The sequence below is a fragment of the Silurus meridionalis genome, chromosome 21, assembly GCF_014805685.1.
Source record: "Silurus meridionalis isolate SWU-2019-XX chromosome 21, ASM1480568v1, whole genome shotgun sequence".
NCBI classification, from domain to species: Eukaryota; Metazoa; Chordata; class Actinopteri; order Siluriformes; family Siluridae; genus Silurus; species Silurus meridionalis.
Window position 1 is genome coordinate 9777381 of NC_060904.1, and position 144179 is coordinate 9921559.

General features: G+C 41.0%; 3 protein-coding genes across 5 annotated transcripts; 1 reads left to right on the forward strand and 2 right to left on the reverse strand.

Moving 5' to 3' along the window:
- Nucleotides 1–5417: 5417 nt before the first annotated feature.
- Nucleotides 5418–60761, reverse strand: cdh19 (cadherin 19, type 2). Of its 3 annotated transcripts, none has more exons than XM_046877701.1 (12): nt 60508–60761; nt 57393–57689; nt 47653–47947; nt 41628–41747; nt 40917–41084; nt 35482–35669; nt 27385–27638; nt 19260–19396; nt 14037–14146; nt 12738–12855; nt 12263–12514; nt 5418–6726 (listed from the first exon to the last, which is right to left on the reverse strand). In XM_046877701.1, the coding sequence occupies exons 2-12, from the start codon at nt 57603–57605 to the stop codon at nt 6221–6223; spliced, it is 2361 nt and encodes a 786-aa protein (XP_046733657.1). In that variant the 5' UTR covers nt 57606–57689; nt 60508–60761; the 3' UTR covers nt 5418–6220. The 3 variants fall into 3 exon arrangements, with proteins under 3 accessions (XP_046733657.1, XP_046733656.1, XP_046733658.1); XM_046877700.1 differs by having other exon boundaries at nt 14028–14146; nt 60508–60760; XM_046877702.1 differs by lacking the exons at nt 57393–57689; nt 60508–60761 and adding an exon at nt 51599–51740 and having other exon boundaries at nt 14028–14146.
- A 28050-nt stretch (nt 60762–88811) lies between these two features.
- LOC124375480 (ADP-ribosyl cyclase/cyclic ADP-ribose hydrolase 1) lies at nt 88812–130163 on the forward strand. Its single transcript, XM_046833862.1, has 10 exons — nt 88812–88873; nt 99830–99895; nt 117163–117286; nt 117404–117530; nt 120332–120470; nt 120611–120693; nt 122545–122618; nt 122920–123012; nt 123316–123398; nt 130070–130163. The coding sequence occupies exons 2-10, from the start codon at nt 99886–99888 to the stop codon at nt 130090–130092; spliced, it is 756 nt and encodes a 251-aa protein (XP_046689818.1). The 5' UTR covers nt 88812–88873; nt 99830–99885; the 3' UTR covers nt 130093–130163.
- Nucleotides 130164–141558: 11395 nt separating this feature from the next.
- LOC124403658 (P-selectin glycoprotein ligand 1-like) lies at nt 141559–144035 on the reverse strand. The gene is made up of 2 exons (XM_046877356.1): nt 143954–144035; nt 141559–142534 (listed from the first exon to the last, which is right to left on the reverse strand). The coding sequence occupies exon 2, from the start codon at nt 142240–142242 to the stop codon at nt 141559–141561; it is 684 nt and encodes a 227-aa protein (XP_046733312.1). The 5' UTR covers nt 142243–142534; nt 143954–144035.
- Nucleotides 144036–144179: the final 144 nt, after the last annotated feature.

A 144179-nucleotide genomic window follows, 5' to 3' on the forward strand; every position in this document is an offset into this window, starting at 1 on the left:
TAGGGAGCAAGTTGAGAAGAGCCCGGAGAGGTGGAGGTACGCGCTGGAGAGAAGGGGAATGAAAGTCAGTAGGAGTAAGACGTGTGTGAATGAGAGGGAGGGCAGTGGAGTGGTGCGGTTACAGGGAGAAGAGGTGGAGAGTACCTGGTACCTGGGTTTCACAGTGCAAAGTAATGGAGAGTGTGTTAGAGAAGTGAAGAAAAGAATGGAAGCAGGGTGGACTGGGTGGAGAAGAGTGGCAGGAGTGATTTGTGATAGAAGGGTATCTGCAAAAGTGAAAGGGCAAGTTTATAGGACTGTGGTGAAACCTGCTATGGTGTATGGTTTAGAGACAGTGGCATTGAGTAAAAGACAAGGAGAAGGTTTATGGATGTGGTGAGGGAAGACATGCAGGTAGTTGGGTTAAAAAAGGCACAAGTAGAGGACAGGGGGGTATGGAGATGGATGATACACTGTGGCAACCCCTAATGGGAGAAGCCGAAAGAAGAAGAAGAAGACTGTATAATATATTGGCGGTGCTATTTTGCGTTTTGTGTATTTGTCCTATACAGTCTCGTGTTGTCTATTTGCACTGTCTTTTGTATGCACTGTTTGCACCAGGTTGCACATAATGCACATTATGTGGCTAGGACAACTTACTTTAGTCCTTAGCTCTATGCTCTGTTATGTAGCTTTATGTTGTTTCATGTAGCACCAAGGTTCTTGAGGAACTATGTCTCATTTCACTGTGTAAGCAATATATGGTTGAAATAACAATAAAAGCTTCTTGACTCTTGACATGCACATGTATGCATTATATGTTGTTTGCATATATTGCCATATATAGGATTTCTGTACGGGTGTCGCACTAATTTTGTCATCAGGTTTGGCAGTCCTATTAGTTCTTGGTTTGGCGGCTTTCATAGGAGAAGTCACACAAATCGTGGCCAAAATTGCACAGTCAAGTCAAGTTTATTTGTATAGCGCTTTTCAAAACAGACATTGTCTCAAAGCAGCTTTACAGAAATCAACAGTCAAGGTGAATGGTGTGCATTTATCCCTGATGAGCAAGCCATGGCGACTGTGGCAAGGAAAAACTCCCTTAGATGTTATGAGGAAGAAACTTTGAGAGGAACCAGACTCAAAAGGGAAACTCATCCTCATTTGGGTGACATCAAGAGTTTGATCATAAATCTTTCAACAATACAGAACAAAGGGAGAACTAACATGAGTACTGGAGTATAAGATTATAAGTAAATTAAAAGATTAAAAGTAGGAGCTACTGAGCTCAACATTTGTGATCATCACAGATCCAGCATCAGCTTCTCCATGCTAGAGTCTTTAAACACTCCAGGAGGTCCAATGTCAAACTCCACACATGCAGTGGGATCCAATTGGCACTGGTATGTCTCTAGTTGGTTCAGGATGTTTGCGAGTTTGGCATCTACTTCTTTAAAATACATAATATTCATGAGGAGGCACAGTGTGAGACTGGCATTAGTCTTTTTGTGCTTTTAAGTTTCTCTGTACCCACAGAGAGATTGAATGGCCCTAAACAGAGATACAATGCAGAAATTGTTGTTTAGAGCTGGTAAATAAAAAGATCACTTGCTCAGTTTATTGCCAGAGTTTTGACTGTTTCTATGAGTATTTATCCACACCCTCACACACCAGGGTTATACACAGACAGGCACTTGTAATCTGGGCAGACCGCCTTTTCCACACTCTAAATAATGTGTGTAATCAGTTAAATTGCATTTCATGTTGAATTGTTTGTTAAAAAAAAAATCCAAGCCAACTGGGAGTGGAGCATGCTATGTCAGTTCTTGAGGGAGCCAGCTGTGAGCACTGTGCTTGCATGTCAATGCGATCGCTCCGCTCGTTTCTTCTCTTCAATCAGAGTGCTCGTGCTCCTCACGGTTCTGTTGCTGCTCTCCCTGAGGCGGAGTGCCCCGTCAGATCCTGGGGTTCACAAATGGATCTCAGAGAGAATTTAAAGATGGGCTTGTTCCTTTCTCCAACCTCACTTCAACTATGAGAGAAAAAATAAGAAAAAAAATCCAGAAAATCACATTGTCTGATTTTTATAGAATTTATTTGCAAATTATGGTGGAAAATAAGTATTTGGTCACCTACAAAAAAGGAAGATTTCTGGCTCTCACAGACCTGTAACAACTTCTTTAAGAGGCTCCTCTGTCCTCCATCAGGTAAGCAGCTTGGTGTGAAGAAATCAACTGTGGGGGCAATTATTAGAAAATGGAAGACATACAAGACCACTGATAATCTCCCTCGATCTGGGGCTCCACACAAGATCTCACCCCGTGGGGTCAGATCACAAGAACAGTGAGCAAAAATCCCAGAACCACATGGGGGGGACCTAGTGAATGACCTGCAGAGAGCTGGGACCAAAGTAACAAAGGCTACCATCAGTAACACACTACGCCACCAGGGACTCAAATCCTGAAGTGCCAGACGTGTCCCCCTGCTTAAGCCAGTACATAGCCTGGCCCATATGAAGTTTGCTAGAGAGCATTTGGATGATCCAAAAGAGGATTGGGAGAATGTCATATGGTCAGATAAAACCAAAATAGAAGTTCTTGGTAAAAACTCAACTTGTCGTGTTTGGAGGAGAAAGAATGCTGAGTTGCATCCAAAGAACACCATACCTACTGTGAAGCATGGGAGTGGAAACATCATGCTTTGTGGCTGTTTTTCTGCAAAGGGACCAGGACGACTGAGCCGTGTAAAGGAAAGAATGAATGGGGCCATATATCATGAGATTTTGAGTAAAACCTCCTTCCATCAGCAAGGGCATTGAAGATGAAACGTGGCTGGGTCTTTCAGCATGACAATGATCCCAAACACACCGCCCGGGCAACAAAGGAGTGGCTTCAAAAGAAGCATTTTAAGGTCCTGGAGTGGCCTAGCCAGTCTCCAGAACCCCATAAAAAATATTTGGAGGGAGTTGAAAATCCATGTTGCCCAGCAACAGCCTTAAAACATCATTGCTCTAGAGGAGATCTGCATGGAGGAATGGGCCAAATTATCAGCAACAATGTATAAAAACCCCATGGAGACTTACAGAAAACGTTTGATCTCTGTCATTGCCAATGTAGGGTGGGGAACCACCCACTGGTCCAACGGCGGTTTCCAGAGGCGTGGCGAAGGATTCTCGCGCGTTCTAATCTTTCCTTTCACATAATAAGATAATAAGATTTGGATTAATGTATTACTTCATTTTTGTTATTGACCTCTTATCTGACTCCATTTAGATAAAACATAATAAATATTTGTATAGGTTGTTATTTTACCAATAGTATAATTTTGATGGATGTTTGTCTAGTTATTCTGATTAAGCTCTGGCATTACACTCGTTCATTCGGTTCTCAGAGTCGCACTTGATCCTAGTATGGGGCCTATAATTAATATACTGGTCAACGGTCATAAGCGAATCAGTATTGGTCGCTGCCAGAGGTTGGACTATACGCTTAAGGGGCCGCTTTCTGCGTGCTCAACTTTAAACATACTTTATTTAGTCCCCTTAGAGGTGACACTTAATTATTACAATAATTATTTCTAACCACAGATAATGAATAGAATACTATTGAAATAATCAGAGGTTGAGGCTGACCCTATTTAGAGTGATCAGAAATGTTACTCTAAACGGAAATACATATTGTTAGCCTCCACGCTTCTAAGTACACTTAAACTAACGCCAAGTGCTAGTCGTATCTCTAAAATCCTCAGCTGATGTATTATTCACTATATAACTGGGATTTAGGCCGATCCTAGCCTGATTTCAGCCTTATGGTAACTACGGATACAACGTTATTACTTGCAGTGTCAACATTTACCGAGCAACACAAAATAAAATCAAACATAACAATTTATTAACCAGGTAAGAAAATCACAATTCAAAGCCAATTTATAGTTCAATTAAATATAACACAAATACAAGCCAATAGTATTTACATTTAAACAGGAAATATAAAACCTTTCATACCTGGTAAAGACGACACACAGTGGGGGCGGGATATCTGTTTACAGATTCCCTGAATTGTTGGTCAGTTCTCCTTAAATACCCAGATAGAGTAAGCATTATGTAAACATTATTTAGCCATGGAAGTTTGCATTGATTGGTTCTTACAGACTTGTGGGAGGCACCTCGCCTGTATACATTTGAAGTGGGGCACACGCCCCTTGACTCAATTAAACCTTTTTTATTATTTGTTTTATTGCTGTGGGAATGGGACCTGTGTACCAGTCGCGATAAAACCTTTGTAATGAAATGATACATGAACATTTTCTGTCGTTATTTACATGTGATATGACCTTTCTTACACATAATCATCTGGTGTGCTGTAGAATCCTGTAGAGTCCTGTGTTGAGGATGTAACAGGGAAAGGAGGGATAGAGGGGTCAGACATTTGTCTGCAGATCTACCATTTGTATGGAGATGTGGTGTTTGAAGACCAAGGGTAGCTTTCCGGGGAGCCTACTGTATTCCAGATAAAGTTCTGGTTCTCGAGAGGGGTGTTGCGGGGTCTTGGTCCCCTGCCGTGAGTCCTGGAGGAAACGTGTTGTGTCGTAAAGAGTTCTTTTGATGTCCTTGTTGCTTCGGGCATCTACAGGGCCCACACCCTGCCCTCTCGGGCATCCATGCTGTGTTCTCGGGGAGGGCCGACCTTTTGGTCAGGATCAAGCAAAAGTCTTACACCAACAAAGGTGAGATGAACTTTTGTTATTGACCAAATACTTATTTTTCACCATAATTTGCAAATCAATTCTTTAAAAATCAATGTAAATTTTCTGGATTTTTTCTTTTCTCATTTGGTCTCTCATAGTTAAAGTGTACCTATGATGAAAATTACAGGCCTCTCTCATCTTTTTAAGTGGGAGAACTTGCACAATTAGTGGCTGACTAAATACTTTTTTACCCCACCGTATCTTATCCAACTGATGTGATTTTTTTTTAATTTTTTTCAAAAGAAGTGTCTGCCATGTATATTTTCATAATGAAGTTAGTGCAACTGACAACACTATTATAAGAAGGTTTCTGCAACACAAATGCTGTTTACAGACATTGAACATCCCTGGAATATGCAATATATTTAGAGGTACATATCTAGAGTATTAAAATGGCTTTAAAGAGGGGGCACATTTAAAATAACATTGCTAGATTATTCTTATATATGACTATGCAGAATAATCTAGCAATGTTATTTTAAATGTGCCCCCTCTTTAAAGCCATTTTAATACTCTAGATATGTACCTATTGAAATATTGCATGAGTAAAATAGGAAAAATATAAATATTTAATATTTTCTTTGATATATTATACTTTAGTAATTACTAATGTATTTACTTTTGTTTTAATATTGGACTCTGTCATGTATTTGTGTGCTGAATGCATGCACAATTGCAGGAACGGATGCAAGTGCAGGTAAGAGCGTTTATTGTACCAAGCATACAAATCCTAACTGTTATGCAAAAGAGTAGTCAGAAACAGGCAGATGGAAGATAATTAGCTGAAACAATAGGGTATATATACACACAATAATAAAACACAAAGGCACATGAATACTTGAATCAATTACACAAAATTGCAATAAATCAAACATTGAGAGAAATGTAATTTATTTCATTATGCTTGAAAATTATTTTAGCTTTTTAAATGTTTAATGGTTCAATATTGTATTCAGGAATTTAAGAGCCCACTAAATTTGGAAAACGGGAGAATAGCGTTATGTTTTTCAAAAAGGTCTGTGGAATAGAGTGCTAAGAGAGGAGAGGGTTGAACAAGCAGGAAAAACTGAATAATGACTTGTTTGTTAAACAAAAGTATATATTATTAAAAAAAAATTACTTATCACACAATATAGCTTATATAAAACATATCTGGCCTAGAAAGAAAAGCAATCCTAATAAATCCTTGTCTTTGTTATCTGTACTGGTTACACCTAAATCTTCAGTCTGAATAAATTGAAATTATGAAAAGCAAAAGAATACATATGTGTTTCTCTGTATTTATCTTCACCTTCTAAACTTTCAGGAAAAACTCAACAACAAATGTCTTAATTAAAGAAATGTATGCATTCATTAAGCATAAAATCTCATCTCTGGATTCAAACTAAAAAGTTTCCAGAATTACAGGAATCAAAACTTAAAGATTTCATTGAGCTGTGTGAGCTCACTAGATTTCTGTCATTGCTTATAGAGTTTAGCTTTATTTCTCCGCAGTTCAGAATGAAGTCTCACAATTACTTGGACCTTGCCAGCAAGACAGTCTTAAAACCCCTGGGCCAAAGTCATGGGGTAGATTAAAACAAGGGTCAAAGTTTGAGGATTCCAGTGAGCTAAGGGAGCCTGCAAGTGATCCAGTACCCTCAACGGCATAGGTGTGTAAGCAGTCAAAAGGAGGGACATAGGGGTCTTGGTCAGCCTCAGCCAACCGGTCCATCATAAATTGGTGGAAGACTTCATCCTCTGGACCAATAAGGTGCAAGTGGCATAGAGACAAACGTACATCTGCTACTGTTTCCTCTCTATGGAAAGTGTGCTTACAGTGGTGTGGGTGTGGTCTCAGTGGGACTAACTGTCCAGCACTGACTGCATTTGGAATACCTTCAATCTCACCACAATATGAAATTTTCTCTGAGTACTCTTCTGTGTCATGTCCTTGGATGTCAAGTTTCTGCTGTTGTACTGTCTTGTGTCTCCACACAGCTACCATTAGTAAAGAAAGCGCTGCAATTTGAAGAAAGAGATGTTAAGTCGACAACTTTGATGTTCTGTTAACTTATTATCTAATCAATGCTATTTTTTCAAGAAATAAAATGCATCACATTATCACTTTACAAATGTACACATTATTGCAACATTAACAAAATGTATAGCAAATGGCCATGACAAAGAATAGACTTGTTAATAATGACTATGTATTATAGTAATATTGTGATGTTCTTAAGTAGGTATTGCCATATATATATATATATATTTTGCAAGTTCTCCCACTTAGAAATCATGGAGGGGTCTGAAATTGTCATCGTAGGTGTATGTCCACTGTGAGAAACATAATCTAAAAAACAAAATCCAGAAATCACAATATATGCTTTTTAAACTATTTATTTGTATGATACAGCTGCAAATAAGTATTTGAACATCTGTCTATCAGCTAGAATTCTGACCCTCAAAGACCTGTCTGCCTTTAAAATGTCCACCTCCACTACATTTATTATCCTAAATTAGATGCACCTGTTTGAGGTCGTTAGCTGCATAAAGACACCTGTCCACCCCATACAATCAGTAAGAATCCAACTTTTGGAATTATGACCCAAAAGTTTTATTTTGGTCTCATCTGACCACATGACTTTCTCCCATGACTCCTCTGGATCATCCAAATGGTCATTGGCAAACTTAAGACGTGCCTGGACATGTGCTGGTTTAAGCAGGGGAACCTTCCGTGCCATGCATGATTTCAAACCATGACGTCTTAGTGTATTACCAACAGTAACCTTGGAAACGGTGGTCCCAGCTCTTTTCAGGTCATTGACCAGCTCCTCCTGTGAAGTTCTGGGCTGATTTCTCACCTTCTTTAGGATCATTGAGACCCCACGAGGTGAGATCTTGCATGGAACCCCAGTCCGAGGGAGATTGACAGTCATGTTTAGCTTCTTCCATTTTTTAATGATTGCTCCAACAGTGGACATTTTTTCACCAAGCTGCTTGGCAATTTCCCCGTAGCCCTTTCCAGTCTTGTGGAGGTGTAAAACTTTGGACAGCTCTTTGGTCTTGGCCATGTTAGTAGTTGGGTTCTTACTGATTGTATGGGGTGGACAGGTGTCTTTATGCAGCTAACGACCTCAAACAGGTGCATCTAATTTAGAATAATAAATGTAGTGGAGGTGGACATTTTAAAGGCAGACTAACAGGTCTTTGAGGGTCAGAATTCTAGCTGATTATTTGCAGCTGTATCATAAAAAGAAATAGTTTAAAAATCATATATTGTGATTTCTGGATATTTATTTTTTTTATATTATGTCTCTCACAGTGGACATGCACCTACGATGACAATTTCAGACCCCTCCATGATTTCTAAGTGGGAGAACTTGCAAAATAGCAGGGTGTTCAAATACTTATTTTCCTCACTGTGTATATATATATATATATATATATATATATATATATATATATATATATATATATATATACAGTGGAACCCACTTATCTCGACCTCGGTTAACTCGACAACCCTATTAAGTCGACGTTTTTTGAAGTGGAACCGCCTAATTCTCGCTTTGTCTAAGCACTTTTTTATCGGTTTTGTCGGTTTTATGTCGCCAAACCCTAATATCTCGAGCACTAGGGTGAAAAAATTTGCCATTTAAGTCAGTTTTTTTGATCGGCACTGTACAGCCGCAGAAGAACTTGCGAAAGTGGCGGAAAAATCAAGCCTTACAGATGCTACAGGTGTTGTATTGTATACTGGTGAATCTCTGCTGTTAGTTAGTGCACATATGCCTTTTGTTCTTAAATGTTATGCGATGAACGAGCGGCGAAAGACGCGCTTGGTAGGAGCACGGCGCGGCAGCAAAAGGATAGAATTAACAACAGCAGGATCGGGGGAATCCGTGATGCGCTTTGGAAAGAAAAGCGCAGCTGTTGAGAGAGTGCCGGTGGGAAGGCACCTACCGGGATACGCATGAGCGATAACAACGACCGCCGTTAACCAACATATACCAACAATAACGGACAGTGAGAGTGTGGAAGTTTAAATGGGAGCTGGTGATGAGTGCTAAACGAGCACCATATGTGCGCGATTGAAGCTTCAGAGAAAGCGGCCGAAAAAGCACCGGCCACGCCCCCTTCGGCTTTCTGGATTCCTGACAGTTAACAAACATGTACTGTATGTACATTTTTATAGCATGCCTTCATCAAACAAATCGCGGCAACGCTGTTGTGTAAAACAACCTCCAAAAACATGTGCATGCACATTCTCATTTATTAACGCACATCATGTACATAAAGAAATTTCAAGCACGTTAATATATTGCCGCCATATTGATTTTCGTTTATCTCGATCATCGGTTATCTTTTTTTTTTTTTTTTTTTTTTTATATATATATTTGCATCTATTTTTATTTCTTTGTCTTGCTGCTGTAACATAGAAATTTCCCCACTGTGGGACGAATAAAGGTTTATCTTATCTTATCTTATCTTATCTTATCTTATCTCAATGCTGTTTGGCAACCCCTTAGGACATCCACATAACCGGGTTCCACTGTATATATGTGTGTGTGTTAATAAAATTTGTGCTGTTTAAAATTTATTTGTGTTAAGGCATTATTAACGTGTTAATTTTGACAGCCCTAGTTTTAATCTTTTTTTTTTGCAGGTGTGGTTTTCAAGCAGGGAGAGAGAGATAAGGCCAAGATAAACGCTTATATGAATCTAATTTTGCAGGATATCATCATTAAATTTAAAATATTTTAAACTCATGAAATATGTGGATTTCAACTTTTCTGGATTGATCCAGGACTGATTTCATGTACTTATGGTTTTTATATTGAGATATATTTTTTTCAAAAATACCTAAATTGTGTATGAAGCACACTTTTACCAGGAACTTTTACAATTTAAATTAAGGCAGGTCATTTTCAGCTGTAAGTCCTAAAAGTGGGGGTGTGACCTATCAGGCTAATATGTATAAACATTTTCCCAATAATCTATTTTTTTCCTTTCAGAGTGTTTCTCTAAAGCTTTTCACCCGAGTATAAGTTTAGGTTAGAGTTTCCAATCAAATTCCAGCAGTCACATCCCATGTTGCTGGTGTCAATGGTATCTGCCATATGCCCTTCAGAATCAGCACTGCGGGCTCTTTTAGCATAAAATCCATGCGGGTGGAAGCTACTGCTTATCAGTGAGTTTCTGACTCTGAGGTCATCCAATCTAGATTTTTACATCTTTTGGTCAGACAGTACTCTGGTCAGACTTCACAAACCACATCTGAAGCAAAATTTACAAGTTACAAGCTTTTTGATTCAATAATGGCGGAATTTGATTTGGTTTCAGATAGTCTTACAAGAACACTTACAAGGTGAACTTTTCAAGAGAAGCTGGACATCATCAAGAAAGGTCAGCCAAAACAATTCAGAACATGTTTATACTTTGGCATTTTTTTTCATGTAGAATTTGCACAAAAACACACAATTTGTCTTAATTTCAAATCCACAAAAGATTATAAAACCAAGTTCAAGATTGTTTTAACTAACCTTTCTTGATGATATCCAGCTTTTCTTAAAAAGTGTGTTATGTTAATTGGGTTTCTTGCTTTAGTAATGCTATTCATTCTCAATGCATGAGATACCGCTCTGTGATGCAGCACTCTGTTATACTGCATTTCTGTATAATATTGATTTTTTCTATAGCTGTGACTACATGATGATGGTATTAAGAGGTGGTTTGATTCGGGTAGAACAACATTGAAGGCCTAGGTGTGAAATGCATTCTGTCTGTATTTTACCAACTATTAGAGAAAGCATGAGTACCAAGACCTGAAAAAGATATCTAGTAAAACAGAAGCCAGCAGCCACCACAATTTTCCTCTTATTGCACACTTAAGATACTTGTTGGGACCATGCCCACTTACAGCTTGGTTTACCCTTTTACAGGCCTAATAAAAAGCCATGCAAGAGTAGAGTACATTCAGGAAATGGTCTAAACAAGGTTAGATCCGGTCCTCCACTGCAACAGCAGCAGAGTTTGTCTTATGGAGAATCACATCATGTGGTAATGAATAGAAGAAAGCTTTTAGCATCACTTCACAACACTACAATTACAGATATATGTCATATGGGCTCTCTGGAATCTGCTCAGTTTTCCAATGCCTAATAAATGAAATATGAAAATATGTCATCAGTTATATTCTAAAGTAGACCCCATCAATCAAAGACCATGTTCACCATATCTACTTGGTCCTTCAATGTTTCCTTTAAAATGAGATGTACTTAAATGGAGAGATGTGCACAATCTCTTTTCAGGGGTACATAATTAGTCTGGATGGAATCACCATGAACCATTCACACCTGGCTGGAAGTGTGGCCTCACACCTTGAATCATTAAAGACATACAGAGGATCCCAGGTTTCACAAATTTTGACTGGGGATTAATTTGTGCTTTGTTGAGTCTTTTTTATGATCACAAGAAACTAGACAACTATACATCCACACTACCAAGTTTCTGAACTTATTCTTCCATTGTTCATTATAAACACGGCTCATCAACTGGGCCCATATCACAGTTGCACAGGCCAACTGGGCACCTTGCACACCCACTGCCTTCTGCAGGAAATGTTTTTGTGACAAGCACATGTTTGAGGAGGTGCACTGAGCCATATGTGCTGCTCCACATGTTAAAAAAAAGTGCCTCGAACACTTGGAGGCAAGCTCCTCCTACTGCCTATACCTCTTAGCCATTGGCTTTTACACTGATCTGCCTGATTTCCTGGAGAACACTGCTATGGTAATAGTAGATTGCTTCTCCAATATATTGCACTGTGATACAACTCCCCAGCATCCCCTCTACCTTGGCCACAGCAAAGCTTCTTATCTGTTATTTGTTTTAGTATCTTTTCGAATCCCAGTAGAGATACTCAATGACCAGGGCCCCAGTTCACCTCAGAAGTAAATTAGGAGTGAAGAAATTGAAGAAAGGAGTGAGAAACTAGGAGTGACAGAGACCTTGACCTCAGGATACCATCCCCAAGCTAACAGAATGTAAACCCCTTATGCCTTAGCAGACATAAATGACTGCTTTCAGTAGACTTGGTGGGTCTAGGAAAACACACATCAGAGGCTGGAACAGACTACCTGTGCCTATAAGCCAAGTGCTCAACAAAAATATAGTGACCATCCCTGCTATTCACCTGGTCAAGTCCATCCATCTGTCAACTATTATTATTATTATTATTATTATTATTATTATTATTATTATTTTATTTATGTATTTATTTGTTTTTTTTAATTGTTATTATTATTAAATGTGTGTTGAGTTCACACTGGTAATCTAGGATAAGCTTGTCAGACGGACCATACTTGCCTACTTGATTTGAAGCAGAGCTGATTTAGACTTTACAGTCACAGGCTCTCTGTCAAAAGAGCATTCTGTGTTTCATTTATTTGATTGTTAGTGTCTAATTCTGTATTATTCTAAGAAAAATAATTATACAAACATTTTGTTTTTAGTCATATTTAGCTCATATTGCAGTTCATACTGAATATCATACCTATTATGGTAATGAGGCATATAGAAAGGCCTAGAAGGGCCTGCATGTTGACACCCAAAGATAGGGTTAATGTTTCAATTCCGCTAGATGGACAGTGCACTCTAGAATGGCATACACACACACTTATGGTAAAGGTGATAGTGCTGGATAGAGCAGGAGAGCCACTGTCTGTTATTACTACAGGGAGATGATATAGTATTTGATCACGACGTGTAAACGTGCTACGACGGGTCAAAATTCCTGCTGTGTTGTCTGTAAAAGAAAAAAAAGAAGATTAATTTACGAAGAACTGGCTGATGTACAATATATATGTAGACTTCATTCATAATATGTCTCATGTTATGCTTCTGTTCAGATTCTAAGCTTAGCTATTTTGTAACAAAAATTTTATAGTAACAAAACAAAATGTATTTTTAGTTTAATATTACTTAATATGTATATGAGCTGTATTTTGTAACTCTGTCATTTACTGCACCTTGGTTGTCCCTGATGGTAAAGTTGGGGTTAATGGTTTTATCAGGGACCATGGAAAAATAAAAATGATGACCTTCTGTGGGATCGTCAGCATCCACAGCACTTATAACCTGGATGACCTTTATTAAAAAAAATAACTTTGAATAATCTGTTTATTATCATCATGTCTGTATTTGATAAACTTTGAACTGTCTCTTAAGGATAATATAATAAGATGCTTAAAGATGTATCTGGTTTTATCCAAACAGACCAAGATATCAAGTGAAATTAACCCTAAATAGCAGCACCAAACTTTACTTACATAGTTGAGTAAACTGAAAGATGCCGGTTGAGGATTAAGCATATTAGTGCCTAAAGCTTAGTAAACAAACACTCCTGTTCATTATAATTAATCATGCTAGTAAATATACAGTATACAGTAAATATATTGTAATATATTTGTATATATTTAAAGTTAATTTCGTGTGTTCTTCTTGTTGATGTCAATGCATAGGTAGAAGGTACAACCAATTAGTACATAATTGATTATAGAGAAAGAAAAAAGCCTGTTCTGAGTTGGCAAGTATAAAAACAAACACCCAAAGAGGCAGCAGTAAAAATACATGAAAATGGTGCATATACTGTAGGTAAACATGTTTAAATCCTATCTAAAAAATTAATACTGTAAAACCCTGTTGTACGAGCAACTAATAGTACGAGCAAACGGAGATACGAGCGACTTTGCTCGCAAAATTTTACTCTATTTCACGAGCAAATTTCGAAGGCACGAGCAAACCCACACTGCCAGTTCCCCGTTTTCGGCCGAGGGCAGCATCAGTTGCTTAGTTGATGACGTATCGCTTGGTCGCTCTCGTTGTTCAGTGCAGCAAAAATGTACCTTTTTTAGTGTTATATTTTTATTTAACTACAAATCTTGAAAAATGTCTCCCAAGAAAATAATTGATAATGCTGTGAAAACAAAAGTAAATAGAATTACCATTGAAACCATAAAGGATACAAGAGTGGTGCGCGTCTCACTCTCGCAATCAACCACTACCACATGGGTAAGTGTTTGTAAAAATAGACTACAAAAACTTTTTAAGTGCAGAAATAAGCGATCGAATTAGGTCTCGGAATGGATTAAATCACTTTTAAATTCATTCCTATGGGGAAAATTAGTTTGAACGTACGAGCAAATGGACCTACGAGCAATTTTCAAGAATGAATTATGCTCGTCCAACGGGGGGTTTTACTGTAAGACATTTAAAGCTTAATACTTAGAGAACATTAGTTTGTCTGTATGTATGCATACTTTCCCTGCCTGTGTGCCCTCACACACATAGGGCTTGTATTCTTTAGACAGAGTGGGTATGTTGTCATTGACATCTAGTACTTTGATGACCACAGAAACTGAGGACAGCTGATTTTTACCTAGATAGATAGATAGATAGATAGATAGATAGATAGATAGATAGATAGATAGATAGATAGATAGATAGATAGATAGATAGATAGATAGATAGAAATAAAAGTATAATTAATTAATTATGTTTTAAACCCCAAAAATATGTATCATGGGGTTTATGGGATAGGAGGTAGTGGTCAAAAAGTGCAGTCAAAAGTGAATCAGACTTAAAAGGTACACTGCCTGACCACTAAACTATGAAGCATTCAACCTTTATCATTAACAAATCATAAACAAATGCGGGGGAAGCGTGGTGGAGTGAAAGCTAAGCTAACATCACACCGGCTCTCTTTACCCAGCGTCTTCCTCACCACTGTTCGTTCACTGGTGAACAAAATGGAGGACAAAATGGAACAGACTGTTCATCCTGAAGCTGCGTTTATTGTTGCGGGAGATTTTAATCACTCAAACTTAAAGGCAGTGCTCCCCAAATTTCACCAGCATGTTTCCTGTCACACCAGAGTGAACAAAACCTTAGACCATGTATACACAAACATGGCTGGAGCTTACGTTGTGGCCCCCCTCCCCCAACTGGGACAGTCATATCACCTTTCTGTTCCTCACCCCCAAATATGAACCCTCAAGATGTGGCCTGCAGAAGCAGATTTCAAACTCAAGGAAAGGTTTCTACACACAGACTGGAGTACATTTGATTCTCAGGCCACCAGTGACACGGACATCGATTGCTACACCTCCTTTGTACTGGATTACATCAATACCACCATAGACAGTGTTACTACTCAGAAACAGATCATCAAATACCAAGGAACAGATGACTGCCTTCAAAACAGGCGACGCACAGGCCTACAGCACATCAAAGAGGCCAAGCACTGCTACAAGCGAAAGACAGAGGAGCATTTTTCCAACTCTGACACTCGATGCATGTGGCAAGGCATCCAGGCCATCAGTGAATACAAATCCTCCCACTCCACCCCCGCTGCCACTGATGTCCTCTTCGTGAAAGAGCTTAATGACTTCTATGCCTGCTTTGAGAGAGACAACAGAAGAACTGCCACCAGGCTCAAACCCTTGGCTGACCACCCTCCAATCACACTCTTCTCCACAGATGTCTGCAATGCACTGAGCCGGATCAGCGCACACAAAGCCGATGGACCAGACAACATCCCTGGACGTGTATTAAGGGCATGTGCTGAGCAGCTCACTGGGGTCGTTACAGGATGCAGAAAAATTAGTTAATGTTTTTGTTACATTTAGATTAGACTACTGTTATGGAACAACCTTCCAATCAGTGTTCAGGACTCAGACACAGTCTCAGTGTTCAAGTCGAGGTTGAAAACATATCTATGTAGTCAAGCCTTTTATCAGTAGATTTTTCTCTTAGGTAAAGGCGCAGATCTGGAGGGAACATGGATATAGAGTGTTTGGTGAACTGGGATATTTGTATGCTGTCGTCCTCTCACACTGTTGGTGTTACCTTCTGGTTTTCCCTTTTAGTTATGCTGCCATAGCGAGTCTTGCCGGAGTACAAACTGCACAGTGATATTAACTTTCATACAACAATAAAGACGCATAATAATCTATATCCTTCTCTTCCTGTCACCCCTCTTCTCTCTCTCTCTTTATCTCTCTTTTGGTCGAGTTAAACATGCTCCTGAGCTTCTAGTGACCACTGTTCTTGCCCCTCTCCCCTCCGTGGATCTTCCCACTTCGTCCAGGCCTGCCTCTGGATATTGTTTTCTTTGACTGGAGGCCACTTTGTGCAGCTTGGGACGGTTTCTCATCAACGCCTTGGGTGGTTCCATGAAATTCCAGAGTAAGAACGGGCGCTTTGAGAATGGATTGGACTGTAGTTAATGTCAACAGTCTGCTACAATGACTCAGGACTACTTTTCGCTTCTGATCACCATGACTGTACCCCGCAACATTGTATATCTGCTATAAATAGACATTCGGTGCAACCCAGGTGAGGATGGGTTCCCACTTGAATCTGGTTCCTCTCAAGGTTTCTTCCTTATACCATCTCGGAGAGTTTTTCCTTGCCACAGTCGCCACCGGCTTGCTAATCAGGGACAAACTTACTTATAAAGAACATATTCACTTTTAATCACCACATTATCTGTGTAATAGCCAAACTTGTAGATCTGGGCATTAACACCCTATCTTGCAACTGGATAATGGACTTTCTGACCAACAGACCCCAGCAGGTTCAATCAGGCTCCATCTGCTCCAACAACATCACACTCAACACTTGTGTACCACAAGGCTGCATGCTGAGCCCCTTCCTCTACTCCCTCTTCACCGCCGACTGCAGGACTGTGAATTTATCTAACTCCAACATCAAGTTTGCAGATGACACTACCGTGATCGGTCTCATCACCAACAATGATGAGACTGCCTACAGTTAGGAGATCCAGTACATAGCCACATAGTGCAATGACAATAACTTGCTCCTTAACACCTCCAAGACAAAGAAGCTCATTGTGGACTTCAGGAAAGAGACAAGAGGCACACATGACATCACCCACATCAATGGGATGGCTGTTGAGCGCGTCTCCAGTTTCAAGTTTCTGGGGATCCACATCTCGGCGTACCTGTCCTGGACTACCAACACCTCCAGTCTGATCAAGAAGGCTCACCAGCGCCTCTTTTTCCTGAGGACACTAAGGAAAAATCAGCTTTCCTCGGATATCCTGGTGAACTTCTACTGCTGCACAATAGAAAGCATCCTGACCAAATGTGTCACAGTCTGGTATGGGAGCTGCTCTGTTGCAGAGCGCAGAGCATTGCAGCAGGTGGTGAAAACCGCCCAGCGCATCACAGGGACTCCACTTCCAGCCATGGAGGACATCCAGTAGAATCGCTATCTGCTTCGAGCTCGCAGCATTCTTCAAGACTCCTCTCATCCCGCCCCTAGACTGTTTTCTCTTCTGCCCTTCGGCAGGCGTTACAGTTGCCTCCGGACCAGGACCAGCCGACTAAAGAACAGCTTTTTTCCTAGAGCTGTCTCTTTATTGAACTCTGCCCCTAATTGCGCTAATGGACTGTCTACACAAAAACATATGCTCATTTGTACATTTGCTCATTTATCACCTCACACTTCGTTATTGCACTAATGGACTGTTTACACAAAATCTATGCTTATTTGCAAACTTGCTATTTTTTGCATTGCTGCTCACCATTGCCTAACTTACCATTGTATATATCCACCTGATTTCTGTTTATAGTAATAACAATATATTTTGTCTATAGCACATATCCTTCTGTGAATTTCAGTTTATAGTAATAGCCGTCTGTATATGTTCATAGTACATATACAGTGGTGCAAAAAAGTATTTAGTCAGCCACCAATTGTGAAAGTTCTCCCCCTTAAAAAGACAAGAGAGGCCTGTAATTTTCATCATAGGTACACTTCAACTATGAGAGACAAAATGAGAAAAAAAAATCCAGAAAATCACATTGTAGACTTTATTTACAAATTATGGTAGAAAATAAGTATTTGGTCAATAACAAAAGTTAATCTCAACACTTTGTTATATACCCTTTGTTGGCAATGACAGATCAAACGTTTTCTGTAAGTCTCCACAAGGTTTTTACACACTGTTGCTGGTAGTTTGGCCCATTCCTCCATGCAGATCTCCTCTAGAGCAGTGATGTTTTGGGGCTGTCGCTGGGAAACACAGATTTTCAACTCCCTCCAAAGATTTTCTATGGGGTTGAGATCTGGAGACTGGCTAGGCCACTCCAGGACCTTGAAATGGTTCTTACGAAGCCACTCCTTCGTTGCCCGGGCAGTGTGTTTGGGATCATTGTCATGCTGAAAGACCCAGCCACGTTTAATCTCCAATGCCCTTGCTGATGGAAGGAGGTTTTCACTCAAAATCGCACGATATATGGCCCCATTCATTCTTTCCTTTACACGAATCAGTCGTCCTGGTCCCTTTGCAGAAAAACAGCCCCAAAGCATGATGTTTCCACCCCCTTGCTTCACAATAGGTATGGTGTTCTTTGAATGCAACTCAGCATTACTTCTCCTCCAAACACGTTGAGTTGAGTTGTTACCAAAAAGTTCTATTTTGGTTTAATCTGACCATATGACATTCTCCCAATCCTCTTCTGGATCATCCAAATGCTCTCTAGCAAACTTCAGATGGGCCAGGACTTGTACTGTCCTAAGCAGGGGGACACGTCTGGCACTGCAGTATTTGAGTCCCTGGTGGTGTAGTGTGTTACCGATGGTAGCCTTTGTTACTTTGTTCCCAGCTCTCTGCAGGTCATTCAATAGTTCCCCCGTGTGGTTCTGGGATTTTTGTTCATCTTACATGGAGCCCCAGATCGAGGGAGATTATCAGTGGTCTTGTCTGATGTCTTCCATTTTCTAATAATTGCTCCCACAGTTGATTTCTTCACACCAAGCTGCTTACCTATTGCAGATTCAGTCTTTCCAGCCTGGTGTAGGTCTACAATTTTGTTTCTGGTGTCCTTTGACAGCTCTTTGGTCTTGGCATAGTGGAGTTTGAATGTTTGAGGTTGAGGACAGGTGTCTTTTATACTAATAAAGAGTTGCTTACTAATAAAGAGTAAACAGGTGCCATTAATACAGGTAACAAGTGGAGGACAGAAGAGCCTCTTAAAGAAGTTACAGGTCTGTAAGAGCCAGAAATCTTGCTTTTTTGTAGGTGACTAAATACTTATTTTCCACCATAATTTGCAAATAAATTCTTTAAAAATCAGACAATGTGATTTTCAGGATTTTGTTTTTTTCTCATTTTGTCTCTCATAGTTGAAGTGTACTTATGTACTTTTAAGTGGTTAGACCTAAACTGCATTTCGTTGCCTTGTATTTATACATGTTTAATGACAATAAAGGCGAATCTAATCTAATGAATCTAATCTAAAATGCATAAATACATATAAAATAAATTGTCATTGCAGTTGAGTGCATTTTAATTTGTTCAATAAAACATTTTATTTTTTAATAGTGCTATATAAAAGAAACATATACCACTTGAAATCCTAAAAAGAAAACAACTGCAATGTAAATGCTATAAGACAATACATTTAGCATTCTGCTAAATATTTTCTCAAAAAAAAAAAAAAACAGAAATTGCGTACACTCACTTGTTTCTTTAGCAATAACAGTAAGATTTTGCCATGCTGCAGTCTCTCGGTCCAAAGGTTTGATCAGGACCACTGTTCCATTGTTGGTATCAATCTTAAAGACATTCTTTAACTTACTGTTATTGGATAGAGAAAACCTGACAGGAAAAAACACTACTTTTAACATCAAGACTTTACAGTCCCCTCTGTCAAGTCTCTTTTTCATGCCCTGAAGACATAAAAATGATCATTAAATGATACAAATTAAATGATAGATCAGAATTTTAGCTGCTGTCAGGATTGACCTCAGCCACTGCACCCACATGTTCCAATTCACATTCTACACATATCACCCATATCTTTTTGTGTTCTACCTAATTAGTGTCACTACTTAAGTTCTGCCTTCTGTGTTCCTTTTGTCCTTTAACGATTGTCAATGTTTAGGTGATGGGTTTTTTTTGTTTAATGTAAACTAGTGTTTTGTTTCTTTGTGTTTCTTTTTTTGTTTTGTTTATTTTTACCCCAAAAAATAATTATCTTCAATTGCATCAGTCTTTAGCAGCCATCATGTCCTGATCCACATGATCCTGATCCTGTACAGTATGTATTAAACAACGTAGAACATGGCATATAGGAAAATGTAGTATTTGGTTCATATTTGGCATATTAATTGTTGGCAAAAATTGCTTCAAGCCAGTGACTAATTGACCTTTCCAAATTATTGCATTCTTAATTTTTTATGCTTTTCCAGGCTTGTACCACAATTATTTCCAGTTGTTTGTTTCAGTCTCCCCTTTAGAAAGTGAAATGTTGATTGGTCCCCCATGAGCAGACTAAAAGGTACATGACATTACTGTGGATGATACCATTTAGAATTCATGAAGATAGCAGTTAATATGTTCAATAGTTTCACTACATTGGTTAATTGTACAATTAGCATGTTTTGCTCGTGGCACAATTGTTATGTATATCAGTAAACTTTAACAAACTAGGCTTCTTAATACATTTATTTTCTGGCAGCACAACCATAATGTATGGCCATATTACACAGTTACCAAAGATATTTATTTATAATTACACTATCAGGTATTAACCAAACGAGAATGGGTTGAGCCTGGTTTCTCTCAAGGTTTCTTCCTTATATAATCTCAGGATGTTTTCCATTGCAAATGTCAACTCTGGCTTGCTCATTATAGATCAACTTGATTGATAATTTGATTAATTTAAATATATATTTCCAATCTATATATTTCTTTGAAGATGCTTTCTGGCTGTGTTCATGATCACTTAACAATGCACAGTACAAATGTTAAATTTCCCGCACCTTATTTAACTGCTTTGTTGTGTTTTCTATTTTCCTTTAAATTGGCAGTCAGAATGTTTTTGTAGACTTCTGAATTCATTCAGATGCTACCACCCTGAGTAAAATTTATTGAGCCTATTTAAAAAATAGTCATGCAAGTCCAAACAATGACACTACCTCTCCAGCATGAGCCCTTAAATTCTGTTTAATTGAGTATGTCCTTAAAGTCTATACTTTGGCCTTTCTATCACTCTGGTAGAAGTTAGTTATATTATCTATAAAACTCCAGAAGTCTGGATCGCAATTGGTACGGCAATATATGTTTGATTCAATGTTTTATTTAAATTCCTAAATGTGATAACAGCACCCCTGCCCTGTAGAGGTTTTTGGTCATCTTCACAGGTTTAATATTGTGTTCTGGCTAACCTGTTTGTTCACCGTTCGGGAACTTTGAGCTGCGTCGCGTTGTCAAAGCTCTGAACCATCGACAGGCGACGTTGCATAAACCAGGAAGCTACAAAATGGCTGCGCAGTGATCCTTGGCCACTCCGCCCAGGGTCTGTGGAATGGGCCGCACCTCTCATGGCACATAAACTGCCTTGAGATAATGGCTGTGTTTCTGGGTCTAAAGCACTTTCTCCTAGACCTGAGGGTCCGCCATGTGTTGGTCCACATGGACCATAGTGGTGGTCTCTTATATCAACCAGCAGGGGGGTCTCCGGTCTTGCCCCTTATACAAGCTGGCGCAAGAGTTCCTTCAGGGGAACCTCCTCTCGCTGAGAGCTGTTTATATCCTGGGACGGTTAAATTCGAGAGCAGACGCCCTCTCGAGACAAGGGCCGAGGCCTGGGGAATGGAGACTCCACCCCGAGGTGGTGGAGCAGATATGGCAGAGGTTTTACAGAGCCCAGGTGGATCTGTTTGCGACTCATGAGATCTCGCCCCTCTGGTTGTTTCTCTCTCTTCCAGCCCGGTTAGGGCCGAGGCTATGTCTGTACGCCTTCCACCTGCTCTTGGGAGTTATGGAGAGAGTTGGCTGGAAAGGAGCCCGTCTCCTCCTGGTAGCATCTAGATGGCTGGGCAGACCATGGTTTACGGACCTGGTGTACGTCCTTGAGGGCTCTCCTTGGGAGATTTCTCCCAGAGTTGTGGAGGCTGTGGCTGTGGCCCCTGAGGGGGCACAATTTGTGTCTCTTTGCTGAGGTAGTGAAGACCGTCCTCCATTCCAAAGCTCCCTCCATGAGTAGGTCGTACGCCGCAACGTGGCGGCTATTTACGACGTGCTGTGAGTACCATGGGTTGGACCCAGTTAACTGCCCGGTTGGTTCAGTTTTGGAGTTTTTAAAGGAATGGTTTGCCACAGGGTTGACCCTTTTAACCCTGAAGGTTTACGTGTCCGCTATCACAGCTTATGTTACCCTGCCTGCAAAGCAGTCGCTGGGTAGGCACCCTCTGTTGACACATTTCCTATGCGCCGCCCGAAGGCTGAGGCGCGGGACACGATTCAGAGTGCCTGTCTGGGACTTGGCCGTTGTGTTGGCAACTCTGTCCAAGCCCCCCTTCCAGCCCCTGGCCGAGGTGGCCCTTAGGTACCTGTCGGTAAAGACCGCTTTCCTCATGCTGATTTCCTCCCTGAAGAGGATCAGGGATCTGCAGGCTCTGTCCGTGGCCTTGGCTCGCCTGGAGCGAACACTGGACACCTATCTCCACAGGACAAGTCCGTGGAGGAAGTTGTAGCAGCTGTTTGTCCACTATGGCCCTAACAGGAAGGGATTCCGTGCCAACAAGCAGACTCCCAGCAGGTGGGTATTGGATGCCGTTTTATCATCGGGAGCTCTGGTCTCCCAGCTCCGCTCGGGGTCTAGGCTCACTCCACCTGGAGTACGGCCTGGTCTGCCGGAGTCTCACTCCAAGACATCTGTGACGCTGTGGGCTTGTCCACCCCGCTAAACGTTGTCAGATTTTACGATCTTGACCTCAGAGCCACTTCAGGCTCCTCTGTCCTACGTGCGGGTGTTGAGGCACTCACACACTAGGCAGGGTGTAGTCAGTGTGGCGTGATTGGACACCTCATTCCCAAAGCGTTGCAACACCGCTCGAAGTTCCCGAATGGGGAACGTCTCTAGGTTACGTATGTAACCCTAGTTCCCCGAGGGAACGAGACACTGCATCCCCGTGCCACACTTCCTGCATCCCTGCGGCACATACCTTCTCTCTGTGCAGAAGCCGGTGTCGCTACCACCATGCAGCCATTTTGTAGCTTCCTGGTTTATGTGACGTCACTTGCTGATCACGTCACGACTTGCATATTGGCTGGATTTCATATGAGGTTTAGAGCATGGACAACGCGAGGCAAGGGAACTAGGGTTACATACGTAACCTAGAGACGATATCTAGATTGTATGTGGAAATGGTGCAATGTTCATAATTCTTTAACAAAGAGACAGAAAACAAGTAAATGTGTGAGTAATGATGTAGACAAAAATTTCAAATGTATTTAAATTTCAGTATAGCGATTTAGTACAAAAACTTGTACATCTATTTACATAACACATAACAGTTTTCAAAGACTTAAATGTTTGTAATGCATTGTAAATGTATTAGTGCTTTGCTACTGTTAAATAGTTGCTTTTTAAAAGTAGTGGGGGAATACTTGCTTGGGCTAATTACAGTTTGAATTTAACTGTGAGATCCATGGCTAGCTGTTCCTTGCATGCTAAACTGGCCTGGGATATCATCTGGGCCAGTAGCTTTGTGTAGCAGAGCTAGGTGTCAAAAAGGGCATAGTCAATTTTGGAAAATATTGTTGTATTTTTCTGATCAAAGCAAGAATTGAAGGTTTTTGAGAAAAATCTGCTGTAATGTAAGAATGCTTTAAAAAATAGGTGTTAATGATTTATTTTGATCAATAAACAAAATAAAAGGTTTCTAAATTTGATTAGAAATCTTAGGCCGACCACTGCATCCATGGTCTTTAATATTGCCCATGTATTTTTTCTTCTTCAAAATAGCCTGAACAGCACATCTGGAAAACCAAGTAAGCTTTGAAATCTTTGTCTGGAAAAGACCTTGCTGATGCAGTAGAATTACCTTGTGTCTTGTTGCTATGCTCAGTCTAGCCATGTTTTACCACAACCTTACCTTAGCAGCAAAGTTTGGCTGTTCCTTTGCCCAGTTTATAAAAAAAGGTCAAACAAAAATGTGCACTAATGTGCACTAATGTGCATTAATAAAATTAATTAGCGTTAATGCATTTTTACAGCCCTAATATATATAATGCCTTAACACAAGTACATTTTAGGTGCATTAATTAATTAATTAACGCATGATTAAAGCAGTGCATTTCTGTTTGACATAATAAATAAATTAATAAATAAATAAAAGAAGAAGAAATAAAACCTTCAAGGCAAAACAGTTATTCACAACGTGCTTTCTTTACACAGATATAAAAACTAAAATCCAGCAAAAAATATTTTTAATCATTTAAAAATTTTATTACTGATACACCAAGTCTCAAATCAAGCACCTCTTCTTTTCTTTCTCCACTTTATTGTTAGTTTGCATACTTTAGTAGAGCATTACTGCCATCTACTGTGGTAATGGATCAGAGACTTGGATCCTTCCCTATTCCCCAGACAAAAAAACAGCCAGACACATACAGCAATTAAAACCGTCCACGTGGAAACATTTGCAAGAGTATTTTGTTTCCGTGCTTTATGTTGATTAGAGTATTACATTTAGTAGAGTATTAATTAAGGATAATTTTTTTTTTTTATTAAGATGCGATTATATATTTGAATATTTTAATATATTGACAGCCCTAATATATATATATATATATATATATATATATATATATATATATATATATATATATATAATATTATTGTATATTGTATATAACCCAGCCATTACGGTTGCACAAGCCATTGTGCATTCTTAGTGCCGGGCCCGGGTAAATGGGGAGTGTTGCGTTAGGAAGGGCATCCAGCATAAAAAATGTGCCAAATTATTATAATGAAAATATGCGGATCACATAAGAGAAATTCATACCGGAGCCCTGGGTCACCAATGATCGCCACAGGTATCGTTAGCCAACAGGGTACCAGTGGAAATTAGGCTACTGTTGGCCGAAGGAGGAGAAGGAGAGGAGGAAGACGAATGGGTTGTGAGATGGAGGAGAATGAAAAATTCTGGAGTGAGTTAGATGAAGTGGTAGAAGGTGTACCCAGGAATGAAAGATTGGTGATTGGGGCGGATTTCAATGGACATGTAGGTGAAGGGAACAGAGGTGATGAGGAGGTGATGGGTAGGAATGGCTTTAAGGAGAGGAATGTGGAAGGGCAGATGGTGGTAGATTTTGCTAAAAGAATGGAAATGGCACTGGTGAACACTTATTTTAAGAAGAAGGAGGGTCATAGGTTGATGTATAAGAGTGGAGGAAAGTGCACACAGGTGGACTATGTTCTATGTAGGAGATGCAACCTGAAAGAGATTGGAGACTGTAAGGTGTTGGCAGTGGACTGTGTAGCTAAACAGCATCGGATTGTGGTCTGTAGGATGGTTTTGGAGGTGAAGAAGAAAAGAAGGAGAGTGAAGATTGAAAGAAGAATAAGATGGTAGAAACTGAAGGTGGAGACTGTAGTTTGAGGTTCAGGGAAGAGGTCAGACAGAGGTTTGGTGGTGGTGAATAGGTGCTGGATGATTGGGCAACTTTTTGGATTGGAAATGTGTTGACTAGTGAGGAGAGTGTTGAGAAGATGGAGGGAGTATTTTGAGCAGCTGATGAACGAGGAAATTGAGAGAGAGAGAAGGTTGGATAGTGTGGATTTGGTGAAGCAGGAAGTGGATAGGATTAGTAAGGAGGAAGTGAGAGCAGCAATTAAGAGGATGAAGAGTGGAAAGTCGTGTGGACCAGATGACATACCGGTAGAAGTATGGAGATGTTTAGGTGAGATGGCAGTGGAGTTTTTAACAAGATTGTTTAACAGTATTTTGGAAAGTGAGAGGATGCCTGACGAATGGAGAAGGAGTTTGCTGGTACCGATCTTTAAGAACAAGGTTGTGAGATGTGCAGAACTGCAGTAACTACAGGGGAAATAAGTTGATCAGTCACACCATGAAGTTATGGGAAAGAGTAGTGGAAGTCAGTGAGCTGAGAAAAGAGGTGACCATCTGTGAGCAACAGTATGGTTTTATGCCGAGGAAGAGCACCACAGACGTAGTATTTGCTTTGAGAATGTTGATTCAGAAGTATAGAGAAGGTCAGAAGAGTTGCATTGTGTGTTTGTGGTTTTAGAGAAAGCATACAACAGGCTGCCAAGAAAGGAGTTATGGTACTGTATGATGACGTCAGGTGTGTCAGAGAAGTATGTGAGGGTGGTCTAGGAGATGTATGAGGACAGTGTAACAGTAGTGAAGTGTGCAGTGGGAACGACAGACTTGTTCAGGGTGGAGGTTGGACTGCATCAAGAATCAGCTCTGAGTCCTTTCCTGTTTGCAGTGGTGATGGACAGGTTAACAGACGAGGTCAGACAGGAGTCTTCATGGACTATGATGTTTGCGGATGATATTGTTATTTGTGGTGAGAGTAGGGAGCAGGTTGAGAAGAGCCTAGACAGGTAGAGGTATGCACTGGAGGGATAAGGAATGAAAGTCAGTAGGAGTAAGACAGAGTACATGTGTATGAATGAGAGGGAGGGCAGTGGAGTGGTGTGGTTGCAGGGAGAAGAGGTGGAGAAGGTGGAGGAGTTCAGGTACCTGGGGTCAACAGTGCAAAGTAATGGAGAGTGTGTTAGAGAAGTGAAGAAAAGCATGCAGGCAGGGTGGAGTGGGTGGAGAAGAGTGGCAGGAGTGATCTGTGATAGAAGGGTATGTGCAAGAGGGCAAGTTTATAGGACTGTGGTGAGACCTGTGATGTTGTATGGTTTAGAGACAGTGGCATTGAGTAAAAGACAGGAGGTGGAGCTGGAGGTAGCAGAACTGAAGATGTTGAGGTTTTCATTGGGAGTGACGAGGATGGACAGGATTAAAAATGAGTTTATTAGAGGGACAGTGCATGTAGAACGATTTGGAGACACGGTGAGCTAGGCGAGATTGAGATGGTTTGGACATGTGCAGAGGAGGGACATGGGGTATATTGGTAGAAGGATGCTGAGGATGGAGATACCAGGAAGGAGGAAAAGAGGAATGCAGGTAGCTGGTTTGAAAGAGGCAGATGTAGAAGACAGAGGGGTATGAAGACGGCTGATCCACTGTGGCGACCCCTAATGGGAGAAGCCGAAAAAAGAAGAAGAAGAAGAAGAAGAAGAAGATTGTATATTGTATATATATATATATATATATATATATATATATATATATATATAAAACAATTGTTTTAATTAAGTCAGAGCTCTATAGCAGGCCAATCATCTTCCACTCCATGTAAAACTTATCTTCATGGAGCTTGCTTTGAGCACATGGGCATTGTTACAATACTTTACCTAATATATGTTTTATATATTAATGTATACTTGTGATATAGTTAAACTGTTAAACTGCCATTTTTAACATTTAGCTTCACCCATTTAAACTTATTAGTATTTTAGAAAACTAATCTACTATTTTCGCCACATTTTAAAAACTTTTCAGTAAATATTGACTTATGTAATGGGTAACTAGATCCCACATTTCAGCCACTATTCATACAAATTAAACAACACATACCCACCTAAAGAGAGACCCTTTTTGTTAAATATCTGCACAATTAAAAATACTGATTGATAAAACATTAATACATCTATTAAAGAAAGACCCCAATCATGTGCAAAATCAAAATAAATAAATCCACGTTTGGTTTACCTGATAGGGTTATTGGTAGCATCTGCATCTCTGGCATACACTGTGCCAACCAATGTACCAACAGCTGCATCCTCTAGAACCTTCCATTCATAGAAAGGTGCAGAAAAAACAGGTGGCTCATCTACATCCATCACCAGAATTTTGAGCATTGTCCTGTCCCGAAATTCACTGATGCTTAGGAAACGCGTGTCCACAAAAGAATTGATGGCCTCTATGGCAAACACAAAGCGACTCTTTTTCTCATAATCTAAAGGCTGGTAAAAAAAAAAGAGTGGCTGTTACTTTAAGACAAAGAAATACCTAATTTATATATTTAAAAAAGCAATTTAAAAGTGTTTAAATAAATACACTGCCTGGTCAAAAAAGGCACACACCTTTTTTTTTTTTTTTTTTTTTTTACCAGTATGCACTTGTTGTGGCATTGTTTCATCAACCTCATGTAGAACAAGAACAATTATATAAAGTCTTCTATGGAAAATTCCAAAAGCTTTGAATGAGCTTAAGGACAGGACTCTGTTTTGGGCAATTCATTATTGAGGAAAAAAAGAGAACCTACACACTGGATCAGTTTTTAAAAAAATGTATATTGAGACATAGTAACCACTGCAATACAGATTCCCCTTCAGGAACTCGAGCCTTTCTTGCCTGCCTCTTCAGCCGCAATGTCACCTTCTACTCTAATTTAGTGGGATTAAATGAGTGTGGTTCAGGACAATTTCCCGAGTTGAAGAGATACTTGCATGCTATCTCTTCCCCGGGTGCTGCATCATCCCTTAAGGCTCTGGTGTTGCCTAGCAAGCCACTTCTGACCTTTGCGGCTTTGGTGGGCAAAGCGTTCACGGCGGCAGGTGAGGCCTCCGGCATATCAGGCTGACCTGTTTAAGGAGCTGGACGAGGAAGTAGAGATTAAGAACATCCTAAAGTTGTGTCATCCGACAGACCTGTCTCTTCGGGCCACCATGGAGACCACTAAGGCTTATGGCCAGTCTATGGCAGCCCTGGTGGCTTTCGAGAGGCACTTGTGGTTAACTCTCTCTGATCTCAATAGTGCATCAATAGTATGCACTTCGATAAACAGATCAGTGCAGTAGAGAAGGCGAGCTTTTACCAGCTAAGACTACTCAGCAAGGTCAAATCGTTTTTGTCCCATGCTGACCTTGAAAAAGCTATACATGCCTTCATCACGCACTTAAACAGTGGTTTACCGATAGCGTGTTTGAGAGCAGCGGAAACAGTACCCACACTAAAACAGCTGTTTATGAAGGAGACAAGGAAGAGACCTATGACGTCAACAGCCTCCTTCAAAATCCTGGGAGGAACAGTGTCTAGAGGGCAGGTGGGAGGCTTCAGGTTGTGGACAGCTTTTTTGAGGTCCACAAGAGTAACTGCATCAAAGTTCTTTAGCACACATTGCGCAGCACGAGTAGATATGGCAACATTATCTCACCAGCTTCCTAAATCCATGAGCACATGCCATAAACCGGAAGTGCATGCAATGAAACCGGAAATTATCCAAGATCATTTCCAATATGATGCTACTTTTACTTTGTAGCCCACCTTACTTTGGACATTAATATGGACATTGGAGCAACCGGTGTCCTAGTGTACAACACTCCAGGAACACAGAAACAACCCCAACAACACTATAAATGATGAACTGTGGCAGAAGGTACTCGACCTTGGCGTGCTCTGAGAACCAAGCCTTCAGACCTTGGACAGGCGGAGAGGAGTAATTAAAAGCGCTGCGTGAGGAAAAGCGAGCGAGGGCTAGTTAAAGGCCCCCACCTCGGCTACTCAGACCACATCTCTGTTATGTTGATCCCAGCATACAGACCACTCAACAGGTGTTCAAGACCAGTTTGAAAGCAGGTGAGAACCTGGCCAGCAGGATCCATGTCTGTTCTCCAGGACTGCTTTAAATGCACTGACTGGGGCATGTTCAGGGAGGCTGTAACCAAGGGCGATTTCATCAACTTAAAGGAGTACACGCCAACAGTGACCAGCTACATCAGCAAGTGCATTGATGATGTGACCGTCTCCAAGACCATCACCATACGCTCCAACCAGAAGCTGTGGATGACTGCTAAGGTGCATGCGCTGCTAAAATGCTGCCTGCCTCTGGGTGAAATTATACATAAACATGATATTCGCTGCCATTGCTATGGTGATGATATGCAGCTGTATATTTCAGCAAAGCCAGATGAGAGATATCAGCTAAACAATGTTGAGGAGTGTGTAAAGGACATTAGACAGTGGATGCTTCATAACTTTTTTCTGCTCAACTCAGATAAGACAGAAGTACTTTTACTAGGACCACATGCAGCTAGAAGCAAACTTTCCGATTACGTAGCATCTCTGGATGGTATTTCTGTTTCAGCATGTACACCTTGGTGTTATTTTTGACCCTAGTCTTTCCTTTTAGGCTCACATGAATATTATTACCAGGATTATCTTCTTTCACCTTAAAAATATTGCTAAAATTAGAAATATGATGTTGTTACAGGTTGCAAAAAAACTAGTTCATGCTTTTGTTACATCTAGATTAGACTACTGTATCGCTTTACTGTCTGGGTGTTTGAGTAAGTGCATAAATAAGCTTCAGTTAGTTCAGAATGCAGCAGCAAGAGTCCTCACTAGATCTAGAAAATATGACCACATCACCCTTTTAATCAGTCTACACTGGCTCCCAATCAAATCTTGCATTGATTATAAAATACTACTACTGACATATAAAGCACTTAACAGTCTCGCACTGCAGTATCTGAGTGAACTTCTGTACCTGTATGATCCTCCATGCCTACATAGATCAAAATGGTGCAGGCTATTTGTTGGTACCTCAAATAATGAAGACTACAGCAGAGGGCAGATCTTTCTCTTATAAAATCCCACAGTTATGGAACAACCTTCTAATCAGTGTTTTGGAAGTCAAGGTTGAAAAGTATTTATTTAGTCAAGCCTTTATCAGTAGATTTTTTCTTAGGTAAAGGCGCAGATCTGGAGGGATCATGGATATAGAGTGTTTGGTGAACTAGGATATTTGTATGCTGTCGTCCCCTCACTCTCACACGTTTACTCAGATTTGTTGATGGTGGTGTGGTGGGTCGTCTCTTATCCCAGAGATCCCTCATGTCGGTGTTACCTTCTGGTTCTCCCTTTTAGCTATGCTGCCATAGCGAGTCTTGCCAGAGTCCAAACTGCACAGTGACATTAACTTTCATACAACAATAAAGACACATAATAATCCATATCCTTCTCTTCCTGTTACGCTCTCTCTCTCTCTCTCTCTCTCTCTCTCTCTCTCTCTGTCAAGTTAAACATGCTCCTAAAGGGTTCCAGTGACCACTGTTCCTGCCCCTCTCCCCTCCGTGGATCTTCCCACTTCGTCCAGGCCTGCCTCTGGATAGTGTTCTCTTTAACTGGAGGCCACTTTGTGCAGCTTGGGACGGCTTCTCATCAACTCCTTGGGCCTTGGGCCTTCCATGAAATTCCGGAGTAAGAACAGGCGCTTTGATGGATGGATTGGACTGTAGTTATTGTCGACAGACTGCTACATTGACTCAGGACTAATTTTCGTTGTCTCTGAATGTTGACAAACTAAAGAGATGGTTGTTGACTTCAGGAGAACACAGAACAACCATTCTTTACTGATCATTGATAGATCCTCTGTGGAGATCATCAAGAGCACCAAATTCCTTGGTGTTCATCCTACAGAGGACTTCACTTGGTCACTCAATGCCAGCTCCATCACCTAGAAAGCCCAGCAGGATCTCTACTTCCTGAGAAGGCTGAGGAAAACTAATCTCCCTCCCTTATCCTGACCATATTCTACAGAGGGACCATTGAGAACATCCTGAGCAGCTGCATCACTGCCTGGTTTGGGAACTGCACCATCTTGGATCGCAAGACTAGAGAGAATGGCTGAAAAGATCATCTGTGTCTCTCTCCTCTATTACGGACATTTACACCACACACAGTATCTGCAAAGCCAACAGCATTGTGGACTACCCAACACACCCGTCACACACACTCTTCAAGTTACTTCTCTACTCAGTACTCAGTTCTCTCTTACACACTGCACTGTGTAATATACAGTAGGATTACTGGTGGAGCTATTTATCATTTTGTGTATTTATCTCACAGTGTCTTGTGTTGTCTTACACTGTCTTGTGTTGCCTTGCACTGTCTGTCTTGCACTGTTTGCACTAGGTTTGCACACACTTTATGTGGCAGGGACACTTTTTAGTCCTTAGCTCTGTGTTTTCTGTTATGTAGCTTTATGTTTTTAAATGTAGCAATGTATGTATTAAATGTATATATCGTCAAAATGTAAATAAAAGCTTTTTGACTTTACTTGACTTGTACTTTTGCCACCCTGTCTGTACTCTTGCCACCCTGTCTGTTCCTGTTCCTGTTCCTGACCCTGACCTTCATCCGGACCCTGTCCCTGACCCTGACCTCTGCTCTGCCTCTGTTTCTGTTTCTTTTTTTGGTTTGGACTCTGGATTGTTTTTGTGTTTGTCGGCTCTTGGATTTTTGACTGTTCTGATTTCGTATCTCCTGCATTGCTGTGTCTTCTGGCTCTTGGACTTGGAATGATTGTTGGCCTTGCCCTCTCTGCTCTCTATGTCAGTTCTGACCCTAGAACCGTTTTTGACCTGTGTTTTTCCCTCTGCCTGTTTCTTTATTAAACACCATTTTGATCATACTACTGTTGCATCCTGCATTTGGGTTCTTACTCACCCAGTTACCTGCGATTCCTGACAGAAAACTTTAGACTCCATCACTGACCTGTCTATTTGGCTTTAAGGGTAGTCACTTTTGAAACAATAATATGTCTTTTCCAGGAAATTATCATCTGCAGAATTTAAATAACAGCAACCGAGAACTAATAACATTAAACTGGTGTTGGAAAAGAGGGGACTACAAATCCATTTACAATCTTTACTGATCATAAGAGTTTTGTATACATCAACACATCATGTGTAACAATTAACACAGCGAACCCAAGCAAGCTAACAGACACTTACAAGAGCACCAGCATCCCTTAACAACTAACATATTGTTAAATAAATATTTAAATTATGAAAAAAAATATGGAAAACTTAATTTTTTTTACCTGCCCAACAAACTGACCCTTCACTTGCAACCAGATTCACTTCCTTCACTCATTAATTCCCATTAAATTGAGTCTGAGGATGACTCAGGCATCTGTTTTTAGATTTAGATTGGTATTATGGCATTTTTTATGTTGCAATTGTTTTTTGTGAGTCTGGGTTTCCTAGTCTGTTCTGTTTACTGTTTGCCTGACTTTGTGGCTATTTTTTTCTACTACCATTGCCTAAAGTTTATTTTGAAACTGTTTGCCAGTCTGCCTAGAAATACAGTACATTACAATTTGAAACTGTATGTGCTTCCACCTCATAACAATTACTGATAGAGTCACAGCACAGCAAAATATTGAATCTATTTGAAATTTAATCTCTAGCATTGAATAATCTTAAATTAATTAAATAAACCGTTAAAAATAATAAGGAGATCTGAAAACATTTTGAACACACTGGTATTCATCCTATTTAAGATTACAAGAATTTAAATATTCTTGAGTTCAGGAATACAAGTTGGTGGTGAAAAAATTAGTGTTTATTTTAATAGCTTCTAATTATTTATTATTAAAGGATTAAACTTTTAAACTATGGAACAGGTATTGTAGTATAAACAACATATTTGAATTCTTATTAGCTCCTAAAACAATAATTAGCCACATCCAAATGCTAGGCAAATGCAGGTTATTACCATAACAATATAGTGCCCTTGGGATAAATTAATCTCTAAAAGTCCTTAAAATGTATCTAAAAATATTTTACTTTAAAATACATATTTACATCAAATTCTAAATGAATGTTAATAAATGAAAATGTGTTATTTTTAAATAACATGGTGCAAATAAATTTTAGCCATGAGAAAAAAATACATAAACCCTCTTGCAATTCTATGCGTTTAGTTAACAGGGCTTTTTGATGCTCACTAACTTCCAAAAACCTTAACCAGCATTAAGAAACTAGCGAAGGGAAAAATAAGTACTCCATATACAACCCTAATTAACCTTGTGCTCCAGAACATCTGATCACATGCACATTATCAACTTGTGCTGTTAATATCATGAACAGCAGCTACGCTAATTCCTCTCCACTGCTTCTCTTTCTCTCCCCATCCCGAGAAACCCTGAGGTTTGGCCAGCTCCAGTCACCTCCCACCTCGTGATGATTACGGACCTTTGAAGAAGTAGATGCCGAACTCACAAACATCCCGAACCATCTAGAGACGTACCAGTGCCATTTGGATCCCGCTACATGTGTGGATTTTTGACATTGGACCTCCTGGAGTGTTTAAAGGCTCTGGCATGGAGAAGCTGATGCTGGATCTGTGGTGATCACAAATGCTGAGCTCATAAAACTCGGAGCTACTAACCATATAGACTGTATAAGACTGCAGAAAGAACATCACTTATAATCTTATACTCCAGTAATCATGTAGTTCTCACTGTCCAGTGTTCTTTATTGTTGAAAGATTTATGATCAAACTCTTGATGTCACCCAGATGAGGATGGGTTCCCTTTTTGAGTCTGGTTCCTCTCAAGGTTTCTTCCTCATAACATCTAAGGGAGTTTTTCCTTGCCACAGTCGCCACGGCTGCTCATCAGGGACAAATTCACACCATTCACCATCACTGTTGATTTGTGTAAAGCTGCTTTGAGACAATGTCTGTTGTGAAAAGCGCTATACAAATAAACTTGACTTGACTTGACTTAATTCCAAAAAAGCTGGCACACTGCAAAATGTAAATAAATCAGAATGCTTACACTGCAAACATGTTTTACTTTGCATTACTGTTCCCCCACTTTAATAAGGTAACTAAGTAACTTTTACTATGTATAAATTTTAAATAACTACTTTAGACTTTTACTTCCTTAGATTTCAAGACTGGTAATTTTTCTTCTGCTTATATTTTTACTTGAGTAGAATATTCTCATAATCTTTCCACCTTTGTCCACCTTCTTCATTCCGCACAGCTCAACTGTCATGTTCATGCACTACTTGGTTATTATTTTGCTTTTAAACACCAGGACATTATTACTTTTTTAATATGTATCATTCATTACTGTATGGTTAAGTTCTATAAAAGCCTGTTTGGTTGTGTGTGTGCTCATAAGTACAGTGTTCATTAGACTTGTCTATTATTCTTAGTGGCCACATAGATATTCCATTACAGTCTAAATACATCAAACTCGATACTAGATAAATAGTTGATAAACTGTTGAAATATTAAGTTTGCTCTTTTCCCATTTTGAATTAATGTCAGGAGTATGGTTACAAACTAAATTTTGAAGAGACCATGTCGCATGTTGCACTTGTATAAAAAAACCCACAGTTCACCTCACTCTCTGTGTCTGTTGTCATTTGTGGTTGTCTTTATGATGATCAGATTTTCCTTACCTCACTCATCTGTGTCTGCATCTCATGTATATATATTATTTGTGCACTTAAAAATTAACCTTCTTGCACTTTCATCCAATGCATCCCTTTTGGATGCATTTAGTTGCAAAATGTTCCTCTAGTTGTTTCTGATAGTAGCACTTACTTTTCCAGCCATTTTTTTTTAAATTTTTCCTTAAAGTTTTACATTTCCTCAGTTTAACCAACTGGTGTTTTCTATGTTCTATTATGAATAATGAGATTTGCAAATCATTGCATTATGTTTTTATTTACATTTTACACAGCATCCCAAAAATTTTTTAAATGGGAGTTGTACAACCTATTCCCATGAGCTATGACTATCCTCATCCCAAGAGTTGTCATGGTTCAACAAATCATTTGCATTATTACTATCACCTGCCTGATAATTATTATTTTAAATAAATGATTAATGATTTGTGGAAGTAAGGTACAAATCTTTTCCCACCTTTGTTCTTAATGTTGGTTCACTTTATGACTTTATATTGTTGATAAAGTTGGAACAATAAAATGTAATTATATAATTGAAGACAGGTGTACTTTCTTTATTCGCATACATGTGAATAAGATAGGGAAATGTACTTACTTTGGCTAGTATCACTATACCTTCCTGTGTGGCAGGGTCGGTCTTGACCCTGAAAGTGGCACTTTCCTCCAGGTCATCAATAGTATAATTCATCCTGGCATTTACACCAACATCAGCATCCTCTGCCATTACCCTACCAATTGTTGTGCCAAGTGGAGTTGATTCCACTACAGCAAATGTGTACAGGTCTGCAATTATAACAAAAGAATATATGATGACCCAATGAAAACATTTAAGACCATTAGGCATTTAATTATATAATTCAATGCAATGGTAATCAGAAGCAAACTGTAGTCCTGAGTCAATGTAGCAGACTGTTGACATTAACTACAGTCCAAATCCATCCTCAAAGCTCCCGTTCTTACTCTGGAATTTCATGGAACCACCCAAGGCGTTGATGAGAAACCATCCGAAGCTGCACAGAGTTGCCTCCAAATTAAGAGAACACTATCCAGAGGCAGACCTGGATGAAGATGTTGATCTGGATTTTTATTACTTCCTGCATGAGTTGTCAGTGTGCTTATGGGGGAATTTGGGGTAAGCTGGACACTTCTGAATTCACCACTGATCCAAACACTGCATTGTCTATATGGAGATAATCATTATTTAGCTGTCACTTTATTCCCACATTCTCAGAAACATCTTTGTAATGGTTTCCCCACTGACATATTTAAATACCGTTTTCATCTTCTCTGCAAATGTGCTGTCTTAAGTTTTAGTTTAAAAAGTATAACAATTACTTATGACAAATGTAAAAAAGTAACAGAAATTCATAAAAGGTCAGATGCTTTCTAATGGAAGGATTCTATTTATTGTGTATAGTATATTCATTTGCAGATCTATGCTTTAGTATCAGGATAATTATTAAAAATGAATTAATAAACAAACAAATAAATGAATAAACGAATTAAGGTGTTAACTTCAGACAGTAGATGACATGCAGGTCTATGTATGAGCTATATAAGTATTCATCCACTAATAGAGCTGAGCTTATAGCTTAGTATAAACTGTGTGCCATCTCTTGGTCACCTCTTGATTGATGCATATCTGTAAACAACATAGGATTTTTCCAAACTTCAAATTAAAGAAAAAATAACATTAATACAGTTAACATTAATAGTTCTCTTTCACCTCAAAATCTAACTTCTGCTAAATTAATCTGTGGGGAAAGATGCATTTTAGTGCCTTCAGTGGTGTTCTACTTAAAATCAATCCACTTCTTAATACTACCATTATATTTCCACAGCTATAGAGACCAATGTTAAATTAAAAAAAAACTTGTACAACAGAACACTGCATCACAGACAGGTCCCCTATGCAGTGAGAAATAATTGTAATTAAAAAATGTAGTGTTCACAGGTGAAACCCAGCCATTAGGGGGGCACAAGCCAGTGCACTCTTAGTGCCGGTCCCAAGCCCGGGTAAATGGGGAGGGTTGCGTTAGGAAGGGCATCCAGCGTAAAACATGTGCCAAATCAAATATGCGGATCACAAAGGAGAATTTCATACCGGATCGGTTGAGGCCCGGGTTAACAACGACCGCCACAGGTATCGTTAGCCGAAAGGGTACCGGTGGAAATTGGGCTACTGTTGGCCGAAGGAGGAGAAGGAGAGGAGGAAGACGTCTACAGAGACGGCAGGAAAAGGAGCAGTGCAGGAGAGTGGAGGTTCGGGTTGGTACTTTAAATGTTGGTACTATGACGGGTAAAGGAAGAGAGATAGCTGATATGATGGAGAAGAGAAAGGTAGATATGCTGTGTGTTCAGGAGACCAAGTGGAAAGGGAGTAAGGCCAGGAACATTGGAGGTGGATTTAAACTGTTTTATCATGGTGTGGATGAGAAGAGAAATGGTGTAGGGGTGATTCTGAAGGAAGAGTACAGTAAGAGTGTAGTGGAGGTGAAGAGAGTTTCTGATAGGGTGATGATCGTGAAGGTGGAAGTTGAAGGATGATGATAAATGTCATCAGTGCCTATGCTCCACAAGTTGGCTGTGAGATGGAGGAAAAGGAAAGATTCTGGAGTGAATTAGATGAAGTGGTAGATGGTGTACCTAGGAAAGAACGATTGGTGATTGGGGCAGACTTTAATGGGCATGTAGGTGAAGGGAACAGAGGTGATGAGGAGGTGATGGGTAGGTATGGTTTTAAGGAGAGGAATGTGGAAGGGCAGATGGTGGTAGATTTTGCTAAAAGGATGGAAATGGCAGTGGTGAACACGTATTTTAAGAAGAAGGAGGATCATAGGGTGACGTATAGGAGTGGAGGAAGGTGCACACAGGTGGACTATGTGCTATGCAGGAGATGCAACCTGAAGGAGATTGGAGACTGTAAGGTGTTGGCGGGGACAGTGTAGCTAGACAGCATCGGATGGTGGTCTGTAGGATGGTTTTGGAGGCGAAGAAGAAGAGGAGGAATGTAAGGATTGAAAGAAGAATAAGATGGTGGAAACTGAAGGAGGAAGAGTGTAGTGTGAGGTTCAGGGAAGAGGTCAGACAGGGGCTCGGTGGTGGTGAAGAGGTGCGGATGATTGGGGAACTACTGCAGGAGTGATGAGGAGGCAGCTAGAAAAGTACTTGGTGTGACATCTGGAAATAGAAAGCAAGACAAGGAGACGTGGTGGTGGAATGAGGAAGTGCAGGAGAGCATTAGGGGAAAGAGGTTGGCAAAACAGAAGTGGGATCGACAGAGTGATGAGAAAAGTAGGCAGGAGTACAAGGAGATGCGGCAGCAGGTAAAAGGGATGTGGCGAAAGCCAAGGAAAAGGCATATGAGGAGCTGTATAAGAGGTTGGACACTAAGGAAGGAGAAAAGGAGTTATACCGATTGGCCAGGCAGAGGGACCGAGCTGGGAAGGATGTACTGCAAGTTAGAGCAATAAAGGATGGAGAGGAAATGTGTTGACTAGTGAGGAGAGTGTGTTGAGAAGGTGGAGGGAGTATTTTGAGCAGCTGATGAATGAGGAAAATCACAGAGAGAGAAGGTTGGAGGATGTGGAGTTGGTGAAGCAGGATGTAGATAGGATTAGTAAGGAGGAAGTGAGAGCAGCGATTAAGAGGATGAAGAATGGAAAGTCGGTTGGACCAGATGACATACCAGTAGAGGCATGGAGATGTTTAGGAGAGATGGCAGTGGAGTTTTTAACCAGATTGTTTAACAGGATTCTGGAAGGGAGAGGATGCCTGAGGAATGGAGAAGGAGTGTGCTGGTACCGATCTTTAAGCATAAGGAGATGTGCAGACCTGCAGTAACTACAGGGGAATTAAGTTGATCAGTCACACCATGAAGTTATGGGAAAGAGTAGTGGAAGCCAGGCTGAGAGAAGAGGTGACCATCTGTGAGCAACAGTATGGTTTCATGCCGAGGAAGAGCACCACAGATGCCTTATTTGCTTTGAGGATGTTGATGGAGAAGTATAGAGAAGGACAGAAGGAATTGCATTGTGTATTTGTGGATTTAGAGAAAGCGTCGACAGAGTACCAAGAGAGGAGTTGTGGTATTGTATGAGGAAGTCAGGTGTGTCAGAGAAGTATGTAAGGGTGGTGCAGGACATGTATGAGGACAGTGTGACGGCAGTGAAGTGTGCAGTAGGTACGACAGACTGGTTCAGGGTGAAGGTTGGACTGCATCAAGGATCGGCCCTGAGCCCTTTCCTGTTTGCAGTGGTGATGGACAGGTTGACGGACGAGGTCAGACAGGAGTCTCCTGGACTATGATGTTTGCAGATGATATTGTGATTTGTGGTGAGAGTAGAGAGCAGGTTGAGAAGAGCCTGGAGAGGTGGAGATATGCGCTGGAGAGAAGGGGAATGAAAGTCAGTAGGAGTAAGACAGAGTACATGTGTGTGAATGAGAGGGAGGGCAGTGGAGTGATGCGGTTGCGGGGAGAAGAGGTGGAGAAGGTGGAGGAGTTCAGGTACCTGGGGTCAACAGTGCAAAGTAATGGAGAGTGTGTTAGAGAAGTAAAGAAAAGAGTGCAGGCAGGGTGGAGTGGGTGGAGAAGAGTGACAGGAGTGATTTGTGATAGTAGGGTATCTGCAAGAATGAGGTGGTAGCTCAGTGGTTAAGGCATTGGGCTTTGGATCAGAACATCACAGGTTCAAATCCCACCACCACCAAGCTGCCACTGCTGGGCCCTTGAGCAAAAAAAACCCCTAAAAACCCTCCCCTGCTCAGTTGTAAGTCGCTCTGGATAAGGGCGTCTGCCAAATGCCGCAAATGTAAATGAAAGGGAAAGTTTATAGGACTGTGGTGAGACCTGCGGTGTTGTATGGATTAGAGACAGTGGCATTGAGTAAAAGGCAGGAGGCAGAGCTGGAGGTAGCCGAGCTGAAGATGTTAAGGTTTTCGTTGGGAGTGACGAGGATGGACAAGATTAGAAATGAGTTTATTAGAGGGACAGCACATGTAGGATGTTTTGGTGACAAGGTGAGGGAGGCGAGATTGAGATGGTTTGGACATGTGCAGAGAAGGGACATGAATTATATTGGTAGAAGAATGCTGAAGATGGAGCCACCAGGTAGGAGGAAAAGAGGAAGGCCAAGGAGGAGGTTCATGGATGTGGTGAGGGAAGACATGCAGGTGGTTGGTGTGAAAGAGGCAGATGTAGAGGACAGGGTGGTATGGAGACGGATGATCCGCTGTGGCGACCCCTAATGGGAGCAGCCGAAAGAAGAAGAAGAAGAAGTGTTCACAGGTGAAACCCAGGGCTCAACCTGTAATAGACATTCAAAGGTATTCATTGTTTGAACAATAATTTTAACGGACACTTTGGCAAGAAAGACATTCACCCCTAGTGGAACATTTCACTTCACATGTTCCACTGTATGTAAAGAGTAACAGAAGTGAGTAATATTACAGGAGTTAGTAATGCCCTCTTGCTTATTGATTTATTTGTGTAAATATTAGTTGAAATGAATTTTTGCCTGATTTTTAAGTACTGAAATATATATATACACACACACACACACACACACACACACACACACACACAGGTAGTCGTCGACTTACGGCCTATGCAACTTACGACCATTAGACTTTACGACCACATTTGCTAGCGTACGACCACAACCGCGGCGTACGACAGTGCGACATGCCAGCTTCCGGCATAATTTCACAGTACTGTACATATAGCCCACTCTACTTATGACCAAATCGTGTTACGACTGTCGTCCGCCGCAGCTACTAGCAGAAATTAGCTGACATGACAAAGTCCAATGTTTTTTTTTTCTCTCTTTGTAAAACTTGTTCCTATAAGGTTTATGAATATAGATTGTGGTGCGGTTGCCTCTAACAATCATTTTTGATCCTGCTGTTTAGTAACAGACAATCCTGAAATAACCTAAATAAATAAGTATGCATCGCGACTTATATTTGTTACAGGTACATGTCCAGTGTCTAAGCTTTAAAAATCTATCAGTTAGTAATTTTTTTACTCACTATGTTGAAAAGTAGGCCCATTGTCATTAACATCAGTAAGGGTGATGGTCACTGTTGTTGTAGCACTGTAGCCTCCAGTATTTCCAAGCATGTCTTTCACTTGAATTACAACAAGGTAATTCTCATTTGCTTCTCTGTCAATGTTTGGCCAAGATGTCACTACTATTCCTGAAAATAAGATGGATGAACATCATCTTTTAAGTCAAATGTGAAATTTAATAATTCAAAATAATTACACATAGGCATATACATATAGAATTTTTTTGACTAAAAGGCAGGAGCTGGAGGTAGCAGAAGATGTTGAGGTTTTCGTTGAGAGTGACAAGGATGGATTAGAAATGAGTTTATTAGAGGGACAGAGCATGTAGGACATTTTGGAGACAAGGTGAGGGAGGCTGGGTTGAGATGGTTTGGATATGTGCAGAGGAGGGACAATTATTATATCGGTAGGAGACTGCTGAGGATAGAGCCGCCAGGAAGGAGGAAAAGAGAAGGACCAAGGAGGAGGTTTATGGATGCGGTGAGGGAAGACATGCAGGTAGTTGGTTTGAAATAGGCAGATGTAAAGGACAGAGGGGTATAGAGAAGGATGATCTGCTGTGGCAACCCCTAAATGAGAAGCCGAAAGAAGAAGAAGGCATATACATATAGAATATTTACTATGTAAAGGGGGTTGTGTGATATAACAAATAAATATAATGCAGTAACTACCCGTTTTTGGCTCCACTGAGAAATAGGGCTCTCCTTGCAGAATTGAGTAGATAAGTTTGGCATTATTTCCAATCAAGGGGTCATCTGTGTCTATGGCTGTCACTTGAACCACTGTTGTCCCTATTCAGAGAAGGAGATGGTGTACTCACACTCAGTGGTAAAAAAAAAAGAATTCAGGGGAATATAATATTGCTCATCAGTGACAAACTTACTTATAAAGAACATATACATTTTTTATCACCACATTATCTGTGTAAAGCTGCTTTGAGACAATGTTCATTGTTAAAAGCACTATACAAATAAACATTTATTGAATTTAATTTAATTAATATGTCATGGGTGACACAGCAGAGTGATCGGTCTATCTGTTAAAAAAAAAAAAGATAAAAAATTCCACAGATTGCAGAATTAAACTTGCACTAGTAATCAGAATCAGAATACTTTATAGATCCCATAGGGAACTAATTATTATAATTGCACTGAAATTATTGCACATAATTGCCCAAGGTATTAACAATTTGTGTGGCAAAAATATATAATTAAAACTATATCTATATTATCTATATCGTATAACATCTACAATGTGGAGCATCTGTGTAACACTCAGAGGGAGGAGTTATATAGTTTGATAGTCACAGGCAGAAATAATCTCCTGTGGCACTCTATGATGTAGTTGATGAAGTTGTATCTGTCAGAATCTTCTTTCTCTGGTTTGTGGTGCGCGTTTCCTGTTTCGCAACGTGCACTTTCAGGTCGGTGTAACTGAGATTGTTCTTCCTTTTTCGTCTGCACTTTTTCTTGGTCCCAAACCCTGTCTCTAATCCATGTTTTTCCTGGTTTACCCTGGTTACACTGTTTGGACTTTGGACGCTCTCATGGATTCTGTTTTGCTTCTGCCTTCATTGCTCTGTGTTCTCTGTTTTTTTTTAAACAAAGGACTGTTGTTTCGAGATCTGTCTCTGCCTCTGTTCTACAGTACATTGCCCTGTTTACCAGTATCTGGAAGTAAGGACTGTTTATCAGACTGTGTTTTTGCTCTTCCCACATTACACTGTCTGTCGGCTCTGAACTTGGAACTGTTATTGGATCTGATTATGTCTGCCCTTTATTGATCTGTTTGCCTATATGCTTCTCCTATATTACCCTATAGAAGTGTCCATAAGTTTTTGAACAGTCGATATCTTTCTATTATTGCTACTTTAATTAAAGATTGTTTAATTTTGCATTTTGGGTCCTTTCAGTACTATCACTGACAGTATGAGTCTGTCACTGAACTTAGACTGCCCAGTGTTTTATGTAGTGGATAGGAGGAGTTATCCAAGATAGAATGTACTTTGGACAGCATCCTCCTTTCAGACACTATTGTCAAATAGTCAAGCTTCTCCTCAACATCATTGCTGGCCTTGCAGATCAGTTTGTTAAGTCTGTTAGTGTCTGCCACTCTAAGCCTGCTTCCCCAGAATGCCACAGCATACAGGAGTACATTGGCCACAACAGTCTCATAAAACATCTTCAGCATTGCCTTGCAGATGTTGAGGGACCCCAGTCTTCTCAAAAAAAATCCTCACACCGTGTGAAAACATTCTCCACCACTTTCCTGTACTTCTTCTCATCACTGTCACTGATAAATCGCACTATTGCAGAGTGATTTGAGAACTTGGCAAGAAGATGGCAAGACTCTGTCTGGTAGCCCAAGTATTGCTGATCACTTTTTCTGACACACAGTGTTGTAAATGCACAAACTGAGGCCCTCCAGTCAGGCAGTCTACTATCTAAGACACAAGGAAGGCATCAACCTGCATCACTGTCTGCTTCTCACCCAGAAGTGCTGGCCTGATGGTGTGAGTACATCCAGTTTAGCAGGTAAATAATGGCATCCTTAACTCCCAGTTTTTGTTGGTATGCAAACTGGATTGGATCTGTATGGAAGATGAATCCCTCCATGGTCTTTATGCAACACAGTCTCACCCCACATCGTCACATATCGACGTTGCCTCGGATGGCGTAGACATCCGACGCAGAAGGGAGCCCCTTTGCGTCGCTTTTCAACGTAGATGGCCGTCCTATACACTTAGTCACTTATTATTTATACTAAATATTATTTATATTAATAAACACTTATTATTTATAATAATAAGTGTATCAGATTATTTATACTATATTTAATAAATAATAATAATGTTATGAAATGTCCACTGCATACGACCGGTTCGTTGGTTGTCCCGCGGCCGCGTCCAAATCCGAAGATGACCTGGACCCTAACCCTAAACCAAACCCTAACCCTAACCCTAACCCTAATCCGAAGATGAGGGATTTGCATTGAAGTGTATAGGACGGGCATCTACGTTGAAAAGCGATGCGGGATTTGCATTGAAGTGTATAGGACGGCCATCTACGTTGAAAAGCGATGCAAAGGGGCTCCCTTCTGCGTCGGATTTGTACGCCTTCCGAGGCAACGTCGATATGTGACGATGTGGGGTGAGACTGTGTAGCTTTATGATGTGGGATGTTACAGCCACTGGTCTGTAATCTTTGGAATTTTATTTCATTTGATATCCGCAGCAGTGGTAGTGCAGGTTAACTGTTGTTCTTAACTGACATGGATAGCTTCTTGGACCACTGTTCATTTTCACTCAGGGGCACTTTGATGTGGATATATATATATCTTATGTGAAAATGGATTGTCACATTTCATGATCCTTATTATCAACAGCTTGCTCTAAAATCACTAAATTACAAATAAAGTATGTATATCTTCATATTATTAAATGCAATTCATGACCTAACAATAAAATATCTTTTCAATTGTTATATGGCCAAGAAAATTTTTTCTTAATGATGCTTGTTTATCATGCCCTAGCAACCAGTAGTAAATGTTTTTTACATTTTTTTTTATGTTGCATCTCAATTAGATTATTGTAATGACTTATTGACTTATTCAAGTAAGTTCATTAGTTAACTTTAGTTAGCCCAGAATGCAGCAGTTAGAGTCCTTTCCAGAACCAGAAAATATGGTCACATCACCCCTTTCTTATTCAGTCTACATTGGCTCCAAATTTAATCTCAAACTAATAAAAAAAAAGTACTACTACTGATGCATAAACCACTGAATAGACTTGTGCTGTATTTGAGCGAACTTTTGTTACATTATGATCCATCAACCCTACTTAAATTAAAAGGTTCAGGCTATTTGTTGGTACTTTACCTCAAAATAATAAAGGCTTCAGCCGGGGAGAGAGACTTTTTGCATTTGCCCGATTTATCTTGATGCTCTACCTCTGGATGGAGTTCTCTTGAATTCAAGACTACTTTGTGCTGCTAAAAATACATGAAGTGAGCAACTCAAGAACTATGATTATGTATCTGGACTGTACTTATTTTTAACAGTCTGCAAAAATAGTTTAGGACTAACTTAGGTTGCCAATCCAAAGTTTTTTGTCACCTAGTAAGCATGTAAACGTGTTTTTTTTTGGAAAAGGTTAAACTTTTTTTAAGAGCTAATAAGGTGTTTAATTTGTGATTCTGTTTAACTTTTTCAATTTAATCTCTGGTGACTGTATGAGTGTGCAATATATGGTTCTCCATTGTAGTCTAAATATGTTTGTGGGAGAGCACAATGTTAAGGGCAAGGAACACTACTCAGGACAAAAACCAGTTCCGAACAAATCAATCAATTAACCAATCAATCAATCAATCAATATACAGTGGGGCAAAAAAAGTATTTAGTCAGCCACCAATTATGCAAGTTCTCCCACTTAAAAAGATGAGAGAGGCCTGTAATTTTTATCATAGGTACACTTTAACTATGAGAGACAAAATGAGAAAAAAGAAATCCTGAAAATCACATTGTCTGATTTTTAAATAATTTATTTACAAATGATGGTGGAGAATAAGTATTTGGTCAATAACAAAAGTTCATCTCAATACTTTGTTATATCCTCTTTGTTGGAAATGACAGAGATCAAACGTTTTCTGTAAGTCTCCACAAGGTTTTTACACACTGTTGATGGTAGTTTGGCCAATTCCTCCATGCAGATCTCCGCTAGAGCAATGATGTTTTGGGGGCTGTCACTGGGCAACACGGATTTTCAACTCCCTCCAAAGATTTTCTATAGAATTGAGATCTGGAGACTGGCTAGGCTGGCTGGACTGGCTGATCATTGTCATGCTGAAAGACCCAACAATGTTTCATCTTCAATGCCCTTGCTGATGGAAGGAGGTTTTCACGATACATGGCCCCATTCATTCTTTCCTTTACACGGATCAGTCGTCCTGGTCCCTTTGCAGAAAAACAGCCCCAAAACATGGTTTCCACCCCCTTGCTTCACAGTAGGTATGGTGTTCTTTGGATGCAACTCAGAATTACTTTTCCTACAAACACGATAAGTTGAGTTGTTACCAAAAAGTTCTATTTTGTTTTCATCTGACCATATGACATTCTCCCAATACTCTTCTAGATCATCCAAATGCTCTCTAGCAAACTTCAGACGGGCCCGGACATGTACTGGCTTAAGCAGGGGGTGTCTGGCACTGCAGGATTTGAGTCCCTGGTGTCATAGTGTGTTACCGATGGTAGCCTTTGTTACCTTGGTCCCAGCTCTCGGCAGGTCATTTACTACGTCCCCCCCGTGTGGTTGTGGGTTTTTTGCTCACCGTTCTTGTGATCATTTTGACCCCACGGGGGGAGATCTTGCTTGGAGCCCCAGATTGAGGGAGATTATCAGTGGTCTTGTATGTCTTCCATTTTCTAATAACTGCTCCCACAGTTGATTTCTTCACACCAAGCTGCTTACCTATTGCAGATTCAGTCTTCCCAGCCTGGTACAGGTCTACAATTTTGTTTCTGGTGTCCTTTGAAAGCTCTTTGTTCTTGGCCATATTGGAGTTTGGAGTCTGACCATTTGAGGTTGTGGACAGGTGTCTTTTATGCTGATAATAAGTTCAAACAGGTGCCATTAATACAGGTAACAAGTGGAGGACAGAGGAGCCTCTTAAAGAAGAAGTTACAGGTCTGTGATAGCCAGAAATCTTGCTTTTTTGTAGGTGACCAAATACTTATTTTCCACCATAATTAGCAAATAAATTCTTTAAAAATCAGACAATGTGATTTTCTGGATTTTTTTCTTCCCATTTTGTCTCCCATAGTTGAAGTGTAATTGCAATGTAAGTGAAAAATTACAGGCCTCTCTCATCTTTTTAAGTGGGAGAACTTGCACAATTGGTGGCTGACTGAATACTTTTTTGCCCCACTGTATGTATGTATGTATGTATGTATGTATGTATCCATCCATCCATCCATCCATCCATCCATCCATCCATCTATCCATCCAAAATCTTGCATCTCTAAATGTCTCTTAACATGGTCAGGAGTGACGGATAGGTGTGTGTGTGTATATGTGTGTGTGGAAGGGTCTAGATGTCTTAAGCTTCTTGAATACTCGGAAAAAGAAAAGTGGGATGGGGGGGTGAACTGTTGTGAGGGGAGCTGGGAAAATTGGTGTAGATCACCAAGTGTGAAAAGAAGACCTTTGAAAGGACTTTTCGGGATTGCAGTGTCTTAGCTTGGGCTTGTGCTGCTGCCTCTGGAACAGAAACATTTTCTAACATTTTACAGAAAGATGCAGCCAAATTAATCAAACAATTTATCACGCAGCAAGGCTGGGAAAAGCCTGGAAAACCATCACAACTTCTTGTTTTGTGTGGTCTAAAATAATTTAACACTAACATTAAACATTAAACCTGAAACTCTCATATTCATCTTTAAAATTTAAACTCAAATGTTTTCACTCTACAGTAGAAACTAATTAAATGTCCTTTCCTATATTCCGGTTTGTTAAATAGTTCTCTTGTGTATGTACCATTTTGTACATTATAATTCAGTGCTATAACCCGCACACCCCATTTCATGATTTTTCTACTTTTCATGTCCACATAGATACACATTCTTAGCTGTAATGTGGTATCTGTAAGACAGAATCTATATAAATGTTATTTATTTTCAATAGTAAATTAGATTATACTGTACCTATTGGACTCATTTCAGGAATACTGGATGTGTAGGGTTCATTTATGAACTGTGGAGCATTGTCATTGATATCCAGGACTTTGATGATGAATTCTGACTCAGGCTCCAATGGCTGGCCACTTTTGCGATCAACAGCTTCAGCATGGAGCATGTAGAATGCTTTCTGTTCCCTGTCCAAAGTCTTATGAATATGGATTTCACCAGTGAACTCGTCAATGTTAAAGATCTCTCCTGCTCCCTCTCCAGACAGGGAATACTTGATGGCATGGTCTTCTGTGTCGTAGGTTGTTTTTAGCTGAGTAAAAGTATTGAAATAGTACTTATAATTAGAGATAATATTGTAGTAATGAAAATGTATCTATATTAACATAATTACTATTATACTATTAAATAACACCGTAAAGAACAGTTAATTCCAGTCTTTTATGCACTTGTAACAAGATTGAAATAGTTTTATTTCAATAGAGTTTCTTGTTTGTGCATTCGCCCTAGTGTCTCAGTCCAGGTAGCCATATCTGCTGATCGCTCTCTTATCAGTCTTTTCCCTCTCTCTCCCGAGCGGAAGAGGTATGCTGTGTTTCATGCTACAGAATAATGGCTAGAATTGGTTAAAAATAATTTAAACACAGACAATTTATACACTTTAGGATGTTATTTGTTGACAGTGTTACTGGTGTGTGAGCTGAAGCTGTTGTGACAATCTATATGTAAAAATACATTCTCTAGGCAGACTAAATCTGGCACTCTCCTGTTGTTTTTCGCCATTTTCAACACAACGCAGACCACAGAAGCAAACGGTTACACTGGTGCCGTGACCTGTGCGATTGTTCTGCGGCTGCCGAACTCTCGAGGTTGCTGCACAGACTAGAATACGTCGGACTTCATTGCTTTTCTAATTCATCAAGGAGACGTTGTTTTTCACTGCTTTTTTGCTTCACCGATGGGGTGGCATGGACTAAGGTTAAAGGTTAAAGATTAAAGACGTTTTAAGTGAACATTGATTTGATTTAATAGTGCCTCAAATGTTTTAAGCAATTGATTGATTTATTAGAGTTGTAAAGTCAATAGTGCAAAAGTGCAAAAGACTTGTTGCTAAAGACCTACCTTGAAAAAGGCAATTATTCCAAACAAGAATGCATTGATGAGATCATAAACAAATTGATGGGCCGGGCAAGTGATGTTATTCATTATATGGTGTATTATATTATACAGTGTCTCAGTCTCTAGGATTGGTGATGTAGATATGGTATTCCGTATCCTCAAACAACACTTTGGGATGTTATATCCACAGGTCTTCCCCAGGCTGACTTTTACGCTACTAAGCCATATCAAAATGAAGGCCCTTTTGATTTTTGGATTAGATTAAACAAAGCTGCTGACCTAGCTGAACAGCATCTTAAAAGTGAGGACAGAACATTGCAAAATCGGAACATGGAGATTGCCATTATGTTCAAATGTAATTGTCCTGATAAAGATCTCCCAACGATGTTTTTTAGCAAACCACAACGTGAATGGACCGCTGCAGAGGTACAGGATCGTTTGGATGAATTTGTAAGAAACCACAAATTATATGAGTGTCAGTTTTCGCAACAAAAAGCTAGTGCTGTCAGTAATGATATGAGTGGTACACCACCAAGTTGTTAGGGCTCCTGGGAGTGCAGTTGAGCCTGATCATGCATCATGTGAAAGTAACACGATGGATAGGATACTAAATATGCTGGAGAAAGCGCTGACATGTAACACACAGTCCTCCAGGGCAGTTATGTATCACAAACCGAATGTTAAGAGACCACAAGTGTGTAAAGTCTGTCAGAGTAATGACCACAACACAGTTGCTCACTGTAGATTGCACAAATTGTGTTTCACTTGCTACCGTCCGGGACATACACATGACATCTGTGAGATGACTACGTCACAGGTTATGCCAAACAGCTCGACTGCTGCTGTTGACGTTCACAGTCAAAGGTCCTCTTAGGGAAACTATTGAGCCTCCATCTGCAGGAGGGCAATGGTAGGCACATTTGTTTAACCTCCTTTGATAGTGATGATATTGAGTCTGTATATGCTTTCTTGTGCGAAAATGTCCCGAAGTCTAACAAAGTAATCTTGCAAAATACCATGAGTCACAAGTGAAAGTTCTATGTGTTCTACACTAATGTATTGGTGCAGGATAAGGTTGAGTTACAAGGCATGATGGATACTGGGACAATGGCAACTACCATCAGTGCAGACATAATACCCATGTTAAAACAAGCAGACGTGAGGACGGAGGACATGCTGGCCCCTGTTGATATTGTTTTTACTCAAAGCAGCTGTACACAGAAATGTGAACATGTTCTTTATAAGTAAGTTTGTCCCTGATAAGCAAGCCAGTGGTGACTGTGGCAAGGAAAAACTGGCATGAGGAAGAAACCTTGAGAGGAACCAGACTCAAGAGGGAATCCATCCTCATCTGGGTTGCACCGAATGTCCATTTATAGCAGATATACAATGTTGCGGGGTACAGTGATGATGATCAGAAGCAAAAAGAAGTCCTAAATCAATGTAGTAGACTGTGGACATTAGCTACAGTCCAATCCATCCTCAAAGCGCCCGTTCTTACTCCAGAATTTCATCGAACCACCCAAGGCATCGATGAGAAACCATCCCAAGCTGCACAGAGTGGCCTCCAATCGAAGAGAACACTATCCAGAGGCAGGCCTGGACGAAGTGGGAAGATCCACAAAGGGGGGAGGGGTAAGAACAGTGGTCACTGGAACCTCAGGAGCATGTTTTACTCGACCAAGTGAGAGAGAGAGAGAGAGAAGAATGTGGATTATTATGTGTCATTGTTAAGCTGATCTCTCTCATCTTGCTTTGCTGAAATATACAGCTGTGTATCATCAGCATAGCAATAGAAGCGAATACCATGTTTATGTATAATTTCCCCCAGAGGCAGCATATATAAAGAGAAAAGCAGTGGGCCTAAGACAGATCTTTGCGGAATGCCAAACTTTACCTCAGAGAGTGTTGAGAACTCACCATCAACAAACTGGTAGCTATCAGTCAAATAAGACCGGAGCCAAGAGAGAGCTGTTCCCTTTATTCCAACAACATTCTCAAGTCTAGCAAGCAGTATAGTGTGAGCAGTATAGCAGTATAGCCTTTTGTGCAGTCTAAAATTTTGCACAGATTGACAAGGGCTCCATATTCCACCCTTCTCAAGCAGGTGGCCAATTTCAATAAGGATGATGTTTAGAATATGTTTCGGCTGTCTGCGGAGCTACTAGAGATGAGGGATGTAAATGTTCAGTTTGAGACTCGAGATGCTACCTGTGAAGCTGTGTGTACTGCAGGAAGTGTACAGGTGAGCAGTGATGAGATTTCTGCTGTCATGCAAACACATCAGCATTGGGAAGATGCTGGTACTGTGAGAGCTATTTCACATGTGCAGTACCTAGAGTCTCTTGTTGCAGGGGGGCATAATCCTGTTACTGTTTTCAGCCATAATGAACTCCTTACTGAACAAGTTAATGATGCTGTTGTTGGCCGGGTCAAGTTTTTTATTGACCGCGGCCGTTTTCCCTGAATCGACATGAAAAAGTTAATGAATCACGTGGGATGTTAAGGATATTGTGACAGTGGAACAGTGAAACTGAACACATGCCTGGGGATAGTGTATCATGTGTCCAAGCACCCAGTGACAAAACAGAAAACTAACCAATATGTTGTACCTGAATCGCTTCGAATGTGCATCCCATGTGTGAACAATTTGTTAGGAATATTTTTGGGTAAAAAAAATTATTTTGGTACTGCTGTTTTTTTTGTTATTGTTCTGTTACTGTATCTACTGATGTATTTTCCTTTTTTTTTGTTGTTTCCTTATAGAGGGATAATATGTAATTGCGTATAGTCTGTTAAGACTGTAAAAGCTGTTTGATAGGCTTATTGATAGACTGTGACTAACCTATTTGTTTTGAATCTCTTTAGGGAAATCGAAACAACTGGACAGCATCGGATGGTGGTCTGTAGGATGGTCTTGAAGGCAAAGAAGAAGAGTAGGAGAGTGAGGACTGAAAGAAGAATAAGATGGTGGAAACTGAAGGAGGAAGACTGTAGTGTGAGGTTCAGGGAAGAGGTCAGACAGGGGCTCGGTGGTGGTGAAGAGGTGCTGGATGATTGGGTAACTACTGCAGGAGTGATGAGGGAGGCAGCTAGAAAAGTACTTGGTGTGTCATCTGGAAATAAAAAGAAAGACAAGGTGACATGGTGATGGAATGAGGAAGTGCAGGAGAGCAAAAGGAGGTGGTAGCTCAGTGGGCTTTGGATCAGAAGATCACAGGTTCAAATCCCACCACCACCAAGCTGCCACTGCTGGGCCCTTGAGCAAAGCCCTAAAACCCTCCCCTGCTCAGTTGTAAGTCGCTCTGGATAAGGGCATCTGCCAAATGCCGCAAATGTAAATGTAAATAAGGGGAAAGAGGTTGGCAAAACAGAAGTGGGATCGACAGAGTGATGAGAAAAGTATGCAGGAGTACAAGAGATGCGGCAGCAGGTAAAGAGGGATGTGGTGAAGGCCAAGGAAAAGGCATATGAGGACCTGTATGAGAGTTTGGACACTAAGGGAGGAGAAAAGGATTTGTACCGATTGGCCAGGCAGAGGGACCGAGCTGGGAAGGATTTGCAGCAAGTTAGAGCAATAAAGGATGGAGATGGAAATGTGTTGACTAGTGAGAAGAGTGTGTTGAGAAGGTGGAGGGAGAATTTTGAGCAGCTGATGAATGAGGAAAATCAGAGAGAGAGATGGTTGGATGATGTGGAGTTGGTAAAGCAGGAAGTGGATAGGATTAGTAAGGAGGAAGTGAGAGCAGCGATTAAGAGGATGAAGAGTGGAAAGTCGGTTGGACCAAATGACATACCGGTAGAAGCATGGAGATGTTTAGGCAGTGGCAGTGGAGTTTTTAACCAGATTGTTTAACAAGATTCTGGAAGGTGAGAGGATGCCTGAGGAATGGAGAAGGAGTGTGCTGGTATGGATCTTTAAGCATAAGGGAGATGTGCAGACCTGCAGTAACTACAGGGGAATTAAGTTGATCAGTCACACCATGAAGTTATGGAAAAGAGTAGTAAGAGCCAGGCTGAGAGAAGAGGTGACCATCTGTGAGCAACAGTATGGTTTCATGCTGAGGAAGAGCACCACAGATGCCTTATTTGTTACTGCAGGTCTGCACATCTCTATGCTTCTACCGGTATGTCATCTGGTCCAACCGACTTTCCACTCTAAAGTATTTCAATTTGCAGGGACTTTACTTTATCACTACATTTAAAAGTCAAATATCTTACTTTTTACTTTTTGTACTTTACTACATTTTGCTAAATCAGTGGTCCCTTTTTTTTAAATTTTTGAGTTGATCTCACAAAAGTGAGTACATTTTAACAGCCATTTTAGTATATCTTCTCAAGGGACAATACTATAGAATTGAAACTTGGATATATTTTATTAGTCAATGTGCAACTTGTAAAGCAATATAGATTTACTGTATTCTAAAGAACTCAACATACAGACATTATTGTTAAAATAACTGGCAACAACAGTGAGTACATCCTAAGAGAACATGTCAAAACTGTGTCCAAAGTGTCAATATTTTGTGTGCACACTATTGTTATTTAGCACTGCCTTAATCCTTTTCTTGGTACTTCGTGGACGTGGACTATTTAATCTTTTCCATGAGGTCCAGTGGTCAGTATGAGATAATTGTACTGCCTCAAATTTGCCTCAAATTTGTACTGCTCTAATACAAGATACACAAATTTGAATGGTCCTGACAAGCAGACAAAAACATGTCTTGCAAAAAAACGTTGCTTTGCATGGATAAACAACATACAGCTGCTATTACTTAGGGTGTACTCACATTTTGACAGCTATTTTGACAATAATGGTTGTATGTTGAGTTATTTGTTTTAAGTAGTTGAAAAGAAGTATATGGGCTTATAATACAGTGGAACCCGGTTATGTCGATGTCCTAGGGGGTCGCCAAAAAGCATTGAGATAACCGATGATCGAGGTAAACGAAAATCAAAATGGCGGCAATATATTAACGTGCTTGAAGTTTCTTTATGTACATGATGTGCGTTAATAAATGAGAATGTGCATGCACGTGTTTTTGAAGATTTTTTTTACACAACAGCGTTGCCGCGATTTGTTTGATGAAGGCATGCTATAAAAATACATACAGTACATGTTTATCTGTCAGGAATTCACCTGCCACGCCCCCTTCAGCCCCCTTCAGCGTGTCAGGTGCTTTCTCAGCCACTTTCTCTGAAGCTCCCGGCTTCAATCGCGCACATATGGTGCTTGTTTAGCATAATCACCAGCTCCTATTTAAACTTCCACACTCTCACTGTCCGTTATTGTTGGTATACAGTGCCCTCCACAATTATTGGCACCCCTGTTTAAGATGTGGTCGTGGACTTCTAAAAATTCTCCTTTTTTTTAAAACAACATAGAACCCAAATGCAAAAAAAGAGAAAAATCCAACCTTTCATTTAAGTACATAACTTTGGTGGTAAAAAAAATCATACATTTAGAAAAAAAAAAAAACTTGAAATCATGTGTCCCACAATTATTGGCACCCCTAACAATTCCTCTGAAAAATTTTATTGTTTTTTTTTTTAATATATATATTTTTTTCTGTAGTTGCTAAGGTTGGTCAGGGTATCTAGGGACTTTTAATTAGTAATTCATGATTTCCTGTTTCCCTGGGGTATAAATATGACGTGACACAGAGGCCTAATTCTCTTACCCATTTGTCAACATGGCAAAGACAAGAGAACACACCATTCAAGTAAGGCAGATGTGTGTCGACCTTCATAAGTCAGGCAATGGCTACAAGAAAATAGCCACTCGCCTTAACTTGCCGGTATCTACAGTCAGAGGAATCATTAAGAAGTTTAAAACAACTAAAACAGTGACAAACAAGGCTGGAAGAGGTTCCAAGTTTATCTTGCCACAACGCACAGTGAGGTGAGAGAAGTAAAAAAATTTCCCAAGTTCACCGTCACAGAATTGCATCAAAGAGTGGCATCTTGGGGTCACAGAGTCTCCAAAACAACCATCAGACGCTCTCTACATGCCAACAAGCTGTTTGGGAGGCATGCAAGGAAAAAGCCTTTTCTCACTAACACTCACAAACGTAAACGTCTGGAGTTTGCTAAGCGGTACTGGGACTTCAACGGGGATCGTGTGCTTTGGTCAGATGAGACTAAGATTGAGCTTTTTGGCAACAAACACTCTAAGTGGGTCTGGCGTAAAACAAAAGATGAGTATGCCGAAAAGCACCGTGAAGTATGGTGGAGGATCTGTGATGCTGTGGGCCTGTTTCTCTTCCAAAGGCCCTGGGAACCTTGTTAGGGTGCATGGCATTATGAACGCTTTGAAGTACCAGGATATTTTAAATAAAAACCTGATGGCCTCTGCCAGAAAGCTGAAGATGGGTCGTCATTGGGTCTTTCAGCAGGATAATGATCCAAAACATGTGGCAAAATCTACACAAAAGTGGTTCAGCAGTCACAAACTTAAGGTCCTCCCATGGCCATCTCAGTCCCCAGACCTCAACCCAATCGAAAACCTGTGGGGTGAGCTAAAGAGAAGAGTGCATAAGAGAGGACCCAGGACACTGGATGATCTAGAAAGATTGTGCAAAGAAGAATGGTCAAAAATCCCTCTCTCTGTGTTCTCCAATCTTGTGAAATGTTATAGGAGGAGATTAAGTGCTGTCTTGTTGGCAAAAGGAGGTTGTACAAAGTATTAACATCAGGGGTGCCAATAATTGTGGCACACATGATTTCAAGTTTTTTTTTTCTAAATGTGTGATTTTTTTACCACCAAAGTAATGTACTTAAATAAAAGGTTGGATTTTTCTCTTTTTTTGCATTTGGGTTTCACTGTATGTTGGTTCACGGCGGTCGTTGTTATCGCTCATGTGTATCCCGGTACGTGCCTTCCCACCGGCACTCTCTCAACGGCTGCTCTTTTCTTCCCAAAGCGCACCGCGGATTCCCCCCGATCCTGCCGGTGTTCATTCTATGCTGCTCATCCCACGTTCCGCACTGCCAAGCGTGGTTCTCGTCTCCCGTTCATCGCATAACATTTAACAACAAAAGGCATATGTGCACTAACTAACAGCAGAGATTCACCAGTATACAATACAACACCTGTAGCAGCTGTAAGCCTTGATTTTTCCGCCACTTCCGCGAGTTCTTCTGCGGCTGCACCGAGATAACCGACGTTAAATGGCACATTTTCCCCCCCTTGTGCTCGAGATATCAGGGTTCGGCGACATGAAAGAATCAACATAACCGATAAAAAATTACTAAGACGAAGCGAGAATTTGGCGGTTCCACTTCAAAAACGTTGACTTAATAGGGTTGTCGAGATAACTGAGGTCGAGATAAGCGGTTTCCACTGTACTTTTAATAGATATCAGTGTTTGACTAATTAATATTATTCTACTAATAGATTGGTGTTCTAAGAGTAACATTAATGTCTTTTCACATAAACTGAGTTGATTAAATAAGAGTCTTGTAACAAAAATGATTATAGGACATTATAGCCATAATAAATCATAGTACATCGGATACTTAAGTGCCTTTGAAGGCAAATACTTTTGTACTTTTACTCAAGCAAACCTTTAGGGTAATGCACTACAACAGCTAATGACTATGTCTTTTCTGTAGGTTAAGAACAAAATTGTTGCTCCAGTGCTAAAACATATCCAGGATTAATGAATTTAGATTTTTGCTGAGGCACACTGATGTTGGGTTAGAGTTTAATACAAACAGCATGAATCCATGAACCTGATCTGCCTTGTGTCAAAAGTTCAGGCTGGTAGAGATAGTGTACTGGAGAATGGAAGGTTTTCTTAATTAATTGACTATTAATAGCAATCAGTTATACATGAATAGCACATTCCTTCATATATACAATTTTCCCATCTTTTAATTGCTACTTGGAGCATGAAAATGCACAAGGTCACAAAGCCAGTGCCATCGGTCTCCAAAACATCCTACATGTGTTGTCCCTCTAATAAACTTGTATCTAATCCTGTCCATCCTTGTTACTCCCAACAAAAACCTCAACATCTTTAGCTCTGCTACCTCCAGCTCCACCTCCTGTCTTTTACTCAATGCCACTGCCTCTAAACCATACAACATAGCAGGTCTCACCACAGTTCTATAAACTTTCCCTTTCACTCTTGCAGATACCCTACTATCACAAATCATTTCTGCCACTCTTCTCCACCCACTCCACCCTGCCTGCACTCTTTTCTTCACTTCTCTAACACACTCTCCATTACTTTGCACTGTTGACCCCAGGTACCTGAACTCATCATACACATGTACTTTGTCTTACTCCTACTGACTTTCATTCCCCTTCTCCTCAGGCTCTTCTCAACCTGCTCCCTACTCTCGCCACAAATCACAGTATTATCCGCAAACATCATAGACCTTGTCCGTCAATCAGTCCATCATCACTGCAAACTGGAAGGGCTCAGAACCAGTCTGTCGTTCCTACTGTACACTTCGCTGCTGTCACACTGTACTACACCACCCTCACATACTTCTCTGCCACACCTGACTTCCTCATACAATACCAAGTAAATTTATAATACAAAATAGTATTAAAAAACGTTGCAGTAAAATATATTACAGACAGCTATAATTTATAGCTATTATTATACCCAATATATTTCTGTTTTTACCTGACCAATTATTTTTGGAGTTGGATCTTCTTCCTCAACTGACAGTTGGTTCCAGATCCAGCCACGTTTGACTCTAAATCCAGGAAGTCTTCTTAGCTCACTCCCCACAAAACCAGTCATGAAGAAGATAGTGATGATCCCAGAAAAAAATGAGTAGCTAATCATTGTTTGGTTACTTCTTGTTACTCCCTTGCCCTTTTTCAAGAGGTCCATAAGTACTTCATTAGCATACTGAGACCATTTGTAATGGGACTTCTATAAGATAATCTGTTGATGTGTAGAATGTGCCCTGAAATCCTGTGGTTCAAAGCAATGAACAAATTAATTATTACACAATATACAGTGCCCTCCACAATTATTGGCACCCCTGTTTAAGATGTGGTCGTGGACTTCAAAAAAATTCTCCTTTTTTTTAAAACAACATAGAACCCAAATGCAAAAAAGAGAAAAATCCAACCTTTTATTTAAGTACATTACTTTGGTGGTAAAAAAATCACACATTTAGAAAAAAAAAAAAAAATTGAAATCATGTGTGCCACAATTATTGGCACCCCTGATGTTAATACTTTGTACAACCTCCTTTTGCCAACAAGACAGCACTTAATCTCCTCCTATAACATTTCACAAGATTGGAGAACACAGAGAGGGATTTTGACCATTCTTCTTTGCACAATCTTTCTAGATCATCCAGTGTCCTGGGTCCTCTCTTATGCACTCTTCTCTTTAGCTCGCCCCACAGGTTTTCGATTGGGTTGAGGTCTGGGGACTGAGATGGCCATGGAGGACCTTGAGTTTGTGACTGCTGAACCACTTTTGTGTAGATTTTGCCACATGTTTTGGATCATTATCCTGCTGAAAGACCCAATGACGACCCATCTTCAGCTTTCTGGCAGAGGCCATCAGGTTTTTATTTAAAATATCCTGGTACTTCAAAGCGCTCATAATGCCATGCACCCTAACAAGGTTCCCAGGGCCTTTGGAAGAGAAACAGGCCCACAGCATCACAGATCCTCCACCATACTTCACGGTGGGCATGAGGTGCTTTTCGGCATACTCATCTTTTGTTTTACGCCAGACCCACTTAGAGTGTTTGTTGCCAAAAAGCTCAATCTTAGTCTCATCTGACCAAAGCACACGATCCCCGTTGAAGTCCCAGTACCGCTTAGCAAACTCCAGACGTTTACGTTTGTGAGTGTTAGTGAGAAAAGGCTTTTTCCTTGCATGCCTCCCAAACAGCTTGTTGGCATGTAAAGAGCGTCTGATGGTTGTTTTGAGACTCTGTGACCCCAAGATGCCACTCTTTGATGCAATTCTGTGACGGTGAGCTTGGGAAATTTTTTTACTTCTCTTACCATCCTCCTCACTGTGCGTTGTGGCAAGATAAACTTGGGATCTCTTCCAGCCTTGTTTGTCACTGTTCCAGTTGTTTTAAACTTCTTAATGATTCCTCTGACTGTAGATTTTCTTGTAGCCATTGCCTGACTTATAAAGGTCGACACACATCTGCCTTACTTGAATGGTGTGTTCTCTTGTCTTTGCCATGTTGACAAATGGGTAAGAGAATTAGGCCTCTGTGTCACGTCATATTTATACCCCAGGGAAACAGGAAATCATGAATTACTAATTAAAAGTCCCTAGATACCCTGACCAACCTTAGCAACTACAGAAAAATATATATAAAAAAAAACAAAACAGGAATTGTTAGGGGTGCCAATAATTGTGGGACACATGATTTCAAGGTTTTTTTTTTTCTAAATGTATGATTTTTTTTTACCACCAAAGTTATGTACTTAAATGAAAGGTTGGATTTTTCTCTTTTTTTGCATTTGGGTTCTATGTTGTTTTAAAAAAAGGAGAATTTTTAGAAGTCCACGACCACATCTTAAACAGGGGTGCCAATAATTGTGGAGGGCACTGTATTTTCCAAATATGATACAACGATCACATGTTAAATGTAACTGTAAAATGTAAAATTAATAATTACTAGTATTATTGTAGACAATATAATATATTTTAAAAACACCCACCTTATATGTGCAAATAAGGAAATATGAAGCTAGTTTATTAACTGCAAGTTAGGTATGAGTCTTTGCTAAATTAGAGATGTTCAAAAAGTGACATAAACCTAATGGACTTTGAGAGTGTCATATAGTTTATTGCATTTTTGGACCCTAATGAACACGTACACTTAGCTACCACTCAGAATGCTATAACAATGGACACATTTCCTCTCAGCTAACACTCAAGACCAGTTGTGATCAGGAGTGAAAATATCTGAATAAATGACCAGTGTATGTGAATTAAAAAAATAGCAATGCAAAAATCTGAAACTGACATTGTATCAAAAGCAGACACAAAGCAAACCAACTGACAGGAAATCACACCAAGTAGTCCCAATTTGTAATTTCTTATCTTTGATGAAAAATTCTATATAACTTGCTATAGGCCGTTAACAAGTTAACAGATGTCTTTTGATTGATTTTGTGCATCTTTTTCTTCTAATGGTCAAATGTCTATACATTTTGTTTAAAATCTAATTCTAAAATCTAATCATTAACATGTGCAGTTAAATAGAAAATATTTTTAGTTTCTTAGTTAGTCTTTAAATACTAATGTTTGTGCATTGAGAGTAACAAATTCCTAATTAAGTATGCAGCATGGAACAAGTAAACAGTGTTCATAGGACATTTGTGGTCATGAATACAGAATTGAGCCCCTTCTGTCACAGACTAATATTGGTTAATACATGAAAAACACACCTATATATAGGATAGAGATAGATAGATAGATAGATAGATAGATAGATAGATAGATAGATAGATAGATAGATAGATAGATAGATAGATAGATAGATAGATAGATAGATAGATAGATAGATAGATGTCTTTCCCCTCTCATTTGAACACTAATTTCAAATATTTCAAAACATTTTATATTCATATGACATCTTCAAAAGAGTTCTTACTTATTAATAGTAAGTAATTATTGTTATGGATAGGATTATAGCTAGGTGGTTTAACACATGTTAGTTTATTTGCATTTTAATCTGAAGACTATACCATAAATAGTTATGGAAAATGTTTTGTTATTGTTATTGAAAATAAAATCAACTCACCTTCCCGAATGTCTCTCTACTTCTTAACTGCGTAGAACTGAGAAGCAGCATTACCAAATGTATAGCATAAATGAAGACTAATGCCTATTTTGCTCATAATGACCAACTGTTCCTTTCTCTCTTCTTCGTCATGCCCCAAATCACCTCATCATCCTGTTCTCAGTAGCTTCTCAGGAAGAACACACAGTGGTGATATTGTCAGCTGTCCCTCACATTTTGCTGTCCACCCCAATTGAACTAAACTGGTAACACAGAAGCAATTATTTCCATGCAAACATCCTCAGGCTGTAATACAAATAGAATACTATTCTTTTTTTTTCATAATTTTTAATCCCATGGTCATAGTAACCCCCACCCCCCGCCTAACAATAGGGGGTATTATTATAGTTTTGCTGGCATTATACAGATTACAGAGGCCCTATGCAGAGCATGGACAAGCACCGCACTATTTCAGAAAAAATAAGAAGAAGAATCTGTTTCTGACAATTCTGGAGCAGATAATCTTCAGGCGAATACGAAGCAATGATGAGACTAGGGTGGAAACAAAACACGTGACATTTAAAAAAACAAAAGAAACATAGAAACAAACACACATTTTTGCAATATTTCTGAGAAATCTGCCTCAATCCTTGCATTAGTACCTCACCGCGTTACCGTGTTACGTGTGCATTCACTTCAACTACAGCAGCAAGTTTTATCAATAATCCGTCTACATTAATTCGATCTCTGTCTGACCCCGCAGAGCTTGACTGGGCCACTGAATGTCTAGAATCAATGGTTCGTTACACTGTAGATGATGAGCTCCCCTTGAAAACAAAATGATCAGGGAGGAAAAATTAGCACCGTGGTATACTGGTTATATGTGCACCTTAAAACAGACCACTCAGAAATTATTTATCAAAATCCTCAACTTGTATTCTTGATCCCCTGCTTACAATTTTCTTTAAACAATTAATTCCAGAAGTAAATGAACTTGTTTTAAAGCTAATAACTATAAATAAGCTCTTCTATCAGCATTGGTTATTTACCTAAATGGCTGTTATTTACCTAAATGGCTTGTCAGCTGTCCAACTACAGGCTAATATCAAACCTTCACTTTATCTTCAAGATTTAAAAAAGGTTATAACAGAGCATTTATGCTCACACCTACTTAGGAATAACATTTTTGAAATGTATCAGTCAGGATTTAGACCTCATCATAGCACAGAGACAGTGTTGGTTCTTCTTCTTCTTTCGGCTTCTCCCATTAGGGGTCGCCACAGCGGATCATCTGTCTCCATACCCCCCTGTCCTCTACATCTTCCTCTTTCAACACAACTACCTGTATATCTTCCTTTACCACATCCATAAACCTCCTCCTTGGCCTTCCTCTTTTCCTCCTTCCTGGCAGCTCCATTCTCAGCATTCTTCTATCCTGGTCACTCCCAACAAAAACCTCAGCATCTTCAGCTCTGCTACCTCCAGCTCCACTTCCTGTCTTTTACTCAATGCCACTGTCTCTAAACCATACAACATTGCAGGTCTCACCACAGTCCTATAATCTTTCCCTTTTACTTTTGCAGATACCCTTCTTTTACAAATCACTCTTGCCACTATTCTCCACCCACCCTGCCTGCACTCTTTTCTTCACTTCTCTAACACACTCTCCATTACTTTGCTCTGTTGACCCGAGGTACCTGAACTCCTCCACCTTCTCCACCTCTTCTCGCTGCAACTGCACCACTCCACTGCCCTTTCTCTCATTCACACACATGTACTCTCTCTTACTCCTACTGACTTTCATTCCCCTTCCCCTTCTCTAAGTATTTGGTCAAAAACAAAAATTCATCTCAATAATTTGTTATATACCCTTTGTTGGCAATGACAGAGATCAAACATTTTCTGTAAGTCTCCACAAGGTTCTTACACACTGTTGCTGGTAGTTTGGCACATTCCTCCATGCAGATCTCCTCTAGAGCAGTGATGTTTTGGGGCTGTCGCTGGGCAACACAGATTTTCAACTCCCTCCAAAGATTTTCTATAGGGTTGAGATCTGGAGACTGGCTAGGCCACTCCTTTGTTGGCGGGGCGATGTGTTTGGGATCACTGTCATGCTGAAAGAACCAGCTACATTTTATCTTCAGTGTCCTTGCTGATGGAAGGGGGTTTTTACTCAAACTCTCACGATACATGGCCCTATTCATTCTTGCCCCAAAGCATGATGTTTCCACCCCCATGCTTTACAGTAGGTATGGTGTTCTTTGGATGCAACTCGCATTCTTTCTCCTCCAAACACGACAAGTTATGTTTTGACCAAAAAATTCTATTTTTGTTTCATCTGACCATATGACATTCTCCCAATCCTCTTCTGGATCATCCAACTGCTCTCTAGCAAACTTCAGATGGGCCCAGACATGTACGGTCTTAAGCAGGGCGACACGTCTGGCACTGCAGGATTTGAGTCCCTGGCGGCGTAGTGTGTTACTGATGTTAGCCATTGTTACTGTGGTCCCAGCTCTCTGCAGGTCATTCACTAGGTCCCCCCTTGTGGTTCTGGGATTTTTGTTCACAGTTTTTGTGATCCTTTTGATCCCACAGGGTGAGATCTTGTCTGATGTCTTCCAATTTCTAATAATTGCTCCCACAGTTGATTTCTTCACACCAAGCTGCTTACCTATTGCAGATTCAGTCTTCCCAGCCTGGTGCAGTTCTACAATTTTGTTTCTGGTGCCCTTTGAAAGATCTTTGGTCTTGGCCATAGTGGAGTTTGGAGTCTGACTGTTTGAGGTTGTGGACAGGTGTCTTTTATACTGATAACGAGTTCAAACAGGTTCCATTAATACAGGTAACAAGTGGAGGACAAAGGAGCCTTTTAAAGAAGAAGTTACAGGTCTGCAAGAGCCAGAAATCTTGCTTTTTTTGTAGGTGACCAAATACTTATTTTCCACCATAAAATAATTTTTTTCAAAATCAGACAATGTGATTTTTGAGATTTATTTTCTTATTTTGTTTCTCATAGTTGAAGTGTACCTATGATGAAAATTACAGGCCTCTCTCATCTTTTTAAGTGGGAGAACTTGCACAATTGGTGGCTGACTAAATACTTTTTTGCCCCACTGTACCTAAGGTGCCTTTGGCTTCCCCACGACCTGTCGTGTTGCAGTCATTCTGCCCTCCTCCTTTCCAAGCCTCCGACCAGGAGAAGCAAAATCTGCTGCGAGCACTGAACACGTATCTCCACACAAAGAAAGAGTTGAGAACGAGGCAAAAACATTATCTATAAAAAGATCATTAAATCTGACAAGACCCGAACGTTGCCACTGACCAGTTGACTCACTCACCAGTTGACCCGGGAGGAATAGGTGGTTCTTGCATATAGGGCCAGCTATGGAGAAGTCTCTAAAACCAAAACACTGTCTGAATTGAAACCAGATCCTAAAGGGTATTTGCTACAACTGGGCATTGCGTATATGATGAAATAGGAAGGGGCATTTTGGATAAAGCTTAAGCTGGGAGGGATGAAGAGGTACAAGAACAAGAACTGAAGCCAATAGAGTACTTTTGAAATATTTGCAGCCCAATAATAGTATCTGAAATTAGGTAGTGCTAATCCCCCTTGAATTTTTTGCCTTTGGAGGAATCCTAGGTGTTTTCCCACACCATATAAATGATAAAATTAGACTGTCTAAGTTCTGAAAAAAGGATTTAGGTAAAAAAGACTGGGACACATTGAAACAAATACAAGAGCTTTGGTAGAATGTTCATTTTTACACAATTAATTTTTCCTGCAAGAGAAAGAAACAGTAGATTCCATTTTTTGAGATCAAGTTTTAACTTGTCAATTAAAGAAGCAAAGTTTTCTTTGTAAAGGTTAGGAAAACCCTGTGAGATATTTATCCTCAATTATTTAAAACCTAATACAGAAAATTGAAACAGTATATCATTCCCTGAAATTTGGAGGCCCCCACTGTTTACGGGGAAACAAACACTTTTCGAGAAATTTAATCTATAACCTGAGAATTCTCCAAATTGATTCAAAATCTTAACTACTTGTGGAATACCTACAATCGGGTCCGAAAGATATAACAACATATCATCAGCATACAAAGATACCCTATGTTCTATGTTTCTACTGCTAATGCCAATAAAATGCTTCGAGCATCTTAACGCTATGGATAGGGGTTCGATGGCTAAAGTAAAAAGTAAAGGGCTAAGAGGGCACCCTTGTCTCATACCCCTTGATAGAGGAAAAGACTTTGAACGTACCCCATTTGTAATTATCGATGCCACAGGAGAGAAGTATAGTAACTTAACCAGTGAGAGAAAATATGTTCCAAAGCCAAATTTTTCCAGCACCGAGAATAAATACTTCCACTCAACCCTTTCAAACATTTTTCCGGCGTCTAGTGAAATAACAACCTGAGGAATAGGGCCCTGAGCAAGTTTCGATGAGTGGATTACCCCCAGCAATCTCCGAATATTACTAAAAGAATGACGACCTCTGACAAAACCTGTTTGGTCACCAGAAATTAAATTCTCTATTACTGTATCTAAACGTAATGCAAGGACTTTTGACAAGATTTTAGTATCGGCGTTAAGGAGTGATATGATATTGGCCTGTAAGAATGACATTTTATGGGATCTTTGCCAGGTTTTAACAATAGAATTATGTTCGCTTCATTCAAAGTTTGCGGCAAGCTTCCCCTAACAAAAGAGTCCTCAAACATATCAAGAAGAATAGGGGCTAATTTAGTTGCAAATTTTTTGTAAAAATCTATAGGGTAGCCATCTGGGCCAGGGTTTTTATTGTTCTGCATTAATAAAATAGCATTTAGAATTTCCTCCATTTGTATATTTCCCTCCAAATATGTTTTCTGCGCATGCTCGCGACTTTCATTCCGACCGGCGACTCTCATTCAGATCGGCTCGTGAGCAACCGCGAGCTGCTCAAAACGCTAGTTTTAACATTTCTAATCAAGGTTTATCTCATTAAAATTGTCTAAAAAATGCTTTAAAACTATTTTTATTATGTATGGAGTGAAATGGTGTTATTTACTCATTTAAATCGATTTCGTATAGTGTTCTTTGGGTTTTTACTGGGTTGGAAGGGGCGTATCAAAAGGTCGCGAAAATTCGGAACTCACGACCGGTCTTGGTCCCTAACCCTCGCGAGCTCCGAGGTTCCACTGTAAATCTAAAAAGTAGTTCCTAAAGGTTGTATTAATTTCAATGGGATTAATGATTAAATCATCATCATTGTTTTAAATTTAAAGTATAATTTGAGAGGCAGCTTTAGATTTTAATTGGTAGGCTAAAAGTCGACCTGCCTTTTCCTCATGTTCATATATATAGCCTCTAGCACGTAATAAGCATCATTCGGTTTTATTTGTTGAGAGCAGGTTATATTGGACTTAAAGGCTCAACCGTTGCTTATAAAGTTCTGGTGAGGGAGACACAGGATAGAGGCAGACCAGTCTCCTAATAGAGTCAATTAAATTGTCTAATTTTTGTTTACACTTTTTATTTAGAGTTGAAGTATATGAGATTATTTCCCCCCTTATGACTACTTTTAGTGTTTCCCACAATGTAGATGCCGATATAGATTCTGATCTGTTATGCAGTAAGAAGTTATCTATGGCCATAGTTACGAATGTGCAAAATTCAGGGTCTGATAACAAGGACGTATTTAGTCTCCACAGAGGCCGTTCGTTGTACCTCAGATTGCAAACAAGATCTAATTGCACAGGAGCATGATCTGAGCATGATCAATAGGTAAATAATCGATTTGTTCAACAGAAGGAAGGAGAGATTTATCTATAAAGAAGTAATCGATTCTTGAATAGGAGTGGTGTACTTGCGAGAAATAGGAGTATGCTTTGCTGTGTGGAAACAGAAATCGCCACGGATCAATGGCTCCCACTTGATCAAAGAATGTGGATAAGGCTTGGGCTATCTTAGAATGGGATAATGACCTGGGGTTGGAACGATCGAGGGGTGGATCCATAACAGTCACCACCAAATACTCTACCACTTAAACTACTTGAGGAGCCCAAACCACTAATATATACATGAATTACAGCATAGCGTCACTACAATGAGTTGTGCAGCTTAAACTACAAAGCATTAAACAGAAACAAAAGCAAAAATTCTGTCTCTTCTTGGCGATTTAAATGACCACATCCCCGAGCGTTTTGCTGTTATTATTCACCTTCGCAGAAAGTGCAGCCTGTTAGCCAAAGCCAGTTTTTAATCTTGTGCATGAATGCGTTGTCTGGATAAAGTCTCTGCAGCCGTAGGTAAATCAAAGGTGTGTGTTTCCTCCCCGAACTTCACTCAGAGATGGGCAGGATACAAAAGTTGAAACTTTATGCCTTTCTCAGAGAGGGACTGTTTAACTTCTTTGAATCCGGCACGTTTCTTTGCTAAGGCTGCGCTCAGATCCGGGTATAGCCTCAGTGACACTCCGTTGTATTTAATATCATGTCACCTGGCCCAGTGCAATGCCCTCTTCTTTTCCTGAAATCGGTGGAAGCAGACAATGAATGATCTTGGAGATTGTCCTGCACCAGGTTTGGGGCGAAGCGCGCGATGTGCACGCTCAAGTTCAGGAGGACTGTCAAACACGCTCGTTTCTTTAAGCAACGCAGATACGAATTTAACGGGGCCTTTTCCATCTTTACTGCCTTCCGGAATGTTAATAATACGCAGGTTAGCTCTTCTGGATCTGTTCTCAAGATCATCAATCTGGTCAAGAAGAGATAAATTTTGCGTTTTCAAGGCTGTAATCGTCGCTTCCACTGCGACCAGCCTTTCAAAGTTTTCACCAGCTAATACTTCAGTGGACATGAGTCGATGCTGAAACAAGCTTACTGTTTCCCTTAACGTGTCAAGTGAGACTTGCAACGGCTGGATTGAATCATGAATCAAGCTTGCCATGTCCTCTTTTAAACTGGCCCGTTGTTTTGCCAGTTCGGAGATTAGCTGAGTCATCAACAAATTGTCTGTGTTGTCTTTAACAGGTGAACCCTTGCTGTTAGCGGTTTCGTTTGACACCATGATTGCTAACTTGACTGCCATAGTAGCACCTGTATGTGTTGCTGGTGCAGTACCTTGCTTCTGCTTCAAGTTGCTCATTTCTCTTCCCGAATTGAGTGTAGATCTTATATTTGATGTCGTTAAGCAATTAGATAAAAAAAAAGAAGACGCTTTTACAGGTTTGAAAGGAGTGTGGTTGGGAGTCCTCGTCCCCGCTGCCCTCAGTCACATCGCCAAAACCGGAAGTTTGGAATTCCGGCTCTTTTTAGGGAACTGAATCATTTGGTTCAGCTAACCGGTACTTTCAGATCCCAAAAGGCTCTTTGTTTAATACCGTTTGCCTTTTATAATTTTGTTTATTTAGATAAAGAAAGAAAGAAAGAAAGAAAGAAAGAAAGAAAGAAAGAAAGAAAGAAAGAAAGAAAGAAAAAAAGAATCAGCTTTAAGATGTGAGCCCCATTGTTCATTTAAATTAATCGGTTCATAAAGTCAACTTGTTTGCAAAAGACACATTGCTTTTCTGCACAATGAAGGACCCACCATGCTTTAGTCAGGCAAAGGAAGCTTAAACATTATACATAGTTTAGACAAATTAAAACTCTATGGAATTGCAAATTATTTGAATGCACTTATGAACTGGGACAACTGTAAAGACATACAAGATCCACTGGAGCTTCACATTGGATTTAGAGGTGGAATCACTGTACTGGGATTTCAAATTATGTCGCCAGCTGACATGTACGATGGTATGGTGCCATTTATGCCAACTATGGGCTAATTAGCAGATGAACAAGAGGATCTGGACAAAATGGATGAGCCAGAAACAGAAACGAGGAGTGGGAGGACAATAAAAAAAAAAAACTGAAAACAAATACAACTTCGATCATTACGGTAAGTATTTATTTCATGCTGTTTGTTGTTGTATGCTGTATACTTCAAACACATTTCAGTTGGTTTGTTTTTTTTCCCTTTTTTCCCCCATGTTGAACAATCGTTTCTTCCTAGTTCTATTTGAACGTGCGAGGGTTCAGTCAGAAAATCCAACAAGCGCAATTATTCAGCCAGCTTTACAGCCAACCAGTGACACAGGTTTGTTTGTAGAATTTTCTACATAAACACAAGATATGTGAACACTACCGAAAAAATTAAAACAAAGATAATTGTTACATTTATATTATTCTTTGAATTGTGTATATATTTTTTCTATTTTAATTATGAATTTGTCTTTTAATGTATTGACTTAATTATATACAGTACAGACCAAAAGTTTGGACACACCTTCTCATTCAAAGAGTTTTCTTTATTTTCATGACAATGAAAATTGTAGATTCACACTGAAGGCATCAAAACTATGAATTAACACATGTGGAATTATATATGGAATTATATACATAACAAAAAAATGTGAAACAACTAAAAAATGTCATATTCTAGGTTCTTCAAAGTAGCCACCTTTTGCTTTGATTACTGCTTTGCACACTCTTGGCATTCTCTTTATGAGCTTCAAGAGGTAGTCACCTGAAATGGTCTTCCAACAGTCTTGAAGGAGTTCCCCGAGAGATGCTTGGCACTTGTTGGCCCTTTTGCCTTCACTCTGCGGTCCAGCTCACCCCTAAACCATCTCGATTGGGTTCAGGTCTGGTGACTGTGGAGGCCAGGTCATCTGGCGCAGCACCCCATCACTCTCCTTCTTGGTCAAATAGCCCTTGATGCCTTCAGTGTGACTCTACAATTTTCATATTCATGAAAATAAAGAAAACTCTTTGAATGAGAAGGTGTGTCCAAACTATTGGTCTGTACTGTATGTTGATTAAATTAGGCCTAGTTCATGTAGGATACAGTTTTTATTTATTTGATTATTATTTGTTTCCAGCAAACTTACATTTTTTTATTTCTCTTCTAAAAGGAGTACTTACTGCTGTCAATGATAGAGCAGGCGTCACTAAAACAGTTTGTCGTTTATTGGTATTAAATATACAAACACAAGAGAGTATGAAACGAGACTGCAGGAAATGGCAGACTTAACTGAGTGCTTCACCTGAACCGTAGCTTAGAGCATGGAACCTCAGGTAGTAAGAGCAATGGGTAGTCCGGATGATCTATGGTCGTAAATTGTAGATTGGACAGTGAGTGAAGGGGAAGAGGATGTAGGGGACGGCTAAATGGAGGACAGGTGTAGGTGATTAGTAGAAGGGAGAGGCTAAGCCAGAGTGTTATGTGTTGGAGGGAGGCGTGACTGGTGGCTCTCTGACAACTGCACAGACTGATCTTGCAAGCAAAAAAAAACAATTGAAATTTAAAAGCAGAAACATTAGAAGATTCTTCATTTGTAAAAGAAAGTTGATTTTCTGACTGATGACGTCACTGATTAGGACTGGAGGATGGTACATTTGTGTTTCTTGTATTTTTATGTTTGTGTGTGTTTATTTACTTTATTTTTTAAATTGAGATGACACTATTTTAAATACCCTATCATATGGTTGTTTTGCATTCCAATTTTGGTCCACTCATCTATGCAGAATTGTTGTAATTCAGACACATTGGAGGTTTTTTATTTTTAAGGTCTTGGGGAAAAGTCTTTCTGGCAAAACTGAGACAAGCCTTTATGTTCTTTTGATCAGCAGCGGTTTTCTTCTTGGAACGCTGCCATGCTGACAATTTTGCCTAGTCTCTTTTTTAAGGTGGAGTCATGAACACTGACCTGTTGGAAAACACAGTTGAAAGATTTATGGTTAAAAAAATGTTTGCATTGTTCTTTTTTTAAGTTTATTCTGTGTTTGATGTAAAGTAAATACAGGTTCAATTAAGCACCTTGATATGAGCTGTTCTGAAGCTTTAAGGTGTTTTTTTTTTTTTTATTTAAGGGGTGTTTCAAATTATGTGCTCACTTTAAACATCAGGTAAATTTTCAAACCATAAGCTTATAGAGGAGCATGTTGATCTTTGGATATTGTACTGGTTTAAAATAAAGGACTTGGTGGATGTTGATATTTCAGGAGTGTGTCCTCCTGTGCACATTATTGCTAACTTATTGACCAAAATGAACTCATTAGTTGTTAATGTATTATAACACCATTGCTTCGAGTGCCACATCATATTAAAGTTGTTATTAATTACACATGTACTACACATATTTAGCTCATCTAATTCACTAAGTGCCATTCGGTGGTTTATCAAGAAGTTAAAGAGCAGAGTTGCTGTGCTTATGTATAGACTGTTCATCATAATATAAAGACAGGAGACTTTATACATTTATACATTTACATATTTATATATTTGACACAATAAACCAGTGCACAGAATAGCCACAGTAAAGCAGGAGAAAAACATTATCTGCAGGCTAAACCTGATTTGTAGTTTGGAAAGTAACGTCTGCTTCATGTTAGTGAGCAGTGCCTTGGGGCTCATAGGCAGCCACTCACGGTGGGTAGATTTGATGAGAAAGGTATGAATAATAAGGTGATAACAGGTGTTTGTTATTGTATCTTTGTGCGTTCCATGAGGAGGAAAACTCGGCAAAGTATTTTAAAAAATGCACTTTTGATTCATATTCTTTCTCACAGAGCAAGTTACATTTAGCTTAGCCTAAAATGTTAATACCTTAATTAACAAACATGTACTTACATGTAATTAAGGTAGCTGATGTTCACACATGAATTCATGTGACTCATGGTGTAGTTAAGGTTAGTTTTTGATTTGTATACGCATAGTATACACCCACCTGGACAATAAGGACTCATATGTACAAATGCTGTTCATAGACATCAGTTCAGCATTCAACTCAATCATCCCTCAGCACCTGATTGAGAAGCTGAGCCTACTGGTACCTGAACACCTCCCTCTGTAACTGGATCCTAGACTTCCTGACTGGGAGTCAGTCCGGATCAGAAACAGCATCTCCAGCACCACCACAAATAGCACTGGAGCTCCTTAGGGCTGTGTGCTGAGTCAACTGCTGTTGACTCTGCTGACTTACGACTGTTTAGCAAAGCACAGTTTGAATCACATCGCAAGTTTGCTGATGACACGACCGTGGTGGGTCTCAATCAAAACAATGAGTCAGCATACAGAGAGGAGATGGAATAGTTAACAGCTAGGTGTAGAGCCAACAAACTGTCTCGGAATGTTGACAAAACTAAAGAGATATTTGTAGACTTCAGGAGAGCACAGAGCGATCAAGCTCCACTGATCATCGATGGATCCTCCGTGGAGATCAATTCAATTCATTTTTATTTGTATAGCGCTTTTAACAATAAACATTGTCTCAAAGCAGCTTTACACAGATAACGTGGTGATTAAAAGTGAATATGTTCTTTATGAGTAAGTTTGTCCCTGATGAGCGAGCCGGTGGCGACTGTGGCAAGGAAAAACTCCCCGAGATGGCATAAGGAAGAAACTTTGAGAAGAACCAGACTCAAGAGGGGACCCATCCTCATCTGGGTTGCACCAAATGTCCATTTGTAGCAGATATACAATGTTGCAGGGTACAGTGATGATCAGAAGTAAACTGTATTCCTGAGTCAGTGTAGGAGACTGTTGACATTAACTACAGTCCAATCCATCCTCAAAGCGCCCGTTCTTACTCCGGAATTTCATGGAACCACCCAAGGTGTTGATGAGAAACCGTCCCAAGCTGCACAGAGTGGCCTCCAATCGAAGAGAACACTATCCAGAGGCAGGCCTGGACGAAGTGGGAAGATCCACGGAGGGGAGAGGGGCAGGAACAGTGGTCACTGGAGCCGCAGGAGCAAGTTTAAGTCGACCGAGAGAGAGAGAGAGAGAGAGAGAGAAGAGGGTGACAGGAAGAGAAGGATATGGATTATTAAGTGTCCTAATTGTTGTATGAAAGTTAATGTCACTGTGCAGTTTAGACTCCGGCAAGACTCGCTATGGCAGCATAACTAAAAGGGAGAACCAGAAGGTAATACAGACATGAGGGATCTCTGGGATAAGAGATGACCCACCACACCACGGTCAACAAACCAGAGTAAACGTGTGAATGTGAGCAGACGACAGCATACAAATATCACAGTTCACCAAACACTCTATATCCAGGATCCCTCCAGATATGAGCCTTTACCTAAGAAAAAATCTACTGATCAAAGGCTTGACTGAATAAATATGTTTTCAGTCCTGAACACTGATTGGAAGGCTGTTCCATAACTGTGGGGTTTTATAAGAGAAAGATCTGCCCCCTGCTGTAGTCTTCATCATTTGAGGTACCAATAAATAGCCTGCACCATTTTGATCTAAGTAGGCATGGAGGATCATACAGGTACAGAAGTTCACTCAGATACTGTGGTGCGAGACCGTTAAGTGTTTTATATGTCAGTAGTAGTATTTTATAATCAATGCAAGATTTGATTGGGAGCCAGTGTAGACTGATTAAAAGGGTGATGTGGTCATATTTTCTAGATCTAGTGAGGACTCTTGCTGCTGCATTCTGAACTAACTGACTGATACATTTAAAAAATGTTATTCATAAGTAGGTGTGAGCATAACTGCTGTGCTACAACCTTTTCTAAAATTGTGGATAAAAAGGGGAGATTTGATATTGGTCTGTAGTTGGACAGCTGACATGGGTCAAGGTCAGGTTTCTTAATTGGGGGTGGATAACTGCCAGTTTGAAGGATTTTGGTACATAACCAGTGCTAATGGAAGAATTTATTATTTTTTAAACAGGTTCAATTACCTCTGGAGTTATCTGTTTAAAGAAACTTGTAGGCAAGGGATCAAGAATGCAGGTTGATGATTTTGATGAGGAAATTAATGAAATTAAGTCATTCTCATGAATAGGAGTGAAGCTTTGTAATTGATTGTCTGCTATAATTACACTGCTGTCTACACTGCTGATTTCTTGCCTGATGTTTTCAATTTTATTATTAAAAAAGTTCATGAAATCATTACTACCTAATGATTGGTGTGCATGTCAGTGCAGTGCTTTTATTCCCTGTTAATTTTGCTACCATGTTGAATAAAAATCTAGGATTATGCTTGTTATTTTCTATGAGGGTGGAGAAATATGCTGATCTAGCAGCACTAAGAGATTTTCTATAATTTAGGAGGCTCTGCTTCCATGCTATTTGAAATACTGTTAATTTTGTTTGACGCCATTTACGCTCTAATTTCCGAGTGGTCTGTTTTAAGGTGCGCGTATGATCATTATACCACTGTGCTAATTTTTTATCCCTGTTCATTTTGGTCTTAAGAGAGCTACATCATCTAGAGTATAACGTAATGTTGATTCTAGGTATTCAGTGACCCAGTCGAGCTCTGTGGGGTCAGACGGAGATCTATCTAATATTGTAATTTCTGGAAGATTATTGATAAAACACGCTACTGGAGCTGACGTGAAAGCACGCTTAACACAATAATGTGGTGAGGTAGTAATGCAATGACTGAGGCAGATTTAAAAAAAGATGAGATAATGGTCTGAAATAGCTTCAGACTGTTTTTTATTTTTTAATCCAAATGTTAACAACAAATCGAGAGTGTGTCCACCACTATGAGTGGGTCCTATAACATTCTGATTAATTCCAACTGAATCTAGAATGGACACAACTGCTGCTCTTAAGGAGTCTTCCTGATAATCAAAATAAATATTAAAGTCACCAATAATTAATGCTTTGTCTAAAGAAGTAGCTAAATTTGTAATGAAATCTGCAAATTCTATGAGAAAATCAGAGTAGGGCCCTGGGGGTCTACAGATAAAACCAGGGAGCAGGCCCGAACGGGTCGAACCCTAGACACATGAAATGTAGGGTGGACCTGGAGCGCCCTGGGGAGCCTGAGTCGGAGGGCCACGGGATTGACGACCTTGGAAATGGGGAAGGGGCCAATGAAGCGTGGGGCGAGCTTCCGACAGGTGGCCTTAAGGGGAAGGTCCCGAGTAGAGAGCCATACACGTTGCCTGGCACGGTAGTGGGGGGCTAGGCGCCGCCTACAGTTGGCCCCCTTATGCCATTTTTGAGCAGGGCTGCTCGAGCCGTTCTCCAGCCTCGACGGCAATGTCGGAAGAAAAGGGCGGCAGAACGGTGGCCCGGGGTTCCTGGTTGGAGAAAATTGGCGGCAGGAAACCATGGACCACCTGGAAGGGCGCAAGTCCTGTGGCAGCAGTGGGAAGAGTGTTATGGGCATACTCAATCCACAAAAGTTTGTCCGACCAGGAGGAGGGTTCCCGACTGCAAAGGAGGCGGAGACCAGTTTCAAGATCCTGGTTAAGTCTCTCGGTCTGTCCGTTCGTCTGGGGGTGAAACCCAGATGAGAGGCTGGTTGATATGCCCAGGAGGCGGCAGAACTCCCTCCAAAACTGCGCCGAGAATTGGGGTCCGCGGCCCGAGACGATATCTCTGGGGAAACCATGGAGGCGAAATATGTGCTGGAGGGCCAGCTTAGTGGTTTCCTTGCCAGAGGGCAGCTTGGGTAGAGCGATGAAATGGCCCATATTAGAAAACCGATCAATGACCGTCATGACGATTGTGTTGCCATTGAAAATGGGCAGGGCGGTAACAAAGTCCATGGCGATGTGCAACCACGGGTGTTTCGGGATAGGAAGGGGCCGAAGAAGACCTTGGGGGCGGCCACGAGGGTTCTTGTGTTGGGCGTGCTTTGACCAGAGACAAGGTGCGAGGCTGACCGGGGTGACAGGAAAACAGGGAGTTGTGACACCACTGAAGAACTCCAGAGCGGAGACCCTTGGGGACGAACAGGAGACCAGTGGGGCAACCCTCGGGGACAGGGCCCCTGTCTCAAGCATTCTTGACCCGCTCCTCCAAGGCGAGACTAAGAAAAAAAGGCGCAAGGATGCAGGCGGTTATCCTTAGGGAAGACCTGAGAGAGCACTGCCCCCACTCCTACGCCGGAGGCGTCGACTTCAACAACGAACTGCCAAGCCGGGTCAGGAAAGATGAGGATGGGCGCCTCCGTGAATCGCCGTTTAAGCTCCAGAAATGCCTCCTCAGCCTCAGGGCCCCAAAAGAACGAGCGGAGGGAAGACGTCAGGAGGTGGAGGGGTGCCGCCACCGAACTATAGCCCTTTACGAAGCGGCGATAAAAATTGGCAAAGCCCAGGAACCTTTGTAATTGGCGGCGGGAGGTGGGGGTCAGCCAGTCCCGGATTGCCTGGTGAAGATCGTGGCACCATGCAGGAGCTCAAACGCCGAGGCCATAAGCAGCAAGGGGTAACGGTTCCAGACAGTGATCGCATTAAGGCCCCTGGTAGTCAATACATGGGCGTAGGGACTTATCCTTCTTTTCGACAAAGAAGAAACCTGCCCCAGCTGGGGAGGAGGATGGTCGGATGAGACCTGCTGCCAGGGACTCCCGGATATACTGGGTCATGGCAGTCCTCTCTGGGGCGGATAACTTATACAGGCACCCCCTAGGGGGACTGGCTCCGGGAAGCAGTTCGATGGCACAGTCGAAGTGCCGGTGGGGAGGCAGGGAGGTAGCCAAGGCCTTACTGAACACGTGTGCAAGGCCATGATAGATCTCAGGAACCAATGCTGGTTTGGGTGGAGGGAGAGCAAGGCAGTGGCCGAAGCAATGCACACCCCAATCCAGAATACGCCCTGTCATCCAATCAACACGTGGGTTGTGTTTCTGAAGCCAAGGGAACCCGAGCATAATGGGGGCTTGGGGAGAGGAGATGACCAGGAAGGAAAGCCACTCCTGATGTCGTTCCCCCACTGACATGAGTAGAGGCTTAGAGCGGTGCGTGGCCCGGCCTATAAGGCTGGTGTCCAGGGCTCTGATCAGCAGAGCTTCAGGTAGGGGTTCCATGGGAACCAGCAGTTGCTGGGCAAGCTTGAGGTCGATGAATTCGGCATCAGCCCCAGAGTCAACGAAGGCAGCCAATTCCGTGCCTCCGGGGCCAACCTGAAGGTGGACCAAGATAGTGGGTTTGGAGGGAGCGGGGAAGGAGTGGCTCGTGGGTGCTCCCCCCTTTACCGATGAGCCTTGCCTTTTACTGGGCAGGATGCGGCCATGTGCCCTTTACCTCCGTAGTAGAGGCATAGACCTAGAGACTGACGTTTTTCCTTCTAAGCGGGGGTCAGGTGGTGGCGTCCTATCTCCATGGCTTGCGGCGGAGAGAAAGAACGGGTGCCAGAACCCGAAACACGAGGTGGGGAACTGCTCACAGTTAAAGGACTGTGAGGATCTAGGCTCTGAGCGGGGTAACCACGCTCCCGGCGGCATTCCTTTATGCGCCGATCGATGCGTGTAGCCAATGAGATCAGTGGGGTGGATCACGAGCGGCAAGCTCGTCCTTAATGGCAGAGGAGAGGCCCTGGAGGAAAGTATCGTAAAGCGCAATGCGATCCCATCCGCTGTCAGTGGCCTGGGTCCGGGGACCAGGGAGCGGGCGGCATCTTGGCGTGGCGTAGACGTCCCGAAGACCTTCCGGAGTTCGGACAGGAGACAGGAGGGAAATGACGTAGGCCACCTTGGAGCGCTCTGTACCGAATTGGGAGGGCTGCATGCTAAAAATCAGGTCGCACTGCATAATAAACAATCGGCAGGAGTCAGGGTCGCCCGAAAACCGGGCTGGCTGCACGAGCTGAGGCTCACGTATAGCTGAAGGGGCGGTAGGAGGAGCAGGGGCCTGCCGGGCCAGGGCAGCAGGTGATGACGGCGGTGGAGCACCTGTGGTGAGTCGGTCACCAAAACATGTGCGCAAAAATCCCATGATTTCCTGCACGCCAGTAGAGAGGTTTTGGATTTGTTGCTCCTGCGCCGCTTGTCGGCGAGACAAGGCTGTTAAAGCGGCGCTAGAGGCAGGTACATCCACGGGATCCATGTTGGCCAGATTGTTCTGTCAGAAAGTTTAGGTTATAGGATCCAAGTCGGAGCGCGTTCAGCGCGAGCCGGAAACCGAAACGCGCGTTCAGCGCGAGCAGAGCCGAGCCGGAAACCGGAGCGCGTTCAGCGCGAGCAGAGCCGAGCTGGAAAACCGGATCGCGTTCAGCGCGAGCCGAGCCGAGCCAGAAACCGGAGGACAGAATGGTCAGGTCAGAAACAAGCAAGCCTCAAGACAATCTGGCACTGTCTGGAGGATTCAGGCGTCCTTATAAGTGCCAGAAAATTAGACGCCATTTCCGTGCAGCTGGTTGGGAGGGGGCGTTTCCTCGGTGATTGAGGCGGTAATGCCTGAAGTGCTCAAGCGGGCTGACATGGTTGTCTTCTCTATCTCTTGCATTAGTGAACTATTTACCAAGCGCTGTCTCCAGCTCTTTCTTACTGACAGTTTTCAGCAAACGGTTCTGCTTCAGGCAGAAAAAAAAAAAAAGAAAAAAAAAATCAGGTTGTAAGAACCTTCTAATCCACCATTTCCCCAAACTGTTAAATGGTCAGAGTAAATGATGTTAAAATGACACAATACCATGCAAAAAGTTAAATGCATCAGTGTTTTAAATTTCAGGCTTTGTTGTGATTAATGTGTAGAATAATTAGTGGGGGTCTTGAACACAGATCGATTAATAAGTTCGTACTGGTTCACTTTGGACCGTGAATTTGAACTGACTACTGTAACATTAGTTTAAGTTACTTACTTATAACGATGTTTTGTCTTCAAAAAGCCTTAGCGGTGTCAGGAATCCACCTGCCACGCCTCCTTCAGAGGCTGCCTTTGCCGCTGCACGCTCCCAAGCGTGCAGCGCAAATCACACACAGCTGAAGCGCATTATGAACTCTCTCCCTGCCTCCATATAAACCACTCACTCACCCACACTCGGGGTCCGTTATTGTAGGTTCATGTGTGTGTTCGCGCTTCCGCTGCTTCCGCTGCCGCCGCTGCATACTCTCTCCTCCCGGACTCCGCGTACTTTCCACTGCCGCGTTTGGCTTTCCCAGCGCACCTCGGACTAGAGACGCTTCCCCGTCGCTTCACCCCGTGCCGCGCTTCCTTCTTCACGCACCGTGGATGTATTCTTTTGAACTGCCGTTTGCGGATTATCCCGATTCTGCGGGTATTTTGTGTTGGCTCTGCCTTTGCTGAATAAAGTTTATGTTTGCCGTTACTCCGGCTTCCGCCTCCGTACCTCGCATAACAGAATAACGGACCTCCGAATAGGAATATCGGACAAAGAAAAGAGAAAAGAAAGAAGGAGAAGAAGGAATAGGACATGATCGGGTTAACGCCGTGGTCCCGGCGCGAGCCGTGTCTCGGAGGTCGGGTTCGTTCAGCCGCGGTCAAGCGGCAGCCAAGCTCCGCCCCCAGGAAAACCCGGAAGCTCGCAGCCGCTTCTCGGGCACGCTCGGCAGCGCCAAGCCCCCTTCATGACGTCATAGGACTCCCGGCTCGCTTCTCCGGCAACAGAGCCGAATGGAGGGATTTTTGGAGGAGCGTGGATCAATATGTGGAGTTAAACCCAGCCGGTTATCCCACTGAAGAGGCGAAAATCGCCCTCCACATGTCTCTTCTACCCGAGGAATCTCTCTCCCTTGCCAGAGAGCTGTGGAGCACGATGGCGGGCGAGTTCAGCTCCTGCACCCAGTTCCTCCAGCTTCTCACCAGGGAACTCGGGATAACCACAGCTGATCTCCATCTCCTCTCCCCCGCTGCTGAGAACGCCGTTCCTCATCAGAGCTTCCAGGAGGTTACCGCGCTGCTTCAGGCCCTCCAGGTCAGCTCTGCTCCGCCGAAGGTCCTCCAAGGGATCTCCACCGTGCTCCAGGAGATCCAGGCCGGCTCGGTTTCATTCCAGGACCTCCAGGAGCTCTCCGTTCTGCTCCAGAACCTTCCGGTGGGTCCAGCTCCGTTCCTGTGTCCCGAGGAGAGCTCCGTTCCGCCCCAGGACCTCCGTGACTGCTCGGCTCCTTCCCAAGACCTCCATGAATGCCTGGCTCCGGCCCAAGACCTCCATGAATGCCTGGCTCCGGCCCAAGACCTCCATGAATGCTCGGCTCCATCCCAAGACCTCCGTGAGTGCTCGGCTCCGTACCTGGACCTCCAGGAGGGCTTTGCTGCGTCCCAGGTCTCCGAAGAGAGCCCAGTTCCGCTCCAGGTCTCCGAAGAGAGCCCAGTTCCGCTCAGGTCTCGAAGAGCCCAGTTCCGCTCAGGTCTCGAAGAGAGCCCAGTTCCGCTCAGGTCTCGAAGAGGCTCCGTTCCGCTCCAGGTCTCCGAAGAGGGCTCCGTTCCGACCCTGAGCGACCCCGTGAGCTCCTCTCTGTCCCTGAGCGACCCTGTGAGCTCCTCTCCGACCCTGAGCGACCCCGTGAGCTCCTCTCCGTCCCTGAGCGACCCCGTGAGCTCCTCTCCGTCCCTGAGCGACCCCGTGAGCTCCTCTCCGTCCCTGAGCGACCCCGTGAGCTCCTCTCCGTCCCTGAGCGACCCCGTGAGCTCCTCTCTGTCCCAGAGAGCCCCCGAGAGCTCGGTCCCGCTCCAGAGAGTCCCCGAGAGCTCGGTCCCGCTCCAGAGAGTCCCCGAGAGCTCGGTCCCGCGGAAGAGAGCCCCCGAGAGCTCAGCTTCGTCCCAGGGCCTCCTGGCGAGCTCCTCTCCGCTCCTAGGCTTCCAGGCGGCTCCTTCCGCGCCTAGGCTTCCAGGAGCTCCTCTTTGCTCCAGGTCCCTGGCGAGCAGCTCCGCTCCCGGTTCCTGACGTAAGCTCCTCTGTGCTCCCAAGTCCCAAGGAGAGCTCGGTTCCAAGCCCATGCATCTCTTCAACCAAAGGGGTCCCGGAGCACACAACTCGTCTCAGAGACTGCGAAAGGGACGTCGACCCGTCGCCCCCGGGCGTCACCAAAGGCTACGGCTCGCCCCCCCGTCTCCCAGAAGGCGATGCCATATCTCAGAGCTCCGCTTCCACCAAGAGATCCCCAGAGCTCTCACCTCAGTCCCTGGACTGCGAAAGGGAAGTCGTCCCGTTGCCCCCGGGCTCCACCGAAGGCGACGGTTCGCCCCACAGTCTCCCTGAGGGCGATGCCACCTCTCGTTCTCCAGAGCTCTCCACTCCGCTCCAAGACTGCGAAAGGGACGTCGAACCGCTGCCCCTGGCTTCATCCGCAGGCAACGGCTCGCCCCACAGTCTTCCAAGAAGCGACGGCTCGCCCCACAATCACTCTGTAGGCGATGCTACGTCACAGACCTTCTCTCTTCCCAAGGGGTCCCCAGCGCACTCACCTCAGTTCCTGGACTATGAAGGGGATGTCGAACCACTGCCCCTGGCTAAATCTGCAGGCGACGGCTCGCCCCACAGTCTCCAAAAAGGTGACGGCTCGCCCCACGAGCACTCTGAGGACCAAGTCACGTCACAGAGCTCCTCCCACGGCGACGCCTCGCTCCCGAGCTCCTTCCTCAGTGACGGCTCGCCTCAGGACCCCTCTCACGGTGACATCCTGTCTCCAAGCTCCCTGGACAAGGACAGGTCACTCCTGTGTTCCCTGGAGGGTGAACTCACAACGATGAACCCTGCTGAAGTCATCAGTCAGCCTCTGTGTTCAGTCAGGGGCATCGCTCCATCTCCGGTCTCCACCCCGAGGGCCTTCCAGCCGGTTGCTGCCAGGGACGTCATGCCGTGTCAGGTCTCCAGGGCTACCGCCTCTCAGCTCCAGACCACCGCAGGGGAAGTCGCTCAGCTGCCGGTTTTCGCTGAGGGCGTGGCTCCACCTCCGTCTCCGCTGTTGGTATCTCTCCGCCTCCAGTCTCCACCGAGGGTGTCAGCCTGCTCCGGAGCTCCGTGGATGGGGTCTCTCCGCCTTCGGTCTCCGCAGAGGGCGTAGCTCCGCTCCTGGTCTCCGTGGGGGTCATCTCTCCGCCTCTTGTTTCTGCTGAGGCGTCGCTCTGCTCAGGTCCCCACCGTGGCGTCACCCCTTCCGGGTCTCCGCTGTGGCCGTCTCACAGCTCAGGTCTCCGCCGAGGACCTACAGCCGCCTCCTGTCTCCGCTGAGGGCGTCGCTCCGCTCCAGTTCGCCAGGGGAATCGTCTCTCCGACTCCTGTCCCCGCTGAGGGCGTCGCTCCGCTCCAGGTCGCCAGGGGAATCGTCTCTCCGACTCCTGTCTCCGCCCAGGACGCCGTGCCGCTCCGGGTCTCCGCAGGGGTCGTCTCTCCACCTCCTGTCTCCGCCGAAGACGTCGTTCCGCTCCGGGTCTCCACAGGGGTCGTCTCTCCACCTCCTGTCTCCGCCCAGGACGCCGTGCCGCTCCGGGTCTCCAGGGGTTCGTCGCGCCGCCTGCAGCCTTCGCTGAGGGTGTCGCTCTGCTCCAGGTCTCCGTGGTGGATGTCTCTCCACCTCTGGCTTGCGCCATGGACTTCACCCCGTTCCTGGCCTCCGCATGGGGCTGTGTTCCGTCCCGGCTCTACGCAGGTGTGGTCGCTTCGCCTGGGGGCCTTCCTTGCTGTTCCTGGCTCCGTGACGGCTCCGGCCGGGTCCCTTGACCCTGGAGGACTGGAGGCCCTTCTCCAGTGCCCGGGCCCACCGGGCTGGTGGCGGCTTGGGGCGTCGGTGCCGCCCCTTTGGGGGGGGGTGGTGTCAGGAATCCACCTGCCACGCCTCCTTCAGAGGCTGCCTTTGCCGCTGCACGCTCCCAAGCGTGCAGCGCAAATCACACACAGCTGAAGCGCATTATGAACTCTCTCCCTGCCTCCATATAAACCACTCACTCACCCACACTCGGGGTCCGTTATTGTAGGTTCATGTGTGTGTTCGCGCTTCCGCTGCTTCCGCTGCCGCCGCTGCATACTCTCTCCTCCCGGACTCCGCGTACTTTCCACTGCCGCGTTTGGCTTTCCCAGCGCACCTCGGACTAGAGACGCTTCCCCGTCGCTTCACCCCGTGCCGCGCTTCCTTCTTCACGCACCGTGGATGTATTCTTTTGAACTGCCGTTTGCGGATTATCCCGATTCTGCGGGTATTTTGTGTTGGCTCTGCCTTTGCTGAATAAAGTTTATGTTTGCCGTTACTCCGGCTTCCGCCTCCGTACCTCGCATAACAAGCGGAGCTAACACAGCAAGTGTTCGACTTGACTGCACAAACCGGAGCGTGCTTGACATAAAAATACCGTAAAAGTGATTCGGAAGAATTCGGAGTTGTCTGCTCTCGAATTTGTCGGTCTGCAATGCATGGCTTCAAGTCAAACACATCTGCGCATGCGTGAAACCTCGGAGCCGAGAGCTGGGGGGAATGCGTCTGACTGACTTTCTGAACGGCGCAAAATTACATTATCGTTAACGTGATCATAACGTATCATATTTTTTTGTAATGTTTAGAAATGATATAAATATGAATGTTTTTTTAAACACCTCTACCTATTTCACCTAAATCACATTAAAATAATGTTAAGCATTGTCACAATCACCTCAGAGTATTGTATTGTATATACTAGACATGGGCAAACTACGGCCCGGCCAGCTGAGCGTGACCAAATTCTATTAAAATAGGTACGGGTAAACGTTGTTCATATCACCTTTCCCCTGTAATGCCCACGTTTTTCCTAAAGATGTTGCACTTCAGCTCCATTGACATTCGCATGCAATAATCTCTTCTTCTCTTAAGAGAGCTTAATCTGATACTCTTTAAAAACTGCGACAGTTTCTGACAAACACCTCGGATCTATCCACAACAAAACTTACTCCAGGCTTTGTTGAACTGGCAAAATAAGGATTTCAACAACACTGTTCCTACTGAAACTGAACTTCAGTTTTTCTGCTGTGTTTATTGATGCACTGGCCAAAAAAAAAAAGATCAACAAAATGTTGATCTTTTGGCACTTGATTGCCAAATCTCTAATGTTTTATATATATATATATATATATATATATATATATATATATATATATATATATTAGGGGTGGCACAGTTCACAAAACCCACAGTTCAGTTCGTATCACGGTTTTAGGGTCACGGTTTTCGGTTCTGTACTGTTCTTGTTGTTATTTTGTTATTTTTTCTTTTAATCTTCAACACTCCAGAAATTTCCTTCAGCATTTGATATATAGCTTATTAGCTTAATTATCCACAATTTATTTATTATCCACAATTTAGAGATTTTGTGAGATTTTGATACAGCAAGAGAGAAGACATTGATGATGACATGCTTTTCGTTTATTGGGCAAAAAAAAAAAAGTGTCAGCGAGAGGGAATATTAAACCGCGGCTCGAGTAAATTCATCAGCTGATGAAATCCTTCACACTCATTCACGCTGCACGTCCTCAATGCTTTAGTTATGGCTATTGCCCTGTCCGACTTATCGCTGAGAGGCTGCTTAAATGCTGCGGACAGAAGAAGTTGTTTCCTAATCGGCTCTCTCCTGTTTGTGCTGTTTGTATCGACACAATGGCGTGATGTCTTCTCAAATGAACTGTCTTATTAGAAGTGTTGCCATTAGCATATTGAATGCATTTTGCACAATGCTTGCACACAGTCGCAGTTCTATCTACTGATTTATTTCCGTTGTCATCGTAAGTAATATGAAATCCAAAATGTTCCCACACACCGGATTTGAACGACGCGGGCGAATCCGCCAACTCCGGGCAGCCTTCATTCTCCTCCACTTGCCATTTCTGCAGCACTCGTTACTCAACTTTTACTGTCTATATGTATATTAATAATTTAATAATAATTTTATTTATTATATATATATAGACTCAGCTCCAAGTTGATGATCATGTACTGTGGAATTCATCACAACTGTAGTGCAGTTTCTGCCACGGTGCTGGTTTGTACAGGAGAGTTGTACAGGAGAGCTGCAATACAGCTTAGGGTGCAAAGAGGTTTGAAGAGGCTTGGCTGGAGACAGGTACATGGCTGACAAAACAAAGTTGGATACAAGTCCCAGATATATTCCTAAATATATATATGTACAGTGAGGAAAATAAGTATTTGAACACCCTGCTATTTTGCAAGCTCTCCCACTTAGAAATCATGGAGGGGTCTAAAATTGTCATACAGCTGCAAATAAGTATTTGAACACCTGAGAAAGTCAATGTTAATATTTGGTACAGTAGCCCTTGTTTACAATTACAGAGGTCAAACATTTCCTGTTGTTTTTCACCAGGTTTGCACACACTGCAGGAGGGATTTTGGCCCATTCCTCCACACAGATCTTCTCTAGATCAGTCAGGTTTCTGGCCTGTCGCTGAGAAACACGGAGTTTGAGCTCCCTCCAAAGATTCTCTATTGGGTTTAGGTCTGGAGACTGGCTAGGCCACGCCAGAACCTTGATATGCTTCTTACAGAGTCACTCCTTGGTTATCCTGGCTGTGTGCTTCGGGTCATTGTCATGTTGGAAGACTTAGCCTCGACCCATCTTCAATGCTTCTTAATACAGTGCAGTCGCCCTGTCCCATGTGCAGAAAAACACCCCCAAAGCATGATGCTACCACCCCCATGCTTCACAGTAGGGATGGTGTTCTTGGGATGGTACTCATCATTCTTCTTCCTCCAAACACGTTTAGTGGAATTATGACCCAAAAGTTCTATTTTGGTCTCATCTGACCACATGACTTTCTCCCATGACTCCTCTGCATCATCCAAATGGTCATTGGCAACCTTAAGACGTGCCTGGACATGTGCTGGTTTAAGCAGGGGAATCTTCCGTGCCATGCATGATTTCAAACCATGACATCTTAGTGTATTACCAACAGTAACCTTGAAAACGGTGGTCCCAGCTCTTTTCAGGTCATTGACCAGCTCCTCCCGTGTAGTTCTGGGCTGATTTCTCACCTTCCTTAGGCTCAGTGAGACCCCACGAGGTGAGATCTTGCATGGACCCCCAGTCCGAGGAAGCTTTACAGTCATGTTTAGCTCCTTCCATTTTCTAATGATTGCTCCAACAGTTGACCTTTTTTCACCAAGCTGCTTGGCAATTTCCCCGTAGCCCTTTCCAGCCTTGTGGAGGTGTACAATTTTGTCTCTAGTGTCTTTGGACAGCTCTTTGGTCTTAGCCATGGTAGTAGTTGGATTCTTACTGATTGTATGTAGTGGACAGGTGTCTTTATGCAGCTAACGACCTCAAACAGGTGCATCTAATTTAGGATAATGAATGTAGTGGAGGTGGACATTTTAAAGTCAAAAAGTTTGCTCATCCCTGGTATATATACATGTTATAAACATACTGAAACATAAAAAGATTACTCCACAGTGCTTTTACTGTTTCACTCTCATGTTATCATGAGGACACTATATGGAGAAAACACGGGTGAAAATGGTTTAAAAAGTCGTTATTTCCACATTTTAGTAGACAATTTCCTAGTTATCTGCCAATGTTCAGTTTTCTATAGGTGTTTTTCTAAAGGTAAACCAGTTCAATCTCGACACTTACCTTCGTTATATTGTGCCTGTAACTTTAATTACCACAAATCTTTCAAAAAATTTTATTAAATAAAAGCAACAGTAAAATGTGAATAATTTTAAACAACCTAATCTCTTACCGTGACAGATCCCAGGTTATCCAGGTCAGGTCAGGTGCTCTAGTGGTAGTGAATGATGATCGTTTCTTCAGAATGAGAAGGCGGGAGACACAGGAGCCAATGGGAGAGTCTGTGAGCTGCACAACCGATTTCTTTTTTTGTTGTTGTTTTTTTAAACTAAAAGTCATACTATGTTATTGTTTATATATAATTTTTTTGTTAATCTATTGATCTTATAAAACATGCAAAAAACCTATCAGTTAAATTTATCATCAATTGAATAATTGAGTGATAGATTTCTTTTGACAAATTTAGCTAAATATAGCCCAAATGTGGCCCATACAATGCCCTTGAATAAACAAAATGGGTAACCTAATTGGGGCCCACAACCCTGACTAAGCTGGGGCCCACATTCAGCCCATCTAAGTGCCCACTCTGACCCCATGCCCAAGTGATGCTCATATAACCCAGATAAATCCCATGTGGGGCCCACATGGACATGTTGGCTGGGATGGGAATACTTGTTTGTCACAAAATACACTCATGCTCAAGTGTAAAGTAAAATACTGTGCCGAAGGTACACAATTCACTATGTTCATTCTTTGTTTGTTTTGATGTGGTTAAATATACGTTTATGATCATGCTTTGTTTTTATATGAAATTTTATATATATATATATATATATATATATATATATATATATATATATATATATATATATATATATCATTGTACTTCACATTTGCACATAACACTCAACAATTTTTTTATAATTGAGGTCATGGGAGAATGCAAGAAGTTATCGGAAGAAAATATAGCCTTTATTTTTCTAATTTTTTTCAACTGGGCAAGGTCAATTCTTTTTCCACACCATATAAACCCTTCCCTTGTGCAAAGATGCAGTCCAGTATAATTGAAGTCATGGGACTCTGTGTGTCTTTTTCAGAAACTGGTTACTTACAGGGCCATAAATGAACGGTCCCTGCTCTAGCATAAATTAAAAAAAGTAGTTTGAAGACTTTCACCAGGTTTACAATGAAGGTATGCATATATTTTTCTCTCCATTTTCTTTGCTATATATGTTGCTATATTGAGCCTGATGACTAGATGGTGCTTATGTTATATACAGTATATATATATATATATATATATATATATATATATATATATTTAACTATTTAAAATTTATTTCGAAAACACTTTGGAAGCCTTAGTAAAAAATGTTTTATTTACATCAGATGCAGAGTTGGCAATTAATTATTATATTAATTGCACGGTTGTCAACTTAATTGCACATTTTTATCTATTACAAATATACCTTAAATTAATACTTTTTAAATACTCTAATCAACATGGGCATGGACAAATATGGATGCTTTATGTAAATGTATGTTTATTATTAGTGAAACCATACTCAAATAAGAGAATGAAGACAAAATATTGTTGTAAATGTTTTAGGTAATTATGTTGTTTTGAATTACATAAATCATCAGGACCCCAAAGCAAACTTTTGAAATATTTTTATATGGATGGTTAATAAGGTGATACCGGAGAAACTGAAGCTCTTCTAACTTTCATACTGATTAAATGATCAGATGGGAATTGGTTTAACCATAGACATTTTAAGCTTTCTATACATATATTTATGTATGTTTGGCAAGTATTCACTGAGATTTAGGTTGTTTCATTTAAAACACGGGTGAAAATGATTTAAAAAGTCGTTATTTCCACATTTTAGTAGACAATTTCCTAGTTATCTGCCAATGTTCAGTTTTCTATAGGTGTTTTTCTGAGGTAAACCAGTTAAATCTCGACACTTACCTTCGTTATATTGTGCCTGTAACTTTAATTACCACAAATCTTTCAAAAAATGTCATTAAATAAAAGCAACAGTAAAATGTGATTAATTTTAAACAACCTAATTTCTTACCGTGACAGATCCCAGGTTATCCAGGTCAGGTCAGGTCAGGTGCTCTAGTGGTAGTGAATGATGACTGTTTCTTCAGAATGAGAAGGCGGGAGACACAGGAGCCAATGGGAGACTCTGTGAGCAGCACAACCGATTTCTTTTTTTTGTTGTTTTTTTAAACTAAAGGTCATACTATGTTATTGTTTATATATAATTTTTTTGTTAATCTATTGATCTTATAAAACATGCAAAAAACCTATCAGTTGAATTTATCATTAATTGAATAATTGAGTGATAGATTTCTTTTGACAAATATAGCTAAATATAGCCCAAATGTGGCCCATACAGTGTCCTTGAATAAACAAAATGGGCAACCTAATTGGGGCCCACAACCCTGACTAAGCTGGGGCCCACATTCAGCCCATCAAAGTGCCCACTCTGACCCCATGCCCACGTGATGCTCATATAACCCAGATAAATCCCATGTGGGGCCCACATGGACATGTTGGCTGGGATGGGAATACTTGTTTGTCACAAAATACACTCATGCTCAAGTGTAAAGTAAAATGCTGTGCCGAAGGTACACAATTCACTATGTTCATTCTTTGTTTGTTTTGGTGTGGTTAAATATACGTTTATGATCAAGCTTTGTTTTATATGAAATTATATATATATATATATATATATATATATATATATATATATATATATATATATATATATATATATATATATATATATATATATATATATATATATATATATATATATATATATATATATATATCATTGTACTTCACATTTGCACATAACACAACAATTTTTTTATAATTAAGGTCATGGGAGAATGCAAGAAGTTATCGGAAGGAAATATAGCCTTTATTTTTTAAGTTTTTTTCAACTGGGCAAGGTCAATCTTTTAACACACCATATAAACCCCTCCCTTGTGCAAAGATGCAATCCACTATAATTGAAGTCATGGGACTCTGTGTGTCTTTTTCAGAAACTGGTTACTTACAGGGCCATAAATGAACGGTCCCTGCTCTAGCATTAATTTAAAAAAAGTAGTTTGAAGACTTTTACCAGGTTTACAATGAAGGTATGCATATATTTTTCTCTCTATTTTCTTTGCTATATATGTTGCTATATTGAGCCTGATGACTAGATGGTGCTTATGTTATATACAGTATATATATATATATATATATATATATATATATATATATATTTAACTATTTAAAATTTATTTCGAAAACACTTTGGAAGCCTTAGTAAAAAATGTTTTATTTACACCAGATGCAGAGTTGGCAATTAATTATTATATTAATTGCGCGGTTGTCAACTTAATTGCACATTTTTATCTATTACAAATGTACCTTAAATTAATACTTTTTAAATACTCTAATCAACATGGGCATGGACAAATATGGATGCTTTATGTAAATGTATGTTTATTATTAGTGAAACCATACTCAAATAAGAGAATGAAGACAAAATATTGTTGTAAATGTTTTAGGTAATTATGGTGTTTTGAATTACATAAATCATCAGGACCCCAAAGCAAACTTTTGATATATTTTCATATGGATGGTTAATAAGGTGATACCGGAGAAACTGAAGCTCTTCTAACTTTCATACTGATTAAATAATCAGATGGGAATTGGTTTAACCATAGACATTTTAAGCTTTCTATACATATATTTATGTATGTGTGGCAAGTATTCACTGAGATTTAGGTTGTTTCATTTATGTGTCTGTAAAGAGAAATGACAGTGATGGCAAAGAGTGCACCCTTTCTTCTTCTTCTTTCAGCTACTTCTGTTAGGGGTTGTCATCTGTCTTCATACTACCTGGTCCTCTACATCTATCTTTTCCAAACCAACTACCTGAATGTCTTCCTTCACCACATCAATAAACCTCCTGCTTGGCTTTCCTCTTTTTCTCAGAATCGTCAGAATTCTTCTACCAATATACACGATGTCCCTCCTTAGGACATGTCCAAACCATCTCAATCGAGCCTCCCTTACCTCGTCTCCAAAACGACAGACATGTGCTGTCCCTCTAATAAACTAATTTCTTATCCTGTCCATCCTTATCACTCCCAATGAAAATCTCAGCATCTTCAACTCTGCTACCTCCAGCTCTGCCTCCTGTCTTTTAGTCAATGCCACTGTTTCTAAACCATACAACATAGCAGGAAGGAAGCCTTAGTAAAAAATGTTTTATTTACACCAGATGCAGAGTTGGCAATTAATTATTATATTAATTGCACGGTTGTCAACAATTGCACATTTTATCTATTACAAATGTACCTTAAATTAATACTTTTAAATACTCTAATCAACATGGGCATGGACAAATATGGATGCTTTATGTAAATGTATGTTTATTATTAGTGAAACCATACTCAAATAAGAGAATGAAGACAAAATATTGTTGTAAATGTTTTAGGTAATTATGGTGTTTTGAATTACATAAATCATCAGGACCCCAAAGCAAACTTTTGATATATTTTCATATGGATGGTTAATAAGGTGATACCGGAGAAACTGAAGCTCTTCTAACTTTCATACTGATTAAATAATCAGATGGGAATTGGTTTAACCATAGACATTTTAAGCTTTCTATACATATATTTATGTATGTGTGGCAAGTATTCACTGAGATTTAGGTTGTTTCATTTATGTGTCTGTAAAGAGAAATGACAGTGATGGCAAAGAGTGCACCCTTTCTTCTTCTTCTTTCAGCTACTTCTGTTAGGGGTTGTCATCTGTCTTCATACTACCTGGTCCTCTACATCTATCTTTTCCAAACCAACTACCTGAATGTCTTCCTTCACCACATCAATAAACCTCCTGCTTGGCTTTCCTCTTTTTCTCAGAATCGTCAGAATTCTTCTACCAATATACACGATGTCCCTCCTTAGGACATGTCCAAACCATCTCAATCGAGCCTCCCTTACCTCGTCTCCAAAACGACAGACATGTGCTGTCCCTCTAATAAACTCATTTCTTATCCTGTCCATCCTTATCACTCCCAATGAAAATCTCAGCATCTTCAACTCTGCTACCTCCAGCTCTGCCTCCTGTCTTTTAGTCAATGCCACTGTTTCTAAACCATACAACATAGCAGGAAGGAAGCCTTAGTAAAAATGTTTTATTTACACCAGATGCAGAGTTGGCAATTAATTATTATATTAATTGCACGGTTGTCAACAATTGCACATTTTATCTATTACAAATGTACCTTAAATTAATACTTTTAAATACTCTAATCAACATGGGCATGGACAAATATGGATGCTTTATGTAAATGTATGTTTATTATTAGTGAAACCATACTCAAATAAGAGAATGAAGACAAAATATTGTTGTAAATGTTTTAGGTAATTATGGTGTTTTGAATTACATAAATCATCAGGACCCCAAAGCAAACTTTTGATATATTTTCATATGGATGGTTAATAAGGTGATACCGGAGAAACTGAAGCTCTTCTAACTTTCATACTGATTAAATAATCAGATGGGAATTGGTTTAACCATAGACATTTTAAGCTTTCTATACATATATTTATGTATGTGTGGCAAGTATTCACTGAGATTTAGGTTGTTTCATTTATGTGTCTGTAAAGAGAAATGACAGTGATGGCAAAGAGTGCACCCTTTCTTCTTCTTCTTTCAGCTACTTCTGTTAGGGGTTGTCATCTGTCTTCATACTACCTGGTCCTCTACATCTATCTTTTCCAAACCAACTACCTGAATGTCTTCCTTCACCACATCAATAAACCTCCTGCTTGGCTTTCCTCTTTTTCTCAGAATCGTCAGAATTCTTCTACCAATATACACGATGTCCCTCCTTAGGACATGTCCAAACCATCTCAATCGAGCCTCCCTTACCTCGTCTCCAAAACGACAGACATGTGCTGTCCCTCTAATAAACTAATTTCTTATCCTGTCCATCCTTATCACTCCCAATGAAAATCTCAGCATCTTCAACTCTGCTACCTCCAGCTCTGCCTCCTGTCTTTTAGTCAATGCCACTGTTTCTAAACCATACAACATAGCAGGAAGGAAGCCTTAGTAAAAATGTTTTATTTACACCAGATGCAGAGTTGGCAATTAATTATTATATTAATTGCACGGTTGTCAACAATTGCACATTTTATCTATTACAAATGTACCTTAAATTAATACTTTTAAATACTCTAATCAACATGGGCATGGACAAATATGGATGCTTTATGTAAATGTATGTTTATTATTAGTGAAACCATACTCAAATAAGAGAATGAAGACAAAATATTGTTGTAAATGTTTTAGGTAATTATGGTGTTTTGAATTACATAAATCATCAGGACCCCAAAGCAAACTTTTGATATATTTTCATATGGATGGTTAATAAGGTGATACCGAGAAACTGAAGCTCTTCTAACTTTCATACTGATTAAATAATCAGATGGGAATTGGTTTAACCATAGACATTTTAAGCTTTCTATACATATATTTATGTATGTGTGGCAAGTATTCACTGAGATTTAGGTTGTTTCATTTATGTGTCTGTAAAGAGAAATGACAGTGATGGCAAAGAGTGCACCCTTTCTTCTTCTTCTTTCAGCTACTTCTGTTAGGGGTTGTCATCTGTCTTCATACTACCTGGTCCTCTACATCTATCTTTTCCAAACCAACTACCTGAATGTCTTCCTTCACCACATCAATAAACCTCCTGCTTGGCTTTCCTCTTTTTCTCAGAATCGTCAGAATTCTTCTACCAATATACACGATGTCCCTCCTTAGGACATGTCCAAACCATCTCAATCGAGCCTCCCTTACCTCGTCTCCAAAACGACAGACATGTGCTGTCCCTCTAATAAACTCATTTCTTATCCTGTCCATCCTTATCACTCCCAATGAAAATCTCAGCATCTTCAACTCTGCTACCTCCAGCTCTGCCTCCTGTCTTTTAGTCAATGCCACTGTTTCTAAACCATACAACATAGCAGGAAGGAAGCCTTAGTAAAAAATGTTTTATTTACACCAGATGCAGAGTTGGCAATTAATTATTATATTAATTGCACGGTTGTCAACTTAATTGCACATTTTTATCTATTACAAATGTACCTTAAATTAATACTTTTTAAATACTCTAATCAACATGGGCATGGACAAATATGGATGGTTTATGTAAATGTATGTTTATTATTAGTGAAACCATACTCAAATAAGAGAATGAAGACAAAATATTGTTGTAAATGTTTTAGGTAATTATGGTGTTTTGAATTACATAAATCATCAGGACCCCAAAGCAAACTTTTGATATATTTTCATATGGATGGTTAATAAGGTGATACCGGAGAAACTGAAGCTCTTCTAACTTTCATACTGATTAAATAATCAGATGGGAATTGGTTTAACCATAGACATTTTAAGCTTTCTATACATATATTTATGTATGTGTGGCAAGTATTCACTGAGATTAAGGTTGTTTCATTTATGTGTCTGTAAAGAGAAATGACAGTGATGGCAAGGAGTGCACCCTTTCTTCTTCTTCTTTCAGCTACTTCTGTTAGGGGTTGTCATCTGTCTTCATACTACCTGGTCCTCTACATCTATCTTTTCCAAACCAACTACCTGAATGTCTTCCTTCACCACATCCATAAACCTCCTGCTTGGCTTTCCTCTTTTTCTCAGAATCGTCAGAATTCTTCTACCAATATACACGATGTCCCTCCTTAGGACATGTCCAAACCATCTCAATCGAGCCTCCCTGACCTCGTCTCCAAAACGACAGACATGTGCTGTCCCTCTAATAAACTCATTTCTTATCCTGTCCATCCTTATCACTCCCAATGAAAATCTCAGCATCTTCAACTCTGCTACCTCCAGCTCTGCCTCCTGTCTTTTAGTCAATGCCACTGTCTCTAAACCATACAACATAGCAGGTCTCAACACAGTCATATAAAATTTCCCTTTCACTCTTGCAGATACCCTTCTATCACAAATCACTCCTGCCACTATTTTCCACCTATTCCTTCCTGCCTGCACTCTTTTTTTTCACTTCTCTAACACACTTTCCATTAATTGCACAGTTTTGCAATTCCTTTGAACCCAGGTATTAAACTCATCCTCCTTCATCACCTCTTCTTCCCTTCTCTGCAGCACGTACCTCCTCTCCAGGCTCTTCCCAACCTGCTCCCTGCTCTTGCCACAAATCACAATATCATCCACAAACATCATAATCCATGGAGACGCCCGTCTGACCTCCACCAACCTGTCTATCACCACTGCAAACAGGAAAGGGCTCAAAGCCGCTTCACACTTCTGCTGTCACACTGTCCTCATACATGTCCTGCACCACCCTTACATTCTTCTCTGCCACATCAGACTTCCTCATACAATAGAGCAACTCCTTTCTCAGCACCCTGTCGTGTGCTTTCTCTAAATCCACAAACACACAATGCAACTCCTTCTGATCATCTCTATGCTTCTCTATCAACATTCTCGAAGCAAATAATGCATCTGTAGTGCTTTTCCTCAGCATGAAACCATACTGTTGATCACAGATGGTCACCTCTTCCCTCAGCCTGGCTTCCACTACTCTTTCCCTTAACTTCATGGTGTGACTGATCAACCTAATTCCCCTGTAGTTACTGCAGGTCTGCACATCTCCCTTATTCTTAAAATAATTACTAGCATGCAAGATGCATCTTCTTTGTTTTATTTATTTTACAAAAGCACAGCATTTTATCATCATCATGAGTGTATACAAATATAAGTAGACCCTTATACAGATTCAAATTATGAATAATAACAATAATCATTCTGAGGAGGAAAATGCCACAAAACACACTGGCACGCTTGTCAACCCCAGAGGTGTTAATTGCTGGATGTGTGCATCATAGTGGATTTTAGTGCTTATTTAAGATTTCACACCAATAAAACAAATATCTACTGATTAAAAATTATAATATATATTTTTTTAATACCCGAGTAAAGAAAGGATTTATATAAATACTGATATATATTATAAATATGTTGTTGAAGGTTTTAGTTTCGCCTCTTTTATATTTATTATTTATATATTTTTAATAAAAATGGTCAAACATAAATGTGCACTGCATTAAAAATAAACAATTAATGCAGTGCACATTTCAGTAAGTGAAATGTACATTTCTAAATTAATAACATCTGGTAGCATCAAGTTAAAAAATAGAGAAGATTAAAGTATAGTTGTCACTTTCCCTTGCTCTCACTTTGCAATTTGTACCAAATAAATAAATAAATTTGGCAAGAAAAATGAACAAGTAAAGAACAAAAATAAAATATCAATATGTGAGTCTCTGCAACAGTGGGTACAATTAGCCTGTTTTGCAGTACACATCTTTTCAAAACAGGGTTGCAGACTTGATACTACTGTATTTGAATTACTGTACATGAATTTACATAGTTAAATAAAATAAAATATAGACTATAAACAGTAATTTAAAGAGGTATATGTACTATAAATGTAGTATACAGATGAATAGCCAACACAAAATACCCGCAGAGATCGGGATAATCCGGCAAAAGGCAGTCCATAAATAATATCCACGGTGCTTTACGGAGGAAGCCCGATTGCGATAAGCTCAATGTGGGCGGGGCACGCATGAGCGAAGGAACAGGGCATTCCCTGAAGCTCCGAGGTATGACAGCCACCGAAGGGGGCGTGGCAGGGGGATTCCTGACAGTATAAATACGGCTAAAAACAGGAAAAAACGGTTAATTATTGGGTATTGGTGGAGTTCGGGAACGGATTCATTGGTTTTCCATTATTTCTTATGGGATAATTAGGTCCGGTTTTCGAACATATCAGATTTCGAACGGTTTTAAGGGACGAATTAAGTTCGTTAACCGGGGGACCACTGTATATGTACTATGAATATAATTACAGATGAATATGAATATATATGTACTATGAACAATAATATACAGATGAATATATTGTATATTATTACATTATATTGAATATAATGTATTGTAAACATGATATACAGATGCCTATTACTATACACGGAGAACGGGTATATATACAATAGTGATAAGTTAATGGTGAGCAGCCATTCAAAAAAGAGCAGTGTGCAAATGAGCAAAGGTTTGTGTAAACAGTCCGTGCAATAACAAAGTGTGAGGTGAGAAATTATCAGTGTCTTGGTGAGCATAAGTTTTTGTTTAGACAGTCCATTAGCAAAGTGACGAAGTGTGAGGTATGTGGTAGTGTATCAGTGAGTGTCAGAGTTCACTAAAGAGACAGCTCTAGGAAAAAAGCTGTCCTTTGGTCTGCTGGTCCTGGTCCGGAGGCACCTGTAACGCCTGCCGGAGGGCAGAAGAGTAAACAGTCTATGGGCGGGATGAGAGGAGTCCTTAAGAATGCTGCGAGCTCGACGCAGACAGCGTTTCTTTTGGATGTCCTCCATGGCTGGGAGCGAAGTCCCTGTGATGCGCTGGGCAGTTTTTACCACCCGCTGCAGTGCCTTATGCTCTGCAACAGAGCAGCTCCCATACCAGACTGTGACACAGCTGGTCAGGATGCTTTAAGTTCACCAGGATATCCGAGGAGAGCTGATTTTTCTTAAGTGTCCTCAGGAAAAAGAGCCGCTGGTGAACAGGCTGGAGGTGTTGATGTTCCAGGACAGATATGCCGAGATGTGGATTTCCAGGACCTTGAAACTGGAGACACGCTTAACAGCCATCCCATTGATGTGGGTGGTGTCATGTGTGCCTCTTGTCTCCTTCCTGAAGTCCACAATAAGCTCCTTTGTCTTGGAGGTGTTAAGGAGCAGGTTATTGTTATTGCACCATGTGGCTAGGTGCTGGATCTCCTCCCTGTAGGTAGTCTCATCATTGTTGGTGATGAGACCGATCACGGTAGTGTCATCTGCAAACTTGATGATCGAGTTAGATCCATTCACAGGCCTGCAGTCGGAGGTGAAGAGGGAGTAGAGGAAGGGGCTCAGCACACAGCCCTGTGGTACACCAGTGTTGAGTGTGATGGTGTTGGAGCAGATGGAGCCAGATCGAACCTGCTGGGGTCTGTTGGTCAGAAAGTCCATGACCCAGTTGCAGGTGGAGGTGTTAATGCCCAGATCTAGAAGTTTGGCTATTAACTTGGATGGAATGTTGGTATTGAATGCTGAGCTGAAGTCAACAAACAGCATACGTGCATAAGTGTTCTTATTGTCCAAGTGTGTGAGTGCAGTGCTATGGAAACTGCATCTTCTGTGCTTCTATTGCTTCGGTAGGCAAACTGGTGAGAGTCTAATGTGGATGGCAGAGTGTCCTTCAGGTGTGCCAGGACCAGCCACTCAAAGCACTTCATGACAATGGGTGTCAGTGCTACAGGGCGGTAGTCTTTCAGGCACGTTGGGTTGGAGTGTTTTGGCACTGGCACAATTGAGGTGCATTTAAAGCACTTCTCAGATTGATTGAGACAACAATTGCTTCTCTTAGTTAATTGTTAATGCCTTTCCTCCTGGGATCACACTTGCTGATGATCAAATAAGAAGGATTTGATTAGCAGCACCTGTGTCAAAAATAGACCAGGCGTCAGAAACGGGAAGTAAAACAAAATGTAATGCTTCCTTAGAATCTTAACCAGGAGCATGAAAGCATGGAAGCACTGGGAGCATGGAAGCCTGGAAGCATGGAAGCACAGGGAACCAGAGAGGTAGGAATTCCAGGTGATCTATGGTTGTACCTGGTAGATCAGACTGTGAGTGAAGGGGAATAGGGACCTTATAAAGGCAACAGGTAAATGGGGAACAGGTGTAGGTGATTCGTAGGAGGAGGACACGTGTAGCTGATTAGTAGCAGGAAGAGGCTGAGTGAGAGTGTGAGCCTTGGAGAGAGGCATGGCTGGTTGTTCTCTAACATTACCCCCTCCTCCAGGGGCAGAGGTGGGGCGACGCCTGTAGCACGGCGGCGCCCTCCGTGGGACTCTGGAGTGGACTCTGAGGCGGTGCGGCATCCTTGTCAGTGCCTGGTGGTGCAACCGGTGCCGGTGGGTGGAGCGACTGCCTTGTCGGAGCTCGGGGGCAGAGTGACGGCCTCGTTGGTGCTTAGGTCTGGAGCGACTGCCTCGTCGTGGCTCGGGAGCGGAGCACCCCCCCCAGAAAATAACCCAGGCAGAGCAACACCCCCAGTGGAACTCAAGAACTGAGCGGCACCCCCAGCAAGGAACAACAGATGGGCGATGCACCGAGTGGGGCTTGGAGACTGGGCGATATACCCAGTGGGGCTTGGAGACTGGGCTATGTACCCAGTGGGGCTTGGAGACATGGGGGATTTGGAAGGAAACTGAAACCCGGGCTCCTGGCAAAAACCAGGATAGCCTGAGCATAAGGTACTCTGGCGCCCCCAGACGTCTGCAGTCCAGTCTGGGGCCTTCCCTGAGTGGTGGAGGCTGTACTGTTGGTCGGCTGTTGCAATACCAAACACCTCAGCAAAATGTCTGGGGGAAAAGAGAGTATGCACTGATGATGTCCCAGTTGGAGAAAGTGGGCTGTAGGGGGAAAGCGTTGCAGCCACATTAGCATGAGCTGGAGCCGATGTGAATTACCTTATAAAGAGGACAGGTAAATGGGGAACAGGTGTAGGTGATTAGTTGGAGGACAGGTGTAGCTGATTAGTAACAGGAAGAGGCTGAGTGAGTGTGAGCCTTGGAGAGAGGCATGGCTGGTTGTTCTCTAACATTACCCCTCCTCCAGGGGCAGAGGTGGGCGACGCCTGTAGCACGGCGGCGCCCTCCGTGGGACTCTGGAGTGGACTCTGAGGCGGTGCGGCATCCTTGTCAGTGCCTGGTGGTGCAACCGGTGCCGGTGGGTGGAGCGACTGCCTTGTCGGAGCTCGGGGGCAGAGTGACGGCCTCGTTGGTGCTTAGGTCTGGAGCGACTGCCTCGTCGTGGCTCGGGAGCGGAGCACCCCCCCCAGAAAATAACCCAGGCAGAGCAACACCCCCAGTGGAACTCAAGAACTGAGCGGCACCCCCAGCAAGGAACAACAGATGGGCGATGCACCGAGTGGGGCTTGGAGACTGGGCGATATACCCAGTGGGGCTTGGAGACTGGGCTATGTACCCAGTGGGGCTTGGAGACATGGGGGATTTGGAAGGAAACTGAAACCCGGGCTCCTGGCAAAACCAGGATAGCCTGAGCATAAGGTACTCTGGCGCCCCCAGACGTCTGCAGTCCAGTCTGGGGCCTTCCCTGAGTGGTGGAGGCTGTACTGTTGGTCGGCTGTTGCAATACCAAACACCTCAGCAAAATGTCTGGGGGAAAAGAGAGTATGCACTGATGATGTCCCAGTTGGAGAAAGTGGGCTGTAGGGGGAAAGCGTTGCAGCCACATTAGCATGAGCTGGAGCCGATGTGAATTACCTTATAAAGAGGACAGGTAAATGGGGAACAGGTGTAGGTGATTAGTTGGAGGACAGGTGTAGCTGATTAGTAACAGGAAGAGGCTGAGTGAGAGTGTGAGCCTTGGAGGGAGGTGTGGCTAGTGGTTCTCTGACAACCTGACTGTTACTTGTTCTCTTAAATCCTATGGAGCAGTAAGGGTATACTTTATTTTTCACACATGGCTTCTTCATTTCCGCATGATTGAAATAATGATAACACTGTTTAATACTGTATATTTTTTTTTTCATCTGGGATTGTATTTCTCATTTTAAGACCTGATTTGAGCCAGATGATTTTTATTTTGTTCAGATATGTAAAAAATAGGAATTAAATAAAGGTGTACTTTCTGTGTGTATGTATGTCAAATTAATGAAAACAATGTAAAAAGTAAAGCAAACATGAAATGCAGTAAACCAAAATGTGACCATCTGTTAAAATTATAAAGTGAAGATTATTTCTGAAGAAGAAAAGAAATGAAATTATATTTTTGGGTGGATGCATATATTGTGCATATGCATTATTCAATCTGTATTTTCTAAACATTTTTATCTGATAAGAAATAAATATTAAATTTTTTTTAGTGGAACTGATTAAAACTGATTTGGCAATTATCTTTTTTTTCTCACAGGTATAATTTATACTTTTGTCTTGGACAAAAAAGAAAAAAGACTGACAATATCCAATATGATTCCAGGTAAGTTCAGCTGTGATGACTAAAAACATAAAAAAAAAAGTAGGGCTTTAGTTTGAGTAGGCAATTTAAGATGCTTTTCTCAAATAAAGCTAAAAAATGAAATGTATCTAACAAATCAAAGTCCATTTGTTTTATAAGACCAAACGAAGTATTACAATAAAAAAACTATTACAGAATTGCTTTTTTCTTTTTTACATTTGCTAAAATACATATTCTGTGACTTCTGTGACTTTACATTTTTTTACTCATGAGTACAAAAGCTATACAAATATTGTTATTTGTATAGAGCTTTTAACAATGTGCAAATATATAGGTTCAGTTTTTTAAAAAACAAATAGCCCTATAAAACGCTAATAAGCAAGCCAGATACAACTTAAAACAAGATATAAAGCTATAAATAAAAAAAGATTTCAACTTTTTGTTCACTTTAGAGCTGTGTCTAATTATTTTGCCTCTGCAGCCTAATAGCTCTTTAGTCATTTACAGGTTGTGGATAATCTGTGACCCTTACCTTACATTTGTAGCCATTACAACTTTAGGTTAGGTTAGGTCAATTTTATTATTTGTTTCACAGCCAGCAGAATCCATACAATCCCAAACACACAACAACAAACAGTACAGAGAGGAAAAAGAAAAAAAAGAAAGTATTTGAAAACCCAATAGCAACTGGTACAAAAGAATTTTTAAATCTATTTGTCCTGCAAAGCGGTAAAAAATATATACGTGAAGACGGTAACTTTATGTGCAAACCATAGTTGGGTGGTATTTTCCTTATTCCCGCAAACCTGCCCATTTGCAGCTCATGTGGGGCCACTGTGGGCAGTTCACTGTAGGCACCGTTAATTGCATAAAAGGCATTTGTTTTGTGCAGGCATTAAACAATACAAAAACACACTAGAAAAATTTAAAAAAGCAAAAAATATAAACAATTGCTTACAAAAAACTTTAAATTTTACAGTTATACAACTAAGCATGTAAGGGATGGAAAATTTGCTCAAAGGGTCAGCAGAGGCAGTTTGCTGGTAAATAAACTCATGGCCTTCTGATCAGAAGCCAAAATCTGATACTGGTTCATTAGGACAGAGACGATAAGTCTAAAAATCTGTTGAGAGAGAAAATAATAGTTAATAATAGTTTAATAGGAGAAGTGCTAATTTAGGTACTGATGAAAATGTAGTAGACATGGTTTGAAGACTGCTAGTGACTCAGTTGTTTAGCAATGTCAAATTAATTATGTCCTTCTTGTACCCTGAGAGATGGTGGGACGAATCGTCCAAGTGCTCGAATCGAGCAGTGGCTGAAGATCAGTGGTAGTGTGATTCAGTGCATGGGGAAGATAAGTTCTACAATTTAGAGAGCTGCTGGTCAATTTCTGCATTTGTAGGCAAACATCACTGTTTTAGATCTGATGCTGGCAGCTATAGCAAGCCAGTGAAGAAAGTGGAGAAATAAGCTGTTGTCAGAGAGCTTAGAAACGTGCATCTGCATTCTTCATCATTTAAAGAAATATCTTTCAGAGGTAGACCAGGGACACTGGTTGCAGTAGTCTTGGACTTGAGATGATGAGAAACTTATAAAGCACATGAATGACTTGTTTGGATAGAAATTAATGGAGTCTTGTGTCTCCATTAGCATTAGCATAAACGTTCATTAGCATATTAGATTAGCAATGTAAAGGAAGGTGAGTGACAGAAGGTGAAATGAGAATTCTCATTTTGACTTGTAAATAAGTTACCTGGGATGTACAGTGTCATGAAAATTATACTAAATTTCCCTTCTCAAGAAAAGAAACACATATTTGTAGCAACAGATTTTGTCTATACATTCATTACAAAAACTTGTGCAGATCTGAGGACAACACTTGTTCCCACTGAAATTTGGTTTGGAGTTGTGCCCTCCAGTACAGTGCTAAATTTCTCCGGGAGGAAAGAATAGGAGACAGACAACAAGTTAATCACAAAGAAATTGACTGCATTTTGTCAAAGGTGAGAAAAGGATCAGACAGATAAATGTTTGTATATTTGAATTATACACTCATGAGACATGTGGCTTTCAACCCAGTACTTTTCGGGATTGTTCCAGGACTGATTTCTTGTATTTATATATAAAATAAAAATAATGTTTATTGCAGGAAATGTATATCCATGGCACTTCATAATCTATAACTTAATATATTTATTTGAACAATATCAACTTAAATCATTGACAGTAAAACTTAAAGTGTCTAAAATAAAGTGTCTTAAAATATCCAAATTGTGTATGTAGCACATTTTTGTCAGGAACTGTTAACATTTAACCCTCTGAAGTCTGAGGGTGTTTTTGGCCCCATTGAGAGATTTTGACATGCTCTTACATGTGGTTCTTTTTAGTTGCTTTTAAAATATATTTTATTGACAAAATTCTTATTACACTGTATTCTGCACAAACTGGGCTACCATAATATGTAAACAACTTATATGTGTTTTTGTATTTTTGACAAAATAAGGTTTATGCGTGGTTTTTGAAAAAGTAAAAAAAAAATAACCTCACTGAAATAAGGCCACAAAACCTATAGTAAACATGTTTTTACAAGACTTTTTGAGAACAGATGTTCTAATGTCGTTTTTTTTTTTTATAATCATGTGAAAATCATCCTGCCTGCTCATTCACATTAAACAATACTTTGATTTAAAATTGAAAAGACACTTTTTACTTTGAAAGGCCATATGCGAAGGGGCATCAACATGCTGTGACTGACAGCTTTGTAGACAATGGGTCGCATAATGAGCTGTCGATTACATAATGAGCTGTAGATCACTGACACAACACTCTCCGGGAAAAACATTTTAAATAGACTAAATAGAGAGTGAGAGTCAGAAGACCTCCAGGTTCACGTGCGGGCAGGACTCGCAGAGTCTGTGGAACTTTGTCGTTATCTGTCTGATCCTTCCATGACATGGTGGACTGTCTGTGTGCTGCCTTTGCCCTTTTTGGAGCAGGTGCTTGATCACATCTGTTTATGAAACACACACACACACACACACACACACACACACACACACACACACACATCACTAATTGTGTCGTAAAGTTGTTTGCATATGTCATTCAATGCAATAATGACTCAAACTAAATATAATTTAAGAAAATATAAAATATTTACTTACTCAGGATGATTCTCGGTTTAACTTGCGTGGCCTGGTGTGAGTTTTCAGTGAAGGCAGGGGTGATGCAGCCACATTCCTAAAAATAACCAAACAATATATTTTAGTATGATGAATACACTTGAACAATATGTATTTGTTAGCATGCATTGTATAGCCTATAGGCCTATTTGTTGATGGGCAATAGGACAGATAAATGTTTGTTGATGGACCATAGACCATAATGCATCTCAGACATTTACACCAACACCATTTACAGCTGAGCAAATAATATTGTCATTGGTAAAGTTGTTCTGGAAAACCAAAGTAAAATCCACAAAGGTTGTTAATGAAAAAATAAAGAGCAAGGCAGAAAACGGCCAAACCGCAACGAGACTCCAGGTTAAACAACCCTGGTGAAAACTATGGTCAAACAAAATACACAGAGTCCCGTAACATATGAGAAGCTAAACAGAGTGCTTGGATAGTCCTGCAGTGTTCCTCAGCCTAAGCTGTAGAACAGACAATAAGCTGGTGGAGGAATGGGGTTTAAGTAGCATGCAAACAGGAGGGCCAGGTGTAGCAGATTAGTATGTGGGAGAGCTGCTTGGAGTGATAGGTGGAGGTGTGGCTGGTGGATCCCTGACAGTACCCCCTCCCCCCATGGGTGGCTCCCGATGCCCTAACCCTGCACCTGGGCCAGCCCCGACCCCAGGGCGCCGGACAAAGTGGATGAGCGGCGTGGAACTCCTCCAGGAGTGCTGGGTCCAATATGTTGTGTCTCGCCACCCATGACCATTCCTCGGGACCGTAGCCTTCCCAGTCCACGAGATACTTAAGGCCTCTGCCCCGATGACAAGAGTTCAGCACTTCTCGCACCGAGTAGACCGAAGGCTGATCCAATACCTCATGTGGAGGGGGTCCATTACTAAATCAATGCCGATGTGCAACCACGGCCGTCATGGAGTAGGCAGGGGGATGAGTTTGCCCACTGGTAAATGCCGGGGAGTCTTTGAGATGGCACAGACGTTGCAGCCCCGGATGAACTCCGCCACTGTGTTGCTCATCCCTGGCCACCAGTATCGCCCCCAAACCAGATGTAGGTTCTGCCTTCTACCCGGGTGCCCTGAGCTGGGGACCTCATGTATTGCTCTCAGTAAGGCTTGTCGACACTCTTGAGGAACAAAAGTACGGTTCCCAGGGCAACCCGGGGGCGCAGGTTCTCTCCGTGTGGCCGTGCGGATGATCTTGTCTAACTCCCATATAATTGGGCTCAGGATGAGCGTAGGAGGCAAAATGGGCCCTGGCTCGGTGGGTTCTTCAGGCCCATAAACCCTGGAGAGCGCATCGGCCTTGCCATTCTTCGAACCTGGCCGGTAGGTGATGCTGAACTTAAACCGAGTAAAGAAGAGAGCCCAGCATGCCTGACAGGGGTTTAGGCGCTGTCAGGAACTGTACCTCCGATCGATGGAACTCACACTTGGGGAGGTTGAGATACAGCCGGTGTTCCCGCAGCAGTTTTAGGACTTAGGTGACATGGTCGTGATGTTCTCATAGCGTTCGGGAATAGATCAGGATGTCATTGATGTATACGATCACAAACTGGTGGAGGAAGGGATGGGAAAACCTCGTTCATGAAGTTCTGAAAGACCGCCGGAGCAATGAAAAGACTATACGGCATGGCCAGAGGGGGTGATGAATGAAGGGGGTCCCCCTTACGGACGTGCACCAAGTTATACGCACTTCTGAGATCCAGCTTGGTGAAGATTCGAGCCTCACGCAGGTCCTCTAGGGCCGCTGGGACCATTGGGAGCGGATATGGACGCGGGGAGATCTGTGCATTAAGGCTCCTGAAGTCAATGCATGGCCGCAATCCCCCGTCCTTTTCCACAAAAAAAGAAGCTAGGCGTTGCCGGGGAGGAAGACGGGGTGATAAAACCCTGTTGGAGGGCCTGTTGGATGTAGCCCTCCATTGCTCGATGTTCCGGGGCTGACAGGGGGTAAACCCGACCCTTCGGCAACTTGGCCCCCAGTATCAGGTCGATGGCACAGTCCCACGGCCGGTGTGGGGGTAACTGATTGTGCGGCCTTCTCAATGAAGACGTCAGAGAAGGTGTGATATTCCTGTGGAATCTCTACCTGAACTGGCTGGGAAACTCCTTCCACCAGAGTTGCTGCCAGCGTCAAGGTTGTGTGGATGGGAGTTGAGAGTGGATGTAAACATTTCTGCCGGCAGACAGGGCTCCACTCCAAGATGTCGCACGGGAAACAGGAACACACGGGCGGGTGCTTGGCTAGCCAGGGACGACCCAGGATCACGTCCACTGTAGTATCCTCCAGCACGAGAAGTTGTATTTCCTCATGGTGTAGCACCCCGACTTGGAGGACGATGAGTGGAGTACAGTACTTAATCTTGCCTTTTCCTAAAGGTCGTCCCTGGATGGTCTGGACAGCCAATTCCTGAGATCCCCTCTGCTGGCGTAGCTGGAGACACGCCTGGGAGATGACACGCCTGGGAGATGAAGTTCCCCGCAGAGCCAGAGTCGACTAAGGCCGTGGCAGACAGAGAGAGAGCGGGGGTTACCAAGGTGACGGTGAGCATAAACAGGTAAGTAACTTCAGAGGACAGCGTAACAGTACTCACTGTCCGACGAGGAGGCCGAACCGGACATTGGGCCACGCGATACCCCTTCTCTCCACAGTAGAGGCAAGCTCTGGTCGCCCACCGGCGCTCCCTTTCCTGCTGAGACAGCTGCTGTGATCCAAGCTGCATGGGTTCGGGTTCAGGAGCTGGTGACACTGCCACTGCTGCTTGGAGTGATAGGTGGAGGTGTGGCTGGTGGCTCCCTGACATTAATACACTTGAACAATATATATTTGTTAGCATGCATTGTACATATAGCATTTACACCTCAGCATTCCGGAACATCTTTGCTAGCTAACACTACATAACAGCCTTTCAGGATGATAAGTGATTTTTATTAATTGGAAACACGTTTTTTATTTCACCGACTTATTCTAAAACGACATACTTTAAGCTGTCTAAATATATATTTGTTATTTCCGTGTGTCAGCTATTGGCCGAATTTCAGTGCTTTTTGATGATGTGTTTCTAAACGAAGATCACGCAGACAAAGGCGACAGATGGCGCACCCTGATTATTTTATTCATTTTTAAAAAATACAACGTTTTGTTTATATATTGAGCATACACAAATGAAAGTAGACCCTTTAAATCAAATATGACAGAGCAGTTTAAGCTCCTTTTACTGGCATCTGAAAAAAAAGCATGTTTGGGCCCTGGTGGCGAATCAGATTCCAGAGGGTTAAAATTAGGTATGTCATTTTCAGCTGTGAGTCACAAAATTTGGGCTGTGGTGGGGAGGGGCAAACCAGACATAGTCTCGTTTGTAGAAATTAAATTTTATATGATATCTTCATTCAATTTAAAATATAAATTTATGAGACATGGCTTTTACCCCACATCTTTTTGAGCAATATCAACTTTGAATGATAGACATTAATTCTCAAAGTGTCTTCTTTTCCAAAGATATTTAAATTGTGTATGTAGCCCAATTTTATCAAGAACTGTTAACATTTTAATTTAGGTAGGGCATTTTCAGCTGTGACTCCCAAAAGCTGTGGCGAAGGCTAACAGGTTAATTTAAAAGAAGCAGATGAACAGGACAGGGAAGTATGGAGACAGATGATCTGCTATGGTGACCCCTAATGGGAATGGCGGAATGAAGAAAAGTAATATTTTTCAAGTGGACGAAATTATTTGCCTGTTATCAAAGCTAGTGAGAGCTGATGTTGGGGAATGTAGACAAATTAATTATTCATTAATTGATTATTGATGCAGTCAAAAACTCTCCAAGTGATTTGCAAACTAAAGAAAGGAATAGATGTTTGCCATTATTTTATTAATACTCTTTTCAGCTATGTTAAGATTACATATCTTAAAACAGGGCACTCTGGCTATCATTTCAGTGATGTTTTATATCATGCCAATGCATACATTAATCAAAGCATTTGCCAGTATCAAAGATTTCATTCTGGACAGTCCCCTAAAAAAGGGTTACAGATTAGAGAAGGAGACAGTAGAAGAGGTGGTGGCAGAGATGTTGGAAGACAGGAAGGGAGACAGTATGGGAGAAATTAGAAGAGCATAGAGGAGACAGTGGATGAGTCATTGGAAAAGACAGGGAAAAAAAAATCTTCGGTAGGAGCCCCCTACCCCTGTCATCTAGGCATAAAGAATTAGCAACAGACACTTGCAACACAAAACACCATTCATAAGCTAGAATGTATACTCTCTCTGTGTCTCTCTGTCCCTTTCTCTCCTTCTTTCACACACAAATTCTACAGTTTCTGTACAGTATGCACTGCTGTTTGGTTAGCTCATATGGGGCCAAATTTCTTTTTATTTCTGATACAGTTTTATTTTTGCAATGTATAAAACATTTTTTTCACTTGAATGGATTTGATCAGATTTACCAATTATTAGAAATTCTATTTGTGCTTGTCAGTTGTTAACAATAGGTCAATTTAAACTGCAAGCAAAACCTTGAGAGAATTAGTTGGGGTTGAAGGGCTGCTGCTGCAAATAGTTTAATGGCTCCTTCCCTAACAGATGTTACTCATTCAAAACATTTGTTAAAACTTAATTTAATATAAATTTTAAGACCATCAGCAATTAAAAACAAATACAATGTTCATTAATTGATAGAAAACCACTGAACCAAGATGGCGGCGCGTGCACAACGCGAGGCCCAGCGTCTCTCCAGATTTTGCGATTTAGTAGCAATTTCTCCATCAACAGCAAGTTTATTCACGCAGAACAGGCTTGCACACATCTCATACAGCCGAGAAGCATTACTAAACATCGGCAACACTCACAGATACGGGCTTTCAACGGACTTTGAACTCCCTCGGGAAATTGCCCGAACACCGCGGACCGCTGATCCAGCTCGGCCGACAGTGAGACCACAGCGCCGGCGGCGAGACCGTAAACAAAGGAGGGGGAAGCGAGGCGGCATCAGGGCTAAGCTAAGGCTAAACCCGCATCAACCAGCGATTCCAAGCGTCTTCCTTGCCAATGTACGGTCTCTTGCTAATAAAATGGATGAGTTGCTGCTCGGATATCATCACACAAACGGATTAAGGAATGTAATGTCATGATTTTCACGGAAACATGGCTCAACAACAACATTCCCAGCAGCGCCATTGAGCTCGGGGGTCGCAGTGTTTATCGGGCGGACAGGACGGCAGAGGACTCTGGTAAGCGCAGAGGTGGAGGTCTGTGCATTTATGTTAACAACTCATGGTGCACGGACTCTACTGTTACTGAAAGTCATTGCTCTGTTCATTTAGAGTATTTGATGATTAAGTGCAGACCCTTTTATTTACCGAGAGAATTCTCAGCCATTGTTGTGACTGCTGTGTACATTCCACGGATGCTAATGCTAAGCTAGCTATGGAGGAACTGCATGCAGCTATCAGCAAACAGCAGTCTGCACATCCTGAAGGAGCTATCATTGTCGCTGGAGATTTCAACCACTCCAACCTGAAATCTGTCTTACCAAAATTTCACCGCAATGTCTCCTGCTCTACTAGAGGGGACAAAACACTGGACCAGGTATACACAAACATACCTGGGGCATACACAGCCATTCCCTCCCCACCTGGGTCAGTCTGATCACCTCTCTTTGTTCATGCTACCCAAATACACACCACTAATCAAACGTGTGAAACCAGCTGTGAGGACAGTAAAGGTGTGGCCAGAGGGGGCCATTTCTTCTCTACAACAACAGTTTCAGGATACTGACTGGAACATGTTCGCTTCACAGGCCACACTGGACTTTCACACAGACATGGACAGTTACACATCATCTGTTTTGGACCATATTAACACGTGCATTGACAATGTCACTACTGTCAAACACGTGAAATGCTTTCCTAACCAGAAGCCGTGGATGAACTCTGAAGTCCGTCTCCTGTTGAAAGCAAGAGATGCTGCCTTTAAATCTAGCAGTGCGGAGGACTACAACAGAGCCAGGGCCAACCTGAAAAGGGGCATCAGGAAAGCAAAGCACACATTTAAACGCCACATAGAAGAGCACTTCCACAACTCTGACCCCAGACGCATGTGGAAAGGCATCCAGTCAATCACGGACTACAAACCCACAGCTCAACCAACCAGCAGTGCCTTCCAACCGAACGAACTTAATCACTTTTTTGCTCGTTTTGACCAAAGCACAGGACATTTTACACCAACCACGGACTCTGCTACTGCTTACAGCCCACTTTCAATCTCAACAACGGACGTCTATTCAGTGTTCAGCAGAGTGGATGCACGTAAGGCAGCTGGCCCGGACGGCATACCGGGACGTGTTCTCAGAGCATGCGCTGGACAACTGGCACAGGTTTTTACTGACATTTTCAACCTGTCACTGGCCCAAGCCACGGTACCAACATGCCTGAAGACCACTACTATCATACCAGTGCCTAAGCACTCAGCTGCTAAATGCCTGAATGACTTTCGCCCGGTTGCACTCACCCCATTGCTATGAAGTGCTTTGAGAAACTGGTCCTGAATCACCTCACTGCGGGCCTACCACCTACACTGGACCCATACCAGTTTGCCTATCGCCCGAACAGGTCAACAGAGGATGCAGTTTCCACAGCTCTTCATTCTGCTCTCACCCACCTGGATAAAAGCAACACGTACATCAGAATGCTGTTCATTGACTTTAGCTCTGCGTTCAATACAGTCCTCCCCACTGTACTGATCACTAAGCTCAGTGAACTGGGTATCTGCACCTCCACTTGCAGATGGATTCTGGACTTTCTCACCAACAGACCTCAATCTGTCAGGTTGGGAAACCAGGTATCCTCAACCCTAATTCTGAACACTGGCATACCGCAGGGCTGTGTTCTGAGCCCACTGCTCTACTCCCTGTTCACCCACGATTGTGCTCCTCTGTATAACTCCAACATCTTCATCAAGTATGCAGATGACACCACCGTGGTCGGCCAGATCGACAACAACGACGAATCGGCCTACAGGAAGAGATCCGTAATCTGGCAGCATGGTGTGCCACCAACAACCTGACTCTCAACGCCACAAAGACCAAAGAGCTCATTGTGGACTTCCGAAATCCAACAGCAGGAGACATCTACCAGTCAACATCAATGGAACCGAGGTAGAGCGAGTCTCCAGCTTTAAGTTCCTGGGAGTTCACATCTCTGAGGATCTGACATGGCAGCAGAACACGTCAGCTCTGGTTAAAAAAGCACAACAACGCCTGTACTTCTTGAGAAGTCTCAAGAAATCTCATCTGTCCCGGGATTTTAACGAGCTTCTACCGCTGCATCATTGAGAGCATCCTGACCAACTCCATCACTGTATGGTACGGAGGCTCCACTGTGTGTGAACGTAAAGCACTGCAAAGGGTGGTCAAAACCGCCCAACGCATCACTGGCACTACACTACCTGCCATTGAACACCTTCACCACAGCAGATGTCTGCGCAGAGCTCACAGCATCATCAAGGACTCTTCACATCCCAGTCATAAACTGTTTAACCTCCTTCCATCAAGAAGGAGATACAGGAACTTACGTACCAGAACCAGCAGGTTCAGGGACAGCTTTTTTCCATCCACCATCACACTACTGAACTCAACACTACACCGCTAAATCACTACAAAACAAACATAAACAAAAGACTGTATATAACCTCTGTACAATACATGTACATACTTCATATTATATCTTTTTCACTCCTCAGTACATCTGCACTTTTATATCTGTATGTATACTTATCATCACTGTACATTCTGCCCAACATTTCACATTAATCTGTGTACATAATGTATGTGTATATATATATATATATATATATATATATATATATATATATATATATATATATATATATTTTTATATATAGTAGACTGTTTATTCAGCTTGCTACTCCTTACTGCCATAATCCTGTGATCTGTAACCTTCATAGCCTTTATATTTATTCACTGTATATACTTCATATATATACCACTGCTGTAAATATGCCAGATAGTTATCTGCACTGTAAATATGCTAGATATTTATCTGCACTTTTTGCACAACTGCTACATTTTGCACTTCTGGTAGATGCCAAACTGCATTTCGTTGCTGTGTACCTGTACAATGCAATGACAATAAAGTTGTATCTATCTATCTATCTATCTATCTATCTATCTATCTATCTATCTATCTATCTATCTATCTATCTATCTAAAAGAGTACCTCTGGAAGTTATTGCGAAAAGTATACTATATATCGTGCCACCACATCATGAAATTCAAGGCCTCCTACAATGAAAAGAAAGCTGCATGGTAAGAAAGTTTACACTCTCCTATGCTCATTATTATTCACCTCTATTTCTCACTGAGTTCAGTGGGAGTGACTATTACACTTTACCTCACTTTACAACCATATTGGCATGACTATTTACAATGTATTGTATTCATGTGAAGTCAGGTGGATTGGAGCAATAGCCTATATCAGTGGTCACCAACTCCTGGGCCGCGGACCGGCACCAGCATCTGCTACCTTCTTAAAGGGGCTGCTCTGGCTGGTAACACATAATACATTACCGCTAAATTCAAACCCCCAAGCTAGCAAAATGAACAAACAACAACACATTGGATTCACGATTATTATTATATTCAGAAAATATCAGTTTTTATGCCAGTCGTATCATTTAAATTTGTTGTATTTATGTCATATTTATTCACTGCAATATTTATTGTCTCTTTTCTTATTTGAAAATAACAAATGTATATTTTAGAACAGGTGAAATATTGTATATTTATTTGAGACTTATAATCTACTGATTCACACAGTGTATTGAGCACCTAAAAATGTGTATTTTGCACACTACAACCTTTTAATCTAATAAATTCATTGTTATGAAAAAAAAACAATACAACAAATTAAGGCCTTATAATAGCTTGTAATGGCTTACAAAGTCACTTACAAATGAAGTTATTATTTATTAATTACTGTCTAATTTCTGCTCCTTAAAATAAATTTATATTTTATATTTTTTATATATATTTTTTTATATTTGTGATCATTGTATGTAAGGGTAACTTACTAACTAAGCATTCTACTGCCAAATTAGTAACTACATTTTTTTCCTGCCTGTTGGAGTGTGCCTTGTGTTCTTGTGAACAATACTAAAAATATAATCACAAAAACTTCATAGTATATTGGATAAATAAAATTTGACTCTAGGCCATTATTAAGTACTAATTGTTATGTTGAAGGAGAATTATAAAAATAAGCAGACAGGACATGAGGTGTAGCTTAGTATCTCCATATTTTTTTACTTAACTCACATTATCACGAGGGTCTTTTTCTACAACACCGCATTACATCCATTAACATGCATATACCGCCTAGTGAACATAAATGATAATAACAATTAAATTGTAAGAGAACACATCTTCCCCTTTCAGAAGGAATAGCTTTTTGCATAGCAAAACAGAAATGAAGATAAGTCAGGAACAAGCCAGTATTATTACCTCAATATAATCAAGAAAATTACTCATAATAATAACTACTCATGCAGCATGTGCCATAACATAACACGTTCCTTACATATGTAAAACATAGTCTTTGGTCCAGGCAGGTTTCTGTCTAACTCTGACTGATTTATTTGACCGAATTGGTGTTGTCTCAAGTTGTGCCTCATTTGGAGTAACACTTCCACTCAATTCTGGCATTTCAGCGAGCCGTAAAGCATTCCACACTTTACCATCATCAAGCATGTCTTCACTTTTCTTCTGTATGACTGCTTTCGGTTTTGTGAACTTCTGATCACCTTTCTTTACCATCCAAGGCTTCTTAACTCGAATCAAATCACAATCATTTTGTCTGCATGTATGGCAGTTTCGAATCAAAGCTTCAGTCTGACTGTCCATCTTAGGCCACCAGTACAGTTGCCTTATAATAGCTTGTAATGGCTTACAAAGTTACAAAGACTCTTTAATGACTTCGGTATCAAGAGATGATACATTACCATGATGAAGAATCCATCCATGACAGAAAGCTAATGTCGAATAGGGATGTACGACTTCTGGTTCAACATCCTTTTTGTGTTTTGTCCAGCGTGATTGGTAATAGGTTTGCAATTTAGCGAACATCGGGCAGCTGTTACATGCAGACTGAAACTCGTATTTGGAGTCTGCACTGAAAGCAAATTTAATCATAGCAACAGACTCAATGAATTCAGCATAGTCCGGTTCTGTGCTTGTAAGAGGCAATCTTGATAAGCAATCAGCAACACTGTTTGATGGACATCATAATCAAACTCCATTAAGTGTGCGGCCCATCTGGCAACATGTAAACCGGCCAGATTACCAAATTTTCTTCCCCACAGCAACGTACGCCATTTCTCTGTAGTCCAGACGCTACCTGTGTAGTGCTTCCTTCTTGACAATGGAGTATCTTCGTTCAGCATCGGACAAGGAGCGTGAAGCGAAAGCAATCGTTCTTTCCGTTCTAGTATCATCCAGTTGAGTCAAGACAGCACCAACACCATAATCTGAGGCGTCACAGGAAAGTATCGTGCTGTGATTGGGGTTGAATAAGGAAAGAGCAGGACTGTCTACTATTGCTTGTTTGATTTTAACTAAACTTTCTTGCACTGCAGTAGTCTATTGAAATTCAGGATCTTACAGAAACTTACAGTACCAGGCACTTAGACCCAGAACAGAACGTAGTGTAGCTGCATTAGTAGGAGGAGGTGCATTGGTAATAACAGTAGTATGAGTATCATCTGGGTACAGGCCATCTGCTGAGAGTTTGTATCCAAGAAAGCTAAGAGTCGTTAAGTTGAATTTGCATTTATCTGCGTTCAGTTTTAGACCAGCTTCACGAATCCCATAGACAATCACATTGTCCAAGTATCACTGTACACCATCAAGTCCTTTTAAGATCATGGTCATTATGCGTTGAAAAGCAGAAGGTGCTGAGCACAGTCCATAAGGTACTCTACGGAACTAGTATAGGCCTTCATGAGTAATAAATGCAGTCAGTCGTCTGCTCTTCTCATGTAACAGTACTTGGTAGTATGCATTTTTGCAGTCAAGAGAATAAAACATCACTGATCCATGCAACTCACACAGTATATATCCTCAATACGTGGTAAAGGACAACTATCCTGTACCACAGCCTTGTTCGGTTCCCTTAGATCAACGCACAAACGATTGTTCTTTTGTTTTGTGACTACAATGGGAGAAACCCACTCTGACGAATCAATCTTCTCAATTATGCCATTCTCCTCTAGCATCTTGAGTTCAGTTGATACAGCTGCTCTTAGGGCACATGACCTAAAGTATTCTTTAAAGATGTGTTGCAGCAGGATCGATAAACCAGACCATGTATATACCACCATCTTAATGGTGCTGGTCTATGTAGGGAGTATGGGTGTAGCTATGGTAAATGTACTCCACTATAAGAACTGTCAATTCAGGTAAGCATACTTCATTAACTGATTTTGATGCTGATTTACACACCCTTGAGAAATGTCAGACTATTCCACAAGTTCTACATTTACAGTCTTTTGCGGGGCAGCACTTATCATTTCCAAGGTGGTTAGCAGAACCACAGCGGTTACGCAGCTGCTGTCCTTTCACATGCTTGTCCTCCTTTGATTTCATTCTTGTTTTATTTTTGTGCAATCTCACCTTTTCTTGCTTTGTATTGCTGCTTCTTGCTTCGAATCACCTTTATCTATGACCTTGGTGTCTGCTACTGTTGCGTAAATTTCTCTTGCTATAGCTGGTGTCTTTTCAAGGGTTAAATCGGGCTCTAGTAAGAGTCTTTAATGGATTCTGGGCATGCATGTGTTTTCCACAATCTGAGCACGGATCATTTCATGCTCAATATCTCCAAAAGCACGTTTTAACTAGTTCACGGAGCACAGCAAAGTAATGATCAGTGGACTCACCCGTGGCCTGAGCACGTTGTCTTAAGCGGTATCTCTCTAAAACCACATTCAGCTTAGGAGAAAATAACTGTTTTAATGCTTGTAAAGATCCGTTAAATGTATCGGCAGTAAGAGGCAAGGTATTATAAATCCGTTGACCCTCCGTTCCCAAACAGTGTATCAGTAGAGCTCTTTTCCTCTCGGCAGAAAACTCTTCCCCAATGATAGCTAGCAATTAGTTCTGAAATAACTTCTCCCATGCATCAAATTAAAGTTTCAGTTCACCTGGACATACCAGGAACGCTACTGGTGGTTGTAGAGAGAGCAGGGCCATCCTAATATCCTCATCGCCAAGTTGAAAGAAGATTATAAATATAAGCATGCAGGACACAAGCTGTAGCTTAGTATCTCCATACTTCTTTACTTAACTCACATTATCATGAGAGTATTTTTCTACAACACCGATATACATCTATTAACATTCATATACCACCTAGTAAACATAAATGGTAATAACAATTCAATTGTAAGAGAACACAACACTAATAGTCACAAGGATTTCTATCACAGTGTGTGAAATTGAAAAAGCTCTCAATCAAACAGGTGACCCAACTGAAAATGGTGACAGATTTCTCAAACTGCATTGTTGCGTCTGGCACAGGTCATTTAGATTTCATGTCCCAGGCATTCCTTTTAACCTATGACATCTACGTCTCAATCAAAAGGTAAAACTTTTATTGGGGGTGGTGTATCCCACAGTGTCACACTCCCCCTCCGAAGACACGAAACAGGACCAAACCCTGAACTCTTGTTTAGTTTACTGGGACCCATAAAACAATAAACTCATAAAACTCATGAAACAATCCAAACTCGAAACTCAATGCAGCCATGCAGCCAACCTATACAGGGTATAGGTTGATGTCGTGGGATGTGGAGTATCTTATTTATTTTGTTTTATTAGGAAAAGGAATGTTCCCTTGTGTGTGTGTATGTGTGTGTGTGTGTGTGTGTGTGTGTGTGTGTGTGTGTGTGTGTGTGTGGGTGAGGGTCAAACAGAGAATCTGCAAAGGGGGTTATCTGTCTTGTGGTTAAATTCCAACCGGCTCCAGAACGTTTGGAGTTTTCGCCGGACGAACAGACCAATAAGTGTAATGTTAATTCCATTACCGTCAATTCAACTTAATTTAAATATTAAGGAGTAACTATAACCCGTTATACTTACTTATAAATATTCCCTTTTCTTTGCGAGCTAAATTCGCTACATATAATGGTGGAGGATGCGGGCAGACTGTGCTTCCAACTATATACTCAATTTATCTGTATTATAAGTTTGTCCCTCTTCTCCCCCAGTCGCTACATGCATGTAACCTATAACAAGAACCACACAGACAGTGAAAGTTAATAATAATTACTTGTTAGTGCACTTAAAATGAGCATGAAATAAATAATACATTCTGAACTTTAAAAAAATGTATGGTAAAAGTTTATAATCCCCATATGGAGTTTAACATTTGTAGAACCCCTGGTACATTTTTTGGCATATAGATTTTTTTGTTAAAATTCCAAACACTATTTTCATAGTGAAAAAAGAGTATTTAACATGCCTTCTCATCAAAGTCAAAGGCAAAAGCAACAAATTCTGGAAACTGAATATAAAATTAAAATCTTTGCATCACAATTTCTTTGGATGTTGGGTGAACAATTTTAGTTTTTTTGTTGTTTGCTCTATTTAGGGGTAACATTAAGCCTAATAATTGAGCATTGTATGGCAATTTGACAACAAACTTTATGCATAAGAAGTGAAACTAATGTACATTCTGGGGCAACTGTCTTAACAGCAATTCATTGGTTAAAAGTTTTGCAAGAATTTGGCAAATTTTCCTTGTCATTTTCTGATCATTCTAATCATTACCTGTAAATTCTCTCTAGATTTTCACCCATTGCATTTCTGCTTTTACTCTCATATTATTCTTAAGTGAAACAGCCTTCTGTGCACTTGAACATTTATGGAGTTGTGTGTGGCACTACATGCACATGAGTTGTGCAAAGAATGTGGAATGAAAATACAGAAAATGTAAATCCAGCAGAAAATGTAAAACATTTACACAGAGAAATGTCAATTTTCTTACACTGTTTTATTGATTATTTGTTTCATCAAATATTTTTTAGAAATGATCATCATCATAATCCTTATTGATCATATAAACACAGGCCCTGGGACTACGGCAAACATAAAACAAATTGTACTTGGACGATGCTATGAGTACATTACAATGGTAAAACCTAGTTATAGGTGAGTTGTTGCATTTGCAAAGACTGCTGCTCTGAATTGCATCAGTCCTTGATATCTGTAAATATTTGGAACAAAAACATGTTTTGTCCTATATACTGTACGTGTTTGTGTATACAGATTTAAATGCGAGGAGATTTGGCATGAGTTTGAAGACGCAGTGATCCGGAAAACACCATGCAATGTGAAAGACAAAGATTACGAGAAAATGTTTCATGCTGCTCCTCAAACTCCTCCCTGTAACAAAGTAAGAATATCCATTAAAATGGATAGTCTATGAACTATCATGTCTGTCTCTGCAACTCCTAATGATCACTGGATATAAAACTTGTATATATTTTAATGCAGCTTGTAGAGCAATATAGATTTACTTTCCTCTAAAGATAACTCAACATACAGCCATTATTGTCCAAATAGCTGGCAACAAAAGTGAGTACACCCTAAGTGATAACAGCTGTATGTCATTTAACCATGCAAAGCCATATGTCCTATTCATCATGTCCATGTTTTTGCCTGCTTGACAGAACTATATAAATTTGTGTATCTTGTATTAGAGCAGGTACAATTTGGTGCTTTCAATACAATTCTCTTATACTGAACACTGGATGTTCAACATGGCAATGAACTCTCTAAGGATTTGAGAATTAGATTTGTTGCTCTCCACAAAGATGGCCTAGGCTATAAGATGTTCGGTAACACCCTGAAACAGTACAGTGGCCAGGGTCATACACATATGTTTTCCATTATGGGTTCCACTCACAACAGGCCTCACAATGGTCCACCAAAGAAAAACTGGCTTCAAAAAACAGACAGACGAGTGCTGCCAGCATTGCTTTAGACGTTGCAAAAGCCAAAGGTCCATTTTTTTAGTGCTCAGACCATACGCCGCACACTGCAAAAAGTCATTTTGCATGCCCGTCATCCCAGAAAGAAGCTTCTTCTGAAGCTGGCTCAGACAAGAAAGCCTGCAAACAGTTTGCTGAAGGAAGCCTGTACAAGAGCATGAATTACTGAAACCATGTCCTGTGGTTTGATGAGACTTGACAAGATAAACTTGTTTGGCTCAGATTGTGTCCAGCATTTGTGTGAACGCCCTGTTGAGGAGATAGGAGAAGAAAATTGATTTTTGCCTACAGTCAATCATGGTGGTGGTAGGATCCTGGTCTGATTTTCGACATAATAACAACCCCAAATACACCGCCAAGATGACAATTGCCTTGCTGAAGAAGCTGAAGGTGATGGAGTGGCAAAGTATGTCTCCAGACTTGAACCCTATTGAGCACCTGTGGGGCATCCTCAAGTGAAAGGTGGAGAAGCACCATGTGTCTAACATCCAGAAACTCTCTGATGTCATTATGGAAGAGTGGAAGAGGATCCAGCCAGCTATGGTGAATGCTATGCCCAGGACGATTAAGGCAGTGCTGGATATCATTTGTGCTCACACTAAATATTGACCATTTGGACACAGTTTTGACATGTTCACTTAGGGTGTACTAAATTTGTTGACAATAAAGTCTGTATGTTAATATATTTTTATAGGACAGTAAATCTATACTGCTATACAAGCTGAGCTGCACATTGACTACTCTAAAATATATCCAAGTTTCATTTATTTTATTATTTTTATTTTATTTATATATATATATATATATATATATATATATATATATATATATATATATATATATATATATATATATATATATACACACACACAAAGTACTGTGTGAAAGTTATAGTCCCTTGTAAAAAAAAAGGTATTATTCATTTATTTTTCATCAATTAACAAAATAGAAAGTAGATGAACAGAATAGAAATCCTAATCAAATCAATATTTTAAGTGACTAATATGTAAGTTACTAGTGGGTGAGCACCAGCCAGACTGAGCTAATGAGGTGAGTCTGTGGAAGACTTGTCACAGGTCATAAACCATGGCAAGACTGAGCACAGCACTAGGTAGTTATACTGCATCAGAAGATCTCTTTCATGCAAAGATTTCAAAGCAGACTGGGGTTTCAAGATGTGCTGTCCAAGTTATTATTAACAATGAAGAAGAAATGAGCAATTATAAGAACCATAGACACAGTGGATAGACAAGGAAATTTATTGCAGTGGTCTGGAGAAGTCTGAGCAGATGTTGTCTTCAGGAAAGAATTGCAGCCAAATAGCTATGCCTCTGACATGGAAACAATTCTAAGTGACTCAACTATTCACCAAAACATAGGATCTGGGGTGCAGAAAAATGGCAGCAGGTGCTTTGGACTTTGGTTGTAGCAAAAAAATAGTAGCTGTTTGCCGAAGGGCTGAAGTGCATTACAATAATCAGTGACTGCTACCAACAGTGATGCATGGTGGAAGTTTATTGCAAGTTTGGGGCTGCATTTCTGCAAATGAAGTTTGATCAGGATTGTGTCCTCAATGCAGAGCGACACAGGCAGATACTTATCCATCATTTAATACCATCAGGAAGGCATCTTATTGGCCCCCAAATTTATTTTGCAGCAGGACAGCTATCCCATACATGCAGTATAGCATTGTAATTAAGGGCTATCTTCTGCACAGAGAGGAGCAAGGAGTCCTGAAAGTAATCATGTTGGCCCCCACAGAGCCCTGATCTCAACATCATCAAGTCTGTCTAAGATTACATGAAGAGACAAAAGGACAGCCTACATCTACAGAAAATCTGTTTTAAGTTCTGTAAGATGTTTAGAACAACCCACTGAGCTGAGATCCTTCTAAAACAAACAAAATAATAAATGCTGTTTAGCAGGCAAAATTTTGATTTGATTTAGATTTTTTTTCTTTCCTTCACATTTAATTTGATTTAATTGATAAAATGTAACTGATATACATATATTTTTAAATAATATCAAAATAATCTGTAAAGAACTAAACTGTTTGTTTAGTTTCGTCTTTGGTGGGGTTACAACTTTTCTACCATGTTTGTTATTCAGATGAAACATAGCATGAACCCAGTAGGTTTAATTACAAACCTAATGAATGCATATTCTAAAACGACTTGCATTATCCCAATTCAATGACCAACAGCTGCTGTTTTGGAGCAAGACACGGGAGCATATGCAGAGCAATCTAGATGTCACACAAAGCTATTGGACATTGGAGAATACACTGGTGGGATTCATGTTCAAGGACCTCATCTGGTGTGGTCAGCAGGGAAGAGACAGAGGTACCAAAATAGGTGTATTTAGTAAAAAAAACAAACAAACAAAAAAAAATTTATTAATAAATAAATCATTTTAAAAAATAGATGCAAGAAATTGTTTCTTCTCTTTTCCATTTATTTACACAAACTCTCTGCTCCCAAAGGCTTCGATTTTCAGTCTTGTCCAGAATGGTCAACATGTGTGAGCCATCCTGTGTACTCGCTGTGGAAACAAGCATCACAAAATGTAAATCTTGTCAATAAAATTTCAAAGTCTTTTTCTAATGACATTCAAAATGGGTAAGAAATATTTAGTGCTATTAAGTTTTTAGTGACATACAGTCAAAGAGAAAACACTAATGTTTTGTGAGATGGCCTGGGGTGAGTCAGCATCAACAAAGTTGTCCCAAAGTTGTTCATTGAGTTAGAGGGCAGGCCTCATAAGCATCCACCTAGAAAATGTTTGGAAAAGACAAAGACAATCACTCAAACCGTAAATGGTCTAAGATTTTTAGACAGATGTTATACAAGAATAAATTATTCACTTTTTATAACCACATTTGACTACCAGATATTAAGCAAATAATGCATGCTTAAACAAAACATAATGGAACAACCATATTTAATAGAGTATAAACTAACAATGAAATAAGGGGAATATGTGCTTGTAAGGTAAATTGTATTATTACAATAAAAAATTACAGTACAGTAGATTTTCAGCCTGACTAACGAAGTATATTTACAAGTATAAAATCATGTCTATATACAGTGGGGCAAAAAAGTATTTAGTCAGCCACCAATTGTGCAAGTTCTCCCACTTAAAAAAGATGAGAGGGGCCAAGAGATGAGATTAAAAAAATCCTGAAAATCACATTGTCTGATTTATAAAGAGTTTATTTGCAAAAAATGGTGGAAAACGTTTTCTATGGCTTTCAAAGCTTTCAAAGGACACCAGAAACAAAATTGTAGACCTGCACCAGGCTGGGAAGACTGAATCTGCAATAGGTAAGCAGCTTGGTGTGAAGAAATCAACTGTGGGAGCAATTATTAGAAAATGGAAGACATACAAGACCACTGATAATCTTCCTCAATGTGGGGCTCCATGCAAGATCTCACCCTGTGGGGTCAAAATGATCACAAGAACGAGAAAAATCCCAGAAACACACTACGCCACCAGGGACTCAAATCCTGCAGTGCCAAACGTGTCCCCCTGCTTAAGCCAGTACATGTCCGGGCCCATCTTAAAGTTTGGAGGAGAAAGAATGCTGAGTTGCATCCGAAGAACACCATACCGACTGTGAAGCAAGGGGGTGGAAACATCATGCTTTGGGGCTGTTTTTCTGCCAGGGGACCAGGACAACTGATCCAGGTAAAGGAAAGAATAAATGGGGCCAAGTATCGTGAGATTTTGTGTGAAAACCTTCTTCCATCAGCAAGGGCATTGAAGATGAAACGTGGCTGGGTCTTTCAGCATGACAATGATCCCAAACACACCGCCTGGGCAACAAAGGAGTGGCTTCGTAAAAAGCATTTCAAGGTCCTGGAGTGGCCAAGCCAGTCTCCAGATTTCAACCCCATAGAAAATCTTTGGAGGGAGTTAAAAATCCGTGTTGCCCAGTGACAGCCCCAAAACATCACTGCTCTAGAGGAGATCTGCATGGAGGAATGGGCCAAACTACCAGCAACAGTGTGTAAAAACCTTGGGGAAACTTACAGAAAACGTTTGATCTCTGTCATTGCCAACAAAGGGTATATAACAAAGTATTAAGATGAAGTTTTGTTATTGACCAAATACTTAATTTCCACCATAAATTGCAAATAAATTATTAAAAAGTCTGATAATGTGATTTTCTGGATTTTTTTTCCTTATTTTGTCTCTTATAGTTGAAGCTATGATGACAATTACAGGCCTCTCTCATCTTTTTAAGTGGGAGAACTTGCACAATTGGTGGCTGACTAAATACTTTTTTGCCCCACTGTATAAAACAACCAGGGGTTAAATGGATTTTAGTTTGTAAATCTAATTCAGTTGTATTCTGCACATTTTTGAAGATGGAACACACTTTTAAATGTTTAGTACATTATTTATTTTTCACAGTTTGCTGCAGCAGCTTGTGGAAATATTACAGTACTCTTAAATGGATCAAATGAAAATGCATTCAACAGGAACAGGTCAGAAATCATTGTTTGTTTTTTTGAGACACTGACAATTTGTTTAAATGTTTCATTTTAATGTATTATTTCAAAGTTACTGTTAATATTTCCTATATTGAATGAATACTGTATATGTCTGGTAATATACTGAATAAGATGGTTTTCATAAATGTAAGAAAGTGAATGAAATTAATAAATGAATAAATAAATTGATTGATTCATGTATAGACAAATATGATATTAACTGAAGAGGTTCTATTGTTGTAGTAATTATTTACCACTTCAGATTTAATAACCTTTATTAACCTTTTGCCTTTAGCATGTTCGGGAGTGTGGAGCTGGACAGTTTTAATCCCAAGATGGTGTCCCATGTCCACATTAATGTTGTTCCAAATTTAGAAGGCCCATTTGTGTAAGAGCGAATCATCCTTACACCTTACACATCCTTTGTTAAAATATATTAGGCTATTGCAGGCTAATGATATCATAGCTGTATTTTCCCTTTCTGTTTATGCATTGCTTAAATTAATTAAGATGCATTTGAGCTCCAGAAGTGCAGTTGTTTTTTTTAGTAAGTGTTACAATGAAAAGAGAACAGAGACTGCTCTAATTAAATTGTAAATTTTAGAATACTTTTAATTAATCTGAGAATCACAGTTGTGTATTGATGTCTGAATGATGTCTGATGTCTGGAGCAAATTCTTTATTTTTATAGAGAGTCCTGTTCCAAGGGTTCCATTCTCAAACTCATAGGTGTTCTGCAGACCCGAGGGTTCCAATGGTCCTGCACAGACAGTGGTGTGTATGTATATTGACAACCATCCATTGTACCTCTTATTGCTTTTATATCAGAAACCTATACTTCATAAAGCACATGCTCTCTCTTTCCCAGGTAAGCATTGCATATGCACCCTGCCATCTACCTCATGTAATAGAAAACATGATTCACAAGTGCAGTTTGACTTGGAAAGCTCTCACTGCATCATATATGTCTATGATAAAACGGTCCTTCCATGCTGTAGCTGAAGATTTAGCAATGTGGGATGCTGCATTATGTTGCACACAGTGGCCAATTCACTTTGCCATTTGTCATCCTGTAACGCTTTAAAGCCTTGCTTTCCAAAAATTTACAGATTTCTTCCGACAACTAAAAAAATCTTTTCAGTACTTTCCCTTAACTTTGAAATTGCACTTCTTTGTGATAGGGCATGTCACCATTTTCAGAATTTTCTTTTCAGGGTTTCACCACACAGCTTTTCGTGGTGAATGATGCAGTGTTACACATGTTCCTACCAATCTGCTCTTTTCACCCCACATCGCAGGCGTTCCATTTGTTCTGACAATCTTTCAGTTTGTCACAGTGTAGTTTTATTTCGTTTACACATTTGGATACATATTCAGATATGTGCCATATATTGGTTTAATTCCCAAAAGGAAGTATCATGCTGTGGGGATGTTTTTCTTTTAAAAGGACAACGACCCTAAGCCCACAGCTAATATAACAAAGGAGTGGCTACAGGACAACTCTTGAGTTGAGTTGTCCTTGAGTGAGCCAGCCAGAGCCCAGACTTGCAACTGATTGAACATCTCTGGGGAGATCTGAAAATGGCTGTGCACTGACTCTCCCCATCCAACCTGATGGAACTTGAGAGGTTCTGCAAAGAAGAATGAGAGAAACTGCCCCAAAATAGATGTGCCATGCTTGTAACATCATGCTCAAAAAGGCTGTAATTGGTGCCAAAGGTGCTTCAACAAAGATTTGAGCAAAGGCTGTGAATACTTTTATTTTAATTTGCAAAGATTTCAAACACACTTTTTTTTACATTTTTATTATGAGGTATTGTTTAAAATAAAGCGCTGTGAATACTTTCCAGATGCACTGTATAAGCAATAAGAAACATAATCTTTTAACAACAAAACTAAATAATATAAGATACATTCAATGTCAACAAGTTTAGAAATAAAGCTATTTGCCAATTGCACATTCTTTGAACATACATTTTCCTTTAGTAACATGTTACAACTACATTAAAAAACATAAAACTAACAGTGTAGGTACCTTTGGTTCAGACAAACTTGAAGTATGTACTACTACTACTACTGCTACTACTATTTATCTAACAGCTAAAAAAATATAAACTTGCCACCCCTGCTGAAAAAGTAAATTAAAAAAAATTTCAAATTTCAAAAATTTGGATTTATTAGTTGATACTTAATCACATCACATAATTATTAAAATGTTACACTTTTTGTATTTAAATAAACTTTTGTTTTTATTAGAATCAACGGTTCTACATCAATTGATTTTCTCTGTTGGCTGTAAATGAATTTTTGCTCCTGTGTAAAAAAAACAAAGAACATAGGTATAGTCTATTAATCTTATATTGTGTATGAATATTGTGTTTGTATACATAACATTAAAAAATATGAATACAGTGGAACCCCGTTATACGAGCATAATTCGTTCTTGAAAATTGCTCGTGTGTCCATTTGCTCGTAAGTTCGAACTAATTTTCCCCATAGGAATGAATGTAAAAGTGATTTAATCCGTTCCGAGATGTCATTCGATCGCTTATTTCTGCACTTAAAAACTATTTGTAGCCTATTTTTAAAAACAAATACACTGCAAATTACCATAATATAAACATAATTTAACACTTACTCGTGATAGTGGTTGATTGCGAGTGTGAGACGCGCACCACGCTCGTAAACTCCTCGGTTTCCATGATAATTCTATTTACTTTCGTTTTCACAGCACCATCACTGATTTTCTTGGGAGACATTTTTCAAGATTTCTAGTGAAATAAAAGTATAAAACTAAAAAAAGTTACTGTGGGAGAGCATATGAATACCGGAGCCACTTTTATTTATTTTTTATTTTTGTGTCAGTCTACTTAGTGCCACACACACACACACACACACACACACACACACACACACACGCTCTCCTCCTTAAATGCACCCTCCAATCATTTGAAAAAAGAGAACAATCATTAGGTCACATTAACTTCAGGTGAGGCAATCCCCTGCCTATCTGCTCCCGGACCCGCCCTCTATTCACAAACCACCGCTCGGCCACGCCCCAGCTGCCACAGACTTCCTCATACAGTACCACAGCTCCTCTCTCAGCACCCTGTCGTACCCTTTCTCTAAATCCACAAATACACAATGCAATTCCTTCTGTCCTTTTCTATACTTCTCCATCAACATCCTCAAAGCAAATAAGGCATCTGTGGTGCTCTTCCTCGGCATGAAACCATACTGTTGCTCACAGATGGTCACCTCTTCTCTCAGCCTGGCTTCCACTACTTTTTCCCATAAATTCATGGTGTGACTGATCAATTTAATTCCCCTGTAGTTACTGCAGGTCTGCATTTGCGGGATTTGGATAAATAAAGAATGCAATAATTTACAAATCTCTTAAACTTATATTTTATTCACAATAGAATATTGATCACATATAAAAATGTTGAAAGTGAGACATTTTGAAATGTCATGCCAAATATTGGCTTATTTTGGATTTCATGAGATCTACACATTCCAAAAAAGTTGGGACAGGTAGCAATAAGAGGCCAGAAAAGTTTAATGTACATATAAAGAACAGCTGGAGGACTAATTTGCAACTTATTAGGTCAATTGGCAAATGGGTATAAAAAGATCCTCTCAGAGTGGCAGTGTCTCTCAGAAGTCAAGATGGGCAGAGGATCACCAATTTCCCCAATGCTGTGGCAAAAAATAATGGAGCAATATCAGAAAGGAGTTTCTCAGAGAAAAATTGCAAAGAGTTTTCATCATCAATTGGTACTGGGCCGCACAAAAAGAATACAAACCTTACATTATTTTCTTTTTATTTATTATCTGATTCTGAGCGATGTTTTATTTTGGAAAATGACCTGATTCTCTCCGCCACATCTGTCTATGGCTCACTCTTGAGGCATGTCATGATGCCTTGGTCCTCCATCAGCTACCTTCTTAAAGAGGCTCCGGCCACTAACACATAATACATTACCGCTAAATTAAAACCCCCAAGTGAGCAAAATGAACAAAAAAACAACACAGTGGATTCACGTTTATTATTAGATTTAGAAAATACCAGTCTTTATAGTCGTATCATCTTATTTTGTTGTATTTATTCGCCACACCTTAAAGGCCGGTCCGTAAAAATATTGTCCGACATTAATCCGGTCCGTGGCGCAAAAAAGGTTGGGGACCGCTGATCTACAGTGCATAATATCATCCAAAGATTCAGAGAATCTGGAACAATCTCTGTGCGTAAGGGTCAAGGCCGGAAAACTATACTGGATGCCTTTGATCTACGGGCCCTTAGATGGCACTGCATCACATACAGGAATGCTACTGTAATGAAAATCACAACATGGGCTCAGGAATACTTTCAGAAAACATTGTTGGTGAACACAATTTACGTGCCATTCGTTGTTGCCGGCTAAAACTCTAGAGGGCAAAAAAGAAGCCATATTTAAACATGATCCACCCAGGACCTCAAACTTAGAGGTAAGTGTGGAGGGAATTACGGGGTTAATGCATAATGCAAAATGTTAAATGCTTTGTATAATTTTCTGTAGTCCAGGTGGCTCATCGTATGTGTGGAGGAGATGAGCAATGGCGTCCTCAGTAGAAAGGTTCAGGCGGTACGCAAACTGTAATGGGTCCAGTGTGTCTGGTAGTGAGGCAGTGCTGAAGTCTCTGACCAGTCTCCTAAATGGTGGACTGTTTGAAGCACGAGGGGACAACAGACTGTTCCAGAGAGAGGTTGACTATCTCAGTGCTAGCTGGTCAGTGCAGGCTTTAAGAACCTGACCTGTGATGCCATCTGGTCCTGCTGCCTTCCTGGTATTCACTCTCTTGAATGCCCTTCTTACGTCATGCTCCAAGATGGTGAATGTGTTTACCTCTACGGCTCTCTCAGCCTGCATGCTGTTTGTGCCGCCAGAAGAAGGTCGCGTGCTGGACGGACTGACTAGCAGCTAGTGTGGTTAGCTGCAGCCTCAAAGCGAGCGTAAAAGATGTTTAGCTAGTTTCCCGATGAATCCCACAACTGCTTCCGTAAACATGTTGACGTCATCAGAGCTGCGCCTGAACTTCCAGTCTGCGTCATCCAAAGCCTCCTGAAGAGCGGCCACCGATTGGTCAGTCCAGCACGTGACCTCCCTCTGAACCGGAGCTTCCTGTTTCAGCCTTTGTTTTTAAACAGGCATGAGGAAGATGGTGGCATGGTTTGATTTCCCAAACGGTGAACATGATTGTGCCTTGTAGCTGTTCTTGAATGGTGTGTGTCCAGTGACCAGTGATATCAGGTGATGTGCTGATGAAAGTTGGGTAGTGCGCACTTGAGGTTGGCACTGTTAAAGTCTCCCACCACAATGAGCGCAGTGTCCCGATGCTGTGCTGGTTGAAGTGTTATTGTCTTGTTGTAAATCCCATACTGCAGTGTCCGTGTCCGCTTGAGGTGAATTATAAACGGCACTGACTATGATCGATCTGAATTCCCGAGGTAGATAAAAAAAAAACTACTGACTATTTGATGGTCAGTATTTCCAGACTTGGTGTGCAGGAGCGTGAAAGGGGAACGATGCTCACGCTGTTGCACCAGTGGTTGTTCACCATCAGACACACTCCACCTCCTCTTGACTTCCCCGACTTCAGTGTTCTGTCCATGCGGTAAACCAAGAAAAACTTGGCCGGCTGGATGGCGTGGTCCGGTACCACTGAGTTCAGCCATGTCTCGGTGAAGCAGAGAAGGTTGCAATCCCGAATGTCTTTTTGGAACTTGACCCTTGCACTGAGGTCGTCAAGCTTGTTTTCCAGTGACTGGACGTTGGCTAACAGGATACTAGGTGAGGGAGCATGGTCTGCACGTGCCCTCAGCCTGTTCCTGACGCCGGCTCGTTTCCCTCGCGGACACCGGTACAGGTTGCGTCCTTTGTTCTTCCTCAGGATCTTGCTCTGCCAGCATGGGTGTGGGTTTTAAAACGGCAAAAGGTCAGTGGATTATACACCAATATATACAGTATATACCAATATATAAGAGTGTCTCTGTCATATCTAATGATGTCCATCTTACGTAGATGGAACGGTAACTAAGTAAATAGAAATATGGCGCCACCGGCATCACCAGCGCCATCTTGGCAATCACTTTCAGGGAAGACCTTGCATTTTCCAACATGACAATGCCAGACCACATACTGCATCAATTACAACATCAAGGCTGCATAGAAGAAAGATCAGTTTACTAAAATGCCCAGCCTGAAGTCCAGATCTTTCACCCATAGAAAACATTTGGTGCATCATAAAGAGGAAGATACGATAAAGAAGACCTAAGACAGTTGAGCAACTAGAAGCCTGTATTAGACAAGAATGGGACATCAAACGTCTGGGGACTGAGGAGACAATTTGCTCAAGTTTAGGAATCTCCTCAGTCCCCAGACATTTGTAGACTATTATAAAAAGAAGAGGGGATGCCACACAGTGGTAAACATGGCCTTGTCCCAACTTTTTTGAGATGTGTTGATGCCATGAAATTTTAAATCAACTTATTTTCCCCTTGAATGATACATTTTCTCAGTTTAAACATTTGATATGTCAGCTATTTTGTATTCTAATTAAAATATTGAAATTTGAAACTACCACATGTCAGGGATCCCCCTGCCATGCCTTCCATGCCTGCTGTCAGGGATCCCCCTACCACGCCTCCCGCAGCTGCTGTCAGGGATTCACCCTGCCACGCCCCCCTCAGGAGCAGTCACGCTGCCTTGTTATCCCGTGCCTGCCTTGACGACTGACAGCTGTGGCTCATTTAGGTTTAGACTATATAAACCCACGTTCTCGAGTCACAAGCTGTCAGTTCTTGAATGTCATGCTGGTGATTCCCGTGGCTGCTCGACCGCCAGCATTCCCCGCTGGTTCCGTTTCTGAACTCCATTCCGTGTTGGACTATTCTTGGCCATAGGAGGTTTACTTTTGTTTTGCTTTCCGTTGAACCATTGTGGATTACTCGTTTCGAGCGGATATCTTTGTTTGTTTCTCTCCTCGGCATATGTTTGTGTTTTTTGGTTGAACTGTTTTAATAAACTATGATTGACTTACTTCCGCTTCTAAATACAAATATCCTAGTTCACCAAACATTTTATATCCATGTTCCCTCCAGATCTGTGCCTTTACCTAAGAAAAAAGCTACTGATCAAAGGCTTGACTAAATAAATATGTTTTCAACCTCGACTTGAACACTGAGACCGTGTCTGAGTCCCGAACACTGATTGGAAGGTTGTTCCAAAACTGTGGGGCTTTATAAGAGAAAGATCTGCCCCCTGCTGTAGTCTTCATTATTTGAGGAACCAACAGATAGCCTGCACCTTTTGATTTAAGTAGGCGTGGAGGATCATACTGGTGTGTTACAACCCTAGGTAGCCCCATGTCCATATCGGTGTTCTGCATGTGTGCTTTGTGTGCAGGTCCGATCCACTCCGGAGTTTGAGGCCTGCCCTAGCCTGGCTGATCCCACCTCCTTCACGATGACATCATCCACCAGTTTCCTATTTAAGGAGGAAGAACTGAAGCAATCGTAAAGAGTTGTTGTAGTGGTGTTTTGATTGTTTGTTTTGGTGTTCAGGGTATAGCCTGGTTGTTGATGTTCGTGATTTTGACCTCTGCCTGTTTACTGACTTTGAGCCTGTTTAGCCCCTTGGCTAAACAGTTGTTTTAGTATATATTAGTATATATTAGTATATATTAGTATATATATATATATATATATATATATTCCTACTGTTTGTATATATTTCTTTTTGTTAGTGTTAAGATGTTTTTCACACTGTTTCACACACATTCCTTTGTCTGCTCAGTGTCTATAGAATATTTACGATGTTAGTCTGTAAGGTAAACAGGGAGTCTTATCTGGACTCACACATCTCCAGCTAGTATATCCTCTTGTCTAAACATGAAACAACTAGGTCAGGTTTCTTTTTTCTTTATGTGTATATATACGTTCTGCTGCCTGCAATAAACTGAAGAGGAAGCATTTGCTGTGTGCGGTGTGATTCTTCCCTGATCAGAAAGGCCTACGGGCATCGCAGATCGTATGGAAAACCTCTCCAAGAATTAAGTTACGTTTGGGCATGATAAAAATCTAACAGTTTTGGTGTCATAAGCGGGATACGCGGGGTTTGTCCCGTATGTTTGCGGGGATTGTCCCGTATGCCAGCCAATAGGGCTGCATATGTGTTCGTGTCTTGGTTATGCATTAATTGTTTAATTAATGATAATTTCCTTTGGTGGGATGATTTCGTCGCGACATTGGTTTCTCCACCTTAGATGTAAGATGCAAGATTAGAAGACGTTTTTTTACGGTCTGTCTAATATAGGCGATATTGTCTGAAGTATCCAAAAGAATCCACGATAATTTATATGCCCGAAAAAAATAGATAAATGAAAAATTAATTGTTAAAAAAAAAAAAAAAAAAAAAGTGAGAGAAAAGTGAAAAGGAACTAAAGAAAAACTGACATTTTAAAAAGACTTTAACATTTTTCAAAAGACTTCAATCTTGTTTTGGCTTTATAGTCTATTTTTAGATTACAAAATTTGTGATTCAATTGGAGAGATTGGATTACTTTTTTTGTTTGAAGACTGCGATCCCCCTGGTGCCTAGTGTTGTGTGTATTGTCTGTGTATTAAGTGTTGTGTGTCTGTTCTTTGTTCTGTGTTAAGAAGATGGGTCATAACGTTTCTCGCCCATTGCCGGAAGAAAATCCCAAAGATTGGATGTATAGGAATAGTTCCGGTTATTGAACTAATCCTTATTTAAACCATTTGGCATTATGGAGTAAAATTGTATTACATCTAGATACTTTTTCCTAGAGATTTAGATGCTGCTAGAGGTTTCTACTATGCTCCAGGTTTAGTTAAACCGTTATGCTCTGCACTGCAACAGGAAGTGGTGCATTCCAGCCTCAGCACAAAACTCAAGGAGGAGGTCCTAGGAAAAAGGGGAAGTTCATCTTTTAGGGAATAGATAGATTCCAATTTCATGTCCTGTAACTCACCTTTTGCCTGTAGTGACACTGACTGGTACACATTTTTATCATAGCTTTACAATAATAACAAACTCGCCTTTAAACCTTTTAGGAAGAGATATGATGCTTAAAATGGGAATAGAGATTCTGTTTTTTGAAACCAATGTCTCACTGTCTTTTCCTTCTGTCCTCATGCTCTCAACCGAGCCACAGCCACATCCGGAAGATTTTTTCCAAAGTAGTACAGAGGTCCTGCCTGATGAACCAAATTTAGGTGAAGTTAACCCTAAATTATGGGCCTCTCACAAAGATGAGGCAGGTTTAATCCAGGTAAAACCGTATTATGCACTCATGAAAACACACCATCCGATTTTTGTTAAACAATATCCATTGTCAAAAGAGAAGAATGTTGGCATTGCTTCAGTTATTGACAATTTATTGTCACAAGGTGTTTTGATCGAGACACATTCACCGTATAACACACCGATTAATCCCGTCTTGAAGGCAGATAAAAAATGCTGGAGGCTAACACATGATTTACGTGAGATTCATAAATTAGTTATTCCGTTAGCTCCTTTGGTGCCCGATGTAGCTACCATTGTTAACTCTATACCAGCGACTCACAGATTTTTTTACTGTGATTGATCTTTGTTCTGCTTTTTTCAGTGTCCCTTTGGCCTCAGAGACGCAGACGCTTTTCGCGTTTACCTATAGGGGACGTCAATTCACCTGGACACGTCTTCCTCAGGGTTTTGTTGACTCGTCAGCCAAATTATGCTAAACCTTTTCACCTTTATGTGCACGAACGTGGTGGTACGGCTGCGGGGCTCCTAGCCCAGGAACACGGTGACGGATATCGCCCTGTTGCGTATCTTTCCAAATCTTTAGACAACATAGCACAAGGGTTGCCCTCGTGCTTGCGTGCAGTGGCTGCTGCGGCTCTGATGGTCCGGGATGCTAAGAAAACGGTGCTGTCACATCCTTTGATACTGTACACCTCACATCAGGTAACAGCTATTTTACACAACCGCAACACACAACATATGACGGCACAACGTAGATCTGGTTATGAGACCACGCTCTTGGCAATGGAAAACTTGACTATTAAGCCTTCTTCTTAGCCGCATTCAGCTGTAGTAGCTCTGCGTGATCTGCTAGACGATATTGACTTAGATGGTTTTGACGATGCACATGATTGCCTTAAACACATTGAACAAGAGACCTCTTGTAGGCCCGATCTTTTAGATACGGCCCTGGAAGAGGGGGATTGTCTATATGTAGATGGTTCATGTTCAAAACCTTCTGATGATGTGTATTTATGCGGATATGCGGTTGTAAGATTACCTGATGTAATAGTTGAAGCTAAATCATTACCATACACATCAGCACAAGCTGCAGAGTTGGTTGAACTCACAAGAGCATGTCAGTTGTCTGAAGGTAAAGTAGTGACTATATACGCTGATTCTAAGTATGCTTTTGTTGTTGTGCATGATTTTGCCGAAACATGGAAGCAAAGAGACTTTAAAACAGCTGATGGAAAGCCCATAGCACATTTTAATCTCATAGGCGACCTTTTAAAAGCTGTTTAACTCCCTGCCAAAGTGGCCATAGTGAAGGTTAAAGGACATGCCGTAGGTGATTCAGAGGAAATTCAGGGAACTACGTTAGCGGATAAAGTAGCTAAGGAAGCAGCAAAACAACCAGTAGATTTGGACACAGTACATACAAATCCTGAGATCTCGATGATGTCACATATCTCCAATATACCAAACATTGATCTAAAAATACTTCAGAGTCAGCCTACTGAGTAGGACATCAAGTATTGGGCTTCCAAACAATGTAAATCAGATTCTGCTGGTATCATTAGAGATGTAGATGGCAAAATTGCTCTGCCTAAACTAGCTTTAATAGTATTGGTGAAGCATTACAATGGGATGTCACACATTAGCATAGCTAAAGTCATACAGGCTATAAACGCATTATACTGTATTGCTGATGTAGCTAAAACAACCAAGCTAGTGTTGGATTCATGTTTGACTTGTGCCAAAACTAACTTACATCGACCTGTACAACATACTGCGCTTACTTTTCCTGAAGCCCCTTTCCAACAGATAGATTTTACACATATGCCAGCTGTAGGAAATTTGATATACCTGTTGGTTATAGTTGACAGATTTAGTAAGTGGCCAGAAGCATTTGCATGTGCAACAGAGAATGCTAAAACGGTTGTCAAAATATTAACAAAAGAGATCATCTCTAGGTTTGGTATTCCTAGTGTGATTGAAAGTGATAACGGCACACCTTTTGCTTCGAAGGTAACACAACTTTTGGCTAAAAGCTTAGTATTTTAATATTCCCTATCACCCACAGTCAGCTGGAGTGGTAGAGAGAACAAACAGAACCATTAAGGAACGTATTACTAAAGCCTGCATTGAAACAGGCCGAAATTGGACTGTTGTTCTCCCGGCAGTACTCACAGAAATGAGAATGACCCCATCTTCAACTACTAAACTGTCACCTTTTGAAATTCTAATGGGCCGGCCTTTCCCGACCCCATGGGTCAGGGGACGCGCTGGCATTTCTTCCTTAGGTAACCTGGAAGTGATGGTGGACAACTACGTTTCTGCCCTGGTTGAGAAATTGAATTCTATCAGTGCTGATGTCTCACTAACTCTTCCTCTGCCCACAGATAAGCCAACACACCCTTTTGTGCCTAATCAGCAGGTCCTGATACGAAGTCTGAAGCCTACCTAGGTCGGTAAACCGAAGTATCTGGGTCCAGCGACTGTTCTAGCTGTAACACAAACTGGAGTTCTGACTGATTATCAGCCACAGTGGATACATGCCAGCAGGATCAAAACAGCACCCACTTAATCTGTGCACTAATTGGTCTGCTGGCCTAAGAAGCCTACCTAAGTGAGTATTCAGGGCTGAAACAGTTGAGAGCCCACGTAAAGATCCTTTCTTTATAGTAGAAAGGGGGCCACCTCTGGGGTGAAGATCTGACTTACTTGACTGTTTGTTTAGCTTACCCTGATACCTGCTCTAGGTCTAAATTCTATAACAATATGTGCATAGTTGTAACTAGACTCCAAATTTTTTCTTATTCTCTTTGAACACATTATTCAGAGAGTAGACTGTACCTCTATACCTTATAATACTGCTAATAGACATATTGAACAAGCACTGAGGAACAAATGTCTCATGACGTCTTGGAGAACGTGAAACAACTGCTGAACAAAGTTTTTTTGAGAAGATTAAGAGTTTGTTTATGAGTGTTGAACACTATTTTGTTCTGTATGTTTTTGTTTGTCTTGATCTTTTCATTTGCAGTTTGTGTCACCAGTTCTGTTCCCCGGATGAACATCCTATGTTCTGGTGTGTGATGCTAAATCATAAATGATTTAAAGTGGCCATTGTTAGTGTTGATGTTTTTCACACTGTTTCACACACATTCCTTTGTCTGCTCAGTGTCTATAGAATATTTACGATGTTAGTCCGTAAGGTAAACAGGGAGTCTTATCTGAACTCACACATCTCCAGCTAGTATATCCTCTTGTCTAAACAGGAAACAACTAGGTCAGGTTTCTTTTTTCTGTATGTGTATATATACATTCTGCTGCCTGCAATAAACTGAAGAGGAAGCATTTGCTGTGTGCGGTGTGATTCTTCCCTGACCAGAAAGGCCTACGGGCATCGCAGATCATACGGAAAACCTCTCCAAGAATTAAGTTTCGTTTGGGCATGATAAAAATCTAACACTTTTGTATTATATTGTAATATCTTTGGGCACTGTACATATTCATTTCACTGGCATTAGGGGTGTGGCTGCCATTTACTTTGGGTGAGGGATTGTTTTGTCTTTGTTTTGCAGCAGGGAGTTAGGGAAGCTGTTTGTATTTTCCTTTTCTTTGTTTTCAGTAAAGGTAGCTTCCCCAAAATAGTCCTTTTTGTTTACTGTTTTGGCCTTGGCCCACCCTGAAGACAAGCCTGTGTACATATATATATATATATATATATATATATATATATATATATATATATATATATATATATATATATACAGGAGTGCAAATTATTAGGCAAATGAGTATTTTGACCACATCATCCTCGTTATGCATGTTGTCTTACTCCAAGCTGTATAGGCTGGAAAGCCTACTACCAATTAAGCATATTAGGTGATGTGCATCTCTGTAATGAGAAGGGGTGTGGTCTAATGACATCAACACCCTATATCAGGTGTGCATAATTATTAGGCAACTTCCTTTCCTTTGGCAAAATGGGTCAAAAGAAGGACTTGACAGGCTCAGAAAAGTCAAAAATAGTGAGATATATTGCAGAGGGATGCAGCAGTCTTAAAATAGCCAAGCTTCTGAAGCGTGATCATCGAACAATCAAGCGTTTCATTCAAAATAGTCGACAGGGTCGCAAGAAGCGTGTGGAAAAACCAAGGCGCAAAATAACTGCCCGTGAACTGAGAAAAGTCAAGCGTGCAGCTGCCAAGATGCCACTTGCCACCAGTTTGGCCATATTTCAGAGCTGCAACATCACTGAGTGCCCAAAAGCACAAGGTGTGCAATACTCAGAGACATGGCCAAGGTAAGAAAGGCAGAAAGTCGACCACCACTGAACAAGACACACAAGCTGAAACGTCAAGACTGGGCCAAGAAATATCTCAAGACTGATTTTTCTAAGGTTTTATGGACTGATGAAATGAGAGTGAGTCTTGATGGGCCAGATGGATGGGCCCGTGGCTGGATTGGTAAAGGGCAGAGAGCTCCAGTCCGACTCAGACGCCAGCAAGGTGGAGGTGGAGTACTGGTTTGGGCTGGTATCATCAAAGATGAGCTTGTGGGGCCTTTTCGGGTTGAGGATGGAGTCAAGCTGAACTCCCAGTCCTACTGCCAGTTTCTTCAAGCAGTGGTACAGGAAGAAGTCTGCATCCTTCAAGAAAAACATGATTTTCATGCAGGACAATGCTCCATCACACACGTCCAAGTACTCCACAGCAAGAAAGGGTATAAAAGAAGAAAATCTAATAATATGGCCTCCTTGTTCACCTGATCTGAACCCCATTGAGAACCTGTGGTCCATCATCAAATGTGCGATTTACAAGGAGGAAAACAGTACACCTCTCTGAACAGTGTCTGGGAGGCTGTGGTTGCTGCTGCACGCAATGTTGATGGTGAACAGATCAAAACACTGACAGAATCCATGGATGGCAGGCTTTTGAGTGTCCTTGCAAAGAAAGGTGGCTATATTGGTCACTGATTTGTTTTTGTTTGGTTTTTGAATGTCAGAAATGTATATTTGTGAATGTTGAGATGTTATATTGGTTTCACTGGTAAAAATAAATAATTGAAATGGGTATGAATTTGTTTTTTGTTAAGTTGCCTAATAATTATGCACAGTAATAGTCACCTGCACACACAGATATCCCCCTAAAATAGCTAAAACTAAAAACTACTTCCAAAAATATTCAGCTTTGATATTAATGAGTTTTTTGTGTTCATTGAGAACATGGTTGTTGTTCAAATTAAATCCTCAAATAAAATTAATCCTCAAAAATACAACTTGCCTAATAATTCTGCACTCCCTGTATATATATGTGTGTGTTACAATATACCAACACCTGGGCACAACTTTTTGTGTGTGTGTTTGTGGTTTGTGGTGTGTTTGGGTTGTCAATTTATAAGATCCATTCTTTTGAATCCCGAGCTGAATACTCTGTCCGGCTTAACCGTAGACTGGGTCGTAACAGGTATGAGACTGGTAAGTGCTTTATATGTCAGTAGTAGTATTTTATATTCAATGCGAGATTTGTTTGGGAGCCAGTGTAGACTGATTAAAACAGGAGGAATGTGGTCATATTTCCTAGATCTAGTGAGAACTCGCTGCTGCATTCTGAACTAACTGAAGCTTATTTATGCACTTACTCGAACACCCAGACAGTAAAGCGTTACAGTAGTCTAATCTAGAGGTAACAAAAGCATGAACTAGTTTTTCTGCATCCTGTAACGACATCATATTTCTAATTTTATTCACGGTCCTGGTAATATTATTCTAGCTGCATGTGGTCCTAGTAAAAGTACTTCCGTCTTATCTGAGTTGAGCAGAGGAAAGTTATCAAGCATACACTGTCTAATGTCCTTTACACACTCCAACATTTTTAAGCTGATCTCTCTCATCTGGGTTTGCTGAAATATACAACTGTGTATCATCAGCATAGCAATGGAAGCGAATACCATGTTTATGCATAATTTCACCAAGAGGCAGCATATATAAAGAGAAAAGCAGTGGGCCTAAGACAGTTCCTTGAGGAACACCAAACGTTACCTCAGAGAGTGTGAAGAACTCACCATTTACATCAACAAATTGATAGCGATCAGTCAAATAAGACCTGAGCCAAGAGAGAGCTTTTCCCTTTATTCCAGCAGTATAGTGTGATCAATGGTGTCAAAAGCTGCACTAAGGTCGAGCAAAACAAGTAAATAGACAAAACCCTGATCAGAGGCCAATAGCAGGTCATTTACCACCTTAACTAGCGCCGTCTCTGTGCTATGATGAGGCCTAAATCCTGACTCATACATTTCAAAAATGTTATTCATAAGTAGATGTGAGCATAACTGCTGTGCTACAACCTTTTCTAAAAAATTTGGATATAAAGGGGAGATTTGATATTGGCCTGTAGTTGGACAGCTGACGTGGGTCAAGGTCAGGCTTCTTAATTAGGGGGTGAATAACTGCCAGTTTGAAGGATTTAGGTACATAACCAGTGCTAGTGGAAGAGTTTATTATTTTTAAAACAGGTTAAATTACCTCTGGAATTATCTGTTTGAGGAAACTTGTAGGCAAGGGATTGAGAATGCAGGTTGATGATTTTGATGAGAATATTCATGAAATTAAGTCATTCTCATGAATAGGAGTGAAGCTTTGTAATTAATTGTCTGTTATAATTACACTGCTGTCTACGGGGTTACTTGTAAAAAAATTTTGATTTATATTAACCGTCTGGATTTCTTGCCTGATGTTTTCAACTTTATTAAAAAAGTTCATGAAATCATTACTACCTAATGATGGTGTGCATGTTAGTGCAGTGCTTTTATTTTCTGTTAATTTTGCTACCGTGCTGAAAAAAAAATCTAGGATTATGCTTGTTATTTTCTATAAGGGTGGAAAATATGCTGATCTAGCAGCACTAAGAGATTTTCTGTAATTTAGGAGGCTCTCCTTCCATGCTGTTTGAAATAATGTTAATTTTGTTTAACGCCATTTATGTTCTAATTTCCGAGTGGTCTGTTTTAAGGTGCGTGTATCATTATACCACTGTGCTAATTTTTTCTCCCAGATCATTTTGGTCTTAAGGGGAGCTACATCTTCTAGAGTATAACGTAACGTTGATTCTAGGTATTCAGTGGTCCAGTCAAGCTCTGCGGGGTCAGACGGAGATCTATTTAATATCGTAATTTCTGGAAGATTATTGATAAAACGTGCTGCTGTAGCTGACGTGAAAGTACGCTTAACACAGTAATGTGGAGAGGTAGTAATGCAATGACTGAGGCAGATTTTAAAAGAGATGAGATGATGGTCTGAAATAGCTTCAGACTGTGCAATTATGACAATTTTTTTTATTTTTAATCCAAATGTTAACAACAAATCAACTATGAGTGGGTCCTATAACATTCAATTCATTTTTATTTGTATAGCGCTTTTAACAATGAACATTGTCTCAAAGCAGCTTTACACAGATAATGTGGTGATTAAACGCAAATATGTTCTTTGTAAGTATGTTTGTCCCTGATGAGCAATTGTGGCAAGGAAAAACTCCCCGAAATGGCATAAGGAAGAAACCTTGAGAGGAACCAGACTCAAGAGGGAACCCATCCTCATCTGGGTTGCACCAAATGTCCAACATAACATTCTATAACATTCTGATTAATTCCAACTGAAACTAGAATGGACACAACTGCTGCTCTTAAGGAGTCTTCCTGATTATCAAAATGAATATTAAAGTCACCAACAACTAATGCTTTGTCTAAGGAAGTAGCTAAATTTGTGATGAAATCTGCAAATTCTATGAGAAAATCAGAGTAGGGCCCTGGGGGTATATAAATAATAATTAGTGGAATTGACTGACTGGACCTGCTTTTGGACACTGAATATTATATGTTGGTGTAAAGAACTTCAAATGTTTTACATTTGTGTTTAGTCTTTTGTGTGACGCTTAGATTATTATCATAAATAGCTGCGACTCCGCCTCCTCTGCCATTTAGACAGGGTTGGTTTATGTAACTATACCAAGGAGGACTCGCTTCATTTAATGCTACATATTCATTCGGTTTAATCCACGTTTCTGTCAAACACATTATTTTAAACTCCTGGTCGTTAATAATTTCGTTTATAGTAAACGTGAGAGATCTAATATTCAACAATCCTATCTTTAGATCAGAGGTGCTGGCTGTGTGTTCAGTCCTATTTAATATAATGTTAATCAGGTTACTAAAACAGACTTTCTTGAAATTCCTACATTTTGGTTTCCCACCCTTACAGGCTAGCCCTGCCCTCAAAATTGCTCCAATTATTTATGAAGCCCACATTGTTTTTGGAGCACCACTCGGACATCCAGCAGTTCAGCGACCATAACCTGCTGTAGGCTACATCGCCATGTCACATTGGGATGGGGCCAGAGCATGTTATTGCATCGGACGTTGCCTTCGCTAATTTGCACACCTCTTTAATATTACTCTTGGTAACCTCTGACTGTCGAAGGCATATATCATTAGCTCCTGTGTGAAAAACAATGATATTTTTATATTTTAAAGCGATTAAAGAGAGAAAAAACTAACTGTAAAAATTTTAATGATGATACAAACAAAATTCCCACCAATCAATCTACAACAGGAAACAGGAACTGACATCACCCCACATATGCACACACTCATTCCTTGGTAATGTAATACCCATGTAAGGACTTAATAATCGACTTAATAAACCAAATAATCGCCCTGTAAATGTTGCTCTTACTTGTCTTCTGAGAGCAGCGAGCCACTCCCCAGTCTTTACGAGGGGGAGCACGACTCATTATGCTCTTTTTCTAGGATTCAATTCAATAAATATTTAGTTGACTAGCACTTTTAACAATGGTCATTGTCTTAAAGCAGCTTTACACAGATAATGTGATAATAAAGAATGAATAAGTTTGATCCTTATAATTGTAAGTTTGTCCCTAATGAGCAAGCCAGTGGCAACTTTGGCAAGGAAAACCTTCCTGAGATGGCACAAAGAACAAACCTTGAGAGGAACCAGACTTAAGAGGGAATCATCCTCATCTGGGTGGCACAGAATGTCCATTTATTACAGTTAAATGTTGTTGAGGTGTGCAGTGATAGGTGATCAAATGCAACCTGTGGTTCTGAGCCACTGTAGCAGACTGTTGACATTAAGTACAGTTTAAATCCATCCTTAAAGCTTCTGTGTTGCTCCGTAATTTCCGTACAGAAATGGGGAAACCAAAGACAGTCGCTTTGTATAAGGGTGTCTGCCAAATGCCATAAATATAAATGTGAATACAAATGCTGAGGACATCTTTAACTGCATGTGTTTTCCAAGTATAGACCAAAAAAGAAATGTATTATTTACAAATATAACCAATGAATATCAGAATTTTTAACAAAGAAAATCGTTGTATGTAAGACATGTTTTGTCACTTATCTCAAGAATTGCTACACAACTGTCAGGGTGCGGACCATGAGTCGAACGTGGAAGTAACTCTATCATTGTTTATTGAGAGTACACGAGCCATAACGCGGGTCGTGTCCTGAAACGCCGGTATAGTCCGATAGCGGAAAGTAATCCACAGAAGGAGAGTAATCCACAGAAGGAGTGTAATCCACAGAACACCTGTCTCTCTGAGTCCAGGGAGCCTTGAGCCTCAGGTCTCCGCCTTGACAGAGTCCAGGGGCTGTGCGACGCCCACGGCGAGGTTCAGAGGCCGTGCGACGCCCACGGTGGAGCCCAGAGGCCGAGCAGCGCCCACGGCAGAGTCCAGAGGCCGAGTCACGCCTTCTGCGGAAGTTTGGAGCAGAAACGGGGGTCTGACGATGCCCTCTGCAGGAGTTTGAGGCGCGACAGCACACTGGGACAGATCTTTGAGTGTTTCGGCACCTTGGAGGGAGTTTTGAGGTGCAATAGCACCCTGAAAGGAACTTGGGAGTGCTTCGTCATCTTCAGAGGAACCTCGAGGCGTGACATCACCTGGAGATAAAATCGGAGGGGAGACATCGCCGTCAGAGGGACTGGGAGGCGAGACGTCACAGTCAGGGGAACCCAGAGGAGTGACGTGGCCGTCGGAGGAGCTCGGGGACGAGACGTCGCCTTCTGAGGAGCCCAGGGGCGAGCAATCGCCTTCAGAGGGACTAGGAGGTGTGAAGGGCCCTCCGGAAGGTATGCTTCGGAGCCGGCGAGCATGATCCACGAGGAGCGGCAGCGAGCTTCCGGGTAAAACCTGAAGCGGAGTTTGGCTGCCGAACCCTCGTGGCAGGGCAATCCCTCTGTCAGTTTCGGTCAGACCTTCTGTCAGGGTGCCATGAGTCGGATGTGGAAGTAAATCTATCATTGTTTATTAAAAGTATACGAGCCGAACACGGGTCGTGTCCTCAAACGCCGATATAGTCCGATAGAGGAAAGTAATCCACAGAAGGAGAGTAATCCACAGAACCAGCTGGGAATGCTGGCAATCTTGCGTTAGGTCGCTGTCCGTAGCCATTGAGTAGGTCCGACACGAATGAGATGGAAATAAGAGCTTTTATTCTGATTCGGTAAGCAAAGACACCTGTCTCTCGTTAATGCCGAGAGAAGCAGAGCGAGGCAGCGTGACAGCTACCGAGGGGGGCGTGGCAGGTGGATCCCTGACAACAACAGATTTAATTTTTGTATTAATTATTTTTTTGTCATGTGGTATTAATACATATTATAAGATTTTAAAGAAAACTTAAAACAAGTTATTTGAAATTGATTATTAAAGTAAGGACTGTAAAGAACTGAAGAGCCTAGAAGCACTCTCTCTCACCTCTTCGATGTCTTGTATGATTTCTTTATCACAAATATTCTAAAGGTTCTGGTCTGTCTTTTTGGTATCACTCATCCAGCTTTTTAAAAAGTGTCAGAAGAACTTGATATGGTAGAATACAATTACTAAAAAACTGTGCAACATATTTTGAGATAAGTGAAGAATTATCTACTTATTTACTGTTAATCACAAATGTTATATATTTCTTTTCCTTATTCTAGCCATTTAGGTCTAGTTCTGATAAATCTTTTGTACTCCCAATCAGTCAAAATGTTTCTTTTTTTTTTTTTAATTCCCAATACTTTCTATACGATTTTTCTAAATCTGCAATACTTCTTAATTTTTTAATATTACCTTTAATATTTTCCTTTAAACCTTAATTTTCAAGTAATTTATTATTTCATTTTCAATAACCTTTGTTCTTTGACTGATTTATCTGATTTATACTTATTTTCATAAATATTTCTTTATGATGTCATTATACAAGATTCTATCAATACAGAGGTCACATTATAGGTCAAATTAAGGGACCTTATTAAGTGAGTTGGGGGCTGGAAGGAGTTAAGGTCTGAACAAGGAAATACTGTAGGTGAGGCGGGCAGAAAAACAATAAAAGTTGAGCTGCTGAGCTAACACGTTAAACAGGGCTCTTCTCCATTGCTGAAAAACATGACAGAAATTACCTCCCTAAATAAATCTGGCTGAAGGATATAGGAAAATGTAAAGTGTATCATTGTTCTTTTTGTTATTAGTGGAATAACAAATGACTGATACAAATTGTTATCTTTATCTAACACATCCATCTACCACAATCATCGTTTTCGTCGTGTAATATTTGCCCTGTAAATTTATCTTGTAAAATAGCGACCCCTGCTGAGCGGTTCCTGCCAAATGACAAGCAAATTTATTTTCCCTACTGATTTTCCCAAAATACAACATCTGATGGACATGCGTGCGTTTCCTGATTTAAACAGGAATGTACATATTTCTCTTTGCAATACAAGAACAAAGCTTTTCTCTCGCAAATACTTTTGGCATTGATAGCAAATAAAGAATGACACATAAATGTTCAAACGATTACTTCAAGACTGACAAGAGTAAATTAACGTCTAAACTTTAACCGCAAAACCATACATATATTTATTCCAAACAAAGATCAACCTATTACACACAATACCACCAATTGCAGACTGCAGCAAGATGATCAAGTGGACAAAATGGACAAATCTCTCTACCATCGACAAAAGCCCTCACTTACGCTGAAGTAAGGATTTTGGCCTTTTTTCCTTGCACTCTCCACAGTCAGCCAAAGACGATTCTGTGCTTCTCTGTCGAAAGTTCTCCTTAAACTGCAGCCCCTTGGTGGATAGATACTCGTTGTTTTTTTTAGTTTTTCCAGTTTAAATCTCTGGCTGTACGGGCAAATTAATCTTATGGTCACTCATCTTGGTTTCACTTTTCTGCCCTCCTCCGAGGTTTTAGGT

Excerpts from the sequence above, each read along its gene's own strand:
- cdh19 (XM_046877700.1), bottom strand. The coding sequence starts at position 57,605 with ATGGACCTCTTGAAAAAGGGCAAGGGAGTAACAAGAAGTAACCAAACA. Across the intron at positions 12,856-14,027 it reads AGGGCACACAGGCAGGGAAA|GTCATCCAGGTTATAAGTGC; the intron begins GTATGCATACAT and ends TTTTTAATAAAG. Across the intron at positions 6,727-12,262 it reads ATGCCTCATTACCATAATAG|CGCTTTCTTTACTAATGGTA; the intron begins GTATGATATTCA and ends TTCAAATTGCAG.
- LOC124375480 (XM_046833862.1), top strand. Across the intron at positions 120,694-122,544 it reads GGAAACAAGCATCACAAAAT|TTTGCTGCAGCAGCTTGTGG; the intron begins GTAAATCTTGTC and ends TATTTTTCACAG. Across the intron at positions 123,013-123,315 it reads AATTTAGAAGGCCCATTTGT|AGAGTCCTGTTCCAAGGGTT; the intron begins GTAAGAGCGAAT and ends TTATTTTTATAG.
- LOC124403658 (XM_046877356.1), bottom strand. The coding sequence starts at position 142,242 with ATGATAGATTTACTTCCACATCCGACTCATGGCACCCTGACAGAAGGT.